Source organism: Bemisia tabaci, chromosome 10, assembly GCF_918797505.1.
Source record: "Bemisia tabaci chromosome 10, PGI_BMITA_v3".
In the NCBI taxonomy this organism is placed as follows: domain Eukaryota; kingdom Metazoa; phylum Arthropoda; class Insecta; order Hemiptera; family Aleyrodidae; genus Bemisia; species Bemisia tabaci.
Window position 1 is genome coordinate 28156906 of NC_092802.1, and position 144179 is coordinate 28301084.

The 144179-nt window shown below is 38.7% G+C and overlaps 6 protein-coding genes across 7 annotated transcripts; 4 read left to right on the top strand and 2 right to left on the bottom strand.

Annotated features, from left to right (window-relative positions):
• The first annotated feature begins 13380 nt into the window (after positions 1 to 13380).
• Positions 13381 to 17032, top strand: LOC109044532 (NADH dehydrogenase [ubiquinone] 1 alpha subcomplex subunit 7). Its single transcript, XM_019062311.2, has 3 exons — positions 13381 to 13577; positions 15221 to 15417; positions 16767 to 17032. Exons 1-3 carry the CDS (start codon positions 13503 to 13505, stop codon positions 16906 to 16908), a joined length of 414 nt encoding a protein of 137 aa, XP_018917856.2. The 5' UTR covers positions 13381 to 13502; the 3' UTR covers positions 16909 to 17032.
• Positions 17033 to 18824: 1792 nt separating this feature from the next.
• On the bottom strand, positions 18825 to 25200 carry LOC109044533 (DNA excision repair protein ERCC-8). Its single transcript, XM_019062312.2, has 3 exons — positions 24703 to 25200; positions 23534 to 23841; positions 18825 to 20835 (listed from the first exon to the last, which is right to left on the bottom strand). Exons 1-3 carry the CDS (start codon positions 24873 to 24875, stop codon positions 20093 to 20095), a joined length of 1224 nt encoding a protein of 407 aa, XP_018917857.2. The 5' UTR covers positions 24876 to 25200; the 3' UTR covers positions 18825 to 20092.
• A 294-nt stretch (positions 25201 to 25494) lies between these two features.
• Positions 25495 to 31564, top strand: ATPsyngamma (ATP synthase, gamma subunit). The gene is made up of 6 exons (XM_019062313.2): positions 25495 to 25653; positions 26827 to 27001; positions 27375 to 27574; positions 28406 to 28543; positions 29660 to 29880; positions 30833 to 31564. Exons 1-6 carry the CDS (start codon positions 25619 to 25621, stop codon positions 30931 to 30933), a joined length of 870 nt encoding a protein of 289 aa, XP_018917858.2. The 5' UTR covers positions 25495 to 25618; the 3' UTR covers positions 30934 to 31564.
• On the bottom strand, positions 31296 to 63792 carry LOC109044409 (cytochrome P450 4c21). The gene is made up of 12 exons (XM_019062113.2): positions 63523 to 63792; positions 57836 to 58028; positions 53347 to 53459; positions 51012 to 51099; positions 50152 to 50340; positions 49343 to 49412; positions 48780 to 48906; positions 47200 to 47248; positions 46872 to 46978; positions 46099 to 46336; positions 34003 to 34182; positions 31296 to 33465 (listed from the first exon to the last, which is right to left on the bottom strand). Exons 1-12 carry the CDS (start codon positions 63523 to 63525, stop codon positions 33269 to 33271), a joined length of 1554 nt encoding a protein of 517 aa, XP_018917658.2. The 5' UTR covers positions 63526 to 63792; the 3' UTR covers positions 31296 to 33268.
• Positions 37140 to 46157, top strand: LOC109044535 (squalene--hopene cyclase). Of its 2 annotated transcripts, XR_011900689.1 has the most exons (4): positions 37140 to 37548; positions 40330 to 40869; positions 44632 to 45538; positions 46045 to 46157. XR_011900689.1 is itself a non-coding variant. In XM_019062314.2 (3 exons), exon 2 carries the CDS (start codon positions 40393 to 40395, stop codon positions 40852 to 40854), a length of 462 nt encoding a protein of 153 aa, XP_018917859.2. In that variant the 5' UTR covers positions 37140 to 37548; positions 40330 to 40392; the 3' UTR covers positions 40855 to 40869; positions 44632 to 46059. The 2 variants fall into 2 exon arrangements, 1 of the variants encoding a protein (XP_018917859.2); XM_019062314.2 differs by having other exon boundaries at positions 44632 to 46059.
• Positions 63793 to 94340: 30548 nt separating the features above from the next.
• Positions 94341 to 113186, top strand: LOC140225700 (protein phosphatase 1L-like). Its single transcript, XM_072305393.1, has 6 exons — positions 94341 to 94692; positions 99774 to 99912; positions 102438 to 102566; positions 106353 to 106472; positions 107507 to 107637; positions 109096 to 113186. Exons 1-6 carry the CDS (start codon positions 94351 to 94353, stop codon positions 109570 to 109572), a joined length of 1338 nt encoding a protein of 445 aa, XP_072161494.1. The 5' UTR covers positions 94341 to 94350; the 3' UTR covers positions 109573 to 113186.
• The last annotated feature ends 30993 nt before the right edge of the window (positions 113187 to 144179 follow it).

A 144179-nucleotide genomic window follows, 5' to 3' on the forward strand; every position in this document is an offset into this window, starting at 1 on the left:
CAAACTCCGGAAGTATCCAATGCATTGAATTGAAAACAGCGCTTCATGTTGCATAATAGATGTACTTGCACTCATACTGTGCTGTGTGGAATCTATAAGTATTTCCATCTTGAGACGCTAAACATCCAGCATCCTCTTTTTGCCTCCCATACGAGGCTTTTTTGCTTCGGGGTGTAGCATGTTTAGGTGATTCGATGGACTCCATATTTTGTGTCAGAACGGCATGCGATATATCGCGTCAATTGGCTCCATTTTTGTAGCTACTCGTCATTTTTTTCAAATTTTGAGAAAAATGACGATTAGCTGAAAAAATGGAACGAATTGATGCGATACATCGCATGTCGTTCTGACAAAAAATGTGGCGTCCATCGAATCACCTTAAGGGGCCACGGTGAGCCCTGGAATCTGAAATGATATCATCAGCCTCCTAGAAAATCTGCACAATAGGAAATAACATTGACACCAGTACATTTGATCTTTACATTGCCTGATACGATAGAAGAAACGAGAAAGTTGGGCAAGTTTTTCTAGGATTATAGGCACGGAATTACTTAAGTTTTCCAAACCGTCTCCTGGCGTGAGAATTGACTCAAAATTCATCTTGGGAAGATTAATTTTCCAACTCAGAAAAATGCCTCCTGAGACCTTCTTTTGCACCGGCAAAGACGCCTTCTGGAGTCGTAGGGGCCTAAGCACTCCTAAAAAATTGCATAGCTAACCCCTCTGCTAAAAGTTATTTGACAAGATAACTTCCTCCGTGCGTTTTCACTTACATGGAATAGAAAGCTCAAAATTTCCTGCAAAATTTACAAAAACTAATTAGACTTGCAATGGGCGCACTTTACTGTGGCCATGCCAGCAAATGTCTTCCGAGTATATCGACGAGGAGACTACCAGACCACGTATCTCATGTGTGATGTTTAAAAATCTCCGCTCCGATTTTATTTTTTTGAAAGGAGAACAAATAAATCTCATTTCTTGAAATTTTCACAGAGTTTTCCTCGCAACAGGATGAAACAACACGGAATTTTTAAAGAATCGACGTTGAGTGATTTTCCATTTAAGAAATAAAGTATGACGGAAAGTCTAGAACAAACCGAGAAACGTGGTCTGGTAGTTTCCTCGTCGATATGTAGGTAAAGAACACTGTTAATTTCTAGGGAAAAAATTGCAAGTTGCGTTTTTGTCCGTATAAAAAAAAAAAAAAATATCAAAACAGAACGAGCGATTTTTTGCGAGAACACTTAATTTTACAATACTATTCATGATGATGTTAGAGAAAAAAATTTTCCTCCTATACTGCCGTGCTAAGGAAGAACGCCGTATGAACCTTCAGGCGTTGCCAAATTTTCTTTGATAAAACACGACTTACCTGGTAAACTTATGAATATTTTTCTTCCAAATTTTCAGATAATTTTGTTCGCAATTTCACCTAAAGTTCCTGAAAATTTCAAGGAAAAATATTCATAAAATCCCTTAAAAATAAACGTTTTATCGGAGGAAATTTGGCATCTCTCGAATGTTCATACGGCGTTCTTCCTTAGCACGGCAGTATAGATCAACGCACTGTAAAAATTTCTTTGGAACGAATCACCTCTTCAGTTTTATCAGCTTCCCGTCTCGCATTGACCAACGCCGTCAGAGTCAAGAACGTGCCCTGCGTGTAATGAGTCTCGCAGTAATTATCGAAGTAATTATAACATCAAATTTGATTCCTTAATTAACCGGTTCCATAGTCTGCTGGTTCATCGACTTGTCCTGTGCATGGAAACAATGTTTTGGCAAGGCAATGTCACGTTCTTGGCAGCAGAGAGACAGTATCTCCGGAGGAGCAGTCGTGAAAGAGAAGTTAGGAAATATTGATTGCACTTATTACACGATTTACTTTCTAATGAAAAAACTTAAATTTGTTTACAATATTCGAAAATCGATTTTATCTTACCTCAGAACCCCGTCTTCCCCTTACCTCCTCTCTGTCCGGAGCAATTTTGAAGAAAATAATTATTCCCTCGTAAAAATGTTTGGGTGTGCCACTAAGTAATTCCTGAATTCGATATTTCCGCTTCTCTCTAAGAAAGTTTGTTACATCATGTAAATTTCAAAATTCCAAAAGAGCTTCCGAAAATATTCCTCTTGACAGTTGGTCCCCATTTTGCAATTAGGAACTATAATCTCCAGCTCATTTTAAAAACAACATAAGTGCAATTAGTTGTCCTGTGCAGGTACGTGTTTTCATGTATGAGCCAGAAATTGTAGTTCCTTATTGCAAAATCAAGTCCAGTTGTTAGTTAGTCTGGAAAATAAAATGTAAAGCTACACACAATTTTTTGTTCTGGGAATAAAAGAAAATTTAAGTTTCAAGGAGCAGAAGTTTTATAGGGTTGCCACAAAATTCAGAAAATAAAATTCCCTGACATTTTCCTAATTTCCTAGACACATTCTGATGAATTTCCTTGACAATTGAGGATATGTCTCATGCTTAAAAAGACAGGATTTGAAATAGATTTCAGGCAAAATGTGTTGTTCGAAATATCAAACCTATTCTAGAGAGGAAATATAGATGACTAAACAATAAATTTTTCTCGGATATTTCTGTCATTTTCCCTGACAATTCCATGAATTCCCTGACTTCTTAAAATTCCCTGACACTTCCCGGTTTTTCCTGACTGTGGCAACCCTCAGTTTACTATCATTTGCAATTGTGCATAGTTTGTACTTACTCGGTAAAAACTTCAACAGTATTTGACTCTGAAGACAACTATAAAGAAAATCAAATAACGGAGAAAACTATGCAAAAGAACGTTCATGTTCATAAAAATCAAATGGTTACTGTCAAAGGCAAGCGGCGCACGTGGCGATGGTAAGTCGTCAGTTGCATGTTCTCGAGAGGGCATGAGACATGCCAAAGCGCCTTCATTTCTTTCAACGCAACACAGACATCCGTTGAGTAATATTGTTACCATCTGGGCGTTGAGATCAATATAGTTTTTCTTCCGTCAATTTTCAAGTATTGTGTGAATAGTTTGTTCAAATTTCTTATTCGGGAAATAAACGTTACCTCAAACTGGACTGAAATTAACTGGAAGGTATGTCACAGATGAGGGTGTTCGGATATGTGTGGGATTGCGAGGGAAATGCATTTATAAAGTTGAAATATCAAACAGAAACTTACAATTATCTATTGAAACTTACAATTAGCATTTGGAGTAAAGGTTGATTCTGTTCCTGGTCGGCTAAACCAATTAAATTTTACAGTTAATCGATTAGGTATTTATTTTGGGCAATGTTCAGAAATCTGTGGGGTTAATCATAGATTTATACCTGTTATGGTAGAAGTGGTTTTAAATCAGGGATATAATAATATATACAATAAACTTAAGCATGATCAATGAGTGCAACACTGAGATTTAGTAATGTATAGCTCTACAATTTTCTTCCAAAAAGGGGTTCTCTTCAACATGTTTAAAGTTAATTATTCCTCACCTTCGAACATTTTTCTGAGCTAGACTGAAATTCGCAATCCGCCTTCGAGGATTTCCCTCGCTTCATTTGCGTGCGTCAAAAGACGCCTCATTCGGGCATTCGCAAAAAGTACTCTAGCTGTTCTTTTTTCGACGGCGCAGGAGAACGTCATTACGACGCTAACGTTTACGCATGCAGACTTGATTTTTAAGCATACTTGAGTTGAAGTTGATTCATTTTCTCCAATTTTTCCAATAGTACGTCAATCAGAGGACAGAGAAAGCCGAGTAAACATCCAAAGACTTAAATTACGCATTCTTGTGTTAAAATAAATGACTTGTGAACTCTAAAATTCTTAATTGTTGCTATGTTGTTTCGTTAAGGAAACTCTTGAATTCTTTTCAAATAGTTGCTGTGATTTGTTTCTATCATCATAAGTGTCCCGGTAAAATGCTTCTTGAAAGTTGCATGGTTCACTCTCGGGTGCGAATTATTCTTCAAGTAAGTTAACCCAAATCCTTCTTAAAATTATTTAAGTATGATTTTTTCAAATATTTACTCAAAAGGGAATAGTTTGGACGGAATGAAATAATTATTCATTATGAATTCATTCCATCTACATCACTGTGAGCATTAAACACGCTAGGGACGTCTCTATCAATGAATGAAATTACAAAAATTAAAAATTAAATGATGCATTACTTAAACTTGTAGTGGAAAATAATGCTTACCATTCGCACTTCCTTTAAAAAATCGTGACGGCATACAAGGCTCCGGTGTATTGAATTAATTATTTTTCAGTTTCTCCTTAATGATGAATTGAAACGATTTTTAAAAATCAACCCTAATTTTTTTGAGTTTTTTGGCAGTTCTGAAGTCAGTCAAATCGTCAATTGAAATAATCAAACGGCAAAATTTGCAGACGATGTTTTTAATTTTTTTTTGTTCGCGCTCTACTAGTGTTGATCACTGTACGAAATCTTGACCTAATTTTCCAAAACGTTTCTTGTTTTCAACGCTCAAAATTTGAAGACACAGCAATGTTGTTATTACGCTTAAATAACATTTGTGTATGTACCAACTCATTTCCCCCTATTTCATTTTATTTCTACAGTTTGAAACTTTCAGAAATCTTACAAAATTGGCTGAGCCTTAGAGTGAAAATTTCGATTTATATTTTTTTTTTAAAAAAAACTCAAAATGACGGATATTCTGACGTACTTGAATAGAAAGCCGAGAACAGTGTAAGGGTCTCAATTTGGTCGGCATGGGGCTCTATAAAGGTTTCTCTCGTAGGAATGTCATATCATACAAAACCTATGGTCAGTTTACTTTTTCCTCTATTTTTTGTGGGAATATTTTTCAGAATATAGTGCGACGAATCTAACATTGCTAAAATTTGAACGTTTTCTTCAAATAGAAGATAAATATTAAGGAAATGCCACTTTTTTGAGTCCATCCTTGAGAAGAGTGGGAAAAAAATGCATCCTGAGCACAGTTATTTCCCTCTGTGCATATAATGTTTAGATACCATGGAAAATTCCTCTCCTTCGTGTAATTTTTTGGAAGATTTTCCAAACTTTCGTTGCTACTTTACAGAAAAAAATCGTCATTATTAGGACACTGCATGACCGTTAAGTGAGCGAACAGTTTCAGATTGTTTCGCACATAATAATTAGAGAAACCTTATGACGCTTTTCATATTTTAAATTTCAAATTTTCATTTTTACTTTTCCTCAAATTCACAGCTCCTGATGGTACGTACGTACAGCAGTAATCCGATCTCGGATGAAAATGATGTACAAGTGCACACCTTGAAACCTGGAAAAGAGGTACTTGTCACACCCATGAAATACGATATTTCCCCGGATGAATCTTATCATGGAGTTTTGGCGCCACCTCATCTGAATGAATTCCCCAACAGGCAAGATCTACTATTTGAGGATGAGGAGGACTCTACTGGATCGAAAAATGGACCAATTGGAGGAGCACCAGAGCCGGATGACGAGTCTGGTTTGATCCACGAATTGACGGAAAGTCCACAATTGCAAGCTAGAGCATCCCGCTTTTGCCCGCCTTGGGCTTGGATCTCCCGATGGTATAATACAAGGTTGGAAAAGAAGAGGCGAAAAAAGTCCCGGCAACAAAAAGTCCCGGGAAAAGTCTTCATTGAAATGCAACCCCTCGAATAACCTGCGCGCAGTGGATCGAGTCAATCAGAAAGGTTGGGCATGAAATTCTTGAATAAAACTGCAAATTTTCACGTTTGTTTCACCACATTTCAAATTCCAAGGGGTGCTTTAAGCAGAAAATTTCACGAGAAAACCAATGAAACCGCTTTTAGAACCTCAAAATTGTGTATACAAGGAGTCATATGTTTTCAAAGTATCCAGATTTTGTCCGAACTCCTCCACTGACTCGGTCCACTGAGCATCGACCGTGGTGCATCATTATTTCTCCCGCCTAAAAATCTCATCCTAATAAAACAGTTCAGTTTCGTAAACCTATCTCTGTGTGGACAAGGCCTTCCATTCATCAGAAATGAATGAACAAATTATGAAAGAACAGACATAAATGTGGATCAATGATTTTAACTTCCGCCGCCGCGCCTCGCAGACCGCACTGTGTTTGACGCAATGCGTGAAGTATTCAGGCAGTCTTGTAGGCGCTATGCGTCTCACGCTGATCGCACTGTGTTTGCCGCAATGCGTGAGGTATTCATGCATTCTTGTAGGCGCTATCCGTTCCACGCTTGTCGCAATGACCGCACTGTGTTTGATGCAATGCGTGAAGTATTCGTGCAGTCTTGTAGGCGCTAATATGTGTTACATGCCGATCGTCGCGCCGAGGGCGAGGGCTTCTCCTTTTCATCTCAATAAGTCCTCGTCATCATTTCTCACTAGGTAAATCGCGCCGTTCCAGGCCAAATTGCGTGTTTGGTTTCTCTCCTAACTCGACTGATTAAAGGTGCTGTCTCTTGTATCACTGAGAGACGACTAAAGTCGAAATTACTATACTCTCAGAAAATTAGAGATTTTGTCGCCTTTTCTTGTTTGTAATTTTTTTTCTAAATCCGAATTTTTTTTATACCTACATTTAAAAAAATTGCAAAATTTGCCGCCCTCTATAGATTGCCGTCATGGGCCGCGGCCCATGTGGCCTCCCCTTCAATCCGGCCCTGAAATACATACTTATTTTCCAAATCACTGATATATTCTTGTTTCATAATGGATCCATGACCTAGCTAAGCACATCAATTCATGCGTTTGGTGTGGAGAATACTTTGATCGTTGTTATCACTCAAACAACGTCACTTCCTGAAAAAAGAGACAAAAATGAGCGCTTGCGTTCAGGAAAGTGAAAATTGACGTACTTTTAACCTTTAATCTTTCAGAGAGAGGTCATTAGTTTGACAGAGAGTCACCGACTGAAGCTGCTCTTTTTTAAAAAAAACTGCGAAAGCGGAAAGCATTTCAATACGTCGTCATGGTTTTTTTTTTTTTTTTAAAGAGAAACTGAAAGTGAACGGATTCACTCTCGTGTAGTATGAGCCTCCAGGCGTTGCCAAATTTCCTTCAGTTAATCACGAATTTTCGGGAAAATTTGTAAATTTTTTCTCTCCAATTTTTCAGATAATCTTGTTCGCAATTTTACCTAAAGTTCCTAAAATTTTCAAGGATAAATATCCACAGCTTCTTTCAAAAAGAAACATTATATTGAAGAAAATTTGGCAATTCTTGCATGCTCATACGGCGAGTTTCCCTAGCACGGCAGTGTAGCTCATCTATATAATACTTCAATCTTTGAATTAAATGAAACTTTACCCACCCGTTGCATATCATTCACTCTTGTATTATTCATTCGATGGTCCTCGTTCCTTAGCCGTTACTTTCTCTATTTCCTCTGCTGTCAAAAACATGCTGAGAAATCCTTCGCAAATTGTCATACTGCTTGCTTCATCTGCGTGCTGATTGTTTGCGGAGCTTTACAAATGTTTTCACACGATCCGCACACACCGAGATTGCCATGGCCAAACCGATTATCCTTGACAAAGATCAAAAACTTCCTCTGGGCCAATGGCCCAACCTCAACCGAAGTAGAGTCTCCCTGTTTTTCAAGGAAATATTTGACAATAGATACTTGCTCCATCGCCCCCATGAAAAATATCTGTCTGTATCGTTAATTCGAATTTTTGGATATTCGATCCAAAAACATTTGTCGCACAAAAGTGCATATCGACGGCGTAATTGCTCGTTAGCGGTGTCCGGTGTCTGAAAATCTCCGCTTCCATATTATTTTTTGAGGGAAAACAAAGTGACATCACTCTTTGAAGTTCATGCAGAATTTTCTTCGCACAGAGAAGAAAAATTACGGCAGTTTCAAAGAAGTGCCGTTGAGTAGTTTTCCGTTTGAAAAATAAAACATGACAGGAAGTCTACAACACTGCATACCAAGTTTTGTGATTGCCGACTTACACCTTCGATTCTTAATAAGTAGAAATAAATCACAAATAAAAGTTAGTCAGATTTTCATACTCAATGGCCAAACCTCAACTGAAGACCATTTGCTTCAGTGTTTTGCAAAATGCCTCATCTCATTGCTTGTTTTTCTTTCTATCTTTTCCTCAGTTTCCGTGCGACGCAAACACGCCGTATACGCCATTTTACATTTTTTGGCAACAATGTATCATAGGTAGCAGAAAAACTCGTGTACTTTGGGACAATTTTATCACAGAATTCTTTCGCAAATACTAAGAACTTAGCATGGAAATTTGAGGTGCATGGGTAAAACCGTTTTTATTTCATAAAGCGTTAAGTTCCAAAAAACGAGGACAAATCTTGATAGATTTACGGCGTTCTTGTTTAGCACGGCAGTATTTTTCCCTCGGGCCACAGAATTCACATCTCCTATGAACTTATTTATGCGAAAAGGAACTATGCTGCCGTGCTAAGGAAAAACGCCGTATGAGCCTTTAGACGTTGCCAAGTTTCTGTCGATAAAAACCGAATTTACTGAGAAAATGGTGAATATTTTCCCCTAAAATGTTTAGACAATTTTGTACGCGATTTAATCTAAAATATCTGAAAATTTCAAAGAAAAATGTGCAAGAGTGTCGTCAAAACTACACGTTTTATCAAAGGAAATTTGGCAACTCTCGAATGTTCATACGGCGTTTTTCCTTAGCACGGCAGTATGTGCATAGGGTTTGCGTGTAACGTAGTTCCTTTTAGCATAATTACGTCCATATGGGTAAAATCTAAATTTAGCACCGCAGGCAGAGGTTTAAAACTTAGGGAATAATAAGTTTTTCGCGACAACCTGTTGATGGGACATGCGTTAATTGACAGTTCCAGGACAAAAAGCAGCCTCTCGCGCAAATAAGTTGACGTTTATTTGAGTTGCACTTACGTCAATGAACACCAACTCCACGTCTCATCAGTCAACGTGTGCGTCAGGATATTCGCGGAAAAAGCTCTTCAGGAACTTGGTATGGTGTGAATAAGATGAGAAGGAATATATCGAGCTCAAAGAGTGGGATTCCCTTATATTTATAAAATTGTATTAGTACGACTTTCACAACGCCTAAAAGATGGTACACCCCTTCCTCCCTTTTTAAAAGAAAAAAAGAAGGGCTTGAGGGATGAAACATAGAGAAAAAGGAAGAAAATGGGATAATAAAGCGCGACAACCAAAACAGCACCGATCCTACCAAACTGCGAACAGCAAATATTGCAAACCAGTACTGTTAAAATAGCGGGAAAGTTTTAAGCTCATATTTGGTCGAGTGGCAAAAATGTCTGAGTTCAAATCTGAAAAATGACATCAAACTTAGACTACAATCTATCAAAATCCATCACTAGGTTGAAGCAATCAATTATAGACGCAGCCCAAATATCAGGAGGGGAAACTCTAAACATAATATAATTTTCCCTAGTATATTCACCCGACTTTATTGTGTTCTAGTTTCATCATTGCACCTAAGAAGTCGTAAACATGTATGTATCTAAGCTTGTGATGTTACACATTTCCTGTAGCATTTCATTTTTTGAGAGATGAATCATCATCGAGTTTGTTCAAAATTCCATGCTATTTATTAGGATTGTTCCTTGAAAATTTCGCACTTAAACGTCAAAATTAATTTTTCCAAAAGAGAAAAAAACAAAAAACACTCAAACAAAGGACGACTCTTTAAAATAGGTCAAAGGAAACTCCACGTGACATGCTCGGATGCCTAATTTTTTGGCAATTTCGAGGGCTAGCAACGTTGTAAGATGCACTTAAAATGAATTTTTCGGCGGAAAATTGACAATATCATGAAGAGAATCTGCAGTCCTGGATATAACTCCATCGGTACAGTAGGTAACACTGGAATTAATTAAGATGAGCATGTCGCAATGTCGCATGCGATGTGATGGATTCTAAACGAATTTCATTGTAGCGCCTGGATGCAACTATTCGAGCTCCATGGATGTCTGTGTTGCATACGCACGGGATTGAAGGCGTTTTGAATTAAGACACCAACTGTCTCACCAGCGACGCTCAGTGGAGCGAGTCAATGCGAGGAGTTATACAAAATGTGGAATTGTTTAAGTTCATATCGATCAAATAAGGAACGCAGAGGTTTTAGAGGTGGTTTCATTGATTTTCTTGTACAATTTCCTTCAAAACGAACCCCTTACAATTAATAATGTGAAGAAGTTAACATCTTTGCAGTTTAATCGGAAATTTCATGTCGAACCTCTCTGATTGTGAGAGGCTTGTTTCATTGTGCGGCGCAGTGGCGAGGCGTGAAAACTCGATTATCGATATTTCCTCATTTGAAGCTGTGGTAAAGAATCGACTATCGAGGTGTTCGTTGCAAACACCCAGTTTATCGATTCATTCCACAGGTTTAAAGATAAAAAAATCGATGTATCGCTAACCACGCCACGCCACTGGTGCGGCGGGCTTGTGTGAGGAATTTGCGATTTGACTCTTGTTTCTTATGTAATAAAAGTTCGCGAAAAACACGATGGTGCCACTGGTTCTCTCTGAAATCAGCTCCCAAGCTCAAAAACAGCTCTCAACTTGAGGCCAAAATGGAGGGATTATTCCACGCTATCCTGAGAGTCCACCTCTACATCACGACAAACTCTCCATGCAAAGATAGGGAGCAAATAACTTGACAGGGCTATCACTTTATTTGGGGACTCTAAAACTGAAAACACGGCATCACTGCTAATGTATGTGCTCCCTATCTTTGCATGGAGAGTTGGTCTTGATGTATAGGTGGACTCTCTGGATAGCGAGGGATATTCCCTCCATTTTGGCTTCAACTTGAGAGCTTTTTTTGAGCTTAAGAGTTAATTTCAGAGAAAACTAGTGGCACCATCGTGTTTCTAGCGAACTTTTGCATAAGAATCAACAGTCAAATCGTAAATTCCTCACGCATGCAACATCTCCATCGTTGGAAGATAGGTGACTTGCCCGGATGTGGCTACCGCCACTCATAATGTAGTGTGGACGTAGAATTAAAAGCGCCTGACAATTTAGATCCTCTCAGTATAAAGCCCGCTGTCGGCCCCGCGCAGCGGACCGTGGGTATAAAGTGGTGAGCGCCAACTGGACGGTCAAAACGCCTTCATTTACATGCGTATGCAATGCGGACATCCCAGGAGCCCGAATAGTTGCATCCAGGAGTTCAAATGAAAGTATCGTGTTTGTCGCATTCGACACTGACTGAGGCGCTTTGCTTTGGAATATTTTCAGGGATGCCCATTGTGCCGATTAAATAAACTACCACTGAATTTGATCGCGATATTGTAAAATTTTCGAATGATACTCTGATTGTTTCAATGTATAACGACATTGCCGTCCTGAAATGAATGAGGGCTGCGCCCCTACCCTCTCTGATCTAGGAGCGACGCATGCAGCAAAGTTCTTTCTTCAGGACAAGCATGGTGCATTTCAACATTTTTTTAATTTTTTACTTTTTTTATTATTTTTTTCTCTTTATTTGCTGAATAGTTAGAGAAGAGTCTCTGGAAATCGAGGTCGGTCGAGAATGTGTATCGCCTACTTAAGTCGCAAGTGGATTTCATGAGTCCTCAAAAATATCGAAATGAAGCCCGCGAAAGGTTTAAGCATGCAGGGCCGGATTTAGGGGGCGGGAAATTTTGTATTTTTTTTAATTGTAGGTATAAAAAAAATCGGATTCAGAACAAAAAATTACAAAAGAGAAAAGGCGACAAAAGCTCTCATTTCCTGAGATTACAGTAATTTCTAATTTTGCCGTCTTTCGGTGATACAAGAGACAGCACCTTTATTTAGTCAAGTTGGGAGAGCAACCAAACACGCATGGAGCGGCGTGGTGCAGAGAGCAATGTTGACAAGGACTTGAGATGAAAAAAGAAGCCCTCGGTGCGGCTGTTGGCATGTAACACATATTAGCGCCTACAAGACTGAATTAATACTTCCCGCATTGCGTCAAACACAGTGCGGTCAGCAGCGGTCGGCGAGAAACGCATAGCGCCTACAAGACTGTAGGAATACTTCAAGCATTGCGCCAAACACAGTGCGGTCAGCGCGGCGATGCGGCAGAAGTTAAAATTATTAAACCACATTTATGTTTGTTCTTTCATAATTTTTTCGTTCATTTCTCATAAATGGAAGGCCTTGTCCACATAGAGATAGGTATATGGAACTTAACTTTCACGAAAAGTTCCGTGAACTTTTGCTGGTAGTGATGACAGGGCTTTCGCAAAAAATGTGTCCTACACGAGTAAATGCGTCTTATGCACCTCTCTCTCTCCGGCACGTTCACTTGATGGTTTTTATTGATGTTTCAAAACGAATGAGAAGGGGGCGGAAAAATACAGGCGGCCCATGGGCGGCAAAATACAGGCGGCAAATAGGTAAATCCGGCCCTGTAAGCATGGGAGCAAAGCCGGAAGCTGGGTGTGAATGACCGCGCAAAGCGACGAAAAGAAAATTGGGATGCTGCGCCTATGTACAGCGCCGTAAATAGAGCCTTTCTTATGTTTTTTTTTAAAAAAAAAGGCAAGGAATTTTAAAGGCTCGAATCTGATAAAATGTGGTACCTAAATCCTCGGACACGTAACCACACCCGAGAAAAAATTCTCTCAGATCGGCCTGATAGATATTCAAAGTTCACTCATATACAAGAAATCACTTCTTTTTTAAAATATGCATACATATAGATCCTTAATAGGTTCACCTATAGGTTTGATAGCATGTCAATTTTTGTGCATGGACATGTCGAGTTTCATTTTCTCGCTCACTCGGGTGGTAGATGAAGTTTTTTTATTTATTTATTTTTTTTTTGAGGGGGGGGGGGGGGGGGTTCAAACATAGCTTGTAGACGCCAGGACCGGATTCACCTACTTGCCGCCCCCTTCTCATTCATTTTGAAACTCGCGATAAAAACCATCAAATGAACGTGCCAGCGGGGGAGGGGTGCATAAGACACATTTACTCGTGTTGAACACATTTTTTGGGAAAACCCTGTCAACACTATTAGCAAAAGTTCACGAAACTTTGCGCGAAAGTTAAGTTTCGTAAACCTATCTCTGTGTGGACAAGGCCTTCCATTTATAAGTATTGAACGAAAAAATTATGACAGAACAAACAGAAATGTGGTTTAATAATTTTAACTTCCACTGACCGCACTGCATTTTGCGCAATGCGGGAAGTATTCCTACAGTCTTGTAGGCGCTATGCGTTTCTCGCCGACCGCTGCTGACCGCATTGTGTTTGACGCAGTGCGTGAAGTATTCATGCAGCCTTGTAGGCGCCTTCATTTCAGTTTTGCCCATAGAGTACAGTTTGCCGCACTGCAGTTAGCCGTCTCACCGAATGCAACCGAATGCCACCATTCAGCCGAGTTTCGGTGTTCTGTCAGCGTTGAAAACAGAAACAACAACAACATAACCTCAACAAATTCTCAATCGAAACAATTGATAAGAAAACTTTTGCAAATTACATTTTTACAGAGCCGTTTAATTATTCACCGTGTATCATTATTCGCAGCGTTTTGAAAAATGACCAAACCTAGACCCCAAGAATTTCGAGATGTAACAATTGGCCTGAGAATTCTCCGCGATCTCCTCCTAGGGGTAAGTCGACCTCTATCAACTTTTCTTTTTTGTACCAAAGTTCATGGCTCATAATTTTTCACTAAACATCTCTCTGTCCGTACATGAAGGGCTTTTCCATCATCTGAAATATGAGATGTTTATCCCAAGGCATGCTAGTCAGTCACCGCCTTTTTTCTGCATTGACCCTAAGATCTAAATTCCCATTATTCTCCACAACAAGATCAGCAGTCTTACTTAGTTTACTGGCTGGCATTGTCTCATACGGCAGGGTTGAGAGAATTGAAGGCTCTAGACTAGTTAATCTTCAGTGCTCCACTTTATATGACTGTAACTTTTAATGGGAAAATTGGACGGGTGTGTACTTTGGTACTTGGATTGTTCAAGAAGTCATTCCTCGCATTCCTCTCCCTAAGCACACCGCTACATAGGCTGATTAATCTTTGTGTGGGTGATTTCACGATACGAGGAATAATCGTGTTGCCGTAGGTTATAAACGACATAGGGCAAAACAATCGAAAACCAAGTTGATAAATCATTAGGAATGATGTCCTTGAACTTATACATGCTAAAAAGTATGATAAATTAATTTATATTTAATAATATGAGACTTTAAAGGCTGTAAATTTCCGGTCGGTTACGCGTCGCCAACCCCAATTTTGAAGCATAAGAGCAATTTGCGGTAATAAATCAGTACTAATCATGGACTCTTTGGCAATATCTGCTGAAAGGAGACTCTAATGTTGAAGAAAATTGCTAGTTGGAACAGAAACGTTTATTATTATGCAAGCAAAGTCATTAGAAAGAAGTGTTGCCACATTTGGTTACATATTTTAGCAATTGTATTAAGTGCAGTGTTTATCTTGCCAGATGAAACCAGGTGTTCCAAAACTGTCATCCAATTGTTCCCTGAAGTCTTTTTGATGAAACCATTACTGAGAAGTCAGTTTTTTTTACAATAAAAACTTTAATCTTTAAGAAAACTAGTGATTTTTAGGTGTGTAGCTCTAACTCCTCTCTACACAAAATCTTCAATTCAACATTTTTAAACTGAAAGGAAGTCTCCAAAATTTAGAAAACTTTTGAGGCAGTATTAATTCCACCTCATAACTCAAAAATTGCCAAGTTATATCTTTTGTATCGTCTTTCATTTCACATCTTCAAGTGTCGGTTATGCTGTGTCGGATATGTAACTGACACAATTTGGCAGGGCCGCCATGTTTGCGTGGACCTCCAGCAGTCCCGCAGGAAGCGCTGATACCTGATTCAACGGCTTGTTTATCAATCACTACAACTTGGTACTGAATTAAAATAGTTCGTGCCAAAGCTGGAAATATGAAGTTCAATACCTTTTAAATGAAGTAGTGAAATCCGTTTTATTATTGGTGCATTTTTATTTTTAAGGTGTTGCACATCTTAGCTATTCCTGTTATCGTGAAATCACCTGTCTACGTTTCCAGTTATGTGGCAGGGTTTTTTTTATGTTTTTAAGGATTGCAATTTTGTTCAAGGTTTGATGGTACACTAACTCCAAATTGAAATATTGATACTGTTGTTTAAAGATAAGTAACTTTCATGGACATCATAGCCAAGAAAGATGAATGCTCATGAATCAGAGACACTAATGAGTGCGTAATCTGAATGAATATTATTCCCTTTTACAGAGAAAACACGACAGGGATAATAGATTCTCAGCGTTTGTGGCTACTAGATCACCTGCTCCTCCTCAACTTCCACCAGGTCCACACGCAAAACTCAGCGATAACTACTATTACACACGGGATGCTAGACACATTGTGGAGCCCCCGCTGCTAATTGCTGGTCCACAAGTGGCGCCACAAATTGAATCTGCCGAGTCGAAGTAAGTTACAATTTTCAGAATTCTGGAATTTATTTATTCCCTGGCAATTTCTTGCTTCTTGGGGGGTTTAAGAATGTACTTGTCCGATAAATATCAGGGGATTTTCTCCACTCTTCTTCAGATTATCAACGAAAAAGAAAATTTTCTCCTGTCATTTATGGTGGAAGAATTGTTTTTCTCATTTCAAGACACTGAGTCACAGTGGACTCCCTGTTTTAAGATTGAAATTGTCTGTCTGAGGTGTCTCTAATTTTCTTTTGTTGATTAAAAAGACAAAGCATGGTAACACTTACCAGGTCTCTGACACCTTGAAGTACTTGATAAAGTATTTTCTTTCTCTTCGATATCCCCGCTTTAGATCTATTTACCATTACTTATTTGAGAATTTAAAAATGTTTAGTTGTACCTATCCGTTTGAAACTCATCAAGTGCAGCAAAGACAATAAAAGTATGTCAAAAGTATTCAGAAAAATGAGGCGTAGGTGACATTTTTGTAATTCTTGACCGGATTTTCTCGGTCTGATAATGATGTTCATCTCATTTGATGTCAGTATTTGTAACCCCCTAGGGCAAATCGACAATGTAAGTCGGCAATCACATATCTCGGTTTGCCTTGTCGCAGACTTCCTGTCATACTTTATTTTTCAAACAGAAAACTACTCGACGGCAATTCTTTAAAACTGCCGTGATTTCTCTTCTCTGTTCAAAGAAAATTCTGCAAAAACTTCAAGAAATGATGTCAACTTGTTCTCCTTTAAAAAAATAACATGGAGGCGGAGATTTTCAGTCACCGCAAACGAGTTATGTGATTGCCAACTTACACTAGAGAAATGTGCCTTGAGGTGGAAGGAATAAAAAAGGAGACAAGGCCCACTATTCAGCTCATTCTCTTACGTTATTGATTTTGCCCTCAACATTCCTGAAGGTGCACAAATTACAGTTCAGAACCCCTTATTTAGCTCTCTGACGCTGATTATATATTTTGCGAACAAAGAGTGAAACCACATATCTCTGTTGCAGTGTTTCATAATTTCTACTCTTATGTTATTTTTGGAAAGATAAACCACAGACCAAGACAAACCAACTTTATAGCTTGAAATTAAATAAAATATCTTCCTGACAGAGAAGAAAAATTTTAGAACTTTTTAAGAAATTATAATGGCTAGTTTTCCAAATAAGAAATTAACTATGACAGGAAGTTTGAAACTTTGCAAATTGAGCTAAAAAGTTTTGCACCTTAGTGATATCTCCATGTGTAGATATACTCGTCGTACTCGTCCCATTTGTTAAGGGAGGCTATTGTTTGTACCAAGGCGGTCAAAATTTCAATTTACCTATTTGATTTTCAGATCTAAAGTAAGTGCAAATGTCCTTGGAGTTACCCCTGGAAAACCATATATTTGGGATGCCCCAGATGAATCTGCCTATGATCCCAGCAACGGACCCCAATTTCCGCATGAAACACATAGGCAAAACAGGCATTATGGATAAGCACAAACGAGTCCAGCGTTTTGAAAATTCTACGAATGTAGAAGGTAGCTTTTAATTTTCAATGTTTGTTGTATCTTCTTTTAGGTCATAATCATTAAATAAATTTCTTTTAGGCTGTTTCAAAGACTGACTCTCTTTCTTACCCTCAAAAATTCCAAGTAACTTTTTTAAAGCTCCGCATATTGGAGGTCAAGTATAAAATCAGATTAGCACCGATTTCATTATAAGTGCTGATGGTCAGCTATTTTCACCCACATGATTGCAAAATTGATGTATCTGTTAGTTCTCCATTCCTCTTAGACGTTGTGTATCGGAGATATAATTGAAAATGAAATGGCCTCCTGTGCGGCAGTGCTTGTAGTGCTAGCTCTATAATCAGGGGCACCCAGTTTTGATTCCCAGCCGGGTGATCTAAGTTTGATGGTTTCAGGTGATGGTCACCTGGGGCGCGGCACCAAGGGGACCGCGGGAATAAGCCCAGGATCAGTCCTGAGGGCTATTTGGATTGCATTTTGCATAAAGGAACCACTAGCATTGCAATGATACTAAGATTGTGCAACTTCATCCTTTGCAATAAAATTGCGGAAATTGTGAAAAACTATGAAATTTAGATGGTAATTTTTGTCTTAAATTTACAGTTTTTAGCGAGTAAAATAGAAACTATTAAGGGATAATCGGGTTTTTCCTCCAAGACAAAAGAAGTTGCACAATCTTAGCAACATTGCAATGCTAGTGGTTCCTTTTTGCAAAATGCAATCCATTTGAAAAGGGGTAAAAAAAAGAAGACGTACATAAAATGGGCCTATCTTCTGAACCTCATTCCAAACCCCTAAATCAAAAGTCAAGAGAGAACATAAAGACTCCTTAACTTTTTCCTTTGCTGATAAATAAACATACCTTTTGAAAGAACCCTCCTTGGAAGAATAGGGGTGCAAAGAGGGAAATGTATTTTGTTATTGTTTTAAAGAAGTCAAAACAACTAAAATCCATTTAGGTAGTCTAGGACCCTCAAAGAGTGAATTATTTGTAATATTCAGCAAATGATGGTTTATTTTGTGGTTTTACCAAGTTAATGGTGTGCTTAGACATGTTGGATAGGTTGAATACAGGAGCAAAAATTACTTCAATTAAATTTTTTTATTACTTTTTCAAAAGACTTATGAGGGGTGAAAGTTTCTTTTTAAGAGTACCTTTCTTTTTTGAGAACTTTGTAGACAACTCGTGAAATCTACAAATTTCAAGTAGCGTCTCTAAACTGATGTAACAGGAATACATGTGAATTGTCTAAACTCAGGGTTTTTTGCACTGATAAGACATACTGTACAGGGCCAAAATATAGTGCATTCAGAAGTTTAGGTTACAATTTCTTGCAAGAAGTATTTTTGCAGCCGAGACCTTTATATGTAAAATAGAAAGGGATAGATGGGCTAAGAAATCTTTTGATGAAAAACCTTGAACAGTGAGGGAATGGAGTTTATCTTGAGTTCTCCATAGCAACATATCTAAGCAAAATTCAGAAGGGGCTACTAGACAAGGTTAATGCTAGAAAGCAAATCATGTGATTCTTCTTCAAAAACATACGTAGAAAACGATTCACTCAATTGGAAGGTAGGACATCAACTTCTAAACACGATTAACCAGTATTCTTGAAACAGATCAAAAGGAAAACAGATTATGCTGTTGACATTTGTATTTTTGCCCTCATACCAATGTCAATTGTAACATTTATGTCTCATTTAAGCATTGATTTCACAGACTTTCCATTGTGTGATTCACGTTTTTAGTGAAATTTAGGAGAGAAAACATGTTGCTTGGGGCTTTCGTTCATATCTTGTCTATAAGATCATAAAAAAGCTGCAGTTCCCACTTAGAACGACATACATGAGCCTTATATAAAAACAAAACAAAAAACCATGTAAAAAGTAAAAGGACAATGTATTAAAATGCTTCAACAATAAATGAACAGAATAAAACTTGACAGACAAAGGGAAAAAAGGAAGAGACCTATCTCAAACTCCAATTTTCTCAACATCAACATCTTTTTAACAAACGATCATTTGAGATTTACAACTTCAATAATACTTAGGTACAAAATATCACAAAAAGGGACAGTATAAAGTGAAATAGAGTCAAAAGCAAGAGAAGATTTTACAGGACGACTAAACTGACATCACAAGTAAACTTGAATTAGTTTTTTACGTCTCTTCAAAAGTTTAAGATGAGGAGAAGAGCATTGACCTACCAAGTAAAGGCTGAAATTTAGTTCGTTCTGGGACACCCTGCTAATTTATTTACTCCCTATCTGTGAATGGAGAGTTTGACTGGATGCAGTGGTAGATTCTCAGCATAACACGGGAGATTTCTCATCACAGCCTCAACTATAAGAGCTCTTTTTGAGCTTAGGAGTTTGTTTCAGACAAAACAAGAGGCGCCATCAAGTTTCTCGCAAAATTTTACAGTTTCAAGACGATTCATATGCTTTTTTTCATCCATACTTAATGTGACTATCACATTTTTTTGTCGTATAAATTTGTTGGTCTGAATGCAATCTTGTTGTATCAAAACTTTTCCATAAAAGTATAAGTCTAAGACAATAATTAATGCAATATAACATTGCATATGATGGTATTCTTTTATCCTTGATATGCATTGAATCAGAGAGTTACAAATCAATTCTTGTGCAACACACTACAACCAGAAGAGTAAAATTTCATGAAACTACTTGAAATTCGTGAACTTCCATCCTCGAAATTTCAACAGTGAAACAATTGGAATTTGTTGACTTTCATCCTCCATTTTCGTGCCATGAAATTTCATCTACCACCTGTGGTTAATCCGTTAGACCAGATCCAATTTTTGGGCCGAAATATTGAGATACTTGTTGGGAAAAAAAATTTAGACCACTGGCTTGATTATCAACAGCCAATTTTAATACTGGACGAAATAAGTGGACAGATCGTTTTGTAACCAGTTTTGCACCAAAGAAAGTACTTAAATCGCAAGTTCCTTTGGCATGCAAGAGCTCCTCTGTAGGCCATAAACTAATGAAAGGCAGTTACAAACTTTGCATTGAGGCAGTTCGTTCTCCTTACGAGCAAAGTTCTCATTGTGCTTTTTCTGTAATCCCAGAAATTAGGGAAAATTGAAATTCCAAAAAATTTGTGAAAAAGATTAAGTAACAAATTCAATCTTCATCACTCCATGCATCTTCTAGCAATGATTCAGGATCAACAACCGGTTTTTGAGGCCTTCCAAACTTACTTTTAGAGGAACTGACTGGTTTTTTACTATCTGTATATCCGACGTACTGAACGTTGTCATCACTCCAAACCAAAATTGTTTGATCATAGCCACCACTATATAAGTATAAATAAATAGGATCAAAATAACAACAATTCGTTTTGTTATAATGACCGGTGAGAGTATTGACTAAATCACCAGTTTTAATTTCAAAAATCAAAATATTTCCATCAGATGGTACATAAACTACACTAGGATTAGAATTTTGAGAGACATCGATTTGTATTTTTTTCTTTCGATTGTTTTTTATGTTCCCGTAATCAACCTCTTGATTTTTTCCACTAACTAAATTCCATAGCCTTAGTTTATTGTCTGTGCCAAACGAGAGTAAAGAGGTGCTGTTGTCGATGAATTTAACACTCGATATGTAGCCATCATGCGCTCGGTTGGCTTTTTTATGATCTAAGACTGCGTTTTTATTTTCTATATCTAGGCTTAGTAAACAATGCTTAGCAGACCTAATATCCCACACCAATAGCCTAGAGTCAGAGCCTCCAGTTGCAAGAATGTGCTCATCATTTGAGGACCACTCACAAGAGATGACGGCATTCGAGTGGCCTCGAAGTTCTTGTGTACAATTTCCGATTCTCAGATCGAACAAAACAACATTGTGATCACTGCTTGCCACTGAAAGAAGAGAATAAAAAAACATTGAAGGCATCCATCATAGATTTGCATGTGATAAAAAATATAACTTTTCATAGTCTTTGACGATAATATTGACAGTAAAACTGCGAAAGTGCATATCTCGGTATTGCTGCGTGTCTGCAATCTCCGCTTCTATTTTATTTTTTAAAAGGAGGCCAAACCAGCATCATGGCTTGAAATAGGGCAATGGCACGGAATTTTTGCAGAATTAATATTTCATGCATACCTCTCATTGTAAAATTTCGGGAGAAAAACCAAAGAGATAATTAAAAAGTTCAAAAAATCATTTCTAAGGGGAGAAAAAGCTGATGAAAATATGTTGCAAGGAAATGCCTGAAGTTGCATTCAGCCAATCAGCAAACGCTGTTCCTCCTGTTAACCTACGTTATCAGAACCCGCCAAAAAAATTGGGACACACAGGTCTCATTTGTAGCATTTTCAAAACGGGATTTCTTTGCCATTCAAGGGTAAAAAAAAATCTGAAAAATTCTAGGGAAGCTCAGATCACGCTGTGCTTTCAGAAAATGAATTAAAAAAATTGGATGCCACTGATCTATTTACAAAGAATATCTTTGCATTGGGAAGAAAGCAATAAAGTTTTTAAAGAGTGATGTGGAATAGCTGTCTGTTTTGAGAATAAAGAGTGACACGAAGTCTGAAAGTCTTCTGAAGAGAAAATATTTCAGGACTTTTCTAAAATCAATTGATTTGAAACATCACCCTGAGTGCCAAATCTCATTAAATAACTTTTAACCTGTCCCTCGCAAATACTTTTTTTTAGTATTTGGAGTCATCTGTTTGTACCACAACCATGAGAAGACAGCTTTATTTAAATCTGCTGACTAGCTTCAGCTGCAAGAGATTCAGATTAGCAGTTCTTGAAGACACTTAGACATTGAAAAAAATAATATGACACTAGGTTTTTTAAGGAAAGTTAGATATACAAGACATGTTCTGTTGTGCTCGTTCTTAAGAAGATCCCGTATCAATTGAGGGCTTTATTCTAAAAAGCAGTAAATTTCAGGCATCTAATCTTTTTATTTGTGTTGCAAGTGTTTTTTTTTTTTTTTTTTTTTTTCTTTTTTCTTTTTTACCTAACAAATGCACTTAAAAATATTGAGATAGAGAATTATTCTTAGCAACAATTTTTACTGATTCCTTTTTTTTTAAGTGCAACAGTTTTGAGTTGCTTTTTCATAGTATCAAACTGAAAAGAAACAGAAAGCGATCAAACTGAATTTGAAAAATCACATCAGCCACATCAAAAACTCGACTCTGATTTGTTGGCAAAGTTAGAACTAGTTTATTTGCACCAGAAAAAATAGAAAAAAGTAAGGTAAGAAAGGCAGGACAGGAATACAAAAAAAATATCAGATTGGAAACAGGAAATATGACATATGATGTGATACGTATCAGGCAGCCTTTTTCTTTCTCTATTCCTCCAAAAATGCTTCATTTTCATTCCATTTTATTCGTACGTGTAATTTTTTAAACCTTAGAATTGTTTGTACGTGTGATTTTTTAAACCTAGGAAAATGAGCATCCTGTCTTTGTTTTGAAACATAACAAGGTCCCCCTGAATTATTGACAAAATTGATGCCACATTGACTAGAACTAGTAACCAAGACAAAATTTTAACAGACTTTTGCATCTTGCGGAGAAATGGCAAAGGTGTCTTCTTCTTCTTTTTTTTTTTACTTTAAGTGACAAATATGAAAATAAAGTTTACTTATAACAAATACCAAATAATGAAATGATAAAAATATGGAATCCAGGCAGGGACATTTGACCTCTAAGCTTGGATCAGAGGTGCGGGAAGTTCTTCAAAGCAAAAATCAGGTGCACTTTTAGCCTCAAAATGTCCTCTTTTTTGGAGTATTTCCTCACTCCAAAAATGGATGGAAGTATACACTGAGCCGAAATGCTGATGATAAAAATGATGAAAATCCGGGCACACTTCTGTTTATAAATGCTCATTTTTTTTTTTTTTTTTTTTTTTTGAAAAAAAAGTTTCTGGGTATCTAAAAATGGTCTCTTCCCACATTTTCTCACATTAGAGCCTAAGCATAGAGAAAAAAAAGGAGGTGTTTGCATCCTGAGGATTGTTTACCCTGTGAAGTAGGTCCATACAACCTGGCTGGCAAAATTCGGAATTCGAAGAGTGAAAAACGGACCATAATGTCCAATTTTTTTGCTTAAATCAACTCATGATATAATTTCAAACATTTTTTAAAGAATGATTTTTTTTCCATAAATCACACCATTTCCAAGAAAGGTGTGATAACAGTCGTCTGTACTGACCTACATCATCAAAAAATGCCCAAGATGCAAACCCTTCCTTTTTTTTCTTCATGGGGTCTGAGTATCATAAACACCATTGATATTCAGACGCTATGTTGCCAGACATCTTGATACTGTTTTAATATTTATTTTAAACCACAGAAATTTCAGGGATGAATCTTGATGACAAAAAAAAGTTTCCAGTAAAATTATCGAGTGATCATGACCATAAGTTTTTCCAAAGTAAAATAGAAAAGTTTGGCAAAATAGTGCCTTAGCACAAATGGCATTTGTGATTCTTTTGACTGAAGGAGACAACTTGATACAGAGCTTGCATGCTTGAGCATATTTTGCACCTCTGTAATGGAGCTATGACTTCACTTAAGGTTGATCTTACCGGCGATGACACAATTTTTTGCAGGTACAGGAGACATGTGATGTTGATAAATTTGTCCTTTGGCAGAGATCTTTGAGCATGGCTGCAAAGTATTAGCATCCCAGATCTTTAAAATCTTGTCCAAGCCACTGGTTACAAAGAGCCCCATATCAAATGGATACCACTGCACTGTTTCAACACTTGCATTGTGGGAGTTCACGGTAGCTTTCTTTTCTCTCCAAACAGCTTTGCATGTATGTGACGGAGAACCGGAGAGATTGAAAAGATCGTGGATGTAAATTGTGCCGTCGGCACATCCTGACAGCATGCTGAAATAGAAAAAAAAGGACCAAATAAATTATTTTTGTTGTTTTTTTATTGTTTTTGCTTCTGTAAAGTTCTGTTCAATGGTCGACACTGTGCTGAGAATTCAGAAAATCTGGAGCAACTACCTGTACTGAACACAATACTTTTAGTTCTGACTGGAGAGATATTTCTGGTTTTTTGTTCAAAATATACTTGGTGGAAGTGTTTAGAGAGAAGACTGATATTTATCTGGTAAGATCCTGTAGGATTTTTTTCTTTTACTGTTTGTGAACGCCTGTGGAGGTGTCTTCAGATAAATTGGCATTTGTTCATTTCGCTTCCAAGCGCACCGAATTTATGCCTCTGCATAAAGCAGCTTTCGTTACTATCTACCTTAAAAACATCCGTCTCATGCTCGTTTCCTAAAAAAACTACTTATCAGTGATGATACATGACTTTTATTTGGTTGTGATTTCAGTGTGGCTAAAAGTTAAAGTGTTACAAGGTTTGAAAGTATTGAAAAACCTATCCAAGCTTGTGTTCCTGCTTCTGCAAGAGTCGGATGTTTTCATGTGGATGGTAGTGACGCAAAAACGCATGCAAATCAAATGTACACAACGGCCAACTTATCAGACGACACCTCTAAAATTTCTATCAGATGGGCTGACATTACACACTCCCAACTGTCATGTGCAGTAGACTGTGTATCATATCTCTGCAAGGCAAGAGTAGCAGCTGTGTTCAATCTTCAGTAATTATTGGACAGCAGCAGTACAGTCATTTGCAAATGGAAGGTAACCGTCTACCAACTTGTCTAATGTGAGTTTAAAATACAGGGCAGGCAGCTTTGACATTCAAAATAATATTGAACCAAGGATACTTACTATCGCCCAATTTTATTGTCAACTTGAATTGAGTTAATGAGAGCAGTGTGAACGCTCTCGATATCGCGCAGTTGACTAAGCTGTAAATTATAGGAGCGTTTGGTGATTTCGATTGTTCTAAAAGCATTGGGACTGACAACTCCTGCCCTAGCATTTTCCAGACTTCGGAACATGCTTTTCCTTCATAAAAACTGCTTCTGAGCTTTTCCGAGTACCTTGTGTACATCCAAAGAATTTGGATGAATCGTAGTTGATATTACATTTTAGAAAAGCGACCGAAAAGAAGCTGGAGGAAGAGAGCTGTTATAACTTAAAGAAATATGAAGTAGAGTATAACCACTACAGTTACAAAGTCCACACACGACTACAAACTGACGATAGAGAAAAAACACGTCAAACACTACTTAAAACACTATTTTCCGTAATTCCTACGTTTGTTTACGGCAATTTTCCATTTCCCAGTCGGCTTACGTTGTTTTGTTTACAATAAATTCAGTGCCACGTTCCCAAATTTAATTTAACACAACTTTGGAATTTCAAAAATTCCTTGACGATTCATAGGGAACACCGGCAAAACATTGTCAAATCTCCAATTAAATTAAATTAATTATATTAAGAATTGGCCAATAATCGCCCCATCAGTTATTACGATTCTTCTAATTTGTTTTTTAAACTTCGGTAAGTATTAAGTCAATGATAATGTTATACATTTTTTTTATTATTTCATTATTTCTTTTTTTTCACTCTCAGTAAACTCGCGTCTTATCAATCATGCAACAATGCAGCGTGGCGGAAACTAGTGACCGATCGTTCTTCCTCCCCCCGACCCCGTCAGCTGGTCTCTAGGTCTCAGGTCGCAAGACGAGAGACCTTTTTATTTTCCATGTCGTTGTAGTTTTATTCAAGACCGATCAAGATGTTCGGGCAAACGAAACTTCTGAGGCTTGTACAGTAAGTGCCATCAATTATTTCCTTGGTTTCTTCATCACTGTCGCCGATTTCTTATCAGTAACGCTCATTCCGTCTCGTGCCTAAAGTCAATCAAAGGTTATGAAGCCGCCTATCGAAATTATCAGTCATCTCGGCTCAAACCACACAATTTTCAACTCTCTCCTGATGAAGTCAATTTTCAATCACTTGGTCATGAATAATCCGAAGAGTTTCTATCCCTTTTAAATCCATGTATTGTAATCTGGTGCTTGTAGGTCACTCGACCAAGGCCTGGACTCCATTTGCATTCTGCGATCAATCATGCGCCGAGATCCTTCCAGTTTTTGTTGTATTGAGCTTATTTCCATGCCTTTCAAGCTCATGATACTAACATCAAGCTCGCATTAATTCGTGCATCCTCATAGGTCACAATTATTGATGCTAAGTTGAAATTTGTATCGAAGCTGTTATCACCAGTGTTGGCTGACTTGAGTTCCGCGAAACCTTTCATTCCCCTGGACCTAAGTTTTCTTGATGTTTCAAGCAAATTTCTGTTTTATTATGCAAGAGTCAGTTTAATGTGAGTTACGCACTAATATTCTCAATGTGCTCCATGGCTGATTCTCGCTTGTACTATGTGCTTCCTTCTACTGCACATGATGTTCAATGTACTCTTAAATGTCTTCACTTCTGGGCGTGAGAAGAGTCACTTGATGTCGGTGGTTGAGATTTTGGTCATATATTTTAGTTGGGTTTGTATTTCATGGTTCATCCTTTTGCAGGCGGACCACTTTAAGAGCACAACCGCACAGAACTTCAGCATGATTTGTATGTGTTCAATCAGAAATATCTGCAAATTTCAGGGATGAAGATAGGTTGAGTTCTCTTGAAACATTACGTACTGAAAATCTAGGCAAAATTTCCTATCTTCGTGACATTTATACCTCTAAGATGAAATTGTAGCTGTACCTATCATTTCCGTTTTTGTGCTTTATCCCTATCATTTCCTACGTAAACTAATTCAATTAGTCTGTCAATGTTTTAGCCTATCAAATGATAAGGAATCAAGAATGTTTTAAGGCAGATTTCTCTCTCTATCGTATCATAGTATTTTCTTTTCGCATCTTTCATCTCTTCAAAAATTCCATAAATAATGTGATTTTTTATTAATAATAAGCGATATTGAAATTGCAGGCCTCAGCAACAGCAGTCATGCGGAATGGCCACGTTGAAGGCCATCTCCATCCGTTTGAAGTCGGTGAAGAACATCCAAAAGATCACCCAATCAATGAAGATGGTGTCAGCCGCAAAGTACGCCCGAGCTGAACGTGAGTTGCGTCAAGCAAGACCCTACGGAGAGGGCTCTCAGGTACGTTTTTTTTTTCCGTCTCCGCTTTTCATCCTCCCATCTTTGAGAGTTTTCAATCAACAGGGAAAAGGAAATAATGAAGGAGATCGGGTGGTGCTAAAGCTGTTGTCACCCCTATGATCCAACTGTACTTACTTTTCCAAGTACATGTGTACAGTCAGCATAGAGCCAACAACTCTTTGCAGGGTTATCTGAGTAAACTGCAAAATCTGGGGTTACACTTTCTTATTTGAAAAGTCTAAGGAATTGGTTGATGTCTAAGTAAATTCATGTCATCAGGGGCTCATATGAAGTTTTGTGTGAAAAATTATTGGCCTCAGACTTGAATTATTATTTTGCTTGTTTAGCTTATAATGTCTTTTTTATTTTCTAGCAATTCTACGAAAAGTCTGAGGTTGCCCCTCTCGAAGACGCAAAGCCAGAGAAGCTGCTTATTGCTGTGACATCTGACAGAGGACTGTGCGGAGCTGTCCATACCACTGTCTCTCGTGCCATCAGGAACGAACTGAATGAAGATTCTGAGAACACCAAGGTCATCTGCGTTGGAGACAAGTCAAGGGCCATCTTGCAGAGGTTTTTATTTCTCTTATTTGTATCTTCTTCCCAATTGTATCATTACTATGCATTAAGCATTGACCCATGATTTCTTACCCACATCATTTATTTCATTCATGAAAATTCGACTTAATTATGATACAAACAGATAGAGTTAAGCAAAATAGACACATTTACCTACATTTCTGTGTTTCAAAAGCTCTCATTTTAATTTTTTGAAAAAAACCAACTGATATCCCACTCAAAAATTGTTGCAAGTGTTCTCGCACATATAAAGGTCATTTCCACAAAATTGTATTTTAAAATGTGGGGTAGTTTCCTACAACAGTTGGATCTACAACAGCAGATGAGATTTTGATACACTGCAATGTGATTGTGACTTACGGTTGTCACAGTCAGGGAATACCAGGAAGTATCAGGGAAGTTAAAAAAGTCAGGGAGGTTTGACATTTCAAACAACAGATTTGGCATGAAACCCATTTCAAATTATGTCTTGAGCATCTGGAATTTCTAATTTTCAGGGAAATAAGGGAAATTTCAGAGATTATAATTTTCTCAACTTTGAGGCAACCCTGTAACTCTTTGGTGTACTAAATTAGAAAGACAATAGACCAACAATAGCAAAGACACTTGTATATGGCTGAATTTATAAAATCATACTGTATAACAGCATGCTGTTACTCCTGAAATACAAGGGAAAAATCCCACATAAAACTGAGAGAGAGATGTAGATACTTATCTTTCTCACTCTTATTATAAGTTTTTCTTATCTTTGAAAAATTTCTCGAAGGAAAATTTGATTTTGGTTCCAAGTAGCATAACATAATGTATTCTACTTTGCTTTCCTAGACTTTATGGAAAGAACATCATTATGGTGGCTAATGAGGTTGGTCGCAAACCACCCACTTTCAAGGATGCTTCCAAAATTGCTCAGGAAACCAGCAAGCACAACTTCACCACTGGAAAAATTGTTTACAACCGTTTCAAGTAAGTACTATTTTTTTATTTTTTTCCATTGATATTATCAGATTTTCTAAAGCGACTTTACGGTTGGTTAACTCTCAGTATTAAAGAAGGGAAATTGGGAAGGGCTTTGACCTCATTTAGACTTCAAATGATAAGTAGGAGTCTTTGATCAAAGATTGTGCAGATGTATTAGTTCAGAAAATGGTATGAATTAGATCACCTCAAAATACAATTCCTCACCAAAATTCCACTTGAAACATGATCAGAGAACTACAAGATGAAATTTCTTATCTAAATTTTACTGTAAACATGATAAAAAAGTTTTTTTAAAGCCAAAACCAACTAATAAACATGAAATTAGTGTTTACAGTTCCATATCTTCGGTGAAATAGCTAAAAATGTATCCAGTTTGCAGTATTTCAAAATCTTTGCTTATATTTCTTTTTTCAAACTGAGACCAAACGAACATTTGGCTTGGTCTTTGTGCAGAATATTCTACACTTACAATAAAATAATTCAACCAAGTTTTTAAAAAATGATGTTGCGTAGCGTGCTATTCAGAAAATGAAGTATGACAGACAGTCTGCAATGCTGCAAACTGAGATATAATGTTTCTGCAATTTCATCATCAATATGATGAAATTACGCCAATTGATTTTTCAATGAAACCTCTTAAAATTTTGTATGTATTTTTTTGACATTAAGAAATTATTATTTAGCCTTATTTCCTGTCATTTTTTCCGATATTATGACTGTATGAAACAAGAGCTGATGGCTTAATTGAAAAATAAAAGCACATTTCAGTTTGCAGTGTTGTAAGGCTCCATTTTTTTCCCCCCCAAGGGAAACCAACCGAAAGTTTCTGTCAAAATTTTCTGCGAATTTTCTTCCCTCATTCTAAATAAAACTCACTAAATTTCGGGAGGTTTTTAAATGTTGCAATTGAGATACCCATTTATTGCATTTAGCCCTGAAAGTAGTAAGTGAACATACTTTTCAATCCCAACAAAAGCAATTAGATAAATCAGTTCTAATTCCTGTTAACAGAAATTCAAGTCTTATCATGCTTCTTACTTTGAAAAATTGTAGTTTTTATTATGTTTTCATTCTATTTAATTTCATTCTGTTTGTTTTTAGGTCTGTTGTTTCCTACACAACATCTGAAATCCCGTTGTTCAGCGTAGCTGCCATCGAAGCTGCTCCCAAGTTGGGTGTTTACGACTCGCTCGACTCTGAAGTCATTCAGAGCTACATTGAATTCTCTTTGGCTTCATTGTTGTACTACGCAATGAAAGAAGGCGCTTGCAGTGAACAGTCTTCACGTATGACTGCCATGGATAACGCCAGTAAAAATGCTGGTAAGAATCTCTCTTGAACTTTACTTGCCCCTCCACAATCTGATGGAATTTGTGTGATTGGTTAAAATCAACACTTATGCTCCGTAGCTAAAATACCATTAGTTGTAGAGTATAAACAAGTCTGCCAGTCAGGGAGTCTTGAGAAAACCGGAAAATGTCAGGGAATTTCAAAAAGTTAGGAAAAATCTGAAAATATGGGAGAAAATGACAAAAGTGTCAGAGAAAAATTGTTAAGTCACCCTTACTTTCTCTCTAGAATGAGATTGATGTTTCAAACAACAAATGTTGCCCAAAAACTGTTTCAAATTGTGTCTTTTTAACAAACTGGCTCATCCTCAATTGGCAGGGAATATTACTGAAATGTGACTGAGAATTCGAAGAAATTTGAAGGAATTTTCTTTTATAAAATCTGTGGCAACCCTGTTAAAAATTGGATTGGAGCAAATCGTATATTCTCCCGTGCAACCAAGCATTGCGCCACAAAATCTTGTCTTTTTGGTGAGGCAAATCAAAAAGGCCGCGCGGCCGAAAGCACTGGAAGCGGCAAAGGGTAGATGTTACAGAACTTTTGTGTTTTGTGTTTTGTGCATTATATTTGCCATGTTAGGCTACAACTTTGCTTCACTGAAGCAGTGTAGGACTTAAAATGGACGAAGAACTGGGACAGGTGCAGGAAACTACATTAGCTAACCTATTGGTGGAAAACATGGCTTAAGCAATACCAATCAGTGCTGTAATTTGGTTCAGTAGTAATTTCCTACTAAAGTTGCATAGCTTGAACCAACTGAACTTAACTGTTCTACAAAAGTTTACTCTTAAGATGGAATGAAAGTTTTCTGTCAAACAAAATTTGCACTTACCATCTTGGATTTCATTCTGTCTCAGGTACTTTGATATTTGTAGATTAAACTGAACACCAACTTTAATTATTTTATTAATGTTTTTCTTCCAGGTGAAATGATTGACAAGTTGACTTTGACCTTCAACCGAACCCGTCAAGCCGTCATTACTCGTGAATTGATTGAAATCATTTCTGGAGCCTCAGCTTTGTAAGCTGAATATTATAGTAGCAATGGATTTATTAATTTAGCGTTGATGTTCATATTCACTTATCGGTATATCATATTAATATTAACTTGCTTTTCAAACCCTAGCATATCCCCCATAAGGTATTGGAGCTCTGATTTTTTTGCAGTTTCTTCTGTGTCATAAAACCATGAAATTCCTCCAATATCAGGCGTTTTGCTGGAACCTCCGAATAGGAGCTGTTACTGGTCAGAAGTTGCAACAGAAATCAACTCAACAAGATATAATGTTGGATTTATGAATCAGGTTAGCGGAAAAGTGTTGCAGCAGAACTCATGGAACCATTTAACACCGCTAAAAGCTGGACCTGTTGCCTTTTCTGCTCATCGCGGTTCTTGAATCCTGACATTTTATCTTGACCCTACTGTAAGACACCCACCCAATGAGCTTTCATCATTTATTTCTAAGACCAGGTGTTGGCTAAATTAAAATCGACTGTGCCGTTGGAAGTTTTTATCGCATTTTGTATGTTCTCGTAATTATTCAGTGATAAGTTTGTTGAATATTTTTAAAGTTTTTTTTTGAAGTAAAATCCACTAAGTACGTGTACCATTAAACTACATTTTTCAACCAATAAAACAAACCTAAAAGACCCAAATTTTGTTTTTTTCATTGGTTTCAAATTAATTTTGAGCATATCATTAGATAGACATATCCATTGCAGGGGTGCACAAAATAGAAAGAGGAAAAATTTTTAAGGGTCTAAAATCAAAGAAGACATATGAAACGAGACTATCACTTTTCCAGTTGACGGGAAATTTTTTGCAAAGCTGATAAGATAACTTTGGAAAGCCAGCAGGCTAGTGGAACAAAGAATGAAAATTCTACACCCCTGATCAATTGTAATTTGAACCAGTGATTTTTATCGGAGAATTTGTTGCTTTATGGATGGAATATGGGGAAGGAGAAAAAAACTCTCTTATTTTGAAAATATCATCCATCAGAAAATGGATTCGTTTTCTTACAAGAACATTTTTCTTTTATATTTGTAACGAAGTTACAGATTTATAGTACATTTTTGAATGATGAATTAAACAAGTAGCGAAAAGTAGAATGAAAAAAAAAAAACATCTCAAGACAGATATCATCTGGAATTTCAACAAAGCGAAAAAGAGACAGGAAAAATTGAAAAATATTCCAGAAAATAGGTGAACGGAAAAAAATCTTGACTTTTTCAGAGAGGGGAGAGGAGTGGAAACACTTTACTTACTACTTTGAAAATAGGTAACTCGGGCGAAGCTAAAGAAGTTAAGTGTCTCGTTTTAAAAAAATTAGGACCAAAGTCATATCAAGTCCAAATCCTGTGCAAGTATATTTCATGAAATCAGTTTGATACATGAGCCCCTTTTTTAGCCTCAAGAATAGAGTCAGAAGTTCTACGGAGTCGTCAACTTTTACATTTTCAGTCAACTTCAACTTTTTTTTCCAAAATTGCAAAAACATTACTTAACTTCTTTGTCTAATTAAGGAGTTGAACATAACAACCTAACTTCATCAGACGCGTGATTTTCTCTCATGTTTTATTGTTTCAACAAAAAACAGAGTACCATTCCAACTTGGAATTCAGTAGAAATGCTGTATATCCTTACAGGTAACCTGTAGGAGTTTTTTTTCGGAAATTTTAAGTTTTTATGTTATTTAATTCTCTGTCGAAAAAGTTGAAGAGTTAATAAAATTAGGCAACTTGAAATGTAGTAGGTTGATTTCTCTTTAATCCTTACGATTTTGTTAATCTTTGCTTCTTTGTGCAGTTGGATGGCTTTAGCCAGTATAAGTCTAATTGTATTTCATGTTTCCTAACTTTCTTTCATATTTCACTGTATTGATAAAGAACTAAACAGCCGTGAAAGTCTTTGAGTTTTCGTCTTACAGAGAGAACACTTACAATGTTTTGAATCAGAATGTTGGTTAGTTTTCAGGGAAAAATAAAACATGTGAAGAAATCAGAATACTTTTTACAATAAGGAACTACAATTTCTGGCTCATCTCAGAAACAACATGTGCCATTAGTTTCCCTATGCAGAGAAGTGATTCTATGTAAGCGCCCTCAATTTTAGTTCCTTATTGTCAAATGCAGTTCAATTAATAAGTTATGCCTGGTGCAGTTACGCTGATTCTGATCCTTTAAATTCTAGTAAATCAATTTTCAGTTTTTTTAAAGATTAGGCCTAATATTTGTTCAAGTAATCACACAAATTTACCGCAGAAAGTAGTACCTCTCATTTTTTCCTCTTCAAAACCAACAAATCAACCATGTACTCCGATAATTGATGCAATATCAAAATTAATGATTCTAAAATTTTTAACCATGCTTTGTGGCTTCATTTCTCAGCTTGACAGTTGCCATAAACCCTTTGGTTGGGACCTGCGTAAACCCAAATTTCAAATCGTTCTCTGTATAGACATTTGACCAACGCTTCATGTGCTGAGCTGTAAATTTCATTTCCAGGAGTGTCCGTGCCAAAACGTACTTCATCGTTTGAATTGCATATTTTCCCCCTGAAAGAAAAGTCAAGAATACTATATTCGAACAAAATACTGAATTCTGTTGAAAAAGTCTTCAACTCAAGGAAACAGTTCATTCTTTTTATCTGAAATAGTAGCTAGTGCCTTCCCCCTTTTTTAGGGTCCAAATGGGACCTTTTTTTCAAGATTGGTTAGTAAATCATGATTTCATTACCACAAGCTTTTTGATCCTCTAAATATTCATTTTCGTCACAGTCCGTTTGGAAGATGTACCTAACGACCCGTTTCCGTTCCATTGTAATTATGAAAATCGACCCAACGGGTCGATTTTCATAATTTTTTTTGGCTATTGATGGTATACAGTGCTTTGATAATCCTACTCTACTTTGATTAATTCTTACAGAGCGCAAATCACCCTCTTTGAGTTGAGACGCTTAGCGACCAGGGGGCACATCCCTGTAGTACATTATAAGGTGTTAACTTTTAAACAATTAGAAGGATGTTTTTGTCAGGAAAAAACGAAATCCTCGAGTTTTGGAGCAAACAGTTGGAGTACATCATTTTGCCTACCTGGGCAGTCTCGCATTCCTAGAGAAAATGGCAGAAAGGTATTTTTCATTCGACTGCTAACATTTTTCGGGGAGAAATGTTCTGGATAAAATTCATATGGTTTTTCCCAAAAATCAGGATGATGATGAAGACTAGCCAGCATGATGAGAATTCTTGTATCTTTAGGAATTGTTTTAAAACCTATTGAAAAAGAAAAAAAATGTCAGAAGTTATGCTCCAAACTTGCATCTCAAATGATTAAAAATCTCTCATCTTGTGTAGAAGAATAAAATCCTCCCGGATTCAAGACAAACCTCGAACGAAAGGTCTGCAAAAACCTCACACTTTCATACCCCATTTGGTAGGTATTTTTCAAGGGATGATCCTGATTAAGTGGTATCGAATAGATAAACTGAAAGTTCATCCAAGGGGCATAAACTCCTCACATGCTCTCCACGGCCCCAAAGGACCATAGACTATCTCCAAGAAGATGACACAGGAAAGCCTATGGTAAATTAAAATACCTAATAGGGCCGGATTTAGGGGGTGGCCACATGGGCCGCGGCCCATGGCGGCAAATTTAGGGGGCCGAAAATGTTTCCATTTTTTTCAAATGTAGGTATCAAAAAAAATCTGATTCAGAAAAAAAAAAAAAAAAAATTACAAACAAGAAAAGGCGGCAAAATCTCTCATTTCCTGAGAGTTGAAGTATCGTAATTTCTAATTTGTTCGTCTTTCGGTGATACGAGAGACAGCGCCTTTCATTAGTCTAGGTGAGAGAGAACCCAAACACGCAATTTGGCCTGGAGCGGCGCGGCGCGGCGGAGAGAGCAATGATGACGAGGATTTGAGATGAAAGGGAGAAGCCCTCGGTGCGGCGGTCGGCATGTAACACGTATTAGCGCCTATAAGATTGCATGCATACTTCACGCATTGCGTCAAACACAGTGCGGTCTGCAGCGGTCGGCGAGAAATGCATAGCGCCTACAAGACTGTAGGAATACTTCACGCATTGCGCCAAACACAGTGCGGATGGCGCGGTGGCGGGAATTGAAATTATTATACCACATTCATGTTTTATTATTTCATAATTTTTTCGTATAAATGAAAGGCCTTGTCCACACAGAGGTAGGTTTACGAAACTTAACTTTCGCGCAAAGTTCCATGAACTTTTTCTAATGTTGATAGGGCTTTCATAAAAAATGTGCCCAACACGAGTAAAGGCGTCTTATGCACCCCTCCTCCTCCGGCACGTTCACTTGATGGTTTGCATCCATGTTTCAAAACGAATCAGAAGGGGCGGCAAAATACAGGCGACTCATGGGCGGCAAGTAGGTAAATGCGGCCCTGATATTTAAAATATGTAAGTTTGTTCGTGAAAGGCGACACAAAAATTGGAATAGAATATTTAGCATATAAAAGTTACCCTATCTATAACTACAAAACCAGTAAACACTAGCGAAAAAGACCCCGTGACCTCTGTCACGGGTCTGTGTACTTTCGCCATGAACTGTAATTTTAATAAATGATAACTTCCTGAAATAAGTAATTTACCAGGTTAATAGACTAGAATTATTTCGATTGAAAAATAAAATAAAACCTGTTTTTCTATGTTTCTCGATCGAATCTATGTTGATCGATTCACGTTTATCAGTTTTGATCGATTCTTGTCTATCACTCATTCCTATTATTTCTTTTTTTTATTTCCTTCTTCTCTGTCTTTCCTCCTTCACTCTCTTTTCTGATTCACTCTTTTTTCTGCTTCACTCACTTTGCTTCTTCTCCTTTGCCTTTTCATCATCTTTTTTTTTAGGTATCGTATGCACAACGAATTTGCAGCCCGTCTGCCTGCCAACCAGTGATACCACTATTCGACCACGTGGGAGCGTGTGTTGCATACACTAAAAATTGAAGGCAAACTGAGATGACGTGAAAGTCATCTCATCTCCTTCGGTAGGAGGCTATTTTCAGTGTGTTCCTGTGTTCTGAGCATTGTGTGCATTACCTTAGCTATGTACTCAAGCGCCAATTCAGTCAATTTTTATGCTGTTTTGACCAGCACATATATATTCTTGTTTCTAAGACTAAAATGTGCGGTGGCCAGCTATGCCTTACATGCAGGTTTCCAGCTCTTGGCTACACTCAGAGTGTATATGCGTAAGATGCATTAAATTGAAACTGGAAGCTCCGTGCATTTTTGAATATTTGTTTTGACTTTGGTTAACACGAGCCGCCAAAATTCGCGAGATTAATTATTGATTCTAATTAATAAATCTCGAAAATACTTGCAGCCCGCAATTCTTCCATAAACCGCTGCGTAAAAAAATGCCGCATGGGCTCATAGTTGGTTTATTCTTTTGACGAAAAGGAGGCACAGAATTCATATTTCCAGGATTAACTACAACGGCGCTCCCCAAAGTGCATAGCAGTTCACACTTTATGTGCGGTCCCAAAAGCGCGTGTCATTTCACAACGATACCACTATTCGACCGCGTGGGAGCTCGGGCTGCCTACACTAAAAATTGAAGGCGAACCGACATGTCGGTCAAGTAATCTCTTCCCGTTTGAAAAAATGTATTATTTTTGTGTGTCCCGAATGAGTTTGCCATTTAATGATGATCTCACCGTGCGGCCACACAAGAGCTCGTGTTGCCTACACTAAAAATTGAAGGCAAATTGATGATGGATCAACAAGATGTTCCTCTTCGGCCACCTTAATTTGATCGTGTAAGAGAAAGAGAGACTGATAGGAGACTTCCAATGGTTCCACCGTCCATTCGTCTGAACATTTGAACACGAATTTAGGGTTCCAATCTGAAGTATTCACAGTCAATATTTAAAAATAAATGATGATTTGATTAACGCGAGAGATAATATGAAAAATTGGATCTTTTCCGGAAAAGTGCCGCCCTCCGCCCTTCCTACATTTAAATTTACTGATCAGAAAGTCAGGATATATACGATTCAAATTTTCAAACAATCACGAGAAACTGAAGTTTTCGAAGAGTTTGAGTTCAGCTGTGATACTAAGATATTTTTTATAAGTACCGTCCACACAATCATCCAATGGACATTTCAAAAACGGCCTCAAAAATATTCGAATACTAATTTTTCATTTTGCGAAAAAGAATCCCACAACGAGAGAATGTTTTGACCTTCCAATGTGCACACCTTCATACAACAATGTGCGACCTTTCCGACTTATGTGCACTCATCTGTTCATTGAAGTAATATAGCTCGAGATATCTTCGTGACCTCTTGACACTGATTAAAATGTAAACCTGACGACATTTAAAAATACCAAATTGCACAATTTTTTCATCGTAAGTTGCAGTTCTTTTCCCTCAGTATGAAAAATTCTCTATAGATAGTAATCCGACTATATCCAACGACCCGGTCAATTTTGATCGATAAGATTGGAATTTGATTTCCGTTTATCTTCTTCTTACTCAATATATCGTTTGAATATCGGGGCTCAATGTTTTACCTTCTATGGCGTGTTGGTTCACCTAAAATTGACTCATGAGACCTTCAGTCTTCAAGTGAAAATTGCAGAGGACGTACCAGGTAAGTCATTTTGTTGTGAAACTCGACCATGGTATTGCACCACTCTAAGTACAGTACTCAACGATCATTTTTGATCCAATTTTTAAGCAGGTGTCACAGATAAAACACCACATAATACAGATCATTAAAAAAATTAAATTTAAAATTCAAATTAAAAAAATTGAATTTTCCACTTTTCGGTGCAAAAAATTTCTTGGTGTTTCGAATTCTAGCTCAATAAATAAAAAAAACACAAGTTGCTTTTGCAGCTGGCTCCTTACAGCGGTTTTTGAAAAGTCACAATCCCTTTCCTTAAAAAATCATAGTTTAGACTTTATGTTTTGGATTCTGAAATGTGGGTGAGTTTGAAATTTGCATAGTAGCACCATTTTTGTATGTTTTTAACTTTTGTGGTTCTTGGTGACGATGCCTAATTAAAATATCCTAAGACGGAGTGTTTTATTTCATGTTCCATATTTGTTGTACAAACCAAACCGTTATTTTTGAACCAGGCATTTGTTTACTTAAATATCGTTTCTAATGCCCAGTTACACAACCATACAAATTCATCAGAATTGCACTGCTTCAAATATATTTCAATTGTTTTCTTCTTTTTTTAAGGGTAAATGCTAGTGCTAAAAAATGAATAAATAAATTAAGAGCTTAGCTCCTACAATTATTCCAGATACCACTTTTAATTTAATTCAATACATGTTAACAAAATATTTCGTCCCCTCCAAATTATTTGGATATTGAGGTTGTACCCAAAATATATTTGGCAAAAATGTAGCACCGTGGAGACGGTAAATTGGTCCAAAAAAGTTGACCCCTCCTCTGGAAAAGAAGTCCCTTGGATTCAGAATCCAGACTCTTAAATTTTTTTTTTAAAAGTTGAGACCCTGAATCCAAGAGGCGTTTTATTCCAGTGCCAATTATTCAAAGACAATCCTGAGGAACACACCGGCGCGCAATGAGCTCGCAATAACTTATTTCTAATGCTTGCATTTTCAGAAACTACATTGTCCCCTGCTGGTCACGCAGTAATAATTTCAGGGTTTTTCGAGCCGTTTTGCCCTCCGAGAACAACTTTTGAAATTTGAAAGAAAGTGTTTGTCCGCGCTTTAGCGGCAATTCAATATGGCGGAAAATTACACCCCCCCCCCCCCCCAACATAGTTGCAATGAATCAATTTGCATGGACACATGAGTTGGAAAAATAAAAATCTTCCCTAGATTCAGCCAGTGTTGCCGGATGCTCCTATCTTAAGCGGTCCATGTACTCAGGCTCGCCACATCCCATCTCGAGCCCTGGTACCAGTTTTAAGTTCCGGGCCCCAAGCACGGAGGGGGGGGGGGATCCGAGGGGCATCCCCCGAGAAATTTTAGAATTTATACGACTAATCGGACGAGTTTTGAAGCTTCTCTAAAGAATTATTCCATCAAGTTCTGCGGAATAATTATGTTTTTTTATTCTTTCAGCACAAAATACTTGCGAATTGTTGCATTCAAAACATCTTGAAAATTTTTATTTTATTTTTTTTCTTGGGGGGGGGGGGGGCATATGATACTATTTTCAGTTCTAAGATGGCCAGGACCGGACCCCCTTGACTCCCCCTTCATTTGCCTATGGCAAGGGAGTTGAGCCATGAGCCATTGAAGTCAAGGATGCCCAGACTGGAGACTCTTAGCATCTGACGACGGAAGAAAATGAAACGCAGTTACTAAAAATATCCCTCTGTACTGAAAATCATGAAAATAGATAGAAATTTTCCAAGAAGTATACTTCTTTGAATAGTTAAGAAGAATTCTACAGTGTCCCAGCGTGTTTCTGAAAATCTATTCACCTTTTGCGAAATTTTTAGGGTAAATATTTCACTTTTTCTTACGAAACAAGGGTTGCATGTGAATTCGTAGTGGTTTTTCACGGGTAACACGGGCCCCATCCGGGGCCCGGGCCCCGGTACCAGGGACCCAGTATCCTCCCCCCCCCCCCCCCCTTGTGGCGGGCCTGCATGTGGTCTCCGAATATTAAACTGAATAACACCTTGTAATGCAAAAAGTATCAAACAATAGTTCCGGAATGATAAAATTAGCAAAATTAAGAAACATTCAAATGAGAAGCAACTAAAACAGACGTACGGGAATGCACGCGGAGTTGGGCGAGCGTATACGGCTTTGTTCAGTGGCGTGGTGTGCTTTGCGATTTATCGATTGGGCCACCGTTTAAACTTATGGAAAAGTATCGATAAACAGGGTGTTTGCAGCGAACACCTTAACAATCGATTATTTACCACAGCTTCAAATGGGGAAATATCGATAGATCGCAAAGCACGCCACGCCACTATAGTGGCGTGGCGTGCGTAGTTACGTATCCTAACAAAACTAAAGCTTTGTTAGGATATACGTAAGAATTTTCCCATATACTTTCGGTTCGTACGCGCTGTCCGTGCTGGTGTGTTTCCATCCTAGGGAAGAACGTCGTATGAGCCTTCAGACATTGCCAAATTTCCTTTAATAAAATATGAATTTTCAGGGAAATCTGCAAATGTTTTTCCTTCAATTTTTCTCGATTTCGGAGATTTAGGCGTTACTATTATCCGCGGGGACATGATCGCACCACTATGTGTTCCATGACATGGGAGACTCTCAAGAACGTTACCTGAGCGTCATTATACAAATCGTTTAATTGTGCGCCTTCATTGTTCGTAGGTAGGCAATTTCCCAACTCAGGAATACAATTATTTGAAGTTTATTTACGTTTATCAGGAATACGGCACTATAATCACATTACTATGTATTCCAGGGCATTCCAGATTCTCAAGAGCATCACTAGAGCCTTTGACTCACCACCACACGCTCACACACCATGGCTGCCGACGAGCGTGAGATGCAGAACAGCCGAGTCCCACGCACAACGACCACGTTCTCAAATCCCCAGAGGGAAGACGACTGGGTCCACCCGTTGAAGACGGACGCGGCGATGACGGCTCAATATCTCCTCCGCAACCACTACGGCGAGACACCCAGCGCACTGCTCGAGCAGAAGCTAGCTTGCTACCTCCGGCACACCCAACTCCCGGGCGGCGGCTGGACCTTCTACCCGGGCGGCCCGATGGCGGTCACCCCGAGTGTCCAGGCGTACTTCGCTCTCAAGGTGGCCGGAGATCCGCAGAACGCCCCGCATATGATCCGAGCGAGGGATGCCATCCGCGCCGCCGGAGGCGCCGAGGTCTTCTCGCGGATACTCTACGAGTTGTTGGGTGTCCTGACGCAGGGTGGAGGAGGCTTTGCTGAAGGAGTGAGGGAGAGGCAGGAGCTGGAGCGGTAGCTTCATCCAAGGAATGTGAGCGATGTAAACACCGCCGGACGGTGGCGATGGAGATGTTGCATGCGTGAAGAATTTGAGATTTGACTGTTGATTCATATATGGATTGCATTTTGCAAAAAGGAACCACTAGCATTGCAATGATGCTAAGATTGTGCAACTTCATTCTTTGCAATAAAATTGCGGATTTCGTGAAAAACTATGAAATTTAGATGGTAATTTTTGTCTTAAATGTAAAGTTTTAAGCGAGTAAAATAGAAACTATTAAGGAATAATCGGGTTTTTCCTCCAAGACAAAAGAAGTTGCACAATCTTAGCAACATTGCAATGCTAGTGGTTCCTTTTTGCAAAATGCAATTCATGTAAAAATTCACGAGAAACACGATGGTGCCACTGGTTTTCTCTGAAATCAACTCCCAAGCTCAGAAAAGCTCTCAAGTTGAGGCAAAAATGGAGGGGACATCCCACGCTATCCTGAGAGTCCACCTTTACATCAAAACAAACTCTCCATACAAAGATAGGGAGCAAATACATTGACAGGGCTGCCACTTTATTTGGGGACTCTAAAACTGAAAACACGGCATAACTGCTAATGTATCTGCTCCCTATCTTTGCATAGAGAGTTCGTCTTGATGTAGAGGTGGACTCTCAGAAAAGTGGGGGATATCCCCTCCATTTTGGCCTCAACTTGAGAGCTTTTTTTGAGCTTGGGAGATGATTTCAGAGAAAACCAGTGGCATCATCGTGTTTCTAGCGAGCTTTTGCATAAGAATCAATAGTCAAATCGCAAATCCCTCACACATGCAACATCTCCATTCTTGAATGTTGGCATCACTGGTTTCCCCTTTATTAGTATGTACAGTACCGTGGAGCTACGGGTCAACGCCGTATGAATATCGAGAGTTGCTAAATTTCCCCGGATACAAAATGTATTTTTGAGGTGATTTATGCATATCGTTAACGAAGAATTTGCATGAATTTTTTTTATTGCTTCATCTGAAAGCGTTTAGTGAGTTGAGTTCGGAGTATTTTTCATAATTTTTTTCTGACATCGGACATTGAAGAAAAATAGATTTAAAAGTGAGAAAATGTGCCGCCTTATGACGTCATCTAGTATCATTTTCCATTTACACACATGTACTTTAGCAAATTAGGTTATTTTTAAGCGTGCCAGTAGGGCTCGCTTTTTGAAATCACTCGGATGTACCATAGTACAGCACACAGATCAACCAATGCTATTCAACGGGTCGTCCAAATACTTTTTTCCTCGCACCCGTTTCTTTGTCTTTGAACCATTACACCGTCAAGCCCTGATGGTCTTTTACCAAAAAATCTAATGAACTGCTAATTGGAAACCCTTGAGAACATTTTTCTGTCAAAACCGTATTATTCAATTTGACAGAAACCTCATAGGAGCTTTCTTACGCTCGGAGGACTCAACTGTAGAACCTTCTTTCCCGCCAAAACTCTATAGCCAATGAGCGTCTTGCAATCTGTGATGAGCCTCGTGACTCATTATACTATGTACTAACCATGGCCCCTGCCGAAATCCACTTAAACCACTACAGTTATCTCGCGATATAGCTTTGGGTGTCCGGTTTCGAGCAAGGCAATAAAAGACGGCGAGGCGATTAACCGATTAACCATTCACCGTGATGCCAGGATCCACCAAATTTTCTCAAAAATTGTTTTCCGTCTATTTAGCGAGTTTTTCTTTACTTTCCGATGAAGTACAAATAAAAAGAGACCTCATTTGTACAAATCGGCCGAATAGGAGAGAAGTTACAGTTCGAAATCCAAAGAGATTAACTGAACGCGATTTCGATGCACGGCAGTTCGCCCAAATCACGGTCGTGCGCAAATGCCGCATATCAGCTTAAAATCAAGATAATTGGACGGAATCTTTAAAATTAATTTACATTCAACGTTCATGAATCAATATTTTCTCCCAAATTTAGCAAAAAGTACCAATTGATGCAAAAAGCAAAGACGTGAAAATAAGAGGTATTTGTCCAACATTTCTGTTATTCGGCACGCTTTTCCAACATACTCATGTTGAATTTTTTCTTCTTGTTTCATATTGTCTCCAATAATTGTCAAATTTAGAAACCAAGGATATCCTCGCACTCAGATTTCTTAGTAGTATCATTTTAAATATGAAATTCACAAAATTTAAGACACGTGCAAATTCTCTATTGAAATTGTCAGCTTTGTCTATCGATTTGTCTATCAATTTCAATAATCAGGTCACCGCAGCCTGACAGTTGAAACTTTAACTGGCTTTGTCGACAAGATAAGACAAGACATAGCCCTATGAAAATGAAACCTTTGATTTTTACATCAAGAATAGTAAAGTGTCCAGTTTTAGATTATTTTTAGTGCAAACCGGATTCCAACATGTTTTCTTCGTTCTGAAGATATCAAGGCTCAAAGGTTTGACTTTCATCCCTCGGTGCTCTCAAAATATAAAACGTAACCCCTGTCGGCAGATGCCCACTGAAGGATAGCTTTCATTGAGGCCGTATAGGCAAATACATACCCGAGAGAGTGAAAAGTCATCCTTACACTAATATCGCTCCATAAGCTTTTATTGAACCGATAAACGACAATATGAACCTGTTGGTTGATATCGTCCATTCGAAGTTTGCCTTCAATTTTGCCATATAGGCAACTAATGTGCCGGAGTGTGCGAATCGACAGTGAAACTCCCAAACCACGTATGTAGTTTCCGGTGTTTAAAAATGTCCGCTCCCATTTTATATTTTTAAAGGAACAAAAGAACGTCTTGCCGCCGCGCGCCGCGGCGGTCGGCATGTAACACATCTTAGCGCCTACAAGACTGCACGAATACTTCACGCATTGCGTCAAACACAATGCGGTCAGCAGCGGTCGGCGAAAAAAGCAAAGCGCCTGCAAGACTGTAGGAATATACTTCACGCATTGCGCCAATTACAGTGAGGCCAGCGGAAGTTACAGTTATTAAACCACATTTATGTTTGTTCTGTCATAATGTTTTCGTTCAACGTCTTGTCTAGTCAAATCTCTGAGATAATAAAAAAGATCATCCCAGATCTAATCATATAATTGATTTTTAAAGATCGGGATCCTTCATAAAATGATTCTCGAATTACGTCCCGTCATCATTGAAATATGATTAGAAAGGAAAGGAAGGTTTTTCCTCGTGGAAGGAGAAAAATCGTGGAAAAGTGATCCTGAATGGTTTTGTATTTAAAATATAAAGTATGACAGGAAGTTTGCTACATAGAAAACCGAGGTACGTAGTTTGAAAGTTTCATCACTGTAATAGTTATCTCTTCGAAAAATACAAAATGATAGTGTCCCATAGGCTTTGGTTGAAACGCTAGAAAATGCTGTGGACCTGTCGGTAGGTATCGACCATATCTAAATTGGACTGCGTTGGGCAGGAAGGAGCCAAGTCACATTAGCTATCGTCGGATTTGATAGGACAAATTAATTTATTACATGAAAACGGCTGTACAGATTTCCCTGCAAATTTTAGTGAATTTTCTGCAAAGTCCGAGGCAAATTCCTCAAAATTTTCGAAGAAATCCGCACAAACGTTCTCTTGTAAAAAATTAAATCGCCTAGTTAAAGACAATAGTTGACGTGGCTTGGTTCTTTTCTGCTAAACGCGGTTCAATGGTAATTTACAAATAATGTGCCTGTCTTCCAACCGCAATTTATAGTCCGTTATTCGTTTTCGAACTAGTTTCAACCACGCATATTATTAATATTTTTCCGTCTGTTTTCTTCTTCCAGGTAAATATTTTGTTTGACGGCAAGTTATACTCTACATCAATAAACTTTTTATGCTATATGTCTATCAAATAGTTTTCAAATTACGTTATGAATGCATCAAACTTTTAGTGCATGTTTTTAGAGCGTGTTTTTAGCAGGGCCGGATTTAGGGGTAGGGGGTGGCCACATGAGCCACGGCCCATGGGCGGCCAATTTTGAAATTTTTTAAATGTAGGTGTAAAAAAATTCGGATTCAGGAAAAAATTACAAACGAGAAAATGTGACAAAATATCTCATTTCCTAACAGTATAGTAACTTCTAATTTTGTCGTCTTTCGGTGATACAAGAAACAGCACTTTTAATTCGTCGAGTTAAGAGAGAAATCAAACACGCAATTTGGCCTGGAACGGCGCAGCGCAGAGAGGAATGATGACGACGACTTGAGATGAGAGGGAGAAGCCCTCGGCGCGGCGGTCGGCATGTGACACATATTAGCGCCTACAAGACTGCACGAATACCTCACGCATTGCGTCAAACGCAGTGCGGTCAGCAGCGGTCGGCGAGAAACGCATAGCGCCTACAAGACTATAGGAATAATTGCGCCAAATACAGTGCGGTCAGCGGAAGTTAAAATTATTAAACCACATTTATGTTTGTTCTGTCATAATTTTTTTGTTCAATACTTATTAAATGGAAGGCCTTGTCCACATGGAGATAGGTTTACGGGACTTAACTTTCACACAAATTTCCGTTAACTCTTGCTAGTAGTGTTGACAGGGCTTTCGCAAAAAATGTATCCAACACGAATGGACGCGTCTTATGCACCTCTTCTTCTCCGGCACGTTCCGGTACGGATGGTTTTTATTGATGTTTCAAAACGAATGAGAAGGGGGCGGCAAAATACAGGCGGCCCATGGGCAGCAAGTAGGTAAATCCAGCCCTGACACTTAAAATATGTAAGTTTGTTCGGGAAACACCACACACAAATTGGAATAGAATATTTAGCATAAAAAAGTTACCTTATCTATAACTACGAAACCAGTAAACACCAGCGAAAAAAAAGCCCGTGACTGAAGTCACGGGTCTGGGTATTTCGCCATGAATTGTAATTTTAATAAATTATAACTTCCTAAAGTGAGTAATTTACCAGGGTAATAGACCAGACTTATTTCGATTGAAAAATAAAATAAAACCTGTTTTTCTATGTTTCTCAATCGAATCTATGTTGATCTATTCACGTTTATCAGTTTTGATCGATTCTTGTGTATCACTCATTCCTATTATTTTTTTTTTCCATCTCCCTCTTCTCTGTCTTTTCTTCTTCACTCTCTTTTCTGCTTCACTCACTTTGCTTCTTCTTCTCCTTTTCCTTTTCATCATCTTTTTTTAAGGTATCGTATGCACAAATGCAGGCGGCCCATGGGCAGCAAGTAGGTAAATCCGACCCTGGGTTTTAGAGATTTATTTGTCTCAAATGGAGTTGATTACCACGAATTTGCACGTCCTCGCTACTCCGACGAACAATGAAGGGAACACCGAAATGACGCAGGGTTTCCTTCAGAACCATGTCCAAGTACTCCAATCCATTGCATGCTTCTGGGGTGAGGACGCCGTTTCCGGTTCTCATCAAGGTATCGATTTCGCCGCGAAGTCTATCGCCAACCTCTGGGAAAACTTCGCTTAGCAGGAGCACCCAGCTCACTGTTGTTCCCATCGTTATGCTCCCCTGGGAAAAAATTCACTCTAATAATAATATATATAACCTCTTGAAATGGGAAAAAAGACGATCTCCACAAATATTTGCATCGATGGCTACCCTGTTAAAAATCAATGATTTGCTCTGAGTGAATAGCCGGTGTGAAAAAAAAAGAAAAAAAGAAAAAAGAAAAAAAAAAAAAAAAATCCAGCGCGAATTTCGCGCCGTACTGTGAGTGAATAGATCAGAGCGTAAATATCACCAACGACGGACAAATTAGTTGAGGTACCTCAAGTAGCGTGAATTCAGGGCCACCTGATACGAGCGCCGAATGGCAAAGTGGTGGCGTACTCGTCTATGATCGCCGCGACTCGAGTTCAAATCAAAAGTTGTGTAAGTTACAACTAATAAAGCGCAAAAGTTACTCCTACAACTCTGATTAAGTGATGGTTGGAAATAGATGTTTAAACATTTTATAAATACTTAAAAGATATGCTTACGTTTCTTTAACATTAAATGTTGACCCTTTAGCCTAAAGGTTGTATATATTGTGCAAATAACATACCGCTGTGAAAATTTCGCCTGTTTCAAACACCAATTTAGATTCGTCCTTACTTTCTTTGTTTTCACTGTTTTTAAGCAGGATGTCCAGAAACATTCGGTTTTTTTCATCTGAAAAAATCATAAGGTTCACAAAAAGTTGAAAAACGTTATATGAAAAGCACAGTTTTACGACTATCGTGATTTGAGGCTTAACTTGTTTAGGCTCTGAGCGTTGAAATATATAAATTATTTTTTTTTTTGGAACATTTAAGTACTTTTTTAAGAGTATATAGATGAAAATTTTACGATTATTTTTCTCATTCATAATTGAAAGCATGATTAATACGTACCTTTTAGTAAAGATTCATTCTTGCTGCAACGCTTCCTCTTCACAATCAGCTGTTCAGAAATTATGATACAGATTAGAAAATGATGTAGGAACCTTTCTGCATTACATTTAAATCCTTTTTTTATATATATACAAAAAAAAATATTATCAATGAATCCCAAAAAACGTATCCTATTTTTCTCAGCCTTGAATCATACAATTTTTCAATGTAAAAAAATTCCCTCTCTCTTTTTCTTTCCGAAGAAATTTTTTTCCTAAGATCAAGAAGAAGTTATGAAAGTAAAAGTACCTTAATGGGACAATTTTCAGATACATAATCATAGTTAAAGGTACATAAAAGGAAATTTACGCTCGAAATGATGATACAATTCTGTTTCCTAGACAAAGAACCATAAACAACTATGTTTATATACGGTAGACAACGGACTGTAAGAATTTATGTGGTGGACAAGTTGTCTTTTAAGTACTCCGATAGTCACATTAAGCAATGTACAAAACTATAAAAATAAAGAATCTCACCCGCATGTATACACACCTAGTATAACGTATACATTACAACTATCTAAATTATGACACATTTGAAAGTTGTTACACATGTTATAAAACATGAAATATGACTTTACTAAGCAAAGATGCCCTCTCTGCTAAAATTTAACACTTAAATGCCCAAGCCGAGTCAAGTTGACCCTAGGTTAGGTATTGGACCGGCACTTACGAGCTTTATATATAGGTCTATGAATACATTCTAAAAAAAAGGAATCAGAGGTCAAATTGAAAAGAGAGAAGAAAAATCGAGTGTCAACACAGTCGAAAATAGGAGAGTTGTATTCGGGCCTTTTTTTGTTAAGTTTTTTCCCGAATCTGAACGATATCTCATCGGTAGCATAGAGCGCAGCATTGCGAGTTCACGCTGCAAGCCATCGCGCCTTCAATTTTGCAGGTATGCAACACGGACATCCATCAAGCACTAATAGTCGTATCTCTGCGCCTTCACTCAAGCGCATCCTTTCCCTTACAGCTCTGTTCCTATGTTTTGTCGGTTCTGTTTGTCTTATTTGCAGTGGTGCTTCATGGGCAAAAAGGTGAAGGATTTTAAAAGAAAAGTTTCTCTTATACTTTCAAAAACATAAAAAAAACATGTATAATACTTTAAAAACTATTAAAATTAATGTATTTTAAACACTGGTCATTTTGAACTGACTTGGGAGTTTGCGTATAGAAAAATCCTGATCATCTAAGGGTTAAAGAATAATAACCTATGATTCCTTCTAAAAATGAGATTAGACCATTCACACTTTGTACAATGTAAGCTTAGAAAATTTAGTATTTATACTTTATTCTAGAGAACAGCCTGCTAAGAGGTGACACTGAATTTTATCACTGGTATTTGCCTAATGAAAGCTTATTGTAAATGAACCACATTTTGCAATTAGTAATTATGAATTCCAGCTTAGTTTTTAAAAAAAACGTAAGTGCCATTAGTTTCCCTATGCACATACGTGTTTTTTCGGATAAGCTAGACATTGTGTTTCTTAATTGCAAAATTAAGTCCAAATATTGTATATTTAACAGTCAGAATACCTGCTTGGCGACGGAGTAAAGACTCTTTTTGACAGCATCAAATCTTTGCATTCTTCCACAGAGCCTCCAAATGAAATCGTTCCTGAATGGAGGTATAAATACCCGTTCCATGATACAGTCTGGAACTCTGATCGGGGCAAAAGAAAGGCGTTACACAGTAATTACAAAATAATTGACCAAGTTTTGCAAAAGGAGTATTATCTCTTGCTCATTCATTAATCTCTACAGGGACATTAACGGCACCTAATTTGTTACTAAAATGAGCTAGAAATATAGCGGTTCCTGATTGCAAATAAAATTAAAATGTCTGCAAAGGAAAAACGAAACCACGCATTTCAGGAGTCACAAATATTCTTCAATTTCAGTATAAAATCAGAAAAAACAAGGTAGACATAAAGTAAATGGACATTCTTAGGAGCTTAATGAAACAAGAACGAACATAAGACTCTCCTCAAATGTATGTAGTAAAATAATGGTAGTAAATCAAGTTATTCATTTATATTATCATTAGAGAAAGTGTAAAAGTCTCTTGTTACACTCCACGTTGTTCTATGTACACTTACGTCAAGAGTGAGTTAGCAAATTCTTTCAAACCATTCAATTGAGCGTTGGCCGAGACCCCGAGGAAAGAATCTAAAGAACAAAAAACATAAAATGATAAGAATTGAGTATTATGTGTGTGTGACTTGTGTTAATATTATTAATTTTTAACAGTGTCCAAGATTTTGAGGTTGTCACATCAACTAGCGTTACGTCACAGGAAAGCTATAAATCGATGTAAATTCTTATTGGTAGCATTGAAAAATGTAATGTCATCGTTACTGTTTGGATAAAATCCAATGTAATGGCGAATTCTTATAGTGATGAGCACCAATAGCTTCAACATGTTCCTGTCCTCCCAGTTCTGGATATTTTTTCAGTGAAGTGTGACGTCTTAGAAGATAAAATCTGCCAATACTGCCGTGCTAAGGAAAAACGCCGTGCGCGACATTTGAGAGTTACCAAATTTCTCTGAATAACACATGTATTTTTTGGGAAAGTTATGCTTATTTTTCCTCGCAACTTTCAGATATTTGAAATTAAATTGCGGGCAAAATTGTCTGAAAGATATAAAACAAAACTGTTAAAAATTGTATCGGTAAATTCGTTATTTATTGAAGGAAATATGACAACTTCTGAAAGCTCATACGGCGTTCTTTCTTAGCACGGCAGAATGGCAGCCAATTTATTTGCCGGTTTTGATGTTGATCAATAAAACAATTCTCGATTCGTTATTCGTCTTTAAAACTGTCCCTGATTATTTAGTTCCTCTTAATAGCATAAAATGGTAAGTCTTCACTTTATATTTTGTATTAAAAATGTTTGACATTACCACTCATAATGTCAATGAAGAGAAGCGTCATTTCTTGACCAAGGTCAAAAGGTTCCCCTCGTTCTGCGTGCTTTCGTAGAGTGGTCATCAAGTGCTGTGTGTGACGCTGGCACGTGGCATCAAAACTCGAGAGCAATTTTGGATGAAAACTCGGTAAAATGGCCTTCCTCTCGTTCAGCCATTTTCTACCTGAAATAATTTTCGTTTTTGAACTCAGTTGTAAGAGTATTTTGAAAAATAAAATATTCTAATTTCATTTCTTTCAGCGCCACCTAGTTTTTTTTTTGGATAGATTGTATCGTGTTTTATTCTCAAGGAAGTATCCTGTCAACGTACTTAACATATCCTCTCTGAGAAAATTAACCCCATTTTAAACGTATGCGCACAGCGTGAATCCGATTGAATGTAAAGAAAAGGAGACAAAACACTGTGAAGTTCATACTAGCGCCTGGAACAACTATTCAAACTTTTTAGATGTGCGTGTTGCTTACTAATAATTGAAGGAGTTTTAGCTCTCTTCGTTTCCTCATAGTGAACTTCCGTCTGGTAATTTTGGACAGGATACCAGAAACAAGATGAAATAATGCAATTGTAATATGAAATAATTTTGATGAAAATATGTGTAGGTCTGTGTAGGTGTGCCTTCCGCAATTCTACATTTTGCAATTATAGGCACCAAATAATATTGTTCATCCATTAAGTTACATATCTACATAGAGACACTAATTTCACGTACATGTGGTTTTTTCTAAAATGAGCCAAAATTAGCGGTTCCTCATTGCAAACCGTAGTTCAATTATTAAACCACTGATGAAACATTACGACCATTACATTACAATCTTAAGAAGGTTGAAACTTGCCGTTTGCAGTTGAAAGAATCTCGGGAAGTCGGAAGAGATCGTAAATAGATTTATCCTTGTCGTAACAATTTGGGTTCCTCAGTACCATCTGCAATCATACCGTATACGGACCTTTAATCACAAATTGCCTGACTTACATTTCTAAATTGGTAACCCACAGTACATTAATTTTTTAAAAAAATTGACCCGCGTCTGCATATTTTTCTTTCCAAAACAATATAAAATTCTCTTTTTAAGGTAAAGTGATAGTGTATGGCGAAGTAAGATGAAGGGGACGCCCAGTGAAAGGGTAGTGACAGGGGGTTTTAGAAGAAATAAGGGTGTGCCAACTCCCTGAAGGGCTTTGGGAGGATTGGGGACTTTGGCGGCTAGGTGTCGCAGAGCGCCAGAGAGCGCTGGGAAAGCGGCTTAATATGTATGTACATACAGTGTGAACAATGCAATTAATGTTCAGTATTAGAAATTGGCAGCAATCTTTCAGGATTGTGGGAAACATAAAGTTCCTCAATAATGATTGAATAAAAGAAAGAAAATAAAAACACACAGGGTTTGAAGGGGTTTGAGGACATTTTGTCAACGATTTTTTGTCCGCGCACCTTTTTTGTCCAGTAGTTTACGCCCACACGTAAAATAAGCAACAGTGACCTGGTCCAAGCGTTATATTTTAGTCGGTATGTAAAATTATATTGACAATATGGAAATGAAAAATTGAGAGAGAAGGAGCTGTTGTTATGGTAGCTCATTTTCTAAATGAAATTTTATTACTCTCTCCTTTTGAATCATCTTTTTAAATTGTCATTGGTGAAAAATTGGTTTTATTTCTATCCTTAAAATATTGAATGTACAATATACCTTACATATGTATAGGTACTTTTTTTATTTTGTTTTATTTTTTCTTTACGAAATTATTACTTTATTTGAAAACATTTATATTTTAAAACGTGACAAATATTTGTAAAACCTTTTCCAAGTGACATTAATCTTAAAATGAATAAAAGAGGGAAAGAACCAAGAAGCACGCAATATGTAGTTTTAACCCATTTGTACATCGATCTTTTAGAATCAAATACGTCAAATTTGGAGCGTTTCGTTGCGCGTACACCTCGTTGCAGCACAATAAAAGCACAAAATGTAAAAAAAAGTTAAAGTGCTTTGAAAATCATTAAATTTGACACGGAACCACCAATATTTAAAAAACACATTATATTATTATTCTCCTTTGATAAATTGATAATATTTGTTTACCATCAATTTAAATGAGAATAATCAATGCAGAGTGTCCTAACATTTCAAAATCATGAGTTAAAAAACGCTGACTATGCGAGTATAAATATACTAAAGCCTAACAGAGCGGAGCGGCGTGCTGCCAGCGCGAGAGGCTCACTGGCGCCTACAAACCTAAGTGGATACTTCACGCATGGCGCAATGCTTGAAGTATCCACTTAGGTTTGTAGGCGCCAATGCGCTTTTCGGGCTGGCCGCCCGCCCGCCGTGCGGCGGCGCCTGAAGCAACTATTTCACAACAGAGGTGTTGCACAGTATTATACGAAATTGAACGTATTAAGAATGACAGGCATCCTTTAAAAGTACAGATCTTTCCTCGCAAAATAAATCAAGATACTTATCGTACACAGGACAGATCTAAAAGCCTTTAGCTGAGGCAAATATAGAGGTTTATCCGGTTCAGGTATAACAATGTGGGAATTTCTTGAAAGATAATTAAGTCCTGTTTCACCAAAGAGGTGTAGAGAGTTTTAGTGAATTTAGTTTCATGGGATTGACGCCCCCCATATTATTCTCCGTTGGACCAAACAGACAAAACAAAAAAACAAGCAAACCCTCATTCTTCCAAGACATTATATATTTTCATCCAAAAACGTCGTGAGCAATTGTTGTTTGAATTTACATGTGGGCCAATTAACTTTTGGTCTCAACTGCCACGTGGACCAAAACTTCCGTGCCGAAAAAACGCGTAGACGTAAATTACTGGAAAAAACAGGTGCGCGGACAAAAAATCGTTGACAAAATGTCCTATAACCGTTTGAAGGATTCTTTGAACGTGGTTGGAAAATTGATCTTTATGAGTATATTCACTTGTTTAACATTTTCCTTCTCATTTTTATGCCTCTTTATGAATTTAGGCACTAATCTCATTTTTATTTCCGTCGAAATCCCTTATAACTCCGTAGAATAAAATTTTGAGCAGATAATGAGGAATTAAAGCGGTAGATCATGCAGCATAATGAACCAAATATTCTCAAAAATTGTCTCCCAAACAAATTAAAACCTTAATTTGTGTGAATTTCTCATAGAATAGTTAAATTTAGATCGTTACCTGAATCACCTCTGGATCGGACAGGACCACGAATGTGTCGGAGAAAATTGAAAAACGGTACATTCTACAGGTTGCATATTGGTCAAAAATTCTCATCCAGTCACTATATCTTGCTGGACAAAAAATCGTCAGTACACGTGCATATATGTAATCCAAAGAAAAACATCAACCCGAATACAGGTAAAAAATGAGTCGATGAATGTAAATTCGCCATTTATATACTTAGAAAAAATGTTCCTCCAAGACGGAACTTTTGCAGGCTCATGGAAAAATTTGGCAATTTATAGTGAATCAATATCACGCCAATTCATTTCAACAAGCCCTATAATGAGGTATTAGTTATCACTAGGATTGCATTTTGTAATTAGGAACCAAGAGCATTCCAACTTTGCCAGGATTGTGCAACCTACATCCTTTGCAAGAAATTACTAAAATTGGGCAAAATAATAAAATTTACAAAGGTAATTTTTGGCTTGAATTTTTTATATGATCAGTTTATAGTTGCCATGTAAAAGAAGTCGCATTATCTTACCGACTTTGGAATGAATTTGGTTACGTATATTGCAAAATGTAATCCAATTGTAAAATTCACGAAAACCTACGGTGTGGCAGTGGTAATTTTTGAAAGTTAGCAACATCTCTATTCCTTTATTAAATTATATTATAAGAATTGATTCTTAGTGCGAAATAGGCTGCCTCCTCTAGAATAGATTTTTAACATGAATATAAATGGAGGAAAAACAGAGTTTCTAACTTGCAAGACTAAAAGAGAGGAAATTAAGATATGTTCTCACGACATACTCCTACTTATTTTCCCTGGTAAAAATTGGCGGTAGAATCTGTGTTCCAAAATACCATAGACCTACAGCCGGCTGTAAGATTTCCAATAGCTTCTAAAGCCGGCAACACAATTTCTTATAGCCTTTTACAGCCGATGGCGACTAAGCAACAGCCTGGCGATAAAGTGTATGCTAAACGTTACTAGGACACTACGGATGCTAGGACTTAGTGAGTTTTTGGACTACCGCTCTCTTTTTGGGCCGTAGTACCATGATTTATTTTGCGAGGAAAGCTCCGTACTTTTGAAGGATGCCTGCCATTCCTAATATGTTGGAGCGCCTGTAATTTTGTATGATACTGTGCAATACCTCTGGTGTGAAATAGTTGCTTCAAGCGCCGTGGTACGCTGCGGCGCACAGTGGGGAAAAACGCCAATCTAGTCGCTCAAAAGTCCCTGTGTCAACGCTCTTGATTTTTATTCGTGTTTCTTGGGTTAAAAATGTAGCCAAAGGATAGGGGGACCCAAATTGAGGCAAGAAAATATTTTTTCAACCCCCCTTGGGCTATATTTTCACCGCACAATGGCCCAATCCAAAGAGCTTGGTGGACCATCTTTTCACACCTACTTTTGGTTCACTTTACGTGAATTTTCTTAATTATCTGATTTTCTGCGTTGCGTTACACCTCTTTCAAAACAATCTAATCAATTATAACATCACTTCTTAATGGCATTGTACACTGAAAAATTGAATGTTACGTACAGTAAAAATGTGAAATTAAAAATTAGTAGATCTATTCAGTTTACAAGACAATAACATTTATTTTCATCGATACAGACGTTTTTTTAATACTAAGATACTTTTTGAATTGTGGAAAGACAATGAAATCAAACACTGAAACAGCATGAGAAAAGAAGAGGAAAAAAGAAATAAAGAAGAATCGAAAAATTAATGGAGAAAAAAGAAAGAAAAGATAGAAATTATAGCATTATAACTAAATAATTTTATAAACAACAAATAAGAATAATTTAAGAATAACTTAAACAATAATTATAACAATGAAAAGGAATAAAAGAAAAAAATATAAATGCAACAAAGCTGCGACTAAATCACAAAAGCTGCGACTTTTACCTACTTTTTTTGGCATACCATTGTCTGAATCTATAAAATGTGATAATTGCCCGCAAGAATATTCACCTCCTCTCGTAGCCAGTGAAATTTTTCTTTCAATGTAATTTTTTGTGACTCTTATTTTGATTGCTAAATGTGTTCATGATGTTAATTATTCATCAAATCATAAGAGATTTAGTTGTTGTACATTTTAAATTTACATTAATTTTGAATTTGAATATATTTCTTGAATTTCGGACGAAAACTGACTCTTGCTCTTCTTGATTATTCGTAGGTACTTCAAAAAAAGAAAGAAAAAAAAAGAAAAAAAAATACATTACAACCTCTTTAATTTAAAAAAACAACGGACCAGTGTCCGACACGTTCAATGCCTTTTCTCCCTGTCCAATAGTATTATTAGGACGCTTTTTACTTTATTTTCATCCTGCCATTTCTTATACCTCAAAATTATGGAAGTAGATTCCGAAAACAGATCGTGTTAATTGCACGCAGGTATACTTCGTTCAGTTATTCAACGTGGCAACCCCCCCTCCCTCCCTTCTCAAATAACCATCCAAAAATGAAGAATAGTAAAATCGTTGGTCGTTTTGGATGATTAATCATTAAATTAGTCACATGTATTATACCTCAAGCTCCAAGCCAAATTGTCAAATAATTATTCCGGTATTTGAGCGTGAATTTGCTATTTTTCGCAAATTTACCATGTTTTAGTTAACGATGGAGTAAAACTGACTTCAGATTCGTGATCAGCGACCCAAAAAACATATAAAAACATGTATTGCATGCCAACAAAGGTGATACTCTAATTAATGCCGCCTAGATCTGGCTCTGGAACCAATGTGCGCCGCGCCTAGTGCATCAAAAACGCCTCGACGCCGGGCCATTAATCTTCGTTTATCTCTCTGAATCGCAAAAAAACCGCAAGATATCTCTACAGATTATGAAACTACATGAAATTCTGCGTCACCTAGTACAAGTCTGATATTGGTATTCGCCGGTATTTGATACATTCCAATCCTCTGAAGTTTAAAAACACAGATTTTTCAGAGCAGGTGTTAAGGTTAATCTTCAGCTGTAGTTCCGAAAAAATCCACCACGTCGCGCTGCTAAAATCCGACTCCGAAATCAGTGATTATTTAAATATCACAATAGGTATCTTAAATTCTAAGACTCATAAGTTCTAGCAGCATACGTCTGGAATCCTTAGAAACAAACGCGAGCTTTGAAAGTCTAATAATAAAAGCTGTAAATTGATCCCAGTTTCTCTTACGGGATATCTGTAAGTGCGAGAGAGACAGCTCACGGTGGGAGAGAGATATCTGCCAACTGCTGAGAGCGATCAAGCGCGATTGGTTGCATCAAGGTCATCATGCTTAACCCTACTTTTTTCTGGGATCAAATTGCAGAGCTTCAGAAATGACATTTCACGTTGTTTTTAGGGTCAATAGGAAGAAGAATGTTATGGCTAGAACTTATAACTCTTCGATTTAAACAGAAATTCCTTCAACTTTTATAAAAGCTCAAGGACTCACGTGGAGCTGTACGGACTCTAAAACACAGCGGTGGCGCCCCCTGCGCGGAGAAATTTCTTACTTCACGCAGCTGTAGATAAACCTTAAAGAAATAGAAAATATAAGAAAAAATGATGAGGAAATAAAATAAATGATTTGATTTACTTCTCAGGGACTCTGCCATGCTGGAAAACCATCAATTGCATAACCTGTTGCGTGAACACCATCAGTACGGAACGCATTTGGTGCGTCTTCCATCTGGGCTTCCAGTCTTACCTGTTTAAACGCTCACGGTTCATCATCAATTTTTTGATAACAAACAAGATTCTGGTGAATTTAATCACTGATTTGGTGTCAGTGGATATCTGAGAATGAAATGCAACCTCTGGTAGCTTTCTACCAAACACTTAAAATTACGACTTTTGAGCGGCTAGATTGGTCGTTTTCCCCACTGTGCGGCGCGGCGCGGCGCAGCGTACCGCAGAGTCAGCGTTTTTCAACTCATGACTTTGAAATGTTTGCACACTCTGTGTGGATTATCCTCATTTTCATTGATGAAAAAAAATATGTAGTAAAGGAAAATATAATGTGCGTTTTGTAAATATTCAGGTGATTCCGTACAAACTTAAGGATTTACAAAGCACACGCATTTCTACACAATTTCTTATAGCCTTCTATAGCCGATGGCGAAAAAGCAACAGCCAGGCGATAAAGTGTAAAGCCCGGCGATAGGAACTATAGCCCGGCTGCATAATTTTTTATCGCTTCGTGTAGCACGGCCGTATAATTCCCACTGTCTACAGCCAGCTATATGATTTTCTATCGCCTTCTTCAGTCGGCTATAAGAACTCCTATGGTTTTTTGAAACGCAGCTCCTATCGCCAATTTTTACCAGGGTTTGTATGTTCATTTGACTGTTTTCTAACCAAGCACCTATCCACTCGACAAGTAATAATATTGACGGGAATAAACGCTATGCTACAAAATAAAACGGAGTGCTTTTGCAATTAATTATTGCACCAGCTTAATACTACTGCTGAAGTTTAAACAAATGGAAGAATAACTTACAGTGTTGGAGGAGAAAAGTGGGCACGCATCCCACAAAAGGTAACTCTAGAGGTCCAGGTAAAGTTGATAAGAATTCGTTAACTCTCGTCGATTTTTTATGGCAGAAAATTAGGTACAAAAGAACGACTATCAAGAACCACAGGACGTAATTTGAAATCGATATCCGACGATCATCTTCAGAGGTAAGGAACATCTGATGGAGGAAATATGAATACGAATTAATCAGTGCTTTGCGATATATCTGTCGAAGGCAAATCGTGAAATCAGGCATTGTGTCAAATGCCTACGCAGATAGTCAAATTTCAACAGTCTACAAAATTTTGTGAATTTATGGCGAAGAGCTCACGATTTTCAATATTTTTGGAAAAATAACCCATCAAACCTACGAACTCTTTTTGTCTCTTCCTCTTCAATTGCTACTCATATTTTTAAAAGTTGAAATTCCAAAAATTCTCTATTTTAAGACACGCTGAAAATTCCAAGATCAGTGTCTCTTAAGGAGCTAAAAATTGTTTAAAGTACTATTGTGTGTGCAAATTTTTACTGAGAATTTTTTCTTGCAGGGGCAATGAATTATGTTGTCTGAAAGTAGGAGAAGAATCAGAATTTCAATTTAGGTTAGAATATTTGACTATTTGCCCAGGCATTTGACAAAATGCCCGATTTTACTATTTGCCTGCGACATATCGATTGATGTGCCATGTAGTCTTATGTAAAAGGATCAATGAAGATGGTAATATCGAATGATGTAGTCACTAAATCAGTCTATCGGGAGAATCTCCGAACAAGAGGTATAAATCTGTAGCATTAAAGGATTGGACGAAGCGAAAACGGTCAACTAACCGTAGCTAACCGCTTATGCAGTGTGATGTCATTGTTAACGGCCTATTACCAACTTATTTGGAGTCGCAGGTGCACTGAACCGTTGCGTCGCATCGTGACAAAAACTCAAAGAAAACAAATTAGGCGCTACGGCGTAAAGCTGTGTAATGTGGATTTCGCTCACTCTCTCATTCACTATTTCTGCGAGACCAACGGCACAGTTTTTTCTCCTCAATATTTACTGGGGAACTTTTCAGAGGTCATAATCGAATTTGATACAATGATGTAAAATTTCTGTCAAAAAACTGTAAAATTGGACGCATTTCTATCAAACGGACCTAAGCGCCATAGGGTGAGGAAGGTAGAGGGGGGCTTGGATTGGCGGCGGAATCGGGCGTCCGGCTTATTCCGTCCTATACTCGCAATGCTTTTCCATGGCGCTTAGTTCCGTTTGACAGAGCGCGCTATCCGGGATTCTAAATTCCTCAAAAGGAACTCAAATTGGCGCTTAGTTCCGTTTGATAGAAATACGTCCAATTAATACTCCTTGGACTGGAATTTAGGGGGTTTTCCCCAAAATTATATTTCTAGGGAAATTCGTATCTGATCGCAGTTTTACGAAATTTCCAATGATGTGGCGTGATTTGCTAAATATATTGATAGATCAGCCATTTAAAGCTACGAAAAAGTTAATAAAGTTTGATTTGAACAACACCATATTTAATTTTAGTTTTGAAGAATAACCAAGGTGATGTAATGATCGTTTTTATTAATTTACTTAGGACCTTTCAGCATTTCGCCATCTTCAGAGTACAGTCAATAATACATAAATATATCACAGTTATTACACTTTCATCCTAAACTAAATAACATACATCAAGGCACATTATACAAATAGTCTTAATTACGAGAGAGTCAATATTACCTAGCATTGCTTCTAATCAAATTGTAATCATTCAACTCTGGTGATTGTTGTTACGTGAATTCACCGATGCATCGATATCTCACTTGTCAGAACTTTCCTGATTCATTAATAGGTCGCAGCACCTCCTGATGAGCGGGTTTGTTGCTATTTCTATTTCAGTTTGAATATTAAGTAAGTTTTCATTTCTCATTGTGGCCAATGTTATTTCTAATTTTTCTAAAACTTTCAGCTGATTAGGATCTCTATTTTTGTGCAGAATTTTGGCCTCATTGAAATTAATTTTATGGCCCGTATTTTTCATATGTTTGAATACATTGGATGTTTTTTGCTTAGCATGCTCTTTGACTCTAACTTTGATGGATCGCTCAGTCTTTCCTATGTATTTACTATTGCATGTTTTACATTCTATTTGGTAGATACCTGAACAATTATCATCCGATTTTTCTTGATGATTTTTATTTTTGTTTTTACTGGCCATTTTTTTAATTCTATCGATCACATTGTTGTTAGTACTAAAAGCTAGTTTGTGGTCATGTTTTCTAAAAATTTTATCCACAATATTTGTGGAATCATTACAGAAATGCATTTTCCTATATTTTATTTTCTGTTTTTGCTTTTGTTTTTTATTATTATCCTCAGCAATATTTTTGTGCTTATTGATAATGTTATTTATTAAATATTTTGGATATCCATTGCTTTCGCAAATGTCATATATAATGCTGATCTCTGTGTTTTTCTCCTCTGGGTCAAGTGGTATGCTATGCAGCCTATGTGCCATGGCATGTATAGCCGCATGTTTATGATTAGTAGGATGATTCGAATAGTATGGTATTATGGCATTGGTTGCATTAGGTTTACGGTATATCTTGAATTTAATTCTATTCTCTGCATTTATGAAAACAGTGAGATCAAGGAAATTTATCTGGTTATTTTTCATTTTTTCACATGTATATTGGATATTATCATTAATGCTGTTCAAGTATTTCGTGAATTTATTTGCAATTCTATCCGTGCCAGTAAAAACAAAAAATGTATCATCAACATATCTGAAATATCTTACTATATTTTTGAAAAAGGGGTTTTTCACGGACATAATGTGCGTCTCTTCATGATGATTAAGGTAAATTTGTGCTATATATTCACGAAATACTTGAACAGCATTAACGATAATATCCAATATACATGTGAAAAAATGAAAAATAACCAGATAAATTTCCTTGATCTCACTGTTTTCATAAATGCAGAGAATAGAATTAAATTCAAGATATACCGTAAACCTAATGCAACCAATGCCATAATACCATACTATTCGAATCATCCTACTAATCATAAACATGCGGCTATACATGCCATGGCACATAGGCTGCATAGCATACCACTTGACCCAGAGGAGAAAAACACAGAGATCAGCATTATATATGACATTTGCGAAAGCAATGGATATCCAAAATATTTAATAAATAACATTATCAATAAGCACAAAAATATTGCTGAGGATAATAATAAAAAACAAAAGCAAAAACAGAAAATAAAATATAGGAAAATGCATTTCTGTAATGATTCCACAAATATTGTGGATAAAATTTTTAGAAAACATGACCACAAACTAGCTTTTAGTACTAACAACAATGTGATCGATAGAATTAAAAAAATGGCCAGTAAAAACAAAAATAAAAATCATCAAGAAAAATCGGATGATAATTGTTCAGGTATCTACCAAATAGAATGTAAAACATGCAATAGTAAATACATAGGAAAGACTGAGCGATCCATCAAAGTTAGAGTCAAAGAGCATGCTAAGCAAAAAACATCCAATGTATTCAAACATATGAAAAATACGGGCCATAAAATTAATTTCAATGAGGCCAAAATTCTGCACAAAAATAGAGATCCTAATCAGCTGAAAGTTTTAGAAAAATTAGAAATAACATTGGCCACAATGAGAAATGAAAACTTACTTAATATTCAAACTGAAATAGAAATAGCAACAAACCCGCTCATCAGGAGGTGCTGCGACCTATTAATGAATCAGGAAAGTTCTGACAAGTGAGATATCGATGCATCGGTGAATTCACGTAACAACAATCACCAGAGTTGAATGATTACAATTTGATTAGAAGCAATGCTAGGTAATATTGACTCTCTCGTAATTAAGACTATTTGTATAATGTGCCTTGATGTATGTTATTTAGTTTAGGATGAAAGTGTAATAACTGTGATATATTTATGTATTATTGACTGTACTCTGAAGATGGCGAAATGCTGAAAGGTCCTAAGTAAATTAATAAAAACGATCATTACATCACCTTGGTTATTCTTCAAAACTAAAAAAAAAAAAAATACGAAAAAGTATCGATAGACAGGGTTAAAGGGAGCGGACATCTTAATAATCGATTCTTTGCCATAGCTTCAAATTGGGAAATATCGATAATTAATTGACTAATCAATAATCGCTATTTCCTAATTTGAACATAAGTAAGTGAATGAGAATATGCATTGCTTTCACGTTCACAGTTTAGAAACAATCTAACACCAGCGAGTAGGTAGTTGATGGTACATGATATTTCTACAGAGGAGGTTTCTACTTTTTAACGAATGAGGGAGTATGACACGGTGAATCCTTTCAAAATAGAAGGGCAGTGCAATACAGCAAGATTAGTTGAAAAAATAAACATTTGAAGAAAAGCAGAGAGGGCTTTATTCTTCTCCAAAATTCCGTGCCAACTAAGCTAATCCAAAGTATTTGCAAAAAAAACAGTGCACTTAACTCACTTTCAAAAAGTATGACTAATTCACGTGGTAATTTAATAAATTTTCGTATTTTCCTTATCAGGGATTAATAACAGTGGCGAGGTGTGAATGATTGAGTATCGATATTTCCCCATTTGAAGCTGTGATAAAGAATCGATCGTTGCGAACACTGCTGTTTATCGATCCTTTTCTATAGGTTCAAAGGCAGATCAATCGATGGATCGCAAATTACGCCACGACACTGATGAATTAGTCTTTTAGATTAGAATGATTAATGACTCTTAAAACATTTCTCGGCTGAAAATCTTGCCGATGCCTCAGTTTGCATGAATATTCGTGGACTCTTCAGAACAACGAAAAGTACGTACTTATGGGGTACTAAATCCATTTTTGGGGAGTTAAATGCACGAAATATTAATGGAAGAATAAATAAGAAAACTACGCTTAACACTTTTGAGAGCTGAAACATTGCATTAGAGTTTACTTGACGCTACATATTTCAATTTCATTGCAGTGCATTTCGAAAAGAAGAGCCCCTTCAATTACTGAATATACCACATACACAACACTCAGCCGCAATCTTTTCACCATGTAATAGACCACTAGACAAGGTACGAATTTCAGCATTCTGATACATGTTTTGTTACTAAAATTTCACGTAGAACACGATGCGCACAGCAACAATTACCGATATCAAATCCTTACGAAGATATTTAATGATTCTTGATGCGTGAATTCAAACCACCCGCTCATGAAAACTCAATGGTCTGCGTGATTCACGTCGCGCGCTAAACGTTATCATGACAGTCTCTGCGATATAAAAATCTGGCAACCTCAATTTTGACGCTTTGGCTCAGCTATAGCAAATTTCTAATAGTTTGAACGACTTATGGTGGGAAATGAACATTGCTCGATTGAGAAGCTTGCTGAAACCATTGTAGTGCGCGATTTGACTCACGTAGAGCTTTGAGTTTCTTCTGAGCGGGCAGTTCAAATTCCTCGTAACCAATGTGAAATAAACTTCGTTAGGAGTTGGTTTCAGTAATTTTCGTTCTACAAATCGTGTTATACGTAAAGTTCTGGTTAGGAAACATGTATCAGATTGCTTAAATTCGTGCCTTGTCTAGTGGTCCATTGCATCTGTGCTTCTTGGGGAATAATTAAGCAGTAACTAGTTGAGTTTCCTTACCATCGAGTGATATATATCCAACGCTGAATCCGGAGAGCTGTTTCCACAGAGTGCAACACTTCACACCTCGCTCCAAGGCGGATTAAGGGGAAAATATAACACGAGCCACGTTTGGATGATGTCACCAGCGCGCATCATTGGTCTCATAATGATGGGAAAAGGAAGGACGAGGAAAGTGAGACTGCCCTCTCGCAGCGCTGCACAGTGGAGAAAGTCAATGGGCGAGGTCAGATATGATATGGAAATTTCGATAGCTCATATCCTTAAATCCGAAACCTTACAGTTTCAAAGCAATTTCATCACGTTTCTCGTAAAATTTACTTCAACAAACGCCCCTTTAAATTTCAAATGTGACGAAATGTACATCAAAATTTGCGGTTTTTGTGAAAAATCTCTTGTCCAATTCTAATGACTGCCTACTTTGTGCGCAGCGGAGATTAAGCAAACGGAAAAAAGTACTTGGTGCTGATTTCAGAACCTCCTGTTCACCGAGCTCTTGCAGTTCCTTTGTTATACATGTATAATTTTTCGGTTTTGAGAACGGAACCTCGGTTGTAGGCACAGAGTACTCTGTCCTCATAGAAGGGAAACTTCTGTAACTGTTACGAAGAAAGTGCAGGATCCATGTGAACAGAACTATTTTTTCCAGTATGCGTTAGGTAGGTAGGTACGTTACACCATATGTGCTTGGCGGTTTTTCACGCGGAAGAAGAAAGAACAGAATCTCAATGCCTCCAAAATTAAAGTGTGCCTTATTACTTAAAAATCTATACATTACTCACACTAGTTTTTGAGTTTATTTACTTCAAAAACTTTCATCAATTTCCCTAATTGTTTACCGTTACGATGATATTTACTTTTTTTGTATAAATTCAAAATAAATGACCAGGAGTTTGTTAGAGCATCAAACCGTGTGTTGTTCTTTTTCTCATTGCTCGTTTGCAGAAAGCATATAATGAAAATCGCAAAGAATTATGACGGTGAATCTACCAAACCACTATCCTTCTACTTCAGATCTTGCCCAGTGGCCCATCGACGGCGCAAATAACTTTCCGCTTACAAAAAAAAGTACAGTAGGAAGTATGTAATGTTGCAAACTGAGATACGTGGCTTGGGAGTTGTACCGTCAAAATATACGCCGGAAAGAGAGCTGAAATTGGTACTTTTTTCAATGAACATTAAGTAACGCAATTTCTGATGTGGTCTTTCTTTTTTACCAGTGAAAATATGAGCGATACGTTTCCCTGCGAACAATTCCTGATCACGAACTGATTTTGGCATTAAGTAGCTACCTTTCAGGAAATCCAGCTCAAAGGCCTTCCTAGTAGCACGCACTGTTTAATTTGGACTTTCAAAAAACCTAGGGAATTGTTGAAATGTACGAATTAGGAAACCTTTATTGTTCTTCTTTCAGTAAAATAAATGTTAAATTTACTTTTTTAAAAAAGGGAAAAAAATAATGGAAAACAATCGGAATCAAAATTGTATCAAACACTAAAAATCCCTCATTGATGCTAAACACTTTTTATTTTCTATTCTACATAATCTTACTTGTTCAAGTAAGTAGCCTGGGCTTATTTGTCCAATGCTAGAAGCACTTTAGCCGATCATAAAGATAATCCTAGTTTGAAAATCTATTGCCCAAGACAGTCGGTTAGCCGTGCGGGAAATGGAAGAGCTGCTAAATATCCCGAAGACCATCGTTGCGGAAATTTCAACTGAAAAACTCGGGCTCCGTAGAGTGGCAGCGAAATTTGTGCCAACGCTCCGGCTCATTCCTCCTGTCTTGTGCAATAGTTTTTGGCAAAGCACGGTATTCCTCTGGTTCCACATCCTTCATATAGTCCAGACATAGCTCCTTGCGACTTCTGGCTGTTCCCAAAGCTGAAATCTCCAATGAAAGGGACTCGATTTGACTCCATCAATGACATCAAAGAGAATACGACGAGAGCGCTGAAGAACATCCCAAAGGAGTACATTTTGGACTGTTTTGGAAAGCTCAAAAATCGCTGAAACAAGTGCATTGTGTCTTACGGAGAGAACTTCGAAGGAGATTAAAGCCGCAATGTCATAGGTAAGCTCGATTTCTCAAAATCTAAAAAGTCCTGATACTTTCCGGACAGACCACGTATGTAAACATAGCCTTAAAAGTCAATTCAGAAACCTAATGTAATGGGCCATTTGTGATCGAATTTTTATTCCCACGAGTATCAAACAGCAATATAAAGTGACATTGTTAGGAATTGTTTCATTTCCAGATTTTCCATATTAAATCCTACAATTTTTGTTTGCGGTTATGTTCGATTGATTTGGACCAAAAGATACATCGAACCACTATCGAATACGATTTATCCTTCCGAAAGGATCGATTATCAGGGCGTTCACATAACGAACACCAAAATAGTCGATTATTTACTATACTCACAGTTTCAGATAGGAAAATATCGATAATCGATTATTTTGCCTCGCCTCTGGTGACTTTGGCTCTTGCGACACAACTTTGACTCTTCAACCCTCATTCTCATTCAATGCAGTTGCATGTGTGAGGGATTTGCGATTTGACCATTGATTCTTATGTAAAAGTTCGCGAAAAACACGATGGTGCCACTGGTTTTCTCTGAAAGCATCTCCCAAGCTCAAAAAAGCTCTCAAAGTGAGGCCAAAATGGAGGGGATATCCCACCCTACCCTGAGAGTCCACCTCTACATCAAAACAAACTCTCCATGCAAAGATAGGGAGCAAATAAATTCGCAAGGTTGTCGTGTTTTCAGTCTTGGAGTCCCCAAATAAAGTGGCAACCCTGCTAATGTATTTGCTCCCTATCTATGTATGGAGAGTTTGTTTTGATGTAGAGGTGGACTCTCAGGGTAGGGTGGGATATCCCCTCCATTTTGGCCTCACTTTGAGAGCTTTTTTGAGCTTGGGAGATGATTTCAGAGAAAACCAGTGGCACCATCGTGTTTCTCGCGAACTTTTACATAAGAATCAATGGTCAAATCGCAAATCCCTCACACATGCAACATCTCTATTCGCCTCGAAAGTCATTGACCCAGTTGCCACATTTTGCGGCTCAGCGGATGATCAACCGGTGGTGTGGCGTGCTTTAAGATATATCGATTTGCTCCGTCATTTCAACATAAGGAAAAGGATCGACAAACAGCGTGTTCGCAATTCAATTGCGCAGTAAGAGAGGTGTTCTGCCGTGGTAAGGAAGAACGCCGTATGAACGTTTGAGAGTTGCCACATTTCCTTCGATAAAATTTTCATTTTCGAGGAAAGTTATGAATATCTTCCCTTGAAATTTTCAGGACTTTTCGGTGGAATTTCGAGCAAAATTATCTGAAAAATTGGAATAAATATATTCATAAGTTGACCAGGAAATCCGTGTTTTATCAAGGGAAATTTGTCAACGCCTGAAGGTTCATACGGCGTTCTTCCTTAGCACGGCAGTGTTGCAAGGGGTAGGCTATAGCATAGCGCGCTTAAAAAATTAAAATTGTACATGCTCAAGTTGTTTCTTTTTATACTTCAAAACTCCTCCAATACTTTTTAATTTCATGACATTGTTTGAAGATTGGTGCAGTTAGGTTTCATATGGCACGCATTATTTTGCTGGGATTTATTTTTGACGGTAGCGAAACCACCATACCAAGAATTATTTCTGCAACAAGAAGAAGACTCCTTCAAATTCACACTGAGCAACCCGCACTACGGAATAGAGTTGCTACTCTACGGTATCATTAACAGTTGAAGGCGTTTCTAAGATGTAGATTATTAGATTTTGTAAGCCAGCTAAACCTGGAGTGTAATAGAAATGGAATTGACCATCTTTGATATTTTTAATGAAGTAAGGTTAGACTATCGGCATCTGAGGCCCTAATAAAAGCCAAACTTGTCGTCCAAATATCTGGACAAATCCATCAATATGATTTTTAATTCGATTTTTGTTCATTTTCCACTCAAAATATAGGACCGAAAGCATATTTTGAACAGTTCATTTTCGACATTCGGCAATTGCTTTGTTCTCTGTTGATTTGTTGGAATAGCTTACAAAATTGCTGTGGGTATTTGAAAAGTTTCGCAACTTTAGCAAGAGTTCAGCTTTAGGGAAAAAGAAAATTAAACCTCAGGATCACGTTTTTCAAAGCAGCTAGTTTCATGGAGCATTAATCACAAATGTGACGTTTCTCAAATCAACCAAAAAATATGGTTTTTTCTCGTAAATTTGAATTTCATTGATCACTTTTGCTAATTAGCTATACATCATGATCAACGCAAAATACCAAATTTTTAGTGGCATGAAAACGTTAGAATGACGTAGAATGGTGACATGCATACATCGAAAATCCTCCTGAGTTTTTCTACACACTTCTTTCATACATATTGCAAAAAAAAAAAAAAAAAAAAAAAAAAAAAAAAAAAGAAAAAATGCTAAGAGTTTTTTTTAAGTTTTTCAATTGAAGTTTGTCTCTCGTAAATTTTAAGACAAAAACGATTGATTGAATAAAGGGTTTCTTAAATGATATGAGTTTTATGTTGAATCTATTTTTATTATATTCATCAGGACGAATAACATTGCAATTCTACTTTTCTTCCTACCTAATTACCCTGAAAAACATCAAAACTTACGATCGTCCTATTGTACAAATGCGCTATGATATTGGAAAATCTCAGAGTGATTAGGTCGGAGGAAAGTAGCATTGCAATGATGATGGTTTTCTTTTTCTTTTCAGAATTACCTCTCTTTAGGATTTTTAGTTTTTCTCTTCAAAATATTTTAACAATCGTTATCCCTAGAGTAACTAGAGAGAAATTTGTTATTGCGCGCCTCCTCTTGCCACGGAGGCCCTAGAATTAAAATGGCGGCGCTTTGATTGGATTTTGAGGATGGGAGGAGGGAGGAGGGCCATTGCCAACTTTTAATGGTCATCACCAACCGCACTTGCTGCCAACCTTACTACATCCAAGAAGATTTTCCTCGAAAATAGCACAAGATTACCTGTAAAACTATGCAAATACGTCCTAATTATGCATTTGAGTATACCTAGTTCTTGTTGCGATTTGTAAGTAAAACTACATTTTAAGCCATTTTGTCTTACATTTACTAGCAGAGTCTGCGATTGAAGGGTTCCAAGAGCTCCATGCGAGGCTCAGGATAGAGAGGCCAATCAAAAGCCATTGCCTCATGGCAATACTCTCTCTGTCAAGTTACTCTATTTATCCCAAACGGACTGATTGTTGAAATTTACAGACAAAGCTATATAGAGAAAGAAGACAAAACGGATACGGAAGGATCCTTTTGATGGTAGCGGGTGATTACAATGGATAAAGGAGGAAGGTATAGTAGACTAACTAACGGCATCCCACGAGAGACCTTAAAGTTAGTCGATTATTTACCCCCTTAGTCTATAAGAACCATCTATTTCAACCGATAGAGTCGCTCCATACTCCCTGTGTCTTCTTCGCCTATCGCTTTGTCTATCAATTTTAATAATCAGCCTGCAGGGCGGGCTACTTCCAAAATTGCTGCAAAGTTGTAAATATATTCTTTTAGTTTATTGTCAGGCGACATAACTAGTGTAGAACTATTAATTGATGCATGTTTTAACTGTGCGCCGCTTTTCTCCGATTAAATAATGGGTAAACCGAGGTCATTTAACTCTTCACCTCAATCTCCGGACATTTGACCGTAAGTCCGCACATGCGCAATCCATAAATGTAACAAGAAGGGGAAAAGAAACCGCTCTACCGCGGACGCACAGTGGGTCGAGTCGATAGGACAGATCGGACAAAATCTGGAAACTTTAAACGCTTATGACTCCGTTTATACAAAATTTTATGGTTCTATAAGTGGTTTTATTGGTTTTTCTCGTGAAATTCTCTTCCGGTAACACCCTTTTAAGGTTGAATGTGACGAAATAAGTATAATAATTTGCAAGTTTAGTCAATAATTTCAAGTCCGACCTCTCTAATCGACTCGATCCACTGTTCGACGGAACAGGAGAGCGGGAATCATCGTAGGAAGAAGGTAGGGTGTGATGATTAGAGGATTCGACGGAGGTGATGGAATAAGGAACGTCAGAGAACTTGTTAACTCTAATAAAGATGTAAAAGACGCTCGGGTGCAAGGTTGTCGCATTGGTAACAAAATTTGTCTTATTCTACATTCAGGTGATTTGATCGCATATAGATCGTATTCGATAGGGGTTCGATATATCGTTTGGCTCAAAACAAGAACATAACCTCAAATGAAAATTTTAGGATTTAATTTGGAAAAGCTGAAAATAAGAAAATTCCTATGAATTTCACTTTTTATTGCCATTTGATACTCGAAAGGAGAAAAATTCGATCACAAAAGATCCGTTACCTTATATTTCTAAATTGAATTTTTCCATATTGAAAAAATCGATATCGCTACAATCTTACCTATCCAATGTATCGAATACGTGCCGCCAGAACGACATGCGATATGTCGTTACAATTAGTTCCATGTCCTCGTTCAACTACTTGCCATTTTTATCGAATTTGGAGATCGCATTTCTGTTGTCAGGAGACTGACGAATTCACTTTTTCATAAAAAAATCCAGCGTAATAGAGGAAGGGTTTTTTAAAGGGGAAACAATGCATTCGAGTGTAGTTCCGATATCAGCATCGAATGCGATATTTCTTTTCTTTAAAAAAAAAAAAAAAAAAAAAAAAACCCGCCTCTATTACGTTCAAATGTGTTCGTCAAAATTGGTAAGTGAATTCTTTAATCTAGTGACAATAGGAATGCAATCTTAAAATCGATAAAATGACAAATAGTTGAGAACATAAACTAATCGATGCGATAAATCGCATGTCGTTCTGGCACAAAACATGGCGGCCATCGAATCACCTTAAGATGCGTTGAGTGAAAATCCAAAAACTGGTTAGCGCCGTCATAGGTGCTGCTAAAATTATTCATTAAACTGCCTCTCTCCTTTGCCCTTTAATTATAGGAACAACATCTTTAGAGAATTGCAGAATAAAAAGTTCATGAGGCAAAAGTATTCAGGTTTTTTCAGAGAGAGGTTCAACTAGCACAATCCCAGCTTTGCCTTATCGCGCTCACTAGGTTTTGAATTTAGACTCTACATTCATCAGTCATGTCTAATAGCGAAAATGGAGTATCCGAACGAAATTTTTTTATTGCTTCATCTGAGAGTGCTAATTTTGTAGTAGTTTTTATAATTTTTTTCCGCTATGGGGAACAGAATAAAAATAGATTTAGAAGTTAGAAAATGCATTGTCTAGTGACGTCATCTAGTGGAAATTTCCATTTAAACATATGTACATTAGCAAATTAGATAATTTTGTCATATCTCCTCTAATAATTTTTTTGACTCATGAACCAAGGGTATTCTCGTGCACAATTCACTCAGTAGTTTCCATTTAGACACGAAAAGTATTAAATGTCAGACACTTTCAAATTCTCCATTGCAGAAAAACAAAACAAAAACTTTTTGTAAAGCTCGTACACTTTGACAAGCTAACTCCCATGTAAACAATTGGCATTGATGTTAAAAGAAACCCTTTTTTGGTACGTCTTGCAGTAAAATGTACGAAAGGTAAAATTTAAGTAATAACATTGTTTCTTATTCTTCTTCTCCGCGTTTTCTCCTCTGTCACTATTCCCCTCTTCTTCCTCTTTTCCTTCTCTCGCTTTATTTTCCTATTCTTGTTCCACCTGTTCTTTTTCTCCCTTTTATTTTTCTTCTTCTCCTCTTCATCCCGATTTCTAATGCGTCCTCATCTATCGCATGTGCCGGAAATCTTCAGACCCGAGTCTGTCAAGACTAGGGTTAAGTAAAGGGTTCCCTTTAATTTTATTTTAATTTCCAGGTTAAGATCTGTTAATTGGATTAAAAAAATCAACTAATAATATGATATTCACAGAAAAAACTACGTAGTCTGAGCCCTAACTGTTTAGATCAAACGAAATCAGCTGATGTGGCAGTACTGCTGAGAACTACAGTCTATAGGGCTGGACCCTAAAATTTTAGGGCTCAGCGCTACTGCCATACGAGCTGGCTCCATTTGATCTAAACAGTTAGTGCTCAGCACTATAGATAGGTTTTTCCGTGTTGTGCAGAAGTATGCCTAGTTGTATTCATGGGTATTTTTACATTGGAAAAGGGGTATAGTGTTTGTGAAAGGATAATAAAATACTTTACTATTCAAGTGATTTTCTCTATAGTTATGCTTGTTTTTATATAATTTCACCCACGGTTAGGGTCTCTTTTTTCTACTTCTGTACACTGGAAAAAAAATCGCTTGGATCTAAAATTCAGACTCTTACAAACATTGACAAGAAAAAATACTCTTAATTCAATCCAACTTTTTCTTTGAATCGAAAAGCCGAGCCTCTTGATTTAGGCGGATTTCTTTTTGACGCAAGTAAAAAGTCCGATTGAATCTAAAGTACTTTTTCTTGTCAATGTTTGTAAGAGTCTGGACTCTGGATCCAAGCGACTTTTTTTCCAGTGTAAAATTTGATTTACCGAACGTTCTTGGCCATGGCTCTTGGCACTCGGGAAAATCAGACTTTCCAGCCAACACTGAAAAAAAAATCTTGGTGTATTTACTAAGAAAAGGGTAAAATTACCAAGAATTCAGGGTTTTATTTGATCCCAGTTTTTTCTTGGTAAAATTACCATTTATGGAATTGGTAATTTTACGGAGAAATCTCGGTAAAATTGTTGAACGTTCTCGGTAATTTTACTGGACCTTGGTAAAAACGCCCATATTTTTTATCGACTGTGGTAGAATTACCGAGATAAAATGGCAAAATTACCGGGAATTGATTACCAATAAAAGTGGTATTCTTATATGAAAAAACAGTAAAAATACCGGTTTTTAGGTAAGCTTACCAGTCTGTCTTGGTAAAATTACCAATAATTGGTAAACAAAGTGAGATGGTAAAGGTACCAACGGACCGTGGTAACAACGCCGAGAATTTTTTTTCAGTAAATCCGGCAACCTCTCCTAGGTAATGACGCCGGGGAGGAAACAAGGCGGCTCGTCCCTGTTGCCCGGTGGATTTTAAAAATCCGCGGTCTCATTGAGGATATATATATATATAATATGTATATATAACGAGAGTAACTCGGGGAGAGGATAAATGAAGACACCATGCATACTTGTAATGACCACGGCACCTTGCCCCAAGCCCTGAGCCTCTCCACTTCTCGCCCGATCAACGTCTCCTTTTTTCTCGCGTTGGCTCCGGCTTTCCTGCCCCCCCCCCCCCCCCCCGACGGGGGGCTGCGTACCCCCCGCGACTCAGGATCGTTGTGCAGCGTTGCCATTTTTCAGAGCTCTAGAATATGAGCCAGGTAGAAGGAAGCATCCGATGTGCCGTGATAGCGAATAGAGCAGTAAGTGTCAAATTTTCGAAATTGAGTTTCCTTCAAGATTCGTCTTATCTCTTTTAGATGAAATCGCTGAAATAAGTAAAACAGTAAAATTCATCTTATTTTCATGAAAACGAGACTTGTAGGAAAGCCGTAAGGGCACAAAAAATGACGTGGTTGCAGATAAAACAGCAGTGAGTGACCTTATTCCTCCAGAGAGCCAATGAAATCAGTGCTTTTGAGTTAAAACCGCCCTTTTCTGCCGATTTCTAACCGGAAAATGTGTTTGTTGTGTGTCCAAAACGAGTCCACAAAAGCATGCAGAAGACAGCACTTACGGCTGGCTTGCCTAACACTAGCCTAACGTGAAAATGAAAAATACCATTTTTAAGTGATTGAAATAAAACCAGTCGATTTTAAACAATCCAAACGACGAGTATGAATTTTCAGGTTAATTTGTGATTATTTTTCTTTCAATTTTTCATAGAATTAAACTCGCGATTAAGTCTTAATTTTTTGAGCATATCAAGTGGAACTATCCGTGTTACTCCTTAAAAATTAAAATTTTGCCGGAGGAAATTTGGCAACTCCCGAATGTTCATACGGCGTTTTTCCTTAGCTCGGCAGTATTCACCCGCGAAGTATCGAACTCATTCCAAAATAAGAAACACTTAGAACCAAGTTCCTGGTAAAAAATAGGAAATTCTGTGTTCCATCGAGGCAACACCACGAGAGAGGCACCACTGCAATATAGGATATGTGGAAGAAATAATAGGAACTGGAACTTTATTATCTTTAATAATAGGCTGTCGGCGGCTGACCGGAGAGCAATGCCGCGGCCGAGGCGCGCCAACGGTCATCGTTTGTTTAACAATGTGGTCCACGCAGGTTGCATATCCTCCTCGGCGCTACTTTCTCATTAAAGCTCTCGGCTCTATCTGCGATCACCCTATACACTTAGAAGACTTCCGATAAAAAAATAAGGTTTATGGCGACGGAAATTTCGATTACAGAATGGAGATGTTGCATGTGTGAGGAATTTGCGATTTGACTGTTGATGCTTATGTAAAAGTTCGCGAGAAGCACGATGGTGCCACTGGTTTTCTCTGAAATCAACTCCCAAGCTCAAAAAAAGCTCTCAAGTTGAGCCCAAAATGGAGGGGATAACCCACCCTACCTTGAGAGCCCACCTCTACATCAAGACAAACTCTCCATGCAAAGATAGGGAGCAAATACATTGACAGGGCTGTCACTTTATTTGGGGACTCCAAAACTGAAAACACGCCGGCAACCGTGCTAATGTATTTGCTCCCTATCTTTGCATGGAGAGTTTGTTTTGATGTAGAGGTGGACTCTCAGGATAGCGTAGGATATCCCCTCCATTTAGGCCTCAAATTGAGAGCTTTTTTTGAGCTTGGGAGTTAATTTCAGAGAAAGCCAGTGGCACCATCGTGTTTCTTGCGAATTTTTACATAAGCATCAACAGTCAAATCGCAAATTCCTCACAATGCAACATCTCCATTACCTGTAAGAACTGCCGTGATAGCGGAAAGAGCAGTAAGTGCAGAAACGAAGTTTTGAGCTAACGGACTCGGAAGCTTCTGACCGGAAAATTTTATTGAAAGAACTTTCCGTTCATTGCACATTGCCACTAATCATCCAAAAGACTCCAAGGAATTGTTTTTATGATTTAAAATCGACTGCTTTTATTTCAATTACATAAAAATGGTATAATTAATTTTCATGTTAGGCTAGTAGTGTTCGGCAAGCCAGTCGTAGGTGCTGTCTTCTGCATGTTTTCATGGACTCGTTTTGGACACACAACACACACATTTTCAGGTTAGAAATCGGCAGAAAATGGCGGCACTTAACTCAAAAGCACTGATTTCATTGGCTCTCTGGGGGAATAATGTCACTTACTGCTGTTTTGTCTGAAACTACGCCATTTTTTGTGCACTTACGGCTTTCTCATAAGTCTCGTCTTTATGTAATGAAGATGAATATTTCTGTTTTAATTATTTTAGTGATTTCATCTAAAAGGGATTGGACGAACTTTGAAGGAAACTCGATTGCAAAAATTTGACACTTACTGCTCTCTTCGCTACAATGTGAGAGAAGTAATTGCATTCGTTTACAACGTGATCCACGCAGGTTGCGTACCTTCCCCGGGACCAAACTTTCGGTTCACGGTCGACTGCAAGTTGAGAAACCCAATCCTCCAGTTCCTCCACCTAGGGTATTCCTCAAGGAAAATTCTTAGCCTCTAGATTTTGATTTTTTCAATGTGATTTCTGAGTCTTATTTTAGGATGTGTTTTTAGACCTATATCTAAAGCTCGTATGTGCCGGCCTCATATAACCCGCGGGAACGTGTTTTAGCAAGCTTCGAATCAGTTTGACCCGGTTTGGGCATTTAAGGGTTAATATACTCTCGCTTGAATTCCTCAAGAGATTTTATCCGAGCGTGCGGATTAGCTTGAAAATAATTCCATGTATAATTCCCCTGAAAAATTATTGTACTCGATTCGTTTAAAAAGTAGGTTGAAGTATCATTAAAATTTATTTTTAGGAGATCTGACTTGTATTTTTAGACTTTACGTTAGTAAGTGCATGAATTTTTTAGGATTATACATTAGATCGAATGTATGTCGAACTTGCATGTCTAGTGTTTAGATTAGACAAATTTTGTTCAAGTAATTTTCTTTTAGGTGGAGCGTCATTGACTACGACGTCGCGCTTATAGTGACGACATTTCATTGGTACATGACCCTTCTTTCCTCTTAAAAATACAAATTACGAAGCAGTCCGAGGCAATGATAACAGAAGAAAAAGAAGCGGAAAGAACGAGAAACAAGGTTTTAACCTTGTTTCTCGTTAAGCAACTATAACAACAATAAAAAAAAACCGAGACTTATTTCGACCAAAACTGAGACATTTTTCAGTCAAAACGCCACTGAAAAGAAATTATGGTAACGGCTACTATACTTCTACTTTATTACTTACACAGTGAGAGCGAATATAACCAGAATTATAAAAGTATTCACCAGTGCTTAGATAAATCTTACCACAATATTTTAAATGCTACCGTACAATCTGGTGTTAATTACCATACTCGGATCACTGCGTCAGAGTATTGTAAAATCTACTATATATTTTTTTCAGAGACTAAACCTTGGTTTGTTTTTCTCGGATCACGTCCACCAACATGTGAGTTCCAAATTTTTCATCGATATTTTTTAATTTTGAATGTACTTTTCGACAGAAAAGGACTCACTTTTGCGTCGAAATTTCTCGGGTGTTTTATTTTTGTATTTGCTGTAATTTAGCCTTGTTTCCCGTTTCCCCCCTTGGTTTTCTCCTGTCTCTTTCCAAATGGACAACCAAATTCAAAACAATGGTGTATCAGGGCAATGGCGACTGCATCCCAGGTTTTATTTTTTCTTTTGTCGGCGAAAATCGCGCAGACCACGTACCATTGGAAACGTGCTTTGGAGGGATCTCATCGAGCCTCGCAATTTACCGGCGAAAAATTACCTATGGATTCAATCGGACCAATGGGACGTGAGTCCTGTATCGACGCGGCGGTCTACTCGACAGAAAATGAGAGAGGAAATAATCAAGGAATCGATGGTGTCGGGATCACGACCCAATCAGATGATTTGTGGGTACCCCTGTCTATAGGTGCTCCGTGGAAGGGTACGCTTGGTGATTGCAGAGAAAACCTCTGGAGCCGCCTCAAACCGTATTCGCATTGAACAGCAGTGGCGTGGCGTGAATGATCGATTATCGATATCTCGCCATTTGAAGCTATGGTAAAGATCGATTTCTAAGGTGTTCGCTGCGAACACCCTGACAATCGATCTTTTTTCATAGGTTTGAGTGGCGTATCAATCGATATATCGCAAAGCACGCCACGCCACTGTTATAAAGAGTCTAGGTAGAAAATGGTCACTTTGAGGTGCTTCGATAGTGGAATAGACCACCAGACAGCGTGTTGACAATCCAGTTTGGCTTATCAAATCTAGTATTTCACGCCGAGACATTTCTAGTTTCCTTACAGGGTTTTTCAAAGTGGATTTTTTGGGGGAAAATGCCCGAAATGCGCCGTTAGACGTCAAAATAAATCCATTTTTGGAAAAAAATCAAAATTAAACCAGCAATATACCAATTGACAGGGTGCGAATTTAAGCATTCTTATAAGTGTTTCGTAATTAGAATTTCACGTAATACACGATTCTTGCATTGGAAATTACTGAAATTAACTCCTAATAAAGATATTAACGTTTTCATTTTACATCCGTTACGGGAAGTTTAAATTGCCCGGTCATAAGAAACGCAATATTCAACGTGAATTGAATTGGGCCTTACAACAGTTTTGGCAGACTCCTCAATGGAGCATTGTTCCTTTCCCACCCCTTATTGCTCAATGAGTAAACAAATTGCTATAACTGAGCTAAAGTGTCAAGATTGAGGTTGTCATATTTTCGTATCGCAGAAACTGCCACGGTATCGTTTAATGTGCGATTCGACACACAGACTATTGAGTTTTCATGAGCAGAAGATTTAAATTCACGGTCAAGAAACATTAAATATCTGGATTACGAGTGAAACCAGTAATTTTCGTTACTAGAGTCGAGTTTTACGTGAAATTTTGGTTAAGAAACATGTATTAGAGTGCTTAACTTCGTTCCTTGTCTAGTGGTCCATTTGGTAAAAATTATTAATCATTCGATGTTCGTTTCTTTCTGTTGTAAATCGATCTTAAATCCACGTAGAAAGTTTGGTCACGGCTGTGCTGTTGTGTCGTGTATATGACTTTTAAGTTCATGTTTACCCTCCGTATAATGATAACAACCCAAAAGAACAAAACAAAACAAAAAAAAACAAAAACACGAGAAACGTGGTTCGAACTGTATATGTAACAGAATGGGAGAATAGTGCTAGGTCCACACGATATTGCGGAAAAAACGAAGCTAAAAAATTTCAATTAGAGTTAAAAAAAAATTGAGCTTTAATGAGTACCATTACAAAACTGAGGGGAGAGCGCTCAGCTCAGGCAGTTCGCATTGGAATATTAAGTTGAGAGCACACCAAGAGATCCATAACGTTTTGGGTCTTAAACCTCATCAGTAGATCACATTCGTCAGGGAGCCGAACTTATTTGGCTTTGTTTCCCCCGCAAAGCAGCGTGGACCCATCACTATTTTACGACCTTATTATAATGATAACTCGTCAACAATTTAATAAAATGTATGTTTTTCATGCCAAAGTCTTGGTTCGTAAATTAAATTCATCGTCAATCGTTTCCTGAATTCATTTCACTCCGTTCCCTATCGAGAGAAATGTATATTTTTACTTTAACTCCTCCCCTCTGTAGACAAGATCGTGTATCCTTTGTTGTATGACACCAAATTGAAGGCGTTTTTAGAGGAGGTGGTAATCCCGTAAAGAGCGCTCGTGTTTGTGAATGTAGCCTGGTTTTGACTTACGGCCAAAGAGCCATAACCATGATTAAATTCCAAGCTGGGTAATGTTTTTCCTTAGTCAACTTACCCTACGGTAACAGTTAAGCGTATTAAAATCAAAAGGAACTGTCTCCATCGTGACTTAGGCCCTGGGGGCCAATAGAATTCATAAATGACGGAGCAAATGCTATCAAGCTAAGGAAAAAGGCCATATGAGCCTTCAGGCGTTGCCAAAGTCCCTCTGGCAAAGCACTAATTTTCAGGAAAACTTTTTAATCTTTGTCTCAGATAATTTTGTTCGTAATTTGATCTAAAACATCTGAAAATTTCGAAGAAAAATATTCAAAATTTTCCGAGAAAATAATCATTTTATCGAAGGAAATTTAGCAACCCTCGAATGCTCAAACGGCGTTCTTCCTAAGCACGGCAGTATGTTACAATGAAGATTACTCTTTTTGGTTTATAATTATGTCTACTAGTACAGTTCGATCGAGACCGCAAGACCATTCACAACTTTAAAGGTCTGCAACAAGGGAGCATAAAAACAATAGTCAACGGGGTGGTTTGCTATACGGAATATCGATGATTAAAATAAAAAATCTAGTATCTTGACCTTGATGTTTAAAATTTTGCTCATTTTCAATTTGTTGCGGAAAAAACAACTCTACTTCATCACTTCAAGCACTCGCAGAATATTCATTACGTAGAGAGGAAAAGTTACGAAAGATTATGAGACAGCGTGACGTGGTTTCAATTTCAGTGGCGTGGCGTGAATTGGAATGTATCGATTGTTCTGCCATTTAAACCTATGATAAAGAATCGATTATTAAGGTGTTCGCCCCGAACACCCTGTATATCGATCCTTTTCCATAGGTTTAAATGGTATAACAATTGATATATCGCAAAGCACGCCACGCCACTGTTCAATTCCTATTCCAAAAATGAATTGAACAGAGAGACGTGGAACGAAAAACAGGGAGAGCAATTCTGTAGTCTCGCTAACAAATACGTTTCTATCTTGAGAGACCTTCGCTATGATGAAGAAAAAATATTTTGCCGTGCGATAAAATTCTGATAATATACAGGGCGGCCCAGGCCTACCGTACCAGGCCTTTTTTTCGAAGAAAAAGTGGTTTCTGAATTCCGAAAGATGGTTAGTTGAATAGGGGTTTGACCTTAAGAATTTTGAATTTCATCTTTTCGCAAGCCCTTCGCCTCGCCCCCCTTTGGAGGGTATTTTGGGGGGATGACCCCCGTATCCGGAAATAGCAGAAAAAATGTGGTACGATAAGTTGAAAAATAAAGTCTACGCATAATTTCATGAAGAATCAAAAAGGAGAATCGCGCAAGTTTTCTTCGAAGTCATCGGAAAACACTCGGAAAATTGTAGATTTCATTTTTCAACTTATCTTGCCATAAAAATCTTATGCCGGGAAATATTCCTGCAGAGTTGATCAAGTGTGGAACCTGCAAGCTGTTTCAGCGTTTGAGAGAGCTGATACAAGATTGCTTGGTAGGTGGCAAGGTACCGATCGAATGGAAAGAGTCTTGGGTGTCACCTATATACAAGAAGAAGGGTAGAAAGGATGAGTGCGATAATTATAGAGGACTGTCAGTCGCATGTACCCTAAGCAAGGTATACGGAAAAATTCTGAAAGTTAAAATCGAGGATGAGTGGCATGAACATGAAGCGGAAGAGCAAGCAGGTTTCAGAGCCGGTCGGTCAACAATTGATCACTTATTTACCATCATCCACGTAATCGAGAAAAAGAAAGGATTAGGCCAGGAATTACATCTAGTGTTTGTGGATCTCCAGAAAGCTTACGATAGAGTGCCATTGGTGAAACTTTGAGAAGCCTTGAATAGGAGGGGTTTTAGTGGGGGACTAATCAGTGCAATAAAATAATTTTATGATGGGGCTTTTTCTAGGGTTAAATCTCATGGTGAGTTATCGTTGGGGTTTTTAATTACGAAGGGACTTAAACAAGGATGTTGTTTGTCGCCAACTTTATTTAGAGTGTACCTGGAAGAAGTTTTAAAAGAATGGAAAAGATGCTGTTCAGGAATGGGCGTCCCGCTACGAGAAGATGGCACCCTTTATACTCTGTGCTTTGCTGATGATCAGGTGGTAATAGCTCAGGACGAAGAAGATGCGAACTACATGACGCGCAAGTTAGTGGAAGTATACCGTAAGTGGGGGATGGAAGTTAATGTGGTAAAGACGGAGAAGTTGGTTATCGGTGGTGATCAGCAAAGCACTGAACTGGAGGATGGCCGGAAGATTCTTGACTGTGAAGAGTATAAATATCTAGGAGTTTTGTTAACTAAGGACGGAAATTTGGATCGAGCTATCAAAGAGCGGAATGTGCGAGGCAGGAAAGCTATCGCGATGCTAAATGGGGTTCTCTGGGACCAGAGTATCTCCAAGGAGACTAAAAGAAAAATTTACAACGTCATCGTGAAGAGTATCGTAACTTACGGGAGTGAGGTCTGGCAACTCAAGAAAAGAACTGAAGACATGCTTAGGGCAACCGAGATGGACTTTTGAAGAAGGTCTGCTGGGATATCGAGAAGAGAGCGTATCCGCAATGAAAAGGTACGCGAGATAATGGGTGTGGAGAAGGACATCGTGCACAATATCAGGTCCAAGCAGTTGGTCTGGTACGGACATGTGCGAAGGATGGCAGATGATCGGTTGCCCAAGCAGGTCTTCGATTGGGTTCCTCCCGGAAGGCTACGGCGTGGACGTCCTGTGAAAGGTTGGCGACAAGGGGTGGAGGAGGAGATCAGAAGGTGCCAATTGCCTGATGATCTCTGGGAGGATGGGGCAATGGCGTTTGGGCGTCGCAGAGTGCGAGGCGGCGCTATAAAAGCGGCTTTATGTATGTATCTTGCCATATCCCCAAAGTGGAGTGGATGGATTCTGAAAACATGAAATTCGAATTCCATGGGGTCTATTCTCTGTTCAACTAACCACCTTTCAGAACTCAGAAACCTCTTTTTCTTGGAAAAGGAGCCTGGTACGGTAGGTCTGAGCCACCCTGTAGAAGTGTAGAACATGCGTCTGCTAGACAATTTAAGTCTGCTTCATCGAAACATAAAAAAAAGGAAAAAAGTTTAATGAGAAATTGATCATTAAGCTTCATTTCAAGTGATTTTCTTTTACATTCTTCGGAGAATTGTAGACTTGTAGACTTGAAAATTAGAAAGAAAAAAAATGGGTGACGGAATGTAGCTCTCCCATGCGTGGGATGATGCGAAATAAAAATTTTTTCATCTGTAAAACTTTGTGAAAAACACGAAGGTGACACTGGTTCTCTCGGAATCCAACTCTCTCTCTCAAAAAAAAAAAAAAAAAAAAAAAAAAAAAAATTAAAGTTGACACCGCAATTAAGGGAATCGCTTGCGTCATGGTAATAGTAATCGTTCGTCTCTGTCCAGTTAAACTCTCCATACGCAGCTAGAGAGCAAAAACATTATCAGTGTTGCCATTTTGTTTGGGTACTCAAAATCTGGAACCGCACAGCAACTCCGCTAGTGTATAAACTTCCTGGCTTTGCATAGAGAGTTTGACTGGACATGGAGGTAACCTTTCAGCCTAACGTGAGATGATCCTGACCAGTGGCGTGGCGTGATTTGCGATATATCGATTGATCTGCCATTTAATTATCGTATTTTGAATCGTTAGTATTGTCGTAGTACTACTCGTAGTAGTTCTACCATTAATCGTTCTTTGATGACCTAAACTCGATCAGATTCGTTACAACTATAAGTGTCAACGTCCAAACGTCCAAATCTAAGGGAGGTATCGCTTATTGACAAACAAGGCGTTGTAAATGGCACCAGATCTGTTCAAAGGCCAAGTTCTTATGTCCAATATTAACGAAGGGATTCCACGTCATCCACCGCGTTAGTGCATACTATGGATTTTCCACCTAATTTTCATCCGTGTTTTACGTCAAGAAACCAATACAAACCTGAGTTCGCTGATTGATGAAACCAAGATGGAAGAAACCAGTTTTCAAGAAATTACGGTGACCAAAGCTTTTCCAAAAAAGTATGACAGGAAATCTGCAACGTCGCAAATGGAGAAACGCAATTTCGCACTTAGGCCGTCGACATGTACTCCGGAAAATTTTTTCATAGTCAGAGTCAACCATCAGTGGCGTGGCGTGCGTACTGATACATTGATTGATCTGCGCCATTTGAACCTTTGGAAAAGGATCGATAAATAGAGTGTTCGTGACGAATGCCTGAAATATCGATTCTTTACCATAGCTTGTAACGGGGAGTATCGATATATCGCAAAGCGCGCCACGCCACTGATCCTGATCCCCTCGATTACAGATTTTTTTTAAGCTTGAGAGCTTGTTCGAAAAAAAAACCCGCGGCACCCTTGGTTGGCTCTCGGCAGTTCAAATCGGTTGAAGTACTTCAGTCGCATATCCCTGTCTCATGCTCTTGCTCTTCAGCCGTGCTAAAGAAGAACACTATATGAGCATTCGAGTATTGCCAAATTTCCCTCGAGAGAGTATGTATTTTTCGGGAAAATCATGGATATTTTTCTTGAAATTTTCAGATACTTTAAACAAAACGGAGAAATACATTCTCTGATAATTTGGAAGAAAAATATCCACAAGTTTTTCCGGAAATTCGTGTTTTATCAAACAAAATTTGGCAACCTCTCAACGTTCATACGGCGTTTTCCCATACCTCGGCAGTACTGCGAGTTTTATTTTACTCTAATATTATTTTGTATTTGTATTGCCTCCGATAGTTTCCTCTCTGTCCTAATAAAATCATTTTTGAGACGCTCGATGGACTTGGTGAGGAAGGGGAGTGAGAAGAGTAGAAACGGCCTTTAAAGACCCGCTCTGGGCCAGTGCTCCCATTTCCCGGAATAGTTACGAATTCCGGAACTTTTGAGATTTCCCTGAATTTTCTTAGGAAATTTCTCGAAATTTTCCAAATCTTCAGAATTTCCCGGAACTTTTACGGATTTTTTTAAAAAAAATCTGAAAGAGGATTCCGGAACTTTTGACGGTAATGGAGTGGGAGAAATAGAGATGTTGCATGTGTGAGGAATTTGCGATTTGACTGTTGATTCTTATGTAAAAGTTCGCGAGAAACACGATGGCGCCACTGCTTTTCTCTGAAATCTACTCCCAAGCTCAAAAAAAGCTCTCAAGTTGAGGCCAAAATGGAGGGGATATCCCACCCTACCCTGAGAGTCCACCTCTACATCAAGATAAACTCTCCATGCAAAGATAGGGAGCAAATACATTGACAGGGCTGCCGAGTTTTCAGGCTTAGAGTCCCCGAATAAAGTAGCAGCCCTGTTAATGTATTTGCTCCCTATCTTTGCATGGAGAGTTTGTCTTGATGTAGAAGTGGACTCTCAGGATAGCGTGGGATATCCCCTCCATTTTGGCCTCAACTTGAGAGCTTTTTTTGAGCTTGGGAGTTGATTTCAGAGAAAACCAGTGGCACCATCGTGTTTCTCTGCGAACTTTTACATAAGAATCAACAGTCAAATCGCAAATTCCTCACACACGCAACATCTCCATTGGGACAAAACTGCTCCGAAATCCCGGAACTTTTTATGGACATTGAATGGGAGCGCGCAGCCCCCGGGGGGTTGGGCCGCGAAGCGGCCAGAGGGCGGACCCCCTAGTTTTTAATTTAAACATACTCTTGCACACTGTTTTTTTTTTTATTAAAGCATGGCCTGAGTTCTCATATCATTGGGGAGGAAATCGACTAATAGCTGAGTATTTGTTTTCATTAGAGAACCAATATTGAAAATGACCGAGATTCCTCCAGGCAGGCCATTACAAAGACTTATCGGTAACGAATGAAGAGGCCATTGAGAATACCGTTGCCTCGGACAGGCGTAACGTCTGAAACCTATCAGAGCTGAACATAAGCTTACCAATCGCGTGCCAAGTTTACATTATTCCTGTCGCCGCTAAACAGCGCTTCTTTGCGTAGCGGAGAGGGTTGACAAGCAAGAAAAACACAAATTAAACAGCGGCGTGGCGTACTTTGCGATGTATCGGTTGATCCGCCATTTAAACCCACGGGAAAGGATCGATGAACAGGGTGTTCGCAACGAACACCTTAATAATCGAGTCCTTCACTACAGCTTCAAATGGGGAGATATCGAAAATCGATCATTCACGCCTCGCCACTGAAATTAAACGACGTGGAAAAGTAGTAAGACGAGAAGGAACTTGCCAAGAAATAGTCAAGTATAAATACATCCTCGCTGTTCGCCCGTAGATATCAGATTAGATTATTAAGAAGTTATTAAACTTCCCCTCCTCCCCCTGCCTGCTCGCCAAGAAGAGGCGGAATGACACGCCCTCTCTTCTCTCTCCCTTCGACACCGTCCCGTCCAAATTTACCAAGCATCGTTGTCATGTATCTATCTTGAAGTATTTTGGCCGCGAGTTTCATATGTAGAAACGCAGCAAGCTTTTTCCGAGTTCACGTACTGAGATGTTTACTTCAGCCCTATTTTAGGGGCTTGGACAGAGACAAGAGATCCCCCCCCCCCCCTACTGGCGTATCTCGGCTATGGTGGAAGCTTTTACTTTTGGGACTTCAACATTAAACTGTTGACTTACCTGTATGGTTGACCACAAGAGGCTTATCATTCACCATGTAGGTAGGTCAACAGCCGAAAAAAGAGTGATGACTGTCGCTCCCTTATAATTGTCCATTGGGAAGTGTTGAATACCCGAAAGTAAAAGCTTTCACCTGTCACCAAGAGGCCAGTGGAGGGTCTCTTGTCTCCGGACTTGGAGGACAAGGTGCATAAGGGTTCCAAGAGATGTAGTCCAATTAAAATTCGTCAAATACATATATATTATGAATCCAAAAAAATCATCCAATGTGAATCTGTCCAGTATAAGTTGTCCATGATTATTTAGTCCAATGCGCACGTATTTCGAGAGATTCGTGTTCGAAGTTTTGAAATTACATGGATCCTCATGGCGGAAAGGAAGTTTAAACTGACCTTTTGATGCTAAAAATTAAATTTTCCGAGCGAATTTTTAATTCAATATGCATGTAAACTAGTTTCACTTGAAATCACAAATATCTCATTTTTTTTCAAAAACTGCAACTATGCGCCTTAGCTTATGTCCTCCAAGTTCCGTAATCGTTGAACGAAACACAAAAACAAATGTACGATGAAAGCTCAAAACTTCACTCATCTCGATTTTAGAGGGTTTTTGAAAAATTCCGCTATAAAGTAATTATTTCGGAAAGATTACTATTTTATATTTGCGATACTTTTGGAAAATATTCTTGTAAGAGTACTAAAAAGGTCGGGAAAGCTCTAATACGTTCGTATTAGAGAAGAGCTCAGCTGTTTTCTTCGTAAGCGCATTTTTAAGATCATCGAAGATAATGAGCACCGTTGAGATGAAAGAACTCGCTCACCAAAATTTCAACTATCACTTTTGAGAAAACTACACTACCGCTAAAAAAATTAACTAAATAGAAAACGATTATCACCCTCCAGCTTTGACATTAGAAGCGCTACAAAAAGGTATGATAGATGAATCTATTCTAAATATGATAGGCACCTATGGGCCCCTCTCCGCCATCTTGTTTTTGACCTTGTGCGCCATTTGGTCGCATTGCCAGTATACTGCCGCGCTAAGGAAGAACGCCGTGTGAGCCTTTAGACGTTGCCATGTTTCCCTCGATAAAAACCGAATTTACTGGGAAAATTGGGATATTTTTCCCCAAGAATTTCAGACAGTTGCGTACGCAATTTAAGCTAAAATATCTGAAAATTTCAAGGAAAAGCCTGCACAAACGTAGTCCAAAATATATGTTTTATCAAGGGAAATTTGGCAACTCTCGAATGCTCATATGGCGTTCTTCCTTAGCACGGCAGTATAGTATACCAGATTCCTAGACGTAGGCTGAAATTAAAAAGCGCTCCCCATCTTCTGAGCGCTAAAAAAATTGACCACGAAACACCGAAAAAAAAAAAAAATGTTAAAAAAGTGTGCGTGACGTGCCTGATGCTAATGGTGCGAGACTTTTAGAGCAGCTCGTAGAACGCAGAAAACAGAAAAAATACCTAGAAATATAGGAGGAAAAAATGCATAGAAAGAAAAAATAGAGTAGAGGAAAAAAGAAAAATAAGAAGGAAAAATCCGGATACATTACGCACGTATGATGCCCCCCCCCCCACCCCCACCAATATCGTGAATGGAGAATTTGCTGAAAAATATCAGCAGCTTCATCGTAGAGCGCCCAACAGGCTGAGTTCGCTGTATTTTTCATATTTTTTCCTGAGTTGGGAATTTGTGGAAAAATAAATTTAAAAAAGAGAAAATATACCGCTTTGTGACGTTATACTGGTGGGAATTTCCCATTTAACAGCATGCATGTCATGGACTCAGCGGATTAGGGTTATTTTCTGGGGTCAAAGGGGGGGGGGGGGGGGGGGGGGGGGGGGGGGGGGGGGGTGGGGGGGGGGGGGGGGGGGGGGGGGGGGGGGGGTGGGGTGGGGGGGGGTGGGGGGGGGGGGGGGGGGATTTCCTGTGGATTGTCAGCCATTAAGATCCCCATAGTCATCCAAGGAAACATTTTAACGGGTAAAATGAAAAGCAGCCGATGACGAAACTTAAAGTTGGAAACCAAGTTTTTCCTGAGAAATTTCTCTTTACTTTCGAGGATCAGCTTCATCTTAGAGTGCCTAATAAGCTGAGTTCGCTGTATTTTTCATATTTTTTCCTGAGTTGGGAATTTGTGGAAAAATAGATTTGAAAAAGAGAAAATATACCGCTTTGTGACGTTATCTGGTGGAATTTCCCATTTGAACACATTCATCTCAGCAGTTTAGGTTATTTTGTCAGATTTTTTCGTGAATTCACCATTAAGAGTCCCATAGTCATCCAAGGAAACATTTTAACGGGTAAAATGAAAAGAAGCCGATGACGAAACTTAAAGTTGGAAACCAAGTTTTCCTGAGATATTTCTCTTTACTTTCGAGAAATCATACTGTGATTGGATGTGCGTCAGGGAAAAAATTGGAATTTTGTACGCGCGGATCGTGGATCCTCGCAGTGGCATGTACAAAACATGTAAAAAACCGCACCCTGAGGAAAATTCTCACGCGATACTGGTTGGACATAGTCATTCTGTTGACGGTGCACTAGCGCTGTAGCTCTAAATTCTTGGTTTTAGCAATGAATAATGTTAATTCTACTTATAAAATCAGCAGTTCCTTTCAGTCGGAGTATGTAGTTTCGTTCAATTCGCCTTGTTTATTTCTATTTCTAATCGCGTTTCAATCTCCGATCCACTCTTACACTCGATTATTGTCATGACTCTGGACCGCCTCGTCTTATTTCTTTCTCTTGTGATAACGGCACACGCAGCTTTGGTAAGAAATAACATACAATATATATTTTTTCATAAAAAAAAAAAACAAAAAAATCTACCTAAAATTAAGAAGCAATCGAAACACCAGCTGTTTTGAGGTGGCCCATGGCGTCTGAAGTAATAAACGGTTCAAATTGCTCAGTATTAGCTACTGATAATTTCAATGTTGTCCCTCCGACAGTTTATTATATCAGAGTTGATATTTATTCTGCCGTGCTAAGAAAGAACGCCGTATGAAACCTCAGGTGTTGTCATCTTTCCTTCAATATAAAGCAAAAATTGTGAATATTCTTCTTCAAATTTTTCGGACGAATTTGTTCGCAATTGTTTTAGAATATCTGAAAATATCGAAGAAGAATATGAATAACTTTTCTCAAAAATACCTGTTTTAACCGCGGAAATTCGGCAACTCTCGAATGTTCATAGGGCGTTTTTCCTTGGCACGGGAGTATTGATGTTGTCAACCGAACGGTATGTGAGACTCCAGGAATTCCTGGATGAATATACGATTACTTCAAATTGTCTTCAAACTAACGCTCTCCATCTATAGATCTGCTCATCTTTCTTAAATTTTAACGCAACGGACTCGGAATATTTTTCTGAGCTCAATTTAATTCATTTTCAGCTCTAAGTAATTATTTTCCACTTTTAAAATTGAATACTACCCAAACAATTTGCTCTGGACTATTTTCTAATAGAAGCTGATCATATGCACGTGCTAGTCGATCAGAAATTCGATTTTTTGGTCAAAATGCAAAAATCCACCATTAAATATATCCAATCGTATATGCGAGCATGGCGGTTTGCGCCTGAATTTTGACGAGGTTGCAGTTTCTGAACCCAAAGATTTTGTCAATGTAATCCTAATAAAATCTGACCAAAAAATAGCATTTGCACGTCTCGGTTACTTTGTGCTCCACTTCTCGTATTGACTCAAAATGTCGGTGACTTTTTCATACCGTGCAATGACCTCCTACATGTCCCGAGATCTTGCCATTTATTTTGGTGGTTCTAAAGATAAAGATCCGGTGGCAAGTCAACTCTTCTTTTTCAGTTTCTGAACATCTTCGTCGTATGTCTGTGTCGTTTTTGAAGCGGGAAAGCTTTCAAAACGCATACTTCTTACGCAGATTTTGGAATTACGAGTCTCTTTCATACTTTCCCGATACGCACAAAGTGATTTTTGAGTAAAAAATCATAAAAATCGTGAACTCACTTGCGCTATGTTAATTTAGTTGGGACGCGTTTCGATGGCCCCATCATCAGCCGGCAGCGAACTCGCTCGGGGTTTTTTCGCGATTTTTATCATTTTTTTTTTTTTTTATAAAATTGTTCTTATGACTCTCCTTGTTTCCATAAGATTTTTGAGTCATTTTCTATCATTAATATTAACTTTGAAGGATTCCATACCTTTCAGTCCATTCCACCTTTTTCTATTTTACTCGAGAGGTTGCCAGAATGTGCGATAAATGTGTATATTTTACATGGATTTGACTGGGAAAAGTGCTGAAAAAACAACGTATCTGGCAACAGTATAGAGTTCGAGGGGGACGAGAGGCTGCCTTCCCGGCAAACCCCATGATTTACCCGGAAATGTCATTAAAACAAATTGGTTTCGTTTGAAGCATCAAATGTATACTAGGGGAAAGCAATTTTAAAATAATAATTGTAAATGGACACAAACGCTACAAAAATGGAAAAAATGAAAGGAATTGAAAATGAAATGAGGATATAATTACGTATGCAATCAGAGAGAATAAAACAAACACATTATTTATCTCGATTTATATCTACGATAAAAACGTAAGAGATAGACTAACACGCAAGCGGTAATCCAGGATTGCGCGAAAGGTCTAAAAAATATATGAGGATTCCGCGAAAAAGGCACAAGGATTGCGCGAATTTTAAAACCTTAAAATCTGCTACAGTAATGTGCGAAATTAAAACGGAGTGAATTTGAGGTAGGAGTTTGGCATAAAAGGATGCAATCGGAAAATATACGCATTTTAATGTTAACGCTAGTTTAGGTTAGTTTGTTGACAAGTCATCGACGTCTTACCATCTGATGATAAATATATGATGAGGAAAGATTGAATAATGGTCTTGGGTATAAAGAACTCTCCTACCTTTTGTTGGAAAAAGTATTGAATTTGGAGAAACGAGGCAACGTTAGAATTCTTACACGGCGCTGAAACACAACATGGGCCTTTCAAGCTTTATTATTCGATGACGCGATTATTCTAACGCGAGTTCGAATGATCGCGCCAAACACAGTACAGTGAGGCCGGCGTTAAACGTATATTAGCGCCTGCAAGACTTTAGAAATACTTCATGCATTGCACCAAACAGTGCGGTCGGCGGCAAGCCCATACTAGCGCCTACAAGACTGCATGAATACTTCTCGCATTGCGCCAGGCGCAGTACAGTCTGCCAGTTGGCATGGAACGCAGATTAGAGCCCACAAGACTGTAGGAATGCTGTAGTACTGCGTTCCATCATTCTTGACTTTCTGCCCCAGTTTTTACCACAATTAAAGGGAAAATATGTATCCTCATTGTATCGATACAGAAACTCGGACGACATTTAGTTTTTTTTTTGGTTGCATTGAAAGAAACTAGAACGAACGAAAATATCGCATCGAAATTTTCGATACTTTTAGTTGAGATCATTTAGGTCACTTCGCGGAAACTTCAGAAAAACCGTGTGTAGCTTCTTGAAAACGTTTATTAAAAATAAAACATAAAAGTGGTGCATAACGTTGGAATCACGGATAAATACGCGTTTCAATCGGGTTCACCCGTCGGGGTTTGAATCCATTCATCTCTTAGAAAACTTGAATCTGTTTGTTCTACGATTTTTTACGTGTAGTATTCTTCAGTAGTTTGGACGCTTCCGTAGTTCCGCCACACCGTTCATCTCGTCCAATCACACGTGCTTTGGCGGATTGCCGTCGGCCATGATAAATATTGCCGACGATGGAACAACTACTCTGCTAAAATGTTCACTTGTGCCGTAGTATTGTTTTTGAAGCGGAAAGCTCAAAAAACCGCAAATTTTTACGCAGATTGTGAAGTTATGAGTGCATTTCAGACTTCGCCAATGCGCTCATCGTGATTTTTGAGGCATTATCTACAAGAAACAACTCTTAGTTTTTCTCCAGCAAAAGTTTGCAACAGGCTCATTGAATATTCGCGCAAACATGTTAGTTTCCAGCACCAGAAAAATGCGCGCAATCCTATGCCTCTCCAAAAAGGTAAAAAAAGGGCATTCACGCAATCCTATCGCAGCGCAGGTCGTACTCTGCCGTCATTCTAATTGAAAGTGCTATCGATGGAGGCATTCTATGAATTTCATGACGCATGACTAAAGCCTATGACGTCACTACTGTAACTGAAGTGTGCCGCAGGATGTTCAAAATTTTAACATTCTCCTCTAAATATTTTTGCAGTTAAGCATACACCGACAGGGAAGTGTGCGTGACAACGAGGAGATCGACTGGTGGAAGTTAACATTTGACATAACAAATAATCCGTGCACGATGGTACTAGAGCACGGATTTATATCCACACAGGAACAGAGAGATAAAGCGCATACATTTTGTCAAAATGTCGCGAATCGTTTCATGGAGCACCCAGTCAACGCTGGTAAACCGCGCTTTGAGGATGTGCAATGCTCTCTAAGAAAATCCAAGTGCGTGGCAGACTTAGTACGCTTCAAACAGATATCTCGTTGGTCTCGGGAGGTCAAAGAAGATCGAGCCACTATACTGCTGGAAGAGTATGTGACAGGTAAGGTCTAACAGTAAAAAAACAAGGGGGAAAAAACGGGGAACAAGGCTAAAATACAAGATTAAAAAAAAAAACCGAGACGTTTCGACTCAAAACTGAGCCATTTTCAGTCGGATATACAAAAAAAATTGAAAAAAAAAACCATGAAAACCTGAGCCTTACATGGTGGTGGCCGGGATCTGAGAAAAACGATAACATGGCACATCGATGCCGGCACCGTTGACCGAAAATGATCGACGTATACATGGACCGTGCAGAAAAGCCCGATCGAGGTGTTTCGTGTATAACTAGTTAGGCAGCAGCCACCCGTCTTTTTTTTTTTTTTTTTTTTTTTTTTTAGGTCGTCAAATTTTTAGGGGGAGTTTTTTAGGATTGGGCTGGGGTGGCTACCGCCACCTAGAATTGCATTTTGCAAAAAGGAATCACTAGCATTGCAATGTTGCTAAGATTGTGCAACTTCTTTTGTGTTGGAGGAAAAACCCGATTATCCATTCATAGTTTCTATTTTACTCGCTAAAAACTGTAAATTTAAGACAAAAATTACCATCTAAATTTCATAGTTTTTCACGATTTCTGCAATTTTATTGCAAAAAATGAAGTTGCACAATCTTAGCATCATTGCAATGCTAGTGGTTCCTTTTTGCAAAATGCAATCCACATATTATATAAGATCTAACAATGGAATATTTAACGTCAGGGTAAAGAGTCAATCTTGTGGCGCAATGTTACAAAGATGCTTTCAAAATAGAGATGTTTGGTAGAAAAAAGGGGAATCGATAATTCGTCGTTTCCCCCGCGGAAGAACGTAGCTTCATTCCAGCGTTGCCAGATGTTTCGTCGGAAATTGACGTTTAACAGGAGAATCTTGGATATTTTTACTGAAAATCTGAAAACTGAAATTTTCCCTCTGATCTCTTGCAAAAATCAGATAAATTTTGGACAGAAATTGCACATGTAATTTCTTGTGGTAAGTAGATTGAGTCACTTTGGCAACCCTGGAATGGAGATTACATTTCTTCGTTCGAAAACGAATTGTCCCTATATTCCGTATTACAAATGTGCACTAGGAAATCCCATCCCACCTATAATAGTTACCCGACCTATGTCAGCAATTCTTTCGTTCACGATAACTATCGTTAGATTCACGTCAGCTGATTCAAATTTTGTAATTTTGTCCATTTTGGTTTCACGAAGAACTGTATAGATTTTCGGTTAAATCGCATTTACCGTTTACTTATAAACGGTAATTAACGTAAGTGACGTACTTACGCTGTTTTCCACTAATCTGTTTTTATGAAAGTTCCATTCCTTGGTTTCCTTGGTAACCTTTGTTTGCTATCAGCTGATGTTTTATTTCAATTTATTTTTTTCTTTTTTTTCTTTTTTTTTAATTAAATAAATCCTTGCTAGGTTAGTTGTAATTTTTTTGCAAGCATTTATTCTACCCCCCCCCCCCCCCAGCTCATTTTTCTAGCTCCATCACTCTCTCCCCTCAACTCATTTTTCTATCGATTTTATCATTTTTTTTATGGCATGTCTTGCTCCCCTACCACAATTTTTTCGGGGTTATAGATATTTTAGCGGCCTCTAGACCCGTGATTCCAGTCACGGGCATTTCGCTAGTCTATTATAGTCTATTATAGTAGTCAATGCTAGTAGTTGTCTGGCAGTTGTTATGCAACTGGTAAATGTGACAAAGATGCATGATTAAACGGTGGCGGGGCGTGAATGATCGATTATTGATATTTTTCCATTTAAAGATATGGTAAAGAATCGATATTTCAGGCATTCGTCACGAACACTCTATTTATCGATCCTTTTCCAAAGGTTCGAATGGCGCAAATCAATCAATCAATGTATCAGTACGCACGCCACGCCACTGATGGTTGACACTGACTATGAAAAAAATTTCCGGAGTAAATGTCGACGGCCTAAGTGCGAAATTGCGTTTCTCCATTTGAGTCGTTGCATATTTCCTGTCATACTTTTTTTTTGTAAAGCTTTGGTCGACGTAATTTCTTGAAACCTGGTTTTTTCCACCTTGGTTTCATCAATCAGCGAACTCAGGTTTGTATTGGTTTCTTTACGTAAAACACGGATAAAAATGATGTGGAAAATCCACTGTGGAATCCATGGTATGCACTACCGTGGTGGATGATGTGGAATACCTTCGTTAATATTGGACATAGAAACTTGGCCTTTGAACAGATCTGGTGCCATTTACAACGTCATGTTTGTCAATGAGCGATACCTCCCTTAATTTTGGACGTTGACACTTAGAGTTTTAACAAATCTGATCAATATTTGCTGAAATTTATGTTTAGATCATCTTAGAGCGATTACGTGGCTTTCATTGCTGACTTGTAAATTTTTTTGTGTAGGTGATGTGCAAATGATTCACCTTAAAGTGATTCGATGGACGCCATATTTTGTGTTATATATATATCGATATCGCATCAATTGGTTCCATTTTCTCAGCTTTTCGTCATTTTTCTCCAATTTTGAGATCGCAATTCTGTTGTCAGGAGACTAAAGCACTCACTCACCAATTTTAACAAAGAAATTCAACGTACTAAAGGCGTGGTTTTTTTTAGAGAGAAAACATCGCATTCGATACCGATATCGAAACTGCACTCGAATGCGATATTTTCTCTCTGAAAAAAAACCACGCCTTTAGTACGTTGAATTTCTTTGTTAAAATTGGTAAGTGAGTGCTTTAGTCTCCTGACACAGAATTGCGATCTCAAAATTGGAGAAAAATGACGAGTAGCTGAAAAAATGGAACCAATTGATGCGATATATCGCATGCCTTTCTGACACAAAATATGGCATCCATCGAATCACCTTGTCCTCTTTTCTTCAAGATCCTGTTTTTTGGAGTTGGCGTTCTGAAACCAAGAGCGAGTCAGAAAGTACAGCAAAACACGATTTACGAGACAGTAAAGATGACGAAGATCTCGTTGCCCGTTTGGATGCAGCCGAACGATTAAAAGTAGAAAAACAATGGAATAACATCGCAGTATATGCCACAATAGGGTTACGAGATTATATGGAGGATACATTCATCGCCTACGAAAACGCAGCTGGCACTAAAGCATCATTCTTCGGGGTTTTCGACGGCCATTTAGGTCATGTAAGTATGATAGGGGTGATTTCATGATAACAAAAATAGCTAATGTCAGACCCCCCCCCCCCAGTCCGGAGGGGGGTCCAGGTATTTCAGGAATTTGCATTCTAATTAGACGCATTTTGAGGCTTCCGTGACGCAGATTTTCCATCAACGTCTGCAGAAAAATTACGTTCCCTTCTTGAAATTTCAGCAAAAAAGAAAATTAAACACTAAAAGTGGCCCAAAACTGTATGTGGGTGAATTCAATAAGGGTCAAATTCCAGGTTCTATTTCCTCCCAAAATTTTTTTCTGAATTTTTGGGCAAACCAAACTTTATTTTGACTATCATTAGGTGTAGACTTAGGAAATATAGCTCGTCGAGCTTAATAGTTGGGCTTAAACCCGAATTTCCACCGTCAAAGGTATCACTTCCCAAAATTTGCCGTAATTTTGCCTGATTTCCTAAATTTTCATCTCAGAGGTGACATATAATACTTTTAATTAAAAATTGAACACAATTGTCATAAAAGCATCGTCAAGCACTAAATTAAAGCATAATTTAAAACATGTAACCCTTTCATATCTTGCAGAACCAAAAAAATTAAGAAAAAATTCATCCGTTATGAAAGATATCTGGAGCTTATTCTGCTTGTCTTTTCGACAATTCCGTCCGTTTATCAAAATGCGCACTGTTTTTGTTTTACACGAGAAGAAGCTTTTATTTCTTGGAACATTGCAATACAAAATGGATCAAAAACACCGAATTTTAAAACTTCGAGTGGGCGTGTACCCGCTGAAGTGGTGATAAAGCCAGGAAAAGTTTGTGGACTTACATTAATATAACAATTACACCGGTCAACTTTTTTTTTTTTTTTTTTTTTTTTTTTTTTTTTTTTTTTGATTTTTGATTTTCCGAAGATTTGCCAATGGTTTCAGAGTAGATTTTTGGCGCTGATTCTGAAGCACACCTCCATTTACCTGTATCGATGCGATTTATCCTGGGAAAGTTCGGAATTTTCCCGGAGAAATCGGAATTTTCCTTAAAAATCTAGCTTTTCCAGAAGAGTCAATTTTCCGGGAGAATCTGTGCACGATGGAAAAAACACAGGAATTTTTCGATTTCGTATAGCCTAAGATACATAAGAAACCCGATTGCACCCCTATTAAAAGAGCCTTGTTAAAAATGGGTCAAAATTCGCCCCTTTTTAGGCCCTCGATTTTGCAAACGGGACTTGCGCCAAATTGTTGCATATGATGCCCCAAGTCTCAGGTAAAAATTTCAGCTTGAGTTAAAAAGCGGTTTCGGAGATACAGGGGGGTGAAGTGGGGGAGTTGAGCGGCTGGCGTGCGCTCTTTCCGCGGCTGTTCCTCGCCAAATCTTCGTTTTGATGTCACCCATTACATGTTTTCTTATGCAATTTTTTGCGTACTTTCCATTTCTGACCTTAAAAATTACTTACAACCACTTTTCAAGGCGCTAGGGGGTGAAAATAGGGGTTGAACGGCTGGCGGCGCGCTCTTCCGCGGCTGTTCAACGCCTAATCATCGTTTAGTTGTCACCCATTACATGTTTTTCTATGTAATTTTCCGCGTACTTTTCATTTCTGACCTTAAAAATTACTTACAACCACTTTTGAAGGCGCTACGGGGTGAAGATGAGGGTTGAACGGCTGGCGGCGCGCTCTTTCCGCGGCTGTTCCTCGCCAAATCCTCGATTTGGCGATTTGGCGATTACATGTTTTCTTATGTAATTTTCCACGTACTTTCCATTTCTGACCTCAAAAATTACTTAAAACCACTTTTTAAGGGGCTACGGATTTTTTCACAGTTTTTTTTTTTTTTTTTTTTTTTTTTTTTTAGTTCTTTCAATTTATTTCGTATTATTCCTTAAGATCTATTGTTGCCGTATATTTTCAAGTTTTTTCAGTGTACCTCACACGCCTTACGAGAAAATATATACGCATGATTTCATCCGAACATAAATATTTACACACAAAAATGATATGGCAAATATGAGAACAAATCTGAGATATGTCTCGCGTAGTATATTAATCTGATAAATAAAAATGCTGTCCTTTAGTTCGTAATTTATTAGTTTGAAACCATCCCTCACCCAAGCACCCCCCCTCACCCCCAAATTGAAAGAACCCCCCCCCCCCCCAAAAAAAAAAAAAACTGTGAAAAAATCCGTAACCCCTTAAAAAGTGGTTTTAAGTAATTTTTGAGGTCAGAAATGGAAAGTACGTGGAAAATTACATAAGAAAACATGTAATCGCCAAATCGCCAAATCGAGGATTTGGCGAGGAACAGCCGCGGAAAGAGCGCGCCGCCAGCCGTTCAACCCTCATCTTCACCCCGTAGTGCCTTCAAAAGTGGTTGTAAGTAATTTTTAAGGTCAGAAATGAAAAGTACGCGGAAAATTACATAGAAAAACATGTAATGGGTGACAACTAAACGATGATTAGGCGAGGAACAGCCGCGGAAGAGCGCGCCGCCAGCCGTTCAACCCCTATTTTCACCCCCTAGCGCCTTGAAAAGTGGTTGTAAGTAATTTTTAAGGTCAGAAATGGAAAGTACGCAAAAAATTGCATAAGAAAACATGTAATGGGTGACATCAAAACGAAGATTTGGCGAGGAACAGCCGCGGAAAGAGCGCACGCCAGCCGCTCAACTCCCCCACTTCACCCCCCTGTATCTCCGAAACCGCTTTTTAACTCAAGCTGAAATTTTTACCTGAGACTTGGGGCATCATATGCAACAATTTGGCGCAAGTCCCGTTTGCAAAATCGAGGGCCTAAAAAGGGGCGAATTTTGACCCATTTTTAACAAGGCTCTTTCCTTTCTTTTCCTTATACCATGGTTTTCCGGTCCAGTTTCATTAAAATCAATTAATTAGTCACCGAGATAGTGTTTTAAGCCACGGCCACCATCTTAGATTTTCCAATCTCGGAAATTTGACTAAAATTCGAGTTCCCCACTCAAAAATACCCGCAGCGCATGGGTACCAAGTTTCGCGTAAATCGATTGATTAGGCTCTGAGATAGCATTTTAGGCCATGTCCGCCATCTTGGATTTTCGAATTTTGAAAAATTCGACTAAAAATTCGAGTTTCTCATTGAAAAATACATCCGTGTACCAAGTTTCACTTAAATCGGTAGAAAAGAGCGCCTACAGGGCTTAAACAAGCAAGTCTCAGTTGTAACAGTTTTCCACTCTGTCCCACTAACCTGGGACATGGGACAGGATGGAACGGGACAAGATGGAACGGGACAGGATGGAATAAGCTGTTTTTTAAGCTTATTGCTAACAGTAAAGGCAATTTTGGTGTTTTTTTTCACGGAATATTTAGTAGCACGTCCTAGAGGATCGGAATAAGAGAAAATTTTCCCTAACGCACACTTCGAAAGTATTTTACGTGCTAATATTAGTGTGTGTGTGTATGCTTGACGTTTTGTTAGTTATCGTGTATAGCATTCTGTTTGGCATCATTAATGGCGTTAATCTTGCAGAAAAATTGGCGAATTTCAGAATTTTTGCCATCTACGACGTGTGAACTATTCAATCAAAACAAAAAAAGTCGTTTTTGGAAAAACCTCAACGTTTTGGCAATCATTTAGAGCTTATTACATCGTTGCCATGTCTCTCCTGACTGTTGCTGACTGTTGCTCGGGACAATGATTCTAGCGCGTGAAAAAGTTATTGATGGAGCAAAAAATAAATTGACATATTTTTTTTTCTCAAATTCAAAAGCATTACCTATCATCTCCGATAAAGTTTTCTTAAATAATCACTCTAGTCATGCTGCAACATCGATTTAAAGTCAAGAACCAGGCACGGGGGACACGCAAATTTGGGACAAAATGTCGGCAATTTGCACATTCAAAGTTCTCCTAAATTTTTATTTCAGTCCAAATAAAGTGGGAAATAGCATGTAATAGTCAACAATAGTGTGGAAAATGAGAAAAAAATTTGATCTGCCCATGTTTCTCAGATTATGACGATTAAAACAGCTCGGGACACCAAATTAGACGCTTATTTGAACTCACCCATGTAACAAGGTGGAAAAATGGTGCTGGGTCCACACCATTTCGCGAGGAAACAAAGCCAAGAAATACCAAAAATTAAAATTAGAGTCAAAAATAAAGTTTTAGAACTCTAATGCGCACCAGTATGAAACTGAGGGGGGGGGGGGGGGAGTTTGTATTCTAATTAGTCGCATTTTCAGGCTTCCGTGACGCAGATTTCCCATCAATGTCTGCAGAAAAATTACGTTTCCTTTTTGAAATTTCAGCAAAAAGGACTTTTGAATTATATGCATTCAAAAAGATCTGAAAATTTTTGAAATTTTTGCTGTATTTGGACGCATTTCGAGGCTTCTATAACACAGATTTTTCATAAATGTATGCAGGAAATTACGCTTTTTTTTACTTTAAAACAAAATACTTTCAAATTGCTGCACTCAGCAAGGCTGGAAATTTTTTGAAATTTCAACTCTACGTGCACGCATTTTGAGGCTTTCCTTACAAAAATTTTAGGAATAAACACTGTGGTTTTATTTCAGACTCTACATTAAAAGAGATAAATATCTTCGACGGTCTCAAACTTCCTCTTTTCTCGCACTTTCTTATCTTCTGTCTCCTCTTTCCTTCTCTCTTTTCCTCCTATATTTTTGCTTGGGGGGGGGGGGGGGCTTGAGCCCCCAAGCCCCCCCCGGCTACGTGCCTGTCCTGAGCCCTCCTTGGAGAAGGTGGAGCCCCCCCTCCCCTGCCCCCCCCCAATAGATGCCCTTGGTGGGGTGTATTTTATTGGCCCCCGGACTGCTCCTGATGAGGGTCCTCACGAAAAGTTTTTAGTTCCGCCCGTGGGTATAAAGTGAGCAGTTTTGTGAGGAATCAACTAACATTTGGACAGCATTTTGCAATTTGGAACTATAAATTCTGGCTCATCTGGAAAAACACTTATGTGCATAGGGAAACTAATGGCACATACGTTGTTCTTAAACCGGACTAGAATTTATAGTTCCAAATTGCAAAATGCAATCCATTTAGTCAGTAAGGGAGTTTAAACTTTTCAATACTCTCACTTCGACCCTCTTTTTTAACAGCATGCTTCAGCGCTTGCACGCGACAAATTGATGGCAAATATAGTGAATAAAGTGGCAGTTCTTCGCAAGTGCGAAAAAGGGCTTGGGTCATGCTGGTCGAACGCTGGAGGGCAAACCGATCCAACGACCCCGTCTGAACGTAAGTTCGGTAAATTCCCTCTTTATTGGACCAATTTATTAGTTGGTAGTTCTGCCGTGATAGCGAAGAGAGCCGTAAGTGCAAAATTTTCGAAATCGAGTTTCTCTTCAAAATTCGTCTAAACTCCTTAAGATGAAATTACTGACACAGCTAAAACAGCAAAATTCATCCTAATTTAATGAAAACGAGACGTATGTAAAAGCCGTAAGTGCACAAAAAATGACACAGTTTTTTATCAAGACAGCCGTAGATGCATGAGAGCCGATGAAAACAGTGCTTTCCAGTAAAGTGCCGCCCTCTTCTGCCAATTTCTAACCTGCAAATGTGTTTGTTGTGCGTCCAAAACGCAACCACGAAAGCATGCAAAAGATAGCACTTACGGCTGTCTTGCCTGACAATAACTTAGCATGAAAATGAAAAATACCCTTTTGATGTAATGGAAATAAAATCAGTCGATTTTAAATCATCCATACGATTTCTAGGAGTCTTCCGGACGATTAGTGGCAATTTGACAAAGAACGGAGGCTTCTTTCAATAAAATGATCTTGTCAGAAGCTTCTGAGCCCGTATTCTCAAAACTTCATTTTTGCACTTACGGCTCTCTTCGCTATCACGGCAGAGTTGAATGTGATCATTGCAGACTGCTTCCATACCGATGCTCGTTAGCTTTATGTTTTTCAATATACTAGATGGGGCCTCTGGCTAAACGTTCTTGCTAGAAGAGGACTGAGACTTATGGTAAAACGTATACTTCATCAAAAAACAGGGGCTCAAAGGAGCTTTTCCGGCATTAAAATCCGAATTTCTCAAAAAATGTTTCAACTCAGAACAGTTTAATTTTAGTATCAATACTTTATGGCTCTGCCTCAGTTTTGGAGATGTATCATATGATAAGGGTAGTTTTTAGTGGTTAAAGTTGGCTTTTCTGGTGCTATTTCCCAAAATGGACCACTAGACAAGGTACGAATTTAAGCGTTCTAATACATGTTTCCGAACCAGAATTTCACGCGGAACACGATTTGCGCAACGAAAATTACTGAAATCAACTCCTAAGGAAGATATTAACGTTTTTATTTCACATTGATTATGAGGAATTTGAAAGGCCCGCTCACAAGAAACTCAAGGCTCTACGTAAGTCAAATCGCGCACCACAACGGTTTCAGCGAGCCTCTCAATCGAGCAAACGTTCATTTCCCACCATGTGTTGTTCAAACTATAAGCAATTTGCTATAACTGAGCCAAAGCGTCAAGATTGAGGTTGCCAGATTTTTATATCGCAGAGACTGTCATGATGACGTTTAGCGCGCGATGTGAATCACGTATAGCATTGAGTTTTCATGAGCGGGTGGTTTGAATTCACGCATCAAGAATCATTTAATTTCTTCGTAAGGAGTTGATTTCGGTAGTTTTTGTTGTGCGCATCGTGTTCTACGTGAAATTTTGGTTAAGAAACCTGTATCAGAATGCTGAAATTAGTACCTTGTCTAGTGGTCCATTATCTCAAAATGAAAATTGTTCCATGCATTTGCTCATATGTATTTAAATATGAGTGCATAGTTTGGCGTTTCTTCCTTCGACGGTATTATTATGTTTTGATGTAGTCAATAACATATTAGAGAAAAGACGGACCTCAGAGTTAAATAAAATTACAATAAATGCATCGAAACATTAGCTACATCTTAGTATTTCCTGGGGAATAAAACACGTACTAGCATGTTCGACTTCAGGCACCACATACTAACCCGCTCATCATGCGATGCAAATTAAAAACTGAGCTAAACTACTGGTTTTAAAAGGTAAAATATGCCACGTAGAAACTTTCCTTGCGAATTAAATATTTTTCCCCCAGCAAAAATGAGTGCTAAAAAGGCCTACAAAAAACGAAGGTTTGGTTCCAACGTCAGGGCGTTGGTTGGAGAGCGTTTACCGCACGAATTTTTAAAATTTGTGGCTGTCAAAATTCAGAAGGTCCTGCAAGCACAAATTCACTCGAATCCGAGTGGCTGGCGTAAGGTTCCCTATTTCTCTTCTCAACAACTACTAAAGCTACAAAAATTGCACTTATACCGTTAGAAAGGCAATAACCTCAGCGTTTAAGTAATGTATTGGTTTTTAAATTTTAGAAAAAATTTTGGTCAGACATAATGCTGCTTGCATTTCTGCAATTACAATGCTCGGACGTGTAAAATTTTGAATCGGAAACCAGTGCGGACCAGGGTTTTGTTTCATCCAGGAACCAGTTCGGACTAAGGGTGACAGCCACGGGAGCCAATTCGGGTTCACCCATATTTTCCCCAAAAATTGCTCAAAAGCCTCTCTACAGCCCGAAAGAAGATGATTTCAAAGATAAAATGAAGGACCTCCAAAAGATATTGTCTTCATTCTTCGTTGAAAGGCTTGAACAGAAGATTTATATTTCCTCCTGGTTTTCCTTCCAAATTTTGCCCAGAATAGTGTTGAGAAAAGGACGACTGTTCGTTCCGCTGTGCCTGTTTTTATGCTACTTATCTACATTGGTTTTTCAGGTTTACACCGTGGCTGCTACAGTGAGATTGCGAAAGAGGTTTGGACGGGTTGTTGCTGTCGTTCTTCACCAGAGGACTGGAGGAAACAAGCCAATACTGAAGCACATTCAAAATGGTGGAAACTCCGGGGTAAGTAGGTATATCGACAATGAACCTCCAACACCACGTATCTCCTTTGCTAAGCAGGGCCGGATTAAGGGGGTGGCCACATGGGCCGCGGCCCATGGCGGCAAATCTAGGGAGCGGAAAATTTTGCAATTTTTTTAAATGTAGGTATAAAAAAAAATCGGATTTAGAAAAAAAATTACAAACTAGAAAAGGCTACAAAATCTCCCATTTCCTGAGAGTATAGTGATTTCTAATTTTGTCGTCTTCTGTGATACAAGAGACAGCACCTTTAATTAGTCGAGTTAAGAGAGAAACCAAACACACAATTTGGCCTGGAACGGCGCGACTTAGGGAGAAATGATGACGAGGACTTGAGATGGGAAGGAGAAGCCCTCGGCGCGCGGCGCGGCAATCAGCATGTAACAGATATCAGCGCCTACAAGACTGCACGAATACTTCACCCATTGCATCAAACACAGTGCGGTTATTGTGGTCAGCGTGAAACGCATAGCGCCTACAAGACTGCGTGAATACTTCACGCATTGCGCCAAACACGGTGCGGTCGGCGCGGCGCGGCGCGGCGCGGCGCGGCGGCGTAAGTTAAAATCATTAAACCAAATTTTGTGTTTGTTCTTTCATAATTTTTTCGTTCATTTCTTATGAATGGAAGGCCTTGTCCATTAGAGATAGGTTTCCGAAACTTGACTTTCGCGCAAAGTTCCGTGACGTTTTGCTAGTAGTGTTGACAGGGCTTTCCCAAAAAATGTGTTCAACACCAGTAAACGCGTCTTATGCACCCCTCCCCCGCTGGCACGTGGAGAGGAGGGAGGGAGGGAGAGAGAGAAAGCAAAAATTACCACGGAAGGTTTTAAGAGCTGACGATGAGTATTTTTCCATTAGAAAAATGAAGTACGACAGGAGGTCTACAACGTCACAAACCGAAAAACGTTGTGCGGGAGTTGTACCGTCGATATGCAGCAATTTTGCCAGAGCTCTTCCGGCAAATTGCATCTTCTTATGCTCCTTTGCTACAGACTATCCAACTCAAGTTTCGTGTAAGTCTTGGCGTGAAATAAATGCCGATTTTTTCATTCGATTTTTATTGGTCCAATTGCTCCCGGCCAAAGGGAGATTGGATAAATGAGAGTCAGGTATGAAAATCTTTTCATTTTCTTTGGTCGTTCCTTTTTCGACGCGGGCCTAAGAGAATTCGAAGCGTCCTCCGGGAGTTGGGCCGCCAGGGGGCATAGTCCCCTAGTCTTTTGTATATTTCGCGCTCTCTTGGAGGAATTGTGGTGTTTTTGCCTCTAATATTTCCCGAGACCACATTTTGACAATACCAGTCAACCGGTCAATCAGTTGTAGGTCTCAATCTTATTCCACAAAAGTTGTTGGAATTGGACGTAGTTATGCTAAAAGGAACTGTGTGGTACAGGCTCGGACTGGCCATAAAGCCAATCTGTCATTGGCAGATACGCCCCCTTGGCGAGCAAAAAACGCGTCCCTCTGACAGATAGCAAAATAATAAGAGAAAAACAACTACGACCGAGAATATATGCGGAAAATTTCTTAACTGAACGGAAGAAGAGAGAGTTAGGAGTGAAGAGAGGTGCTTTTACGCACAGTGGTGAACAGAGGTCCAAGAACTACTTTCTGAAGCGAAAACATTTTTCTGTGAAATTGTCACCTTTTTGTTGACATACAGGCGCTTTATCATCCCTCTCCTTCATTCTCTATGTGTAACTCCCTTAGAAACGATCGCCGGTTTGATTCTTAGACATACGCACACTTTATAAACCTCATGAGAGACCTTTGAACATATTTCTTCCTTTTCAAAATGACTATTGATTTGGACATATCATAGCGTATCTCGGGCAAACTTAACCTTAATTTATTTCGAAATTCAAAAGTAAGAGACACCTAAAGTGTAAACGTGATACAACTATTCTCGCAAGATGGATGTCTCCATTGCATATGAAAAATGTAAGACGCGATGGGCGATGGCGTAAGTCGTGAACTCGCAATGCTCTGCTCTAGTTTAAAGCAACATTACAAATAAGACAAACGCAAACAAACACAACATGGAAATAGAGTGAGGGAAAGGATGCGCGTTAACGACGGCGCAGAGATACAACTATTCGTACTTGATGGACGTCCGTGCTGCATCTGAAAAATTGAAGGCGCGATAACGCGAAGCGTGAGTTCTCAATGCTCTGCTATATGCTGCCAATGGACGAAAGTCACGGTTACCTTTAAATATCAAGTTACTCCTCTACAGGTTAATGTTGAGGTCTGTTTAGAGATATGGCTGCCAATTGTGGGGTTGTGCAGCCAAAAAAAATTTAGATAAGATAGAAGTAATACAAATGAAAATTCTGAGAAGTAAAACTAAAGCTCGTTGGTACGAGAGGAATGTCAATATCCGGGCAGACCTCGACATTGATTCCGCGGAGGACTACATCACCAAGATGTACACTGCATTCGAGAGTCGGTTGCATCGGCACCCCAAAACTGAAGCGCTTGCGCTCTTGGAATAGGACCGATGCCCCCGATTAAAACGTCGCGAGCCCCATGAGCTTGGACTTCAGGGGTTCTCAAAATTCTCATATTTTTACTCGTCGTACCTCCCTACGCTCTTAGGACGTGATCGGAGGTTCTTTGGCCTTTGACCGAGGCCGCTCGCCAAAATCAAAACAGTTAAAACAAAAAGACATTTTTAATTTGTATTAGTCTTGTTCTTTATTATTCATCTAGTTACTTTTTATAGATTGTATTTTATGTTTTAAAGTAAGTTTATGATAAGTTCTTATACCTATCACATAATCTAAGCTTTTTAAAGACTTTGTAAGTCTAAAAGTGTATCTTTGTACAGCATTTATTTCGTACAAATAAAAAAAAAAAAAAAAAAAAAAAAAAAAAAAAAAAAAAAAAAAAAAAAAAAAAAAATGCTGCCAATGAGGTGACGCTCAGATTTGGGAGAAAAGTTAAAAAAGAGGCTCGAACACATCTCTCCTACCTTCGGCTGTGTTATTCGCGTAGTGCTTGAATAGCACCATTACAAATAAGACAAACGCAAACAAACACAACATGGAAATAAAGCGAGGGAAAGGATGCGCGTCAACGACGGCGCAGAGATACAACTATTCGTACTTGATGGACGTCCGTGCTGCATCTGAAAAATTGAAGGCGCGATGACGCGAAGCGTGAGTTCTCAATGCTCTGCTATATGCTGCCAATGAGGTGTCGCTCCGATTCGCGAGAAAAGTTAAAAAAGAGGCCCGAAAACGTCTTTCTTGTCGTCGGCTGTGTTGATACTCGTTCTTTCTTCTTTTTTCAGGTTCTTGCCTGATTCTTTTTTAGGATGGATTTCTAGACCCACGCCTTAAGCTCGTGTAAACCGAAGCACTGACACGGTTCTTGTGGAAATAATGGTACTTGGATGCGTCCAGTGGCTTTAATTTTTTTTGTTTTCTTTAATTTCAGAAGTCTGTAGGTCACTTCAATAGTTCAATTTTACAATTTTTATTCTGTACGATTAATAAACTTTGAACCTGAAAATAGCGTAAACTTGTGCTGCTTTGCCAAAATTTTCTGAACTCCTCTCCACGAAGAGGATGCCCCATCAGGAAATATCACATTACCCCCCTTTAACCAGCCAAGGGTTTACGCCCTCAGATGCGAGCCAGTCCGACCGTGATGTGGTACACAAACCCAATGCACATAGTTCCTTTTAGCATAGTTACGTTCAATTATAATAATATCATGAACGCATGATTCCTTATACCTACTAATTTTTTTTTCTTTCAGCTGTGCATACGTATATCAAACCAGGAGGAATTATTGACTACAAGAATTTCCTGACCGACGTGTTCTTATCAGCAGACAAAGCACTTATCGCAGCAACAAAGTTGGCAGCGTCGAAAGCAGGTATTTTGGATATACCTAAAAACTACATGATTGGTCGCATCATACTTACCTCTATAACAAAAACTTATTGCCTTTACAGCACGTAATTATAAATTGAATTTGTTCCATAGAACAAATCATCAAACAACAAACTTTATCGCCGAAAAATGTCTCGTCCCGGCTAGTTTGGATGTCAATATTACGATTTCAGTGCAATCAATGTGTAATTTTACAAGTTGGCAAAATTTTTCTCTTTCCTTTAAATCCATTAAAAATATCGATTCGTGGCGAGGCAAGCTGCCCAATTGATTGTTTTACACACATTCAAATGGAGGGTGAACAATGTTTCCAAGTTTCAAGAATCGCGACTAATGTCAGAGAAGTGACAGATCAATCAAGGGAGTTACTGTGAGTCAGAATTTTAACGCTTTTCAAAAAACGATAAATGGTCTTACTTTAAAAAAGAATAAAATACACAAGACAACTAGAACCCGAGACACAACTTTGTGGTTGAAGTTTTTTGGTTTTGCTGCTTAAGCAGATCTCAGATCCGCAGCTGTTGATCGTCGTAACTGCCAATTATTTGGCTTGACGGTGGTTTCACGATAACTGGATCAGTCTTGTCGCCGTACAGCGCAATTTTTCGAGTTCGCAATTTGTTGTCAGGAGACTAAAGCACTCACTTACCAATTTTAACAAATAAATTCAACGTAATAAAGACGTGGTTTTTTTAGAGAGAAAATATCGCATTCGAGTGCAGTTTCGATATCAGTATCGAATTCGATGTTTTCTCTCTAAAAAAACCACGCCTTTATTACGTTGAATTTCTTTGTTAAAATTGGTAAGTGAGTGCTTTAGTCTCTGACAACAGAATTGCGATCTCAAAATTGGAGAAAAATGACGAGTAACCTGAAAAAATGGAAACAATTGATGCGATATATCGCATGCCGTTCTGACACAAAATATGGACCACGAATCACTTAAGTGTTGATTGTCGTAAACTGCCAGTATCGTGATAAGCCTTGAGTATTATACATGTCTAATCGTTTTCTCAGGCACCACTGCGCTTGTTGCTATTATGGAAGAATCACAGTTGATTGTCGCCAATGTCGGTGACTCTCGCGGGGTCATGTGTGACTCCAAAGGAAACACTGTGCAACTGTCTTTTGATCACAAACCTGGTAGGGTAAGTTTCGGCTTGAAGAAGAATCATTGACACATATTTTTTTAATATGAGGTAGAAATATTTTATTAGTATCTTCGTAGTGTGGAGGCTTTTGCTTTTGAAATTGGACATTCAACACTGTTGACCGACTTAATGGGAGGATGTATAACCACGTGTTGATATTTCGCTCAGCAAACCAGCCGAAGATTGGTAAACTCATTTGGAGCAGTATGTGTTTCAAAGCTCAGCAGTAATCTAGCTATAGAAGGTGGGTCAACAACCAAACACAAGTGTGATGACTGTTGTGCTGCAATTCAGTTCTGCATGAAAAACTTTTGAGTCCTCGAAAGTAAAACTTTCCACCTGTCACCAAGAGGTTAGTGCAGGGTCTCACCTTGTCTTTGATTCAAGATATTAAAGTTGGTAGTTCTCATCTTATCTCATAAATTTGCAATGTACGTTTCAAGCCTCTCATGAAGATTTTCTGTAAAAGAAACGCACGAAAATGCCGCATTTACCCAACGACATAAGATTTTGTGTAATTTGAAAGAACAAGGCCTTCAGCATGTAAGTAAATAACTTGCAAAAAAAATCTTTAGTACAAAGATTCTTCTTTTTCTAATCATTTTGGATAAAATCTTCGTTTCATTCACAAGAGAACGTAACTAATTTCAGTCTTGCCAAATTCCCTACTGAAATCGTATTTTCAGCGGGACAATGGACATCTCTGACTAAAAATTTCACCGATTTTTCGTCTGATTTTATGCAAAAATCAGACAGATTTTGGACAAAAATTGCAGATACATTCTTGTAAAAAATTAAATTTCGAAAGTTAATTCGGCAACCTCGGAATGGAGAGAATGTTGCTCCAGCATTTATAATGTTAAAAAAATGCTACGTTAACTACGACTACGGTAAATGCAAATTCAATGTCGTGTCAGAATGTTTTTTTTAAAATGTAAATTCAGCATTTGATACTTGTCGCACTTCCTCTCTATTCTAAAAAAATCATTTTTAAGACGCTCGATGGACGGGGTGAGGAAGGGGAATGAGACGGTCGATGGGCAGGAGTGAGAAAGGGGAGTTCAAAGGTCAGAGTTTTAATAGAGTGGGTCTTTACTTTTAGAAGCCTTTGTTTGGTCATGGACAGCTTCATGTGGACTTCCAAAAAAAGGATCAAAATTCTGAGTAAAGAGATATAAGAATATTGTTTTGCGGGAATTTTTCTTTGAAACATAGCTTTGTTATTCGATTAAAATCGTTTGCTCACTAACCGCCATCGGACGATTTCGACGATTTCGCCCCGAGGGCCGCTCCGTGGAGGCCCTCGGGGGCGCGCAGCACCCCGGGGGGTTGGGCCGTGTAGCGGCCAGGGGGCATAGCCCGCTAGTTGTTTAAAAGTACTAATGCTAAATATTCAATTTTTTCCGTGTACGTTCCGTAAAACGACGAAATGCAATGCATATTATTGTTCTACAGAAAGACGAGATGGAAAGAATCAAGCATGCCGGTGGATTTATCGAATACAGATACCACTGTTGGCGCACGAACGGAAACCTGGCGGTATCAAGAGCGTTAGGTGACTGGCCTGAGAAACTTGAGGGGAAACACCTGATCGGCAACCCTGAGGTTCTGATCTTTGATCTCTCCAAGTACCAGCCGCAGTTTTTGGTCTTAGCGACGGACGGCCTCTACGACGTCATGACCAGCGATCAAGTCGTCGCCTTCCTCCTGGAAAGGCTCCACGAGGAACACTACGGGGCGAAAAGTTTGGTGCGTCATGCGTATTCTCTGGGAGCCGCGGACAACATCACGGTCATGGTGATTTACTTGAAGGAACATAGCTGGGAAAGCTCTCCAAAGGTGGAGAGGGCTAGCTCCCGGAGAACCCCATTTGCTGGTCTGTCTCGCCGTCTGTCGCGCTCTCTGAAGTTTCCCTCAGGGAGAAAATCCTAAAAGTGGGCACCAACCAACAGGGAGAAAAAAACTTCGTGCGTGGGACCCGAAGTTTAGGTCGTATGGATCTCTGAAGTTTTCGGATTGAGCATTCGAACACTTAAGGTCCAGCTGCTGAGGTTTGGATCACACATCTGAAACTTCAGTTCTTACGTCTGAAGTACTTCAGTTTTCACATCCGAAGAACTTCGGTTCTCACATCCGAAAAACTTCGGTTCTCACATCTGAAGTACTTCAGATGTAAGAACTAAAGTTTCAGACGTGTGATCCGAACCTCGACAGCTAGACCTCAAGTGTTCAGATGCTCAATCTGAAAACTTCAGAGATCCATATGACCTAAACTTCGGGTCCCACGCATGAGGTTTTTTTCTCCGTGAATGAAGAAAAAAAATCTGACTTATGGACCGTGCACTGAAAAGAAAATATTCAATTTGCCGCCATTAATATGTTCTCTTAAATCAGGAATGGTGCTGCTTAAGGGGCCGTTAAAGTATTACGTGACGCACTTTTCCCGATTTGTTGACCCCCCCCCTCCCCTTTGTAACACACCCGTAACGCAGCCCCAGACCCTTTTTTTGAATTAAGTAACGCTGGCCTGATGTCCCCCCCCCCATTTAATAAAAAAAATCAAGAAAATGCTAAGAAAACAGCGTGAAAAAAAATCGGTTTTTTTCAAACAGTCCGCTGAAATACGACGTGAAAAAATCAACAAAGGTGTGAAAAGATTCATTCGAGAAGGGTGAGTATTTCAACTTTTGGCACATTTCTTCCCCTTGGCTCGGATTTGTTAAGAAGTTGACCCCCCCTCCCCCATTTTAACGCACCGTAACGCAAGCTCAACCCTCCTCCCCCTAAATGCGTTGCGTAATACTTGAACAACCCCTAAGTTTAACCCTTTGACTTCGGAGTTAGATATTCATGCCGCGCTCTCCCACCTTAAGTTATAGGAATGGGAAATCAATTGCGATACATTTTGCGGTTCAGCGGGTCTCTGATTTTTACAAGCGAAAAAAGTTGATTCCATGTCTACAGATAGATGATTCACAAATGAGCATTGAGCATAAAATTGTTATTTTTAAACTATTTTCATAACCAATCCCAACCATATACTCCGACAACGGCGCGAAATAAAAACGGAACCGCGGGCTAAGTGCGTGAAAGCGAAGGACTTAAGGTTGAAAAACGAGGCTAATAAATAAGTGGCGGGCCCTTTACGGCGTGTAAATGCGGCGCGCAACGTCAACAGAACCAACTAGGTGACAAACAAACAGACGTTTGTGACGCGGCGAGCTGTCGTCAATCATGTCTCGTCTTCGCCCGCTCCGCCTTTTTCGTCCCCCTCGCTCCCCGCCCCCTGTGCCCCCCTGCCCCCGGCAGCTGGATGACGGGTCTTATTGCACCCGGGCCCCGCCTAAAAATAGCGGGTGTAAATGACTTGATGAGCTTCTTCGGCGCACCGTGGTCATATCCGCCTCCGTCGGGAAGGGTGATGGCGGTAGGTATGTAAGAGGGGTCGCGGTCATCCAAGTCTCGGAAGAAACTAAGACATGCACGTATGTGCATCGGGCGCATTATGTAGGCTAGTCGCGGCCATTGGCGTATCCAGCAATTTGGCAAAACCGGATTCTCTCCATTTAAACCAATGGAAATGTATCGATTCTTGTAGGGGCCAGGTGCTCCGACAAGAATCGATTATTTAGCATTGGTTTAAATGGAGGAAATTCGGTGTTGCCAAATTGCTGGATCCGCCTCTGGTCGCGGCTGCATCCTCTTCCATTCGCATTGATATTTGAATCAGTGAGAACGAAAACACACCTACTCGGTAATTTGAAAATTCTCAATTTTCATTAAAGAGTCAGTTTTCATAAAGTTCATCGAGGTTAACGCATCTGTTCCAACTTGGACCTTTAAAAAGTCCTCGAGCACTTGTGTTCTGGTACCAAAAATATTTTTCTTGTGCTAACTTCTTCAACTACTATGCAATTTTGCGTGTGTCTTGATTGTTTTCATTTTTTCGAGTTGGTGTGTTTTCGTTCTCACTGATTTATTTTCTATCTGCATTAATATTTCACCCTATTCTGACAGAGTCGAGTTTCTTTGACCCAAGTTTGACACGAAGGCTCGCACCGATTCTGCGTGTTCTGAATCAGAGGACCGGAAGAACACGAGGGAGAAGCAAATGAAGCAGAGTAAGGAAAGGGAAAACTATACTTAAACGAGGGGAGAATTTGAGAAGAAGAGGACAAAGACAAAGGAAAATAAACTATTGTTCCTCTTTCTTTCTTCCTCCTCATCATCTTCCTCTCTTCCTCTCTTTCTCTCTCTCCTTCGCTGAATTCTTTTTCCTCCCCTTTCCCTCCTTCTTCTACTACTTTTCCTTCTTGAGCCTCTTCTCCTCCACCTTTCATTCTGCTGCTATTGCTACCTCTTACTCCCTTGCATGTTCTTTTCCTCTTCTTCTTTTCTGCTCTTCTTCCTCCTCCTCCTCCTCCTCCTCCTCCTCCTCCTCCTTATTGTCTTCTTTTCATCTGCTTCTTCTTCTATTTCCTCCTCCTTTTTCCGATTTCTCATGTGTGCGTCCAGAGCTGTCATATCATAGGATTCTTAAAATCTCTGTCAGACTAGGGTTTGATCTTAATTTATTCTACTTTAAATAATTTTGAGAACAAAATCTTACGAATAATTTACCAATTTCGTAAAAGCAACCCTTGTGCAATCTCCGTCATTATTTGTAAGCGGCTTGGAATCAGCAAAAACCGCCCTGGCATAGTCAAGGCTTCAGTGGTAAAGGATTATATATAAAGGAACAGTTTCGGTTTCGTTCCGAGGCGCCTTCATTTCTCGGGATACTTTACGCTTTGTCAAGCAGTTAATTTAGTTGCCTAGGCGTCCCAAATCCATCTATGAACATTGATTCTCTCACACGCACACGCGAGTATACTTGCTGTTATAACGCATTTGAGAAAGAGAAGTGCCATCAAATTACAGAAAGAGTTGTTTCTAGTTTCTTCGTAATTTCTAATATATAATTCTTAATACTTTTCTCTTTTTAATTTTGTATACTGTCAAAAATTGCTAACTACTTGCATGGCATCTGTATAGCAATTAATTAAAATACACTGTCCTCGTTTCTGGTAAGGTGATACACAAAAACATGTTTCCATTACTATAAGTATAATTTTGTAGATTAAGCAAACTATAAATTGACCAGTCGAGAACTAACAGCACAAGCAATGATGCCGAAGTCGATGGGAAATAATTCTCAACTTAGATATGAAGGAGAAAAAAAATACATACAATATCCTTGCGGACGGTTGAGCGTATATTTGTAGGACCGTGAGGGGGCAGGCTAGCCGTTGCAACGATTCATAACAGAGTTAGGTAACCGTTTATGATGTAATTAATAGAGATTTTGCTCACCATTAACACGTATACGTTAATACAAATTCCTCCTCATTTGCCGCCCTCCCCCTCTACCACTCATTCAATAATGAAGAAGTTGAGTGAAGTTGGGTGGCTGCGAAGAAACAGGATACTCGAGGTGCAATAGCTATAAAGGAATAATCATTTTTTATGTTGGCCATTGTGTCCACCTCCAATTAAATCTTTCAGGTCCGACACGATTCATTTCTAAAAGACAAGTAAGTTCGGTTGATATATCCGTCCCGTTCGGCTATTCCTTTCGCGTCTCATATGGACGTATTTAAATCAAAAGGGATTATCTAAACTATGACACGGACCCTGACATGCATGTATTCTTATGGGTCTTGGGGCCCAAGACATAAAGGAGATTTGTCCTTTTGCTTAACATACGTCTATTTGGCCGTTGCGGATTGTTCATTTGGACGTATTTATGCCAAAAGGAACTATGCGTATAGGGTTTGCGTGAGATATAGTCGTTTTTGGCATAAACACGTTCATTTGAATCCGACCGCATATCGATGGTGAAACTACCAAACCACGTATCTTGGTTTGCGACGTCGCAGACTTCCTGTCATACTTTATTTTTTAAATGAAAAACTACGTACAGTCCAGTTTTGAGAATTTCTGTGATTTTTCCTCTTCGTGCGAAGAAAATTCTGTGAAAATTTCAAGGAATGATATTGATTTGGTCTTTTTCAAAAAAATAAAATGTGAGCGTAGATTTTTAAACACCGCAAACGAGATACGTGGTTTGGTAATTTCACCGTCGATATAGATTAATCCACACTTTAGTCTGCCCATGACTGCTTTTAATGGGAGTTTCTGAAACTTCGCCTTGTGATCTGTGTTGACCTAAATTGTTTCCCGCCCCGGCAGTGAAGATTCCGGGAAAGTTCTTTATGACTTTCGTGTAGTAATCGTCTACAACTGCAGGACAAAGTTCTGAGGGAAAGTTTGTAGGTTCAATAGGTGATTTAGCATGGTCGTTATAATAATGGACTCGGGTAATGAATCGAAAGTGAACCAAAATCAATCGGCTTTATTCCTTATTTAGAGTCATTTTTGACAAAGCCTTTCGACGGTGAAACTGCCAGACCACTTATCTCGGTTTGCGAGGTTGCAACTGTCATATTTTATTTTTTAGATGGAAAACTACTCAACGTTAATGCTTGAAACTTTCCGCGATTTTTCCTCTCTGCGAAAACTTCTAGAAATGATATTGGTTTGTTCTGTCTCAAAAAAATAAAATGAGAGAGAAGTTTTTTAAAACAAGCGAGATACGTGGTCTTGTGGTTTCATCTTGACTGACAGAGCAGAAAAGAAAAGACTAGAGATCTCTGTAGATAATACGATTAAATTTGTGCAAGAGAGACCATTGTTCAAAAAACTTAAAATTATTTGGTTGTGCTCGACAAAAACGTAAGTTTACTGCCCTTCATTTCATCATTCTTTGGCACGTTTTATGCACTTTATAAGCACTTCAGATGATGTAATTACCTGAAAATACATATACTAATTTTAGAAGATATATTTTCCTTCATCGCACGTGTCGTGTAGGTGCCATTTTAATATCCGGTTCAAATTTCTAATACTATCTTTTTTTTTCCTTCGTGGAGACTGTGGGAGAAAATTGACCGACCTAATCTCCTTCAAAATTCAATGTAGGCAAAAATAAACACTCTAGTGGGCAAATAATTGATTACCTTTTTGATTTTTTTTAAAAACCATCTTACATCAAAGTTCCGCGAACTATTAATCATGTTCGGAAACTTTAAATTCTGTGGCATAAAAATCTCCTTCAAAATATCGGGTAGGCAAAATTCACTACTTTCGAGTGCGAATAGTTATCTCATCAATGCTTCCATTCATTGTATCAGTCTCCGAGCACTATTTTACCGTCGCAATGATGTTTGGAGCCTTTAGTAGTCAATGGTCATAATATAAATCATAAGTGACTCCCTTAAAAACAATATTAAGAGGAGATAACACCGATAAAAACCATTTGTGACGAGAACATAGGGGTTCAATATGGGGTTCATTATTGTGGGCCTTTGTTTCAACCTCTTCCTATAAACAAGGGACCGTCCATGAATGACGTTGGGCTCTTTCTCAGATTGTTTTACGCTCCCTCTCCCCCCTTTTTTTGTGAGCAGGTTAATTATTGACATCGATAGACAGGGCGGCAGACAAAGATTACTAATGGGGAAATATGCAACACTCAGGTTGAAACGGGTGGTGGTTACATACTAAGGGGGACAATGATGAACTACCTATGAGGTCTCTCGTAAGTTGCTGTTAGTTAGTCTATTCCTTACCTCCTCCGTCTATTGCAACTACCCGCCTCCACCAATAGGATCGATCCAATTTCCTCTGTCTTCTTTATCTATAAATTTCAATAATCAGCACCCTGTGAGGTGTCAATCAGAGATCGGCATAATACAGACAAGGCAACTTTCTATCTGCGGGCTGATAGTTGAAATTGATATACAAAGCTATAGACAAAAAAGACGTAGGTAGTATGGAGCGATCCTATTGGTTGAAATGGGTGGCTCCTATAGACTAAGGGATAAAACGATGAACTATAAGTACAGGGTATCTCGTGGGTTAATCTATCACTATCTCATTTGTCTATTGCAACCCACTTCCACTAATATATGATACCTCCATATCCCTGTTGACTTCTTTGTGTAGAGCTTTGTCTATCAATTTCAATAATCGGTCCCCAGTAAAGATACTTTAAGCCCACCTTCATTGCAAGTCATCTTTAAGGTCATTTAAGTCTTAGACCCTTTTTTTCCCTCCAGGTGCTTATCGTAAAGTACAGGTGTATAACGTTCATGTTGAACAGACTCTAAAATTTTTTTCCTAGTCAAAAAAATCTTCAAATCGGTAATTTTTTTCTCTGGATTTGTCTCGTTCTCGCCGATCCCTGCGCGAACGAGAGGGGCACGAACCCACTGACTCTCAAGTGTGAGACTGGTCTCGGGTTACTCGGGGGCAATCGTCGTATTGGATCACTTCATCCGTTCGAGCCATGAGACTCTCACCTCTAAGGCCACGGTCTCACAAGCAGCCTGCGACGCAAAGTCTACCGTGCGTCAAGCCGCGCCACCTGGTACAATGATTTTAAATCCGTCTGTTTTCATTATTGACAATTTAATTTCAAGATCCCGCTATGATCCCGAAATAAAATTAGTCGATTTTTAATCATTCGAACGATTACTAGGAGTCTTTCGGATGATTAGTGGCAATTTGACAAAGAACGGAGCGAGGGTTCTTTCAATAAAATTTGCCGGGCAGACACTTCTGTTCCCGTTTTTTCAAAACTTCATTTATGCACTTACTGTCCTCTTCGCTATCACGGCAGGCGGGCGGCCAGCGCGCATCGGCGCCTACAAACCTAAATAGATACTTCAAGCATTGCGCAATGATTGAAGTATCTACTTAGGTTTGTAGGCGCCAATGCGCGTTGCGCGCTGGCCGCCCGCCTACCGTGCTACGGCGCGGCGTCTCAAGCAACTGTTTCACAACAGAGGTGCTGCACAGTATCATACGAAATTGAAGGCGCTCCAACATATTACGAACGATAGGCATACTTTAAGAGTACAGAGTTTTCCTCGCAAAATAGATCAAAATACTGCGGCACAAAGAGAGAGCGGTAGTCCAAAAACTCACTAAGTCCTAGCATCCGTATTTTACATACATAACGTTCAGCATAATTTTTGAATTTTACTAGAGAAAAAAGTGCCTTGACTTAGGCAGAAACATCCTTGAGTATTATTTACACATTGAATAAAACTAATCAAATAAAATTAGTCGATTTGTAATCATTCAAACGATTTCTAGGAGTTTTTCGGACGATTAGTGGCACTTTGACAAAGGGCGGAGGCTTCCTTCGATAAAAGTTTCCGGTCAGAAGCTTCTGAGCCCGTTTCCTCACTGAAAAAAAATTCTCGGCGTTTTTACCAAGGTCCGTTGGTACCTTTACCATCTCACTTTTTTTACCAACTATTGGTAATTTTACCAAGACAGACTGGTAAGCTTACCTAAAAACCGGTATTTTTACTGTTTTTTTTTTCAGGTAAGAATACCACTTTTATTGGTAATCAATTCCCGGTAACTTTGCCATTTTATCTCGGTAATTCTACCACATTCGATAGAAAATATTGTCATTTTTACCGGGGTCCAGTAAAATTACCGAGAAAGTCGATAATTAAAAATTACCATTACCATTACATTGGTAATTAAAATTACCAACTCCATAAATGGTAATTTTACCAGAAAAAACTTGGATCATATAGAACCCTAAATTCTTGGTAATTTTACCCTTTTCTTAGTAAATACACCGAGATTTTTTTTTTCAGTGTGCTTTCTTCGCTATACGGCAGTGTCTGTGGGAGCGTGGCCGAGACCCGGCACCGCATCGCACCGGTCTCGGATTCACCGGTCGGTTCAGCCATCCGCGAACTCATTTCATACTTCAACACCTCCTTTGATCTCGACTCGGTTTCCCTCTTTCCTCCCCGGGATTTGACTTGCTAATTTAACGGGTTCCCGGCCCGATCCTATGGGCTTTTCCTCGGATTTCACGTCGGAAAAGGGCGTCATTGATTCTGGAGTCAGCTCGTAGACGGACGAGACCATCGACGTGGTGGCGGTGATAAAAAAATTCATTTTAGAGACAGTGACCGAAAAAATTGGGTGCCACCTGCATTGCTGCCGCGATAGCGAGGAGAGCAGTAGTGGAGATGTTGCATGTGTCAAGAATTTGCGATTTGACGGTTGATTCTTATGTAAAAGTTTGCGAGATACACGAAAGTCTCACTGGTTTTCCCTGAAATTAACTCCCAAGCTCAAAAAAAGCTCTCAAGTTGAGGTCAAAATGAAGGGGATATCCGACGCTATATCCTGAGAGTCCACCTCTACATCAAGACAAACTCTCCATGCAAAGATAGGGAGCAAATACATTGACAGGGCTGCCACTTTATTTGGGGACTCCACAACTAAAAACACGGCAACCCTGCTAATGTATTTGCTCCCTATCTTTGCATGGAGAGTTTGTGTTGATGTAGAGGTGGACTCTCAGGATAGCATGGGATATCCCCCCCATTTTGGCCTCAACTTGAGAGCTTTTTTTGAGCTTGGGAGATGATTTCAGAGAAAACCAGTGGCATCATCGCGTTTCTCGCGATCTTTTACCTAAGAATCCTAAGTCAAATCGCAAATTCCTCACACATGCAACATCTCCATTGCAGAAATAAAGTTTTGAGAAAACGGGCTGAGCCGCGTCTGACCGGATAATTTTATCGAAAGAAGTATTTTATTGAAAGTTCGTACTTGACCTAACCTGATGGTGGTCCTCTTAGCGATTTATACCTCCACTGTTGTAGCTGAGCTAAAATTAATAGTTGTCCACACACACACACACACACACACACACACACACACACACACACACACCCCTCACACAAAAAAAAATAAAAACTAATTTCTAGAAAACCGGATGCGCGCTTCCATTTATGAATGAAGTCAAATATGACATGAGTGTACGTTACAAAGTATACCCAAAATTTGACAAGGACCACAGAAATATATTCAGAGCATTGGAGTAATCAATAAACATGGATTTCCATGTTTTAAACTATTTAGGTGGCCTCTAGGTGGTGGGCCTGAAGCCCCAATGATCTTCGCTTTGATGCCAAGTTGTTTCATTTTTTGCCAACGTTTGGATTATTTTCTCTCACAGAAGCAGGCGAATGGTAGTGCCGTGCTACCTACCAAGATGAGTAGTGAGAATCAAAATTTTAAAATTAAATTTACTTCAAAATTCAATTCGTCCTAACTGTTCAGCTAAAATAGCAAAATTTGGTTTGCACTTACGCATTTACATTCGCAAAAATTACTGTAATATCAGACGAATTACGTATGAGTTTACATTATTTTGCGTTGAACTAATATCGCCTGCAATTCAATTTAAAGTTCCGTAGTATTCTGCCAATCTCTAATCTTAAAAAGTGTTTCTCGACAGTTTAGTAAACGTAACCATACAAGCCTGAAGGGAAAAAAACACGGATTGAACTTTGCGATTAGGAAGTACAAATCCTAGCTCATTCGTAAGAACACTAATGTACGTAGGAAAACAATGGTACATACGTTGTTTCTAAAGTTAGCCAGAAATTGTAGTTCCGAATTGCAAAATGTAGTCTAATTTATTGTTGTCACATGAAATGAATTACGGCCTTTTTTTAAAATAATTAATTATAAAATTTGTCGATTATTAATGACCGAACTATATCCACAAATCTTTTAGATATAATTTTGGACAAATTTGCAAAAAACGGAGTAAACGTTTAACGAAAGTGTTCCTTCAGACGCAACTATGTCTATTCCCTCAGCACCGCATTAATAGAGTTATTCTGCCGTGCTAAGGAAGAACGCCGTATGAGCATTTGGAGGTTGCCAAATTTCATCTCCGAAAACGTTTATTTTTGAAGAGAGTCACCATTATATTTTTCCTTGAAATTTTCAAATCATTTAGATCAAATTACGATCATAATTCTCTGAAAAATTTGAAGAAAGGTTTTTATGAATTTATTAAAAAAATGGTGATTTGTTAAAAAAAAATTTGGCAACGGCTGAGGGTTCATACTGCGTTTTTTCTTAGCAAGGCAGTATTACTCTCTTCGACAGCGGGGCAGGTTTGAAATATCTCAAGATTTGGCGACAGGGTCCCTTAGCTGCAGCAGTTTATCATCATCAAGTAGGGATTCATGTAAAGCGGTGGCTGAGTTTAGAGTATCACTCCGCACCTTTGGGATACAAGTCAATGGGAAGCTCACACAAAGGTACCGAAAAAGGTGAGAATGGATGCCACCCACATCTGTGACTGTGAACACGAGAGTCAAAAGGGTGGCGATGACAAAATCCTCAAAGCGTGTATACAAATAATACAAATCCGATCTCGGGAAAGAGCGGCAAGAGTATTAGTGAATAATGGGTGATAAATTCCTAATCACATCTACCCCTTGGACAATCCAGATTCTTGCGTTGGTTGCTCAACCCCTCGTTTGAGAACCCATGATAGATTTTCTTTAAGGGCTTAAATCTTAAAATTCCATTGCCTTTAATACATCGTCACTTCTGTGGCTAATGGATACAAATTTTTAAAATTTTATTTTTAAGCAGCCCGATAGAATGGTAATAGGAGAAAAACAAGGGAGAAAACGGGAAACAAGGCTAAAATACAACAATAAAAAACCGAGACGTTCCGACTCAAAACTGAGTCATTTTAAGTCGGAAAATATATTAAAAATTAAAAAATATCGTAGAAAAGAACCCCTACGACCTCCTTTTTTGACGATATCTTTTTCTAAATTCATTTTCCGACTGAAAATGACTCAGTTATGAATCGAAATGTCTCGGGTTTTTTCATTGCTGTATTTCAGCCATGCATCGTGTGAAATTGGAGATGTGCATTTACGTCAAAGGAGTAGCTATAAGTAATCAACGAGGAAAATATCCTATTTTTAATCGATTAATTAAGCGAATTTTTTTTCAAGTTTCGAACTTGTTGGGAAGTTTGTCCTGGTTAAATCTTATCAAGCATTAATTAATCGACACAGCTACCATGAATTCGACCAATCAGACCTGATGTTTATCAATATAGATCAAACCAATTTTAGAATTATCTCACGAGGTAAATCACGTATGAACGTTGCAATTTTCCAGTCACTAAATCGAAGGTTCAAACTTAAATAGTTATATTATTCCAAACCCCAAAGTAAAATTCGCTTTATTGATGCAAATCTATCATCGAATAATGTTTCTTTTTTTTTAATCAGGGGTGGAATTCATTCTTCGAGTTTTACTCGCTGTATTTATCGGTATAATCAATCAAAACTTGATTAATATTTTTGTCCTTTTTCTTTTTCAAAATTAAGACTTTACTGTTACTGTGTATCTGTGCGTTACATAGCGTAATAAGTCCACTGCAGAGGCCTTATAAAATGTAATGAAATTCCACAAAATTTCTTTAAGCATGCAGGTTTGGTCTGGTTCGATAATTCTTAGGGCTTTGCTACGTTTTCGGAGCCCCTTTCTAGCCCTTTGGGGCTAGACCACCCCTGTAGATACGAAATTTCGTTTTATAGTTTCATGAAATTTCGCATCTCTGTGGGTGACACGGCAGAAAAGTGAGCCATTTCAGCGTTTTCTCACCGAAAACGGAGATTACGCACGCTCCTTACCGTCCTTTGAATCTATTTACAGAGAGTCAAAAAAGCGAGGCAATTGCCGCCAAGATAAATGTAGCGAGACGAAACCACCGCCTGACTTTCACACCTCCACCGACAGGGGTCATAAAATAGAAAAAAATCTCAATCAGACATGTGAGACGGCGTTCCACATGAATTTTCGGGGGCCTTTAGAAAATCAGCGGCTGAACTAATACTTCCCCCGCGACCGCTGCCCCAGCTTCGTCGCGCTTCCAAGCGGAGTTTGCCGAACTGTACTCAATAATCGTTACATTTTTTCAATGTGAAATACGACTAGCCCTCCAGGGAGTTGGCACTTTTGGCCAACCTGGGCTAAGCTGAAGGGCTTTGGGAGGATAGGGAACTTTGGTGGCTAGGTCTCGCAGAGCGCTGTGACAGCTTCTTTTATGCATGTACATATCGCAGGCAATTAGCAATTGCCGAAAATTTGCAAGCGGTTCACACGTTGTTTCAAGAAATCGCAATAATGCGCATCGGCATAATGCAATTTTTAAGGGTTATGGTCTTCAAAAGTATGAGCTCGGCTTAAAGCGCCTTCATTTTTTTGTGATACTCTACGCTTTGTCACGATGTTAGTTTAGTTGCCTGTCCGATCTCAACCCAACTAATGTCACGGAGTTCACTACACGCTCTTCTAAATGTGCATATTCCTACCATGTTTTTAAGGATGGACAAGTGTTTGTTCACATGATAGGCAACATAATCAGCACTCTAATCTTGTTCTTTCATTTTTGAATTTTATGATTTTCTACATTTAGTCACCACTGGTTTGTAAATTGCCAGCAATTGCCAATTGCCTGTGACATATATACGACTAGTAACGACTGTAAAAAAAGCTTACAGACACTCGTATACTTTAAAAAGACAGCTTTACTTTTTTTAACGGAACGTTTGAAATGTTTGTTTTAAGAAACTATTTTGGGTATTTTTGAAAGTAAAATTAACGAGAGAGAACATTTCAATATATTTACTTAAAAAGAGTGCTAAAAAGCTCTAAAAATATCAACTATAGTTTTCCAACACTTAACATCTTTGGAAAAATGATAAACATTCATAAATAAAGTAATCATGGTTTCGAAAACTTTTCTAATAAATAATATCACAAAGGGTCAAATTTTACCAAAATCTGGAATGATCTGTACCATGCGCCCAATCAGGCAACAATGTTCCGGATCCTGGTGAGCTGTGGCCAATCGCAAAGCGGCTGTGACAAGTGTGAAGCTCTTTCGAAACGGACTTTTTCGATTGTTGGTAATTTCTCAGCGAGATGATCGATGGTTACCGGGTGTGCGCTGCGGGAATTGTTTCTTATTCTTAGCTAAACTGTTTGCTCGAGGTTCGTTTTCTGGAATTCGTGGCATTCACTCTCGGAAATTCTTGGTGGTTGTGTTGGTCTGTAGTAGCGAAATCGCAGTTCCACAAAACAGCGATTGAATTTTTCATTATGGTACTAGTTTTTTACATTATCAAGTGTAGCAATGGCTGAGGTCAAAGAAAGTCGGTCATATCCTCAAGTCATATGGTTGACACAGTTGCATACTGGAAAAAAAAAACACATCGGATCTCGGAGTCAGACCTCTCTAAAAGCATCGACAAGAAAAAATACTCTTGATTCAAACGGATTTTTGCTTAAATCAAGAACCAAGGCTCTGAATTTGAATGAATTTCCTTTTGATTTAAGCTTAAATCTGAGTACATCAAGAGTATTTTTTCTTGTTAATGTTTTCAAGAGTCTGGACCCTAGATCCAATGTATTTTTTTTTCAGTGCATCATTGAAATACAGAAAGATATTCTTGGAAATGAGAAATAACAGAAATAGAAAATATGCACTTGAGACATTATTGCGTAGAACGATTTATTTCAGAAGTGCATTTTGTGTTCAAATGCCTAATACTTTGGCCGGGTATGCATAGAATCACTTTAACCAATGTGGGATGCGAATTGGGGTTTTTATGAAAAGAGTAAAGGAAAAATTTATTCTTTTTTTAAGAAAAAAAACTTAAACTAATTGGAATCTTGTCCGTATGAAAACAACATTATGTATAACCCTAAAAGTCGTTCTCCGCTAAATCGGCCCGACTCCACTCGGGTGATTTTTGCATATAACTCCTCAATTATTTTGCACTATGTTCGCAGTGAAACAATGGAATGAAGGAAATCGGATTTTTTGCTTTTTTTCTTTCCGTATTCTTTAAACATACGAGACGTAGGTAATTTTCAAGAAGAGACTTTGGCAGAGTAACATTCAACATTTCACTTTAGGTTCGTCCTATACGGAGTTCATCTCAATTCAAATCGTAATGGTTTATGCAGTTTGGCTCATAAGGACGTATTTATGCTAAAGGGATCTATGTTGCACGCAAAACCTATGCACATAGTTCTTTTTAGCATAAATATGTCCAACTTAGATAACGGAACAACCAATACACACGCGGCACCCCCTTAAATTGTACACATGATTCCTAAGTCAGTTTAAATCAATATAATGTGGCTCAGGCATGCCTCTTCTTTTCTCTCTATCTACCCCATCTAAATAAGTGAATATTCCGCGCATTATGCAAGACACATTTTTCACATGGCATAACCCTGCATAGGTAAAAGGAAGCAGTCTACATCAAGTCATAAAAATTGCACGGAGAGTCCTCTTGTTTCCTCAAAAATGCATTTCGACGGAATTTGTTCTGACGGTTCGTTAATTTATGCACACGTCTAATGCAAATTATGCTGATGCCCTTTCTCCTCTTCAATCAATCCCGGAACCCCCCGTGACAAAACCCTCTTGTGCCAAAACGAGGTTGCCAAATGGTCGACGAAAATTGCACTTTTGCATCTTTTCTTTTCCATTATAGATTTTCTGCATCGAAGGAAAGAAGATAATTTTATGAGATCCGGTCATTAACTTGCATTAAAGTTCCTACTTTTGTATTGAGTCCATGCAGCAGAGGAGATTCAGCAATTTGGCAATACCCCGGATTTGGGGCAGCAAATTGGCAATCTTGTTTTTCTCCGGTTTAACCTACGTAGAATACTCGAATCTTGTCGGAAGCACAGCGCCTCTCCAGAATCGATACATTTCCAAAGGTTTAAATGGAGAAAAACAATTTTTGCCAAATTTCTGGATCCGCCAGTGTTCAAGCAGCCGAGCCCATTTTTCCCATGGATATCTTGCATATCTCGGTCTAACTAAATTATATTCCACTCTTTTTTCTAGTTTTGAAGCTGACATCCACAGAAAATAGGCTTTATCGCTGGCTATAATAACTTATCGAACAGATTTTAAAATTAGGTAGCTGTAACTGCACGAATGATGTTTTCTAGCCTACAGAAAATTGAAGGTAAATTGTAACTATGCGTAGCAAGACACTTCCATTTCGGGAATTTTCTTCCTCTAAATTTTTAGTTAGGAAACACACTGTGCTTTTTTTGTGTGGATGAAAAATGAAGTGTCACGGAAACATTGTGCGAATACGTCTCATTTCCAGAGGAGAAAACGAAAGATACCCATCTTCCGAAGATGCTTGCAAGCTCGCCGAACGTAAAAATAGCCAAGTTCAAGCAGGAAAACGAAAAGCATGAGGCCACGTTCCCACAAACAGCGAGCGACGCAAAGTTGTCTGCGTAACCAAACGCAATGGTTTCAAGATCCGTGGTCGAATTTAGTCGGCTTTCACATGGAGGTGCAACATCCATCGATGAGTCTAAGCAGCACTACCGGCCAATCAGAAGCGTTTAAGCCAGACTTCAACTGTTCAATGGACTGTCCTACCTATATTTAGCTCGGTCTTAGAAAACCATGGTGGCACACGAAATTTGATTTGAAATTGTCCTCTTTGATTTTTTCCCACATTTTCTTCTTCTTAAACATGTTTAAAGCCACTGGGGACGGAATATGCTAAGAACTTGAGACGGTGACTGTTTATAATACACATATTTTGGTCGGTAAAGAAGCCCAAAAGGATCTCAGATAAAAGTTAGTTTTTCCTGCTGCTCCATGGTGGGTCCTCGACCGGTTCAAACATGCCGTTTACAGTCTCTGGATGACCGTTGACTCCCAAATGGACATTAATCGGTCGATGACGGACTCCAAAAATACAGCTACAGTAGTAAAAAAGAAATGTAAAGGGATATGAGTGAATTTGAGGTCAAATAATCAACCTAGGAAGAATTTGTTCACGCAATATTATTCAGTACCAGTCCCTACATTGTGAATTTCAAACTTGTCCCGATATTCGAGCCGCCATTCTCCTAGCCAATAGTAGAGGCTGGTGGTTTGAAAAGTAGGAGCTTCATTTTTTCGCTTCTTTAGCGCTCTGTCTATTATGTCTTTGCAGGTGACGAACTATTTGCGGCAAAAGGCAACCCTTAGTTCCTTCCACCTTGGTTACCATCTAGTGACGCACATTTGCACTGGAATACTCAAACGTGAAACATCAGATGAATGATATCAGCGCCTGCAAGACTGTGGAAATACTTCACGCATTGCGCCGAATAGTGCGGTCGGCGTGAACCGCATAGTAAGCGCCTATCAAGACTGCGTGGAGACTCTCGGCATTGCGACCAAAAAGCAGCTTTTCTAGCGCTCCGACTTTATGTCTTTGGTTCGTGCTCTCCGCGTATCACGTATCTTATCACAGCCGGTAGCGCGCCCGAGGCCAGACTTCGCGCTCCGCTTGTGGAACGGGACCCCGACAGGGATAGGGCGCGGAGCAGGGAGCAGGAACCGGGCTAAGCGAGATCATAAGCGGGCCGGCTAACGAGTTATTAATAATTAGGTGAAAAGGAGATGACAAGTCTGAAGCAACAAGATAAAGTCGTAACAGTTATTCATATTTAAACGGAGCCTTTATTTCGCCCCGTTCCACCGCGCTCCTCACCCCCGTCTTTCCGCGCCCGCTGTCAGTGAGTGTCACCCCTCATCGCCGTCTGAAAACTGAGTCGGTCCTACGGCTGAAGCTGAAACCGCCGCGTTGCCGCACGGGCGCCGTCGCGGAGGACCCCAGTTTCATACGGGAAGATAACGGAGTGAAGGAAAAAGCAGCGGGCTGATCGTTGAAATTACACTGGAAAAGAAACACATTGGATCTAGAGTCCAGAATCTTAAAAACATCGACAAGAAAAAATACTCAGAGAAATAGGTTTGAACTATTATTTCTCCAGGGCTTCATGTAGAAAATAAACTTTAACCTTTCTCAACACAGACTAATGTTTTTTTCTCGACTTTGAGTTTTTGGCAGGGGAATATACACGACAAGCGGAACTCAAAAACATTCTGAACTTAACTTTTTCGAAAATGTAGGTTGGTTCCTTTCCGATGAAGTTAAACTACACCGGGAAAAAACACATTGAATCTACAGTCCAGACTCGTTGAGAACGACTGACAAGAATAAAAAATACTCTTGAATTCAATCAGATTTTAAGCTTTAAATCAGAGAAACAAGCCTCTTAATTTTGAGCGGATTTTCCTTTTGATTTAAGCTTAAATCTGAATGAATCAAGAGTCCTTTTTCTTGTCAATGTTTTCAAGAGTCTGGACTCTAGAGCCTCAATGTGTTTTCTTTCCAGTGTAGTTAGACTTCATTGGAAAAGAACCAACCCACATTTTCGACAAAATTGAGTTCGGAATGTTTTTGAGTTCCGTTTGTCGTGTGTATTCCCCTGCCAAAAACGCAAAGTCGAGAAAAAAATTGGTCTGTGTTGAGAGGGGTTTAAGTTTGTTTTCTACATTAAGCCCTAGAGAAATAGAAGTTCAACCTCTTATTTCTCTTCCTCAACTGTGTTGTTTGGTTCCTTTCTGTTAAACTCGGTCCAAGCGTTATTCAAAGCGCGATAGACTAAGGTAGATTTACACAGGTACGGACAGAACTAAACAACTGCCCTCTGATTGGCTCTCCAGAGGCCCCTTAACTTCGCCATTTTGTATGTTTTGATTATTTTGATTTATTATGTTCGGTTTATCGTTTGTCAAAATTTTGTGGGATTTTTTGCACAATTTTGATAATGCGATATTAATTTTAACGTTTAAACGCACAAACGTTTGAATGTTAATTTGATTGTAATTTAATTAAGAAACGGGCCCCTTAACCTACGTCACGTAGTCATGTGACACGCACTAAGGCTCATGGGAAATTTTCAACTTGTCCATACCTGTGTAAATCTACCTTGCAATAGACGAAAAAAACAAAATAGTATCGTAGTATTCTAGTATCGTTTTATTCAGCATGATCAAAGCAAATTTATTTTATTTGATGAAAAATTTACTGAATATTCTTTGTGACTTTACTACGCTCGAAACAGACAGTTTAAGAAAATTCATCAAATATTTTCCTTTTTGAAATTTAAATTATCGGTGGGGATTCCAAGACATTGCAACCATAAAGTGCCTTTTCTGCACCCAACGACTCAATTTCGCAAAAGAAAAAAAAAATTCCCTTGTAGTTCGTAGGTGATTACTATACCCATGTTAGTGTGCTGCCAGCCGTACCTTTTTTCAGGAATTCCATGCAAAAATACGAACATGATTTTAGCCCCCAAGACACAGTGGATCGAGTCAATAGGATAGGTCGAACAAGATTTGGATACTTTAAAAGTTTGTAACTCCGTTTATAATAGCTTTTGAGGTTCTAAAAGTAAAGTTCCTGTGGTTTCCTCGTAATTTTTTTTCCTCGAAAGTACTTTTTAAAATTTAAAATGTGGCGAAATAAACATCAAAATTGTCAGTATCAATCAAAAATCTCATGTCCGACCTCTCTAATTGACTCAATCTACTGTGCGACATCCCAAACGTACACTGAAAAAAAAATCTCGGTGTATTTATTAAGAAACTGGTAAAATTACCAAGAATTCAGGGTTCTATTTGATCCCAGTTTTTTCTTGGTAAAATTACCATTTATGGAATTGGTAATTTTACCGACAAATCTCGGAAAAATTATTGAACTTTCTCGGCAATTTTACTAGACCTTGGTAAAAACGCCAATATTTTTTATCGACTGTGGTAGAATTACTGAGATAAAATGGCAAAGTTACCGGGAATTGATTACCAATAAAAGTGGTATCCTTACCTGAAAAAAAACAGTAAAAATACCGGGGTTTAGGTAAGCTTATCAGTCTGTCTTAGTAAAATGACCAATAATTGGTTAAAAAAGTGAGATTGTAAAGGTACCAATGGACCTTGGTAAAAACGCTGAGAATTTTTTTTCAGTGTATCCACCTTGATTTGAAAACTCTGCCCAGAGAGCCTCCTACCTCGAGAGTGAGATAGATGCGCACGCTTGCGAGAGAGAGAAAAAAAACCAGCCGCGGAATGAGAAAAAGTTGAGCTCTGTCGCGCGACAGGGCGGACAATCTAGTGGAAAGAGTATTAAATTATAATTCACCGGGACAGATTTGATAAAGGCGAAATGCCGAAGAATGGCACGAGAGGACGTAACCTATGGGAACACACTCCTTCCGCCACATTAATCCCATTTAAGCGGGCGAAACGAGAACGTGCACACTGTGCACTGCACCCGGACGGACCAGCGTGCAAGGCGGGTGGTGCAGTCTCTATCCTACGGCGCATAAAATACTTTGTAAGTATAGTGTTCCCTCAAAGTTCTCCGTCACACAGTTGGTTTCAAAGGATGGCCTTTCTTGTATTTCAAAAATTTAGTGTTGTATTTTAGTTTTCATGAGATTTTAGTTTCAAAGGATGGCCTTTCTTATATTTCAAAAATTGTGTGTTGTATTTTAGTTTTGAGATATGATTGGTGCTCCGCAGCCCGTTACAAGATATACAATAATAAAACAAAATACACAGCGGGTAACAAGGCTGATTTTCACTGGGAAAAAAAAAACACATTGGATCTAGAGTTCAGACTTTTGAAAACATTGACAAGAAAATGGACTCTTGATTCAATCGGATTTAAGCCTAAAATCAAGAACCAAGCCTCTTAATTTGAGCGGATTTCCTTTTGATTTAGGCTTAAATCTGATTGAATCAAGAGTCCATTTTCTCGTCAATGTTTTCAAGAGTCTGGACTCTAGATCCAATGTGTTTTTTTTTTCCAGTGTTCACGTAAAATACTACCAAAACGTTTCGGCTGAAAACTTAGCCTTCCTCAGGTAGATAAAACAGGAGTAAATGATTAGATGACTGATTAATGAACATTACTATACTACCTTCATGAGCATCCCTTCTTCTGGTATTAGATTGTGTATGCATACATCTGCAACACCGTGCAAGAGCAATGTGACACTCGCCGATAAAATATTTGTGCTCTTGTGTTGCTTTTGGTTAATATAGGAAAGTGGAACACAAATAAAACAAATTTTTTGTAGATTCAGGTACAGTTTCCGGTAAATTTAGCGCACAAAACAATGGAGACATTGGGAAAATGCGTACCTCCGAACGCGACGTTGGTATTCAACACTCGTTTTTTATTAATTTCTTCAATAAGAAAACTAGCTGGCAGTTTTTCTTAAGGTTTATCTACAGCTCCGTGAAGTAAGAAATTTCTCCGCACAGGGGGCGCCACCGCTGTGTTTTGATTTTTTGGTCCACGCTATTAGAGTCCATACAGCTCCACGTGAGTCCTTGAACTTTTATGAAAGTTAAAGGAATTTCTGTTTGAATCGAAGAGTCATAAGTTCTAACATTCTTCTTCCTATTGACACTAAAAACGTCGTGAAAAGTAATTTCTGAAGCTTTGAAACTTGATCCCAGAAAAAAATAGGGTTAAGCATGATGACCTTGATGCAACCAATCGCGATTGATCGCTCGCAGCAGTTGCAAATATCTCTCTCCCACCGTGAGCTGTCTCTCTCGCACTTAAAAATATCCCGTAAGAGAAACTGGGATCAAGTTGTAGCTTTTATTATAAACTTTCAAAGCTCGCGTTTGTTTCTAAGGATTCCAGACGTATGCTGCGAGAACTTACGAGTCTTAGAATTTAAAACATCTATTGTGATATTTGAATAATCACTGATTTCGGAGTCGGATTTTAGCAGCGCGACGAGGTGGATTTTTCCGGAACTACAGCTGAAGATTCACCTTAAAATGCTTGAGGGTTATGTTGTGTTTTACTTCCCGTACTAACCAAACTTCTGTGTTGAAATTCCTCTCTGTGGGATCTACAACAAAATATAGAAATACAGTCATGCTCCGTGAGGGAGGGTATCTACAAGTAGCTTAGCGACGGAAATCCCATTACTCAATGATTCGGAGATAACTAGCATTTGACCAAATAAAGTAGTAACTCGGGCTCCGAAGCGGTGAAAGAGAAGACACGATCGCGCGAAAAAGGGAGCGATCCAAGTCGCCGTCTCCCCGCGGAGAACAAGGGATTAGAGCGAGGGGGAAGAGACTTGCTTGGAAGATAAATATTATACAAAAGGTCAGGGTTGTTCTGCGACGCAGCGTAGCGTAAGATATTTTGTGGTAAGTTGGCTCTCGGTCCCGGGTCTCCATCAGCTGCAGATCACAATAAATACCTAATCTAATGAAGCAAGTGAAGTAGAAATTAGATTGGCGTTCGCCGCGCCGGGAAGAAAAACCCCGGGGCGGGGGTGGGGGCGACTGTGGGGGTTGCGGGATGTCAGGACCTCGGCAAGCCGCAAAGGTGCCGAGATTTTTTGTCATCTGGACCGCAGGTTCCTGCGTCCTTTTATTGAGAGGTAAATTATAATTCCTCGAACAGCACCGCTGCACTGGGTTCACGTGCGTAAAAAAAATATTGTCATCGCCGTACAGCGCACACTAAAATAAGAATTAGATCTAAAAATGAACCAAGTTTATCGGAAAGAAAGAAACAACTTAAAACGGGACTAAGGCCGCAAATAATAAAAAGAAACACATAAAATAAAATGAGAAACCCGGGACGTTTCGCAGAGATTACACCCGCATTTTCAACCGGCAAAACAAGAAAATTAAAAGAAGGACACTATGAGCCTCACCGTTGTTATTGTGAGACTCTTTTTTCTTATCAGAATGGAACCAACCCACATGTTTGAAAAAATGAGTTAAAAATGTTTTTCAGTTTGAGCGTATGATTTCTTCTGCCGAAAACTAAGAGTCGAAAAATAGAAATTAATTTGTGAAAAGAGGGGTTAAAGTTTACATTACACATTGAACCTTGTGTAGGAATAAAAATTTAAACCATTTTTTCTCAGTTTCAACTAAATATGGGATGGTTCCTTTCTGATGAACTTGGTCCAAATATCCAACAAAAGAGGTCATTTTGACCAAATGCTTCAAACTATGGAATGCGAAAACGGCGTATTACATACTTGATAGTACGACTTGTGACAAGGACACGATCCAGAGACGGAGTGCTCCTTCAACTCGGTGGGTATGCAATTTTAGCTACCTAGGCGTTAAAATATTTGTATCACACTTTACGCTCTCATCCTAGCGTTTCATAAGAGAGAGATGCATGAGTAAACATCATTTCTTTTCTTTCAGCGTGTAGCTTTTGAAAAATAGAAAACTGTGAAATTCTGTCGAAGAGATTTCAGGGCCGTTTTCACAATTTTCAGCGCTTGAGCACAGACTTGCCATTATGTAAACAAGGAAATTTACAGTTATTGTGGTTAATGATTGGCAACAAATTTGTCAATGAAATTATAGTACCAAAATTACCGAGAGGTCAGTTTCACTGGTCGTAGAATTGTGTTTTGATGCTTGATTCTTGTAGGTTTGCTATAAATAATAAGATCCGTCTAAACAGTAACTTTCTACGTTCAATATTAACTGAGATAATGCGCTTTGAAAAATTAGGTCTATGACTTCATCCATCGTGGTAGTTTCACCCTTGTCCTTGGTTTCTTCCACCTTGCTTTCATCAATCAGTAAGACCCACATGTGTTCTGGTGACTCAATGTGAAACTTGGATGAAAGCAAGGTGGAAGAAACAAAGGATGTCACTACCGCGGAGGATGACGTCATAAACCGAATTTTTTAAAGCGTGATATCTCGGTTAATATCGAATGTAGGAAGTTGCTGTTTGGACGGATCTTAATAATTCTTGCTAATCTACGAGAATCAAGCATTAAAACATGATTCTGTGACCTGCGCAACTGACACATCAAAAAGGTTACATCAATTGTTCTGAAATATATCTGGGGTTGGAGAAGGCGAAGTCCAGTTATATATCTATTCCTGTACTTCGCGGTGGTTTGACAACCGTTCCCCGAAGCGGCGAGACGAATAAAAATTCAAACCTCCGCAGGAAAACACCCGAAACTAGAGAGGCGAGTTGGACTGCCGCCGATGAGAAAAACATCTCATTAAAAAGTCCCGAGGGAATGAAGCAAGCTGTGCGGAGTTTGATTATCCTGATTTTAGGTATAACGTTGCCACGATTCATATTCAACACCAATAAGGCCACTTTTAGAGTCGTTCTTTAAATAGCTCATTTCTCTGAGAAGCCCAATATCGACGCTGAAACTCTCGAACTACGTATCTTAGTTTGCGACGCTGCAAACTTCCTGTCCTGAGATAATTTTTTTTTGGGGGAAAAGTATACGCAACGGCAATTTTTGAAGACTGTCGTAAGTTTACTTTCCACACGTGAGAAATCAATGTATGATGTTAAATTTGCGTCAGTAAACTTCCGAAATCCTTACAATTTTGATACTTGATGATCGGAAACATATTCTTCAATGAAATCATAGTCAAATATTTTTATTTGCAGTCTTCAACTTGTAAAAATCTACTTAAATCTATAACTCTACATACTTTAATAAAATGGGCTAACTTCGAAGTAGACAAGATGGTAAAATAGTGCCGGGTCCTTACTATTTTGCGACGAAAACAAGGATAAAAAGTTCAATAATTTTTCCACCTTGTATTGTATAGTTCGGGCCACGTTTCATATTGCTTTTTTCTTCTTCTTCTTCGATGTAGAACCAGCATCGAGTTCAAGCTCCGATATCCAAATTTTTGGTAAAATTCGAGTATTTATTTAAAAAAGGAACACTTTTGCGGATCGAGTATTTTAAATTCCACGGGTTAAATGACCGGATAGACATTGTGCATCTTCACTTCAATCTATGCGCACGATACAAACTAGGAGAAAGGCTAAAACTTCCCTTTAGAAATCCCTCAAAACAACTGTTCTACGTGTATTCAGTAGCATTGGACTCAATACTGCCGCGCTAAGGAAAAACGCAGTATTAACATTTGAGAGTTGCCAAATTTTCTTCGATAAAACGTTTATTTTAAAGGCCAATTGTGGATATTGGTCCTTGAAATTTTCAGGAACTTCAAGTAAAATTCTGAACAAAATTATCTGAAAAATTAGAAGGAAAATATTAATAAATTTAACAGAAAATTCGTGTTTCATCAAAAGAAATTTTGCAACGCCTGGATGCTCATACGGCGTTTTTCCTTAGCACGGCAGAATATTCCTGTTGGCAAAGGAGAAACAGCGGATACTGAAGAGTCGAGATGCGTAAGGGGGGCGGGGGGGGGGGGGGCTTGTGCGGGTTTATGAATGGGTGAATTACATGCTACTGTGAGTCTCCATCCTCAAATAAAGATCCAGAACCGTGCTTATCCTCATTAGACAGATGGATGTAAGGAAGCTGTCTGCCGAAAGGGAAACGCTTCAAAGATCCTCATCAAAAACCTCTCGTCTGGCTCGCTCGGCCTTTCCCGTCCTTTTTTCGGAATCACCGAGCGCGTGATTTCGCGTCGGGGAAAACAAATAAGCCGCATCGATTCCGTCGGGGTTCGACGTTCGAGCACCCCGAATTCGGGGTTCGGAAGCGCGAGGCTGCTCCTCCGAATTAGCTCCGGTGGTTGGGTCTCCCGGTTTTTTACGTAAATCTGCGGCGAGGTGATGTCCGCATCATGGGTTAACGCAGAACTGGATCCGAAAAACTATTTACGTCCGATCTGAGGATCATCATGCTTGATGCCCGATCTGCCGTGCTGAAGAATAACGCCGCGTGAACTTTTGGACGTTGCCAAAGTTCGTCTAGTGGAACACGAATTTTCCGGGAGTCTTGGAATTTTTCCTTCGGATTTCCTGAAAATTTTACGAATATTACCGATTTTGTCTGGAGTCTTTGAAAACGCCAAGAAAAAATATCTATACTTAAGTCGGCAACATAAACTCAATATTCCTCAAAGTTAAATAAAAAATTCCTCTTAGCGGAATCATTCAGTTCATAAAGGAGGAGTATCAATAAGGACCGATTTTGGGCCTACCTGACTGACTCGACGATTTTGTGCTGATTAAGGGTCTAAATTTTACGGAATGCATCACGATTTGGTCATTTTTCGTCTCATATTGGGCCTATACCGGCCTTAACATAAGTCAGATGGGCGATTTTGGCGGAAAATGCGAGTTTTATGAGTTTACGAACGAATACCGAAAAATCCGCGCTCTCCAAAATTAGCCCTCGGACCCATGTACCTAATATTTGAGTATTAGACTCTAAAAATGATAAAAAAAAGACCAAATCATGATGTTTTCCATACAATTTAGACCTCCAATAGGCCAAAATTGTCAAGTAAGGGAACTTCAGCGAGCGTGGGCCTAAAAACAGCCATTACAAATACACTGGAAAAAAAAACTTTGGATCTCCCTGGATTCCAGACTCTTGCAAACATTGACAAGAAAAAATACTCTTGATTCAATCGGATTTTTGCTTGAATCAAAACGAAGTCCGCTTAAATTAAGAGGCTTGGTTCTTAATTTAAGCTAGATTCTGATTGAATCAAGAGCACTTTTTCTTGTCGATGTTTTTAAGCGTCCGGACTCTAGATTCAATGTGTTTTTTTTCCAGTGTACCACTCTTTAGATTCGTGGAATTTTGACGAAAACGTGATATCGAAAATTTCGTCACTATTTCTTCGCCCGGTAACACAGCAGAGTGAAGAGGCCGGTGGTACAGGCCGAACCGCGCGGCTTCTCGGGGAAGCGCGCAATTAAATTCGAATAAATCATCGGTCGGCATCGATGACTTGCCGACAACTTTTGAAATATGGACACCCCGGTTGACAACCCCGACCCGCCGACCGGCAGCGGTGCGGGTATCAGATGTTATTCACATGCCGAACTATTGCATTGCTCGCCCCCCGCCCGGTTTTCCGTTGTCAAGTGGTGACGGAAAACCACGGACCACACTGACCAATGCAATATAAAATAAATGGATTTGGTGTAAATACGACAACGCCGGAATCCCAGGAGGCAATTATTACACCTCGGCACCCATTGACTCTCACCTTGTCTCCGACGACCCCAACCGGCCGCAGAACCCCCCCCCCCCCCCCCTGCGGCCTTTTAGCCTCCGATGGTCGCGGATCGCATTTCGATTATCGATTTCCGATTTGTGTCCTCCTCTATAAGAATCGGAATCTTAGGGTGGATCAATATTAAGGAATGTTACCGCCGAAAATGATCATATTTTAAAATAATTTCATAAGTATTAAAATTCCCATTCTGTAACCGATTTTAAATATCGATGGTTGATTGGACTTAATTTTACAATATGAAAGTGAAATATCTGGCTCATTTTAGAAACAGCATACATGCCATCATTTTCTCAATGTAGATAAGTGTTTGTATCTCTGAGCCAGAAAGTGTAGTTCCTTACTGCAAAATGTAGTCCAAATGGAAACGATACGTTACTGACATTATTTTGGTTAAGTTAAATTGCGACCAACCACGAGCAATCACTCTCTTAGCAGTTGCAGCCATCTTGCTTTGAATTTTACCTCTCAATCATTTTCATGCCTTTGGTCAACACGTAATACTATTTCCAATCCGTTTCGCTCGCAAAACGCTACGCGAATATAGTGATACAAATATTCGAACGCCTAGGTAGCCCAAATTGCATACCTAGCAATATGAAGGAGCACCAAGTCACTCCCAAATGTATTTAAATCACGAGGAGAGCACCAAGTTTGCACATACTTCGAATATTCAGTTTACTTGCCAAGGTTTCTGAAATTGCATACTCCCGAAATGAAGGAGTATTTTAAACAACGAGTCCAAAAGATCAAAATAGTTACTTGAAAAAAGTGAATAATTCATTCTCCAAAAGGCTTAAGCGCCAAGTATGAAAATACAAGAAAAATGGTAAAAACTGCATTAATCAACCCCTTTTTAACCACAGATTAATGAAGACGTCATCAAAAGAGGATTTGCAGGTGTCTTAAATTTTGTGAATTTCATCTTTAAAATGATACTGCTAGGAAAACTGAAAACGAAGCTATCCTTGGTTTCTAAATTGGACTATTATTGGAGAAAATATGACAAAATAACCTAATTTGCAAAAATACATGTGTTTAAATGGGAAATGCCGCCAGATAACGTCATAAGGCGGCACATTTTCCACCTTTTAAATCTATTTTTTTCCAATTTCTCATGTCAGAAAAAAATTATGAAAAATACTGCGAACTTGGCTCATTAGGCACTCTCAGCTGAAGCAATAACATTTTTGTGTGCACATTCTCCATCTGACGTATTCATGATAAAAGGAACTATATGCATTACTAGGAGCGGTAGGGACCCCGTCAAGCCTATGGAGATCTCCAACAACGAGAATGGGAGCCGCTACTGTATCTTACACGAACCCGTTCAACTTTTGCGTTATTTTGAGATATCTCCGCAAAAACTTAACGAAACTCAAAACCCTTTGCACTCTGGCAAGCATATTTTATTCCTCGCCTACAGACGAAATTTGGAGCAGATTCATTACGCAGTTCAGGGTTTATGTGCAGCATAGTTCCTTTCATCATAAATACGTTCAATTGATTCATCTCTTTAATATTTTATAGAGCTCTTAAATTTAGAATGGGTCAATCAAGATGGTGATTTCCGTTTTTCCATTTTTGCGTTTAAGTCTTTTTGAGAATGACGGATGCAATTGCTTTGCTACCGCGCCAAAATAAATCGAAATGATAGAATCGAGAATCGATACATCGATGCATCGCGTGCGACACGCTTGACCGCAGTGCCGAAGACGACGGCGGGACAGAAGAAGAAGGCGGCGAAGAAAGAGAAAGGTAGCCGAAAGGAGCCGCGAAGGTGTTCCCGGATTCTTATTGATCCCGGACAATATGGAACCACGCTTCCATCGAAAGGAAGAGTGACCACGGCCCTCATGAAACCTATGAGCCCCGAACAACGAGGAGTGTTAGGGCGAACAGGGCTCATATTGAAGTGCAGTTAAGCTGTTGGCGGTTGATTTGGAGTCGGCGTGGCCGCGAGAAAGCGACCCCGAGAATGGGACGTGTTAAATGAATGACTTTCCTCCCTTTCTCCGCCCGCGTTTTCTTCCCTTTGAGCGTCCCTGGGTATTGTGCGAGGGAGGTTATCGCTGATCGCCGACCACTGATCAGCATGGGGTCCTCGTTATTTTTAGCAACGTTGCCAGTGTTCGAAACTCACCTTTGAGTTTTAGGGGCCATGTGGCGCATCAAGGTCGATTTTTAGGCGCCATTGAAGATTTTTTAGGGCCCAAATTGACTTTTTGTCTATACACTGGAAAAAAAAGAATCTTAAATTTGCCGCCAAGAAGTATTTCTTCTTAAATCAAGAATTTTGCTGGTTAATATAAGCTACTTTTTTTGCTTAACTCAAATGCTTGCTGCAAATGCTTAACCCAAGCACTATTTTTCTTGAATCAAGGAAAAGTCAGCTAAAAACAAGATAAAGAAAATTCTTGGCGGCAAATTCAAGAATAATCAACCAAGTTACTTTTTTTTCAGTGTGTATTACGAAGCATTTAGTGAAAAGTTAGACGCAAGATGTTTTCGTAACAGAACTAGTAAGTAGCTGTAACTTGGGAAAAACAAATAAGTGACTAAGAATGAAATCGTGAAGAATAGAAAAAGCAAGCTTTCACTTGTAGCGCTGAAAATTTCGAATAATCACCTGGTTTGAAAATTCAGCTTTTAAGGGGCCACGTTGGCGCAGAGCCTTCATTTTTTAGGTGCCATGGCCGAATTTTTTAGGCGCATTTGGCGCGTTGGCGTCTGTGAGTTTCGAACACTGAACGTTGCCATCTTCTCGTATGGTATTATGGTATTGAATACTAGGGCTACACAGCCTAACCCCCCAGGGGCTGCGTGAGATTATCATGGAGTACAACCAGGGTTGCACGCGTGAAATGAAAAATATTAAAGATTGGACATTTTTTGTGAAATATTTTATGAAATATCACGAGGCAGTGAAATACTTCATATTTTTCAGGGGCTGAAATGTGCGACCCGCACTAAAACGTCCAAAAACAGAAGAAAGGCACAATTCATACATTTTGCGAAACATGAAAAGGAACCTGTGTTTTTTAATATCTTTCACAAATTTCTGAAATTTTATGAAATATTTCACGTGAAATTTCAAGATTTTATTTTTCAAGAAAAATTACAACCCTGAGTACAACAATTGAGTTGCTCTGGACTGGAGCGCCGATGAAGTCACTACTTGGACCGAGTTCATCAGAACGGAACCGACCCACATTAAAAAGAAACTGAGAAAGGTAGGTTTGAAGTTTTATTCCTGCATGAGGCTCAATACCGAAAAAAATGTGAAGTTGATGAACATTTTGAATGAGAAAAAAATTTGCGAGAACTCATAAAATGCTGAATTTACAGCAGTTGGTACTGCATCTTGGCAATGCTAAAGTAATTGCTGTAGCTGGATACCATTACGGGAGGACTCGCTAATTTTGACCGTTCTCGAGAAAAAAGACGAAAAACCATCGACAAAAAATTTTATGTGGCGCGCTTTCCGTCAAATTATTTAAAAACCCAGTTTTTGACAGCTCTACGGTTTCTCTCCCTCCCTTATGTCCCGAAGAATAAGGTGAAAGGAATTTGCTTCATTTTTGGACGAATTCACGCTAAAAGGAGCTATGTTAAAATGAATTTTTCAAAAGAAAAAGGGGTTCGTAAGGTTTGCGCAGTGCACGGTTCCTTTTGATTTTAATCAATTTTATAAAATTTTCTTTTAGCATAAATACATCCGTTGGAACCAAAATCGGGAATTGAGTGCCATTAGCGAGAATTCCTTATCCTGAATATGACTGATTAAAATTTCTCACAGCTTTTTCTGAAAATTACGTTGTTTTTGTTTTTAACTGCAAACTTTAAACCGCCATTTCTCCGGTTTTAAGTTCCAAGAATACCCCATATTAGTGGCTCAATTTTGAGTTTTTGTATAGAATATAAGGCCCCTATTCTCGGCAACGGTCACAGGCGGCAACGCTGTAAGGTCACGCATGCGTGGTATGATAAAGGCCTCCCTGCGGCAGCGTGTTGAGTGTGTCCGTGTATCATGTATCCGTTTAATTGTCAAAGGAGGACAATTATGTTGTAAACTGTCACCGCCGCAGCTCAAGTGGAGGTCCCTCAAAGGACCAGCAAGGATTAAAATTATCCCTAGAGGTGCAGACTTGTAGCGACTTATTTTCTATCACCAAGGTGATCGCCGCTTCGACGAATACCCGAGGAGGTCCTACCGCAGGAGTTGTCTCCTTTCCCTTTTTGTTGCCCGAGGATTAGAATTTAAATGTGAACCCACAGTGTCGTGCAAGGAAGAACACCGTATGAGCCCTCAGATGTTGCAAAATTTCCTTAGCTAAAACACAAATTTTCGTGAAAATTTATAAAAATTCTTCAGGCAATTTTTCAGATTATTTTATTTGCCAAGCACTGCAAAGTATCTTAAAATGCCAATGGGAAATCTTCATAATTTTTCAGGTGAAGTGAATAGTTCATGAGAGAAAATTTGGCAACGCCTTGATATTTATTCATGTTTTTTCCCTCGCATGGCATAGCAGAAGATGGAACATTCAACGAGCAGGTCTATATGACGGATTTTAGCCTTTCATCAGTTTCGGGAGCTGGAAAGTCTTCCTTTTTTCGGCATTCTCAACTTGCCGATAGTGTTGGATTCACAACAGTAATCCGATTACTTGAAGTATGTTGTCCGACATTATAATGAAGTTGGACATGTAAAAGGAGCCCCCGAACAATAACAAGGCCCTATGCTGTCTATTTGTGAAAGAGGCTTCGTTGGAAAATAAAGAATAATTTCCCAAATTAGAGCTCTCCTGTCTCATTATTTTGTGAATGCGTCTTGACTCTACCATAGAATTTTTTTAAATGTCTCCATCATCTACGATCAGACTTTTTGCAATTTTTTTAACTGCAGTTCGGAGAATTTATTTAGTCTGAGACAGTTTTTTACCTCTACCTTGGAATTTTTCCAAAGTTGACAAAAGATTCCCTGTACTTTCACCCATAACTTTCGTTTTTTGTCATTCACCGCTCTCGTATGTTAAGTCTCAAAGTAATCATGTCCTTTCTAAATTCATTTTTGTCTACATATCAAGCTTCAGCATTATTTGAAGCCTTCCAACCACGAATTTCCTGAAGAGTGCCATTCAGATTTGTAAAACTGCGGATTCTGATTTTCCGTTACTAGCATTTTCTGCCATCAGCCTTGTCAGAAGTATTGCTCTCCGAACGTATTTGGGAGTGCAATAGGTACTAATTTTCTTTCATATTTCTATTATGAATTATTGAGAATGGTAAGGAACATATCTAGACTACCACGTAAAATTCAACGTATAATTTACAATCAAACAGAGGGATGTTTTTCGGCCTACCTCAAAACTTGAGGGCACAATATCTACATGTGTATGACACTCCATTGGAAAAAAAAACACATTGGATCTAGAGTCCAGACTCTTGAAAACATTGACAAGAAAAAATACTCTTGATTCAATCGGATTTTTGCTTGAATCAAAATGAAATCCGCTTAAATTAAGAGGCTTGGTTCTTGATTTAAGCTAGATTCTGATTGAATCAAGAGAACTTTTTCTTGTCGATGTTTTTAAGAGTCTGGACTCTAGATCCAATGTGTTTTTTTTTTTTCGGTGCCCCCTCATGTCAACTCTGCCTCTTCTTTGTTTTTGGGCATAAAATATCCACACTCCACACAATATTTAAAACATTTTTTGTCAAAAATTAGAAATAATCTCAAAATTTTTTTGATGTAAAATACCGACTGATGAGTGCTGGCTGAAGCAGAAAAAACGGAATGGAATGGGGAGGGGAAAATGTCAGATTTGACCCCAGTCTCCGACTTCTACACAGCAGACTTAATTCCATTCATTATTTTTCATAATGTAGGTGCTGTAGTTTGGCAATCTTCGCCCTCCTCGAAAAATCAACCTCGAGGGAGCCCCTGTCCGAGACGTCATAACTCCACTAAATAATTTTGACTCTTCGCAACATGAGTTTCAAATTATCAAGCGGTCTCTCGCCGTCAAACGACAGCGCCTCCACCCCCTCCGTCGGCGCGCGCGGAAAAATTACTCCTCGGATCTTGATCGTCGTGAGCTAATAATAATTACGGACCGAGGCGATACGTAAACATTAGACAACCCGATTAACACATCAAAAATCAGAAAATTAGTGGCTGTCAGCGGGGATAATTTCTCCCGCGGACGCGAGGAGTCATCCTGCGTTGCCGTTCCTCTCGGGAATTTAAGATTTTGAAAAATGGAATTCTGCAAATTGAATTCCTAAATTGGACCACATCATGGAATGAGGAACTATACTGTTTGGATTGCATTTTGCTAAAAGGGACCGAGATTATATTTTAATTTTACTAGGGCTATGCAACTTACATTCTTTGCAATAAAATTACTAAAATCATGCAAAAAAAACTAAAGCCACCACTTGTTTAGATGATCAGTTTATATTTGCTAAAAATGTTTTACATTTTTTAAAAATGGCTGCACAGTCCTAGCGACATTGAAATGCTTTCTGACGGAAAACGGAAGATTTTTATTATTTAAAATCTACACGGAACGACCTGTATGCATATGTATACCGCATCAGGAAAATACCAATCATCGGCTAAGTGTAATCTATTTGTGCTAAATGAAAATACGTACAAACTCAAAAGCAAAGAAGCAAAATAAAAAGAACTAGTTATTATGCTTGGAATTCAAACATAGGTTTTTCTTTTTCTTTTTGAGCGCAGAGTAGTAGTTCGCTCACTCGTCAGTGCGATCAACGATCTCACTTTTCGGTTTGGATAGGCAACTAAACTAACTGCCCGGCAAAGCGGAGAGTATCAGTGGGATTTGAAGGCGCTCTGAACTGAGGCTGTGCTCTTGAACCGCTCGAAACATTAACGATTGGTCGATGCAAATTTTTATAATATGACGAGAGAACACACATGCCGCTTGCAAAGTTCCGGTGATTCCTGACTGCCTGCCTGCAACAAATACAAGACTAATATAAATCATCGAAAATTCGAAGAAATAATCTTGATTAGCTTGCTTTGAGGGGAATACAATGAAATCATAAATCGTCAACGTCGTCAGCAACGTCACAGATTAAGATACGTGTTTTCTTTCTCCAACCATCGATTGCCACATTAAAAGTTTTAAACAGGCTGTACATATTTAGCAAATTGATTCTGCTTAAAAGTTTTTCGGAGCTCCTTTGACGGATCCTTGCCGCAGCGCAAAATAAAACTTACTTCTTACGGAATATACCTCATTTTTTTTCAAATACATCCGTATTACGAGTAATATCTACAGTAAGATTGTAAGCATTTGAGTTAATTGGACTTGAATTGAGTTTTTTCCACAATCACTTCACGTCTCTCTCTTCGGAATGTTGTATTGTCTCCCGCATATAATTTCAAGCTGGAACGCCATGTGTAAAACATGCAATCACTTTCAAAGTGCACATAGATATTTTTCAGATTTTTTTCTTTCTTCAAAGGTGTCCTGTTGCTCAGCTGGACATATTTCCGCTTAAAAAAGAAGAAAAAAGTGAAAATGAATCAAATTTGAGGAGATATGATTCATGCAAGTCCTATATACCTAGTTCCTTGTAGGAGCAATATGTCTAGTTCATCATATATTTGAAAATTCAAAAGTAAATGAAACACATTCCAAAAATTGAGAGGAAACATGCAACCCTGTAGCGCAACATCAGGCGCCTCCCCTCCCCCTGCACCCGCGAGTGCGCGGTTATGACGAAATGATAATTCGTAGCCCCGTCCCGTCGAATTCGACGGGAGAGGGTCGATGCGAAAACGGGGGGGGGGGGGTGGTATGACCAGATGTTTGACGACTGGTGGTGGATGATTTTGAAATTGTCTAAGCCGTGGAATTAAGAGCTTCCAAAGATTAGCCCAATCCGAATCAATTGCTCGGATTAAAAAAAACGATATGTTGTTGCTCCCTCCCCTCGTATAAACAGGCATTTTTTGCTGCCAACAATCTGCTGGTAAGATGATCGGACCGAGTTAATTGAGTTAAATAACTCGATTTGCGTCCTGATTCCTGTGCCAAAGAACTGCAATAGGGAGAAACTTTTATTGATTTTACTATATATCACTATTCAAATCCTTTGTGCATCTTTGTCTGATTCGCTAATTTCTATTAATCTTGTATATGTCGCAGGTCAAGGTCAAGGTCGCTTGTATATGTCGCAAAGTCAGCAAACTTTGCAAACAGCATGCGTGTTCACTCGTTAAATTTCGAAAATTTACTTTGACAAAACGTGAATGTTTCGAGAAGTTAAAGAGCACAGCCTCGGTTCAGAGCGCTTTCAAACCCCATACTGATATTCTCCGCTTTGCTAGGCAGTTAGTTTAGTTGCCTATTCGAACCAACTTGAACTAGGATCGCAACACTTACTTCTCTCCTTAAAGTTATATGTCTTTGTCCTGTTGAGACATTATTATACTGTTATTCATAGCTTAAGATAACTGTTTATATTTCCATTCTGGAAGATAACAATAAATGCAAATCTTTAAAAAAAAAAAAAAAAAAAAAAAAAAAAAAAAAAAAAAAAAAAAAAAAAAAATTATTTATCACAAGCAAGGAGGCAGAATTTTACAAAGAGTGCATAGTTTATCGAAACGAAAGTAAGATTTACTTGATAA

What these genes read in the sequence shown, in the direction of transcription:
- LOC109044532 (XM_019062311.2), top strand. Translation starts at nt 13,503, where the DNA reads ATGACCAAACCTAGACCCCAAGAATTTCGAGATGTAACAATTGGCCTG. An exon ending in TCCGCGATCTCCTCCTAGGG is followed by an intron (nt 13,578 to 15,220) that starts GTAAGTCGACCT and finishes TCCCTTTTACAG; the next exon opens with AGAAAACACGACAGGGATAA. An exon ending in ATTGAATCTGCCGAGTCGAA is followed by an intron (nt 15,418 to 16,766) that starts GTAAGTTACAAT and finishes TTTGATTTTCAG; the next exon opens with ATCTAAAGTAAGTGCAAATG.
- LOC109044533 (XM_019062312.2), bottom strand. Translation starts at nt 24,875, where the DNA reads ATGTTCCGAAGTCTGGAAAATGCTAGGGCAGGAGTTGTCAGTCCCAAT. An exon ending in GACAATAAAATTGGGCGATA is followed by an intron (nt 23,842 to 24,702) that starts GTAAGTATCCTT and finishes TTTCTATTTCAG; the next exon opens with CATGCTGTCAGGATGTGCCG. An exon ending in AAAAAATTGTGTCATCGCCG is followed by an intron (nt 20,836 to 23,533) that starts GTAAGATCAACC and finishes CTCTTCTTTCAG; the next exon opens with TGGCAAGCAGTGATCACAAT.
- ATPsyngamma (XM_019062313.2), top strand. Translation starts at nt 25,619, where the DNA reads ATGTTCGGGCAAACGAAACTTCTGAGGCTTGTACA. An exon ending in TCAAGGGCCATCTTGCAGAG is followed by an intron (nt 27,575 to 28,405) that starts GTTTTTATTTCT and finishes TTGCTTTCCTAG; the next exon opens with ACTTTATGGAAAGAACATCA. An exon ending in TAACGCCAGTAAAAATGCTG is followed by an intron (nt 29,881 to 30,832) that starts GTAAGAATCTCT and finishes TTTTTCTTCCAG; the next exon opens with GTGAAATGATTGACAAGTTG.
- LOC109044535 (XM_019062314.2), top strand. Translation starts at nt 40,393, where the DNA reads ATGGCTGCCGACGAGCGTGAGATGCAGAACAGCCGAGTCCCACGCACA.
- LOC109044409 (XM_019062113.2), bottom strand. An exon ending in GATTCTTTCAACTGCAAACG is followed by an intron (nt 50,341 to 51,011) that starts GCAAGTTTCAAC and finishes AAATTATTTCAG; the next exon opens with GTAGAAAATGGCTGAACGAG. An exon ending in AGGAATGCGAGACTGCCCAG is followed by an intron (nt 33,466 to 34,002) that starts GTAGGCAAAATG and finishes CTTTTCTTTCAG; the next exon opens with GGGGAAAATATGCAATTCAA.
- LOC140225700 (XM_072305393.1), top strand. Translation starts at nt 94,351, where the DNA reads ATGCGATATATCGCATGCCTTTCTGACACAAAATATGGCATCCATCGA. An exon ending in TCGACGGCCATTTAGGTCAT is followed by an intron (nt 94,693 to 99,773) that starts GTAAGTATGATA and finishes CTTTTTTAACAG; the next exon opens with CATGCTTCAGCGCTTGCACG. An exon ending in TTGATCACAAACCTGGTAGG is followed by an intron (nt 107,638 to 109,095) that starts GTAAGTTTCGGC and finishes ATTGTTCTACAG; the next exon opens with AAAGACGAGATGGAAAGAAT.